At 48.8% G+C, this 138,301-nt stretch overlaps 8 protein-coding genes and 1 long non-coding RNA gene across 18 annotated transcripts in view; 5 read left to right on the forward strand and 4 right to left on the reverse strand.

The window, feature by feature from the left end:
* The first annotated feature begins 1,866 nt into the window (after positions 1-1,866).
* C1ql1 (complement C1q like 1) lies at positions 1,867-9,199 on the forward strand. The gene is made up of 2 exons (XM_028882641.2): positions 1,867-2,820; positions 8,525-9,199. Exons 1-2 carry the CDS (start codon positions 2,224-2,226, stop codon positions 8,702-8,704), a joined length of 777 nt encoding a protein of 258 aa, XP_028738474.1. The 5' UTR covers positions 1,867-2,223; the 3' UTR covers positions 8,705-9,199.
* A 9,587-nt stretch (positions 9,200-18,786) lies between these two features.
* Positions 18,787-40,156, forward strand: Kif18b (kinesin family member 18B). Of its 2 annotated transcripts, none has more exons than XM_037200851.1 (16): positions 18,787-18,924; positions 26,594-26,920; positions 27,751-27,908; positions 28,189-28,293; positions 28,618-28,728; positions 28,806-29,003; positions 29,112-29,288; positions 29,864-29,938; positions 30,208-30,305; positions 30,714-30,882; positions 31,275-31,390; positions 35,486-35,688; positions 35,949-36,474; positions 37,471-37,554; positions 38,004-38,089; positions 40,043-40,156. In XM_037200851.1, the coding sequence occupies exons 2-16, from the start codon at positions 26,602-26,604 to the stop codon at positions 40,048-40,050; spliced, it is 2,433 nt and encodes an 810-aa protein (XP_037056746.1). In that variant the 5' UTR covers positions 18,787-18,924; positions 26,594-26,601; the 3' UTR covers positions 40,051-40,156. The 2 variants fall into 2 exon arrangements, with proteins under 2 accessions (XP_037056746.1, XP_028738469.1); XM_028882636.2 differs by lacking the exon at positions 40,043-40,156 and adding an exon at positions 38,297-38,643.
* Positions 40,157-40,280: 124 nt separating this feature from the next.
* On the reverse strand, positions 40,281-45,702 carry LOC114702251. Its single transcript, XR_003735946.2, has 5 exons — positions 44,991-45,702; positions 43,239-43,497; positions 42,871-43,121; positions 41,364-41,607; positions 40,281-40,890 (listed from the first exon to the last, which is right to left on the reverse strand). It is a non-coding gene; the product is annotated as an uncharacterized LOC114702251 (long non-coding RNA).
* Positions 45,703-46,642: 940 nt separating this feature from the next.
* LOC114702248 (glial fibrillary acidic protein) lies at positions 46,643-55,728 on the forward strand. 3 transcript variants are annotated; one of them, XM_028882639.2, is made up of 10 exons: positions 46,656-47,174; positions 48,203-48,263; positions 48,447-48,542; positions 49,548-49,709; positions 50,509-50,634; positions 50,852-51,072; positions 52,030-52,073; positions 52,412-52,525; positions 53,595-53,686; positions 54,251-55,728. In XM_028882639.2, the coding sequence occupies exons 1-10, from the start codon at positions 46,720-46,722 to the stop codon at positions 54,290-54,292; spliced, it is 1,413 nt and encodes a 470-aa protein (XP_028738472.1). In that variant the 5' UTR covers positions 46,656-46,719; the 3' UTR covers positions 54,293-55,728. The 3 variants fall into 3 exon arrangements, with proteins under 3 accessions (XP_028738470.1, XP_028738472.1, XP_028738471.1); XM_028882637.2 differs by lacking the exon at positions 52,412-52,525 and having other exon boundaries at positions 46,643-47,174; positions 53,601-53,686; XM_028882638.2 differs by lacking the exons at positions 53,595-53,686; positions 54,251-55,728 and having other exon boundaries at positions 46,657-47,174; positions 52,412-53,592.
* Positions 54,596-58,304, reverse strand: Fam187a (family with sequence similarity 187 member A). Its single transcript, XM_028882640.2, has one exon. The coding sequence runs from the start codon at positions 57,676-57,678 to the stop codon at positions 56,416-56,418; it is 1,263 nt and encodes a 420-aa protein (XP_028738473.1). The 5' UTR covers positions 57,679-58,304; the 3' UTR covers positions 54,596-56,415.
* Positions 58,305-58,510: 206 nt separating this feature from the next.
* Positions 58,511-62,298, reverse strand: Ccdc103 (coiled-coil domain containing 103). Of its 2 annotated transcripts, XM_037201530.1 has the most exons (5): positions 62,030-62,298; positions 60,600-60,751; positions 60,119-60,251; positions 59,918-60,016; positions 58,511-59,488 (listed from the first exon to the last, which is right to left on the reverse strand). In XM_037201530.1, exons 2-5 carry the CDS (start codon positions 60,740-60,742, stop codon positions 59,048-59,050), a joined length of 816 nt encoding a protein of 271 aa, XP_037057425.1. In that variant the 5' UTR covers positions 60,743-60,751; positions 62,030-62,298; the 3' UTR covers positions 58,511-59,047. The 2 variants fall into 2 exon arrangements, with proteins under 2 accessions (XP_037057425.1, XP_028738466.1); XM_028882633.2 differs by lacking the exon at positions 59,918-60,016.
* Positions 62,299-62,368: 70 nt separating this feature from the next.
* On the forward strand, positions 62,369-107,542 carry Eftud2 (elongation factor Tu GTP binding domain containing 2). Of its 3 annotated transcripts, none has more exons than XM_028882629.1 (28): positions 62,369-62,471; positions 67,037-67,145; positions 74,373-74,538; positions 75,628-75,706; positions 77,018-77,093; positions 77,578-77,643; positions 78,403-78,438; positions 79,592-79,682; positions 80,551-80,633; positions 82,794-82,960; positions 85,495-85,619; positions 92,852-92,915; positions 93,287-93,377; positions 94,611-94,746; positions 96,925-97,052; positions 97,412-97,605; positions 99,129-99,240; positions 99,584-99,724; positions 101,991-102,092; positions 102,833-102,915; positions 104,470-104,556; positions 104,730-104,856; positions 104,931-105,018; positions 105,508-105,626; positions 105,779-105,873; positions 106,353-106,506; positions 106,680-106,787; positions 107,081-107,542. In XM_028882629.1, exons 2-28 carry the CDS (start codon positions 67,041-67,043, stop codon positions 107,174-107,176), a joined length of 2,919 nt encoding a protein of 972 aa, XP_028738462.1. In that variant the 5' UTR covers positions 62,369-62,471; positions 67,037-67,040; the 3' UTR covers positions 107,177-107,542. The 3 variants fall into 3 exon arrangements, with proteins under 3 accessions (XP_028738462.1, XP_028738463.1, XP_028738464.1); XM_028882630.2 differs by having other exon boundaries at positions 62,381-62,471; positions 74,376-74,538; XM_028882631.2 differs by having other exon boundaries at positions 62,381-62,471; positions 74,382-74,538.
* Positions 107,543-107,986: 444 nt separating this feature from the next.
* On the reverse strand, positions 107,987-110,431 carry Higd1b (HIG1 hypoxia inducible domain family member 1B). 2 transcript variants are annotated; one of them, XM_037201531.1, is made up of 4 exons: positions 110,333-110,431; positions 109,469-109,618; positions 108,609-108,743; positions 107,987-108,124 (listed from the first exon to the last, which is right to left on the reverse strand). In XM_037201531.1, the coding sequence occupies exons 2-4, from the start codon at positions 109,566-109,568 to the stop codon at positions 108,063-108,065; spliced, it is 297 nt and encodes a 98-aa protein (XP_037057426.1). In that variant the 5' UTR covers positions 109,569-109,618; positions 110,333-110,431; the 3' UTR covers positions 107,987-108,062. The 2 variants fall into 2 exon arrangements, with proteins under 2 accessions (XP_037057426.1, XP_028738468.1); XM_028882635.2 differs by lacking the exon at positions 110,333-110,431 and adding an exon at positions 109,697-110,296.
* Positions 110,432-127,321: 16,890 nt separating this feature from the next.
* Gjc1 (gap junction protein gamma 1) overlaps positions 127,322-138,301 on the forward strand; it is a 22,323-nt gene continuing 11,343 nt past the window's right edge. Inside the window, exon 1 of one of the 3 annotated variants that reach the window (XM_028882628.2) lies at positions 127,322-127,499. The gene's annotated coding sequence lies outside the window, so the exon portion shown is untranslated. Of the gene's footprint in view, positions 127,500-127,881; positions 128,063-133,498; positions 134,116-138,301 lie in introns of those variants that run through there. The other 2 variants (XM_028882625.2, XM_028882623.2) reach the window with 2 other exon arrangements.

Here is a 138,301-nt window from a genome sequence, read left to right on the forward strand (position 1 = left end):
CCTTCACCCCCTCCTTAGCGGCTACAGGCTGTTGGGTTGGCTCCCCCGCCTGCCAAGCTACTAATGAACGCCGGAAGCCTAAGGGACGAGGGGCTCGGGTGTGTGTCTTGAAAGCTGGGAGTCTGGACAAATCATACTCCCATGGCCACGCACGTGCCACTCAGGTCACCAGACAGGTCGCTCTAAAGGGAATTGCACTTAAGAAACTGCCCCGAGGGACCAGGAGGCCACCTACAGCTGAGAGCTGAGGGCTACTCGGCCTGGGGAAGCGTAGGGACACCAAGGCATGCTCGCATCACCTTGCACTTTGGACAATAGCCAGTCCCTAGAGACCCCTGTCGCGTTGAGGTTGGAACAGCTGGGAGCGAGGCTTACAGGCTAGAATTCTACCTCTGCCATATCTTTCTTTGGTGACTTGGGGCACATCTCTTAACTTCGCAGAGCCTCTGTTCTCCAACTGTAAAATGAGAATAATGGTGGGCTTTATATCTAGGCTGGTGTGAAGATCAAGTGTGTTCATACACACAAAGCATCCAACAGTGTGTGTGTGTTTCAGCTCCCTCCTCCTTGGTGATGCATGTCATTCTGACCCGGGTTCCTACTCGGAAGGTCCTCTCCGGCAGCGTCCCGCCCACCCCTACTCCTTCCATTGGTTATTCCTGTGTTCCGTAGTCTCAGTCTTAGGGAGGAATAGTCACAGAATCAAGTGGACGGTGGGAGGCCGGCGGTGGGCGTGTGAGCTTGGGAGAAGTCTTGCAGCCAAAGAGAATGAGCTGGAGTGTCATTGTTTATCGTGGCCAGAGGCCTCGGAAAGACACAGTCCTCCTCGGGAAAAGGGAGGTAAAGGAGGAACACTAAGTGAGGCAGCTTGAGCTGGGTTTCAAATAATATGACAAATATTTTGATGGAAGCAGACACATTTCAGTTTATGCAACCCAAACACTTTACTGCACTCAGGAAGAGGAGAGCCTCACACAACCTGATGGGGACAGGAGTTAGGGAGTCCCCTAAGGGGCTAGGGGAGATCAACCCTTCCTCTTTTGGCAGCTGGAAAATAGCACTACCCAGGACTGGTTAGCATTAGGAGATAACATGGGGGTCCCGCACCTTCTCAGGGTCCTTGTTTCTCCCTTGTCTAGCTAGTAGCTGGGATCAGAGGAAGTCCCGAAGAAGAGGCTGCAGGCAGGGGCAGCCTAGCAGATGGCCCCGGGGCAGTAGAAAAGGAGGCTTCCGCTGCCACCCTGGGTGAAGGTGTCCCCCTAACAGTTAGAATTTAAAAAAAAAAAAAAAAAAAAAAAGGAAAGGAAAGACGAGGTGGCTGCTATTAGAATTTAGAGGTCCTCTGGGCACCCTAAAAAAGCAAAGGATCCAGATGGGTTATCTGGATGCGAGGCCCGGGTGCCCACACAATGGCCCCTCCCTAGTCTTCTTTCGTGGCTTTGGCCTTCACTCTGTCCTTCTTTCTTGGTCTGTCCTGCTCCTCACTTGGCACACACACACACACCCTTCAACATCTCCCTGCAGATAGGGGCCGTGTTTCATCCTTCAGCCTCCTGCAGGTGGTGGTCCTTTGCCCCTGTCGCGGTTTTCCTCGGGACGGACCCCTGGGACATCTATCTCAAGGCCACTCTGGGCTCGCTGCCTCTCCCTTCCGTTGGCTCTTTGGTCTTACTCGCCCCTTCCCTCTGGGATCCTCATTGTTTACCTGACTCTAGTCCCCTTCCCATTTCCGAGCCTCAGTCTCCCGCTACCTCTGTGGCGCCCACCCTAAACCCCGCCCCTCTCTGCCTCTCCCGCCTCACGGCTGCCGCGGCCCAATTAGGCGCCTGTCCCGCCCGCAGCCCCACCCCTCGCCCTCTCCGAGACCGGCGGAGCGGGTGGGCGGGGCCCAGCGGAGGGGGCGGTGGCCCCAGCCGGAGAAGGCGGGAGGAGCTAGGCGCAAGGCGGGAGGCGGCGGCCGCGGCGTTCAGTTGGGCAGCGCAGCGGGAGGGAAGCACGAGGCCGAAGCCGGTTGCTGGGCTCCGCAGCGCAAGCAGCGCAGCGCGGCGCCCGGGCCCCGGCCCCATGCCCGCAGCCCCGCCGGACCGCCCTTGAGCGCGGGCATCGCGCCCGCGCCCCCTACCCGCCGGCACCATTGCCCCGACGGCGCGGCCGGGTGGCCCGGCTCTCCCCAGGCTCCGCGCCGGCCGGAAAACGCTGCTGGCAGCTGCCGCGGGCGTGGTGATGCTGCTCGTGCTGGTGGTGCTCATCCCGGTGCTGGTGAGCTCGGGCGGCCCGGACGGCCACTATGAGATGCTGGGCACCTGCCGCATGGTGTGCGACCCCTACCCCGCGCGGGGCCCCGGCGCCGGCGCGCGGTCCGACGGCGGCGACGCTCTGAGCGAGCAGAGCGGTGCGCCCCCGCCCTCCACGCTGGTGCAGGGCCCCCAGGGGAAGCCGGGCCGCACCGGCAAGCCGGGCCCCCCCGGGCCTCCAGGGGACCGGGGTCCTCCGGGTCCTGTGGGACCGCCCGGAGAGAAGGGTGAGCCAGGCAAGCCTGGCCCTCCTGGCCTGCCGGGTTCAGGAGGCAGCGGCGCCATCAGCACGGCCACCTATACCACGGTGCCACGCGTGGCCTTCTACGCCGGCCTCAAGAACCCTCATGAGGGTTACGAGGTGCTCAAGTTTGACGACGTGGTCACCAACCTAGGCAACAACTACGATGCGGCCAGCGGCAAGTTTACATGCAACATTCCTGGCACCTACTTTTTCACCTACCACGTCCTCATGCGCGGCGGCGACGGCACCAGTATGTGGGCGGACCTCTGCAAGAACGGCCAGGTGGGCCATGAGGGGGCATGGGGCTGACCTGGGGGCAGGGCACCCAGGGAGCCCCAAGGAGAATGCGTATTGGATCAGAGTCGGCAGGGACATCAGGCAGGCGTAGGTGGAGACCCTAAAGCGGCCCCCTTAACTATCACGTGAAGAATGGTTGCAATTAACGGGCACCCCTGACTCTTCAGCCCTTGGGCTTGAGCTCTAAGGCAAATGCTACAGGGCGCCCGCGGAGTGGAAATGCGTAAAGATAAATCCAACTAGTCAGATCATAAGGCTCTAGGGCGCACGGACTGGTCCTTGGGGGTTTGGCCCTTGGGAGGCTGATTCAGGCTGATTTCACTTGAGAGCTAAAATTCAAGCTGACGCCGACTGGCTTTAAGGGAACAGCAAGGATGTGCTCTAGGGCACCGATAAGGAGAAGCAGTCTCGGCTCTGGAGGACGCTAAGCCCAGTGGCTGTGCGCACAGGAGGAGAAGGGCTGCAGGAAATGTTTGGGGCACAAAGGCAGAGGGAGTCCGGCGCCCAGTAGCCTTAGCTGCAGTACATCTCTGCCTCTAGAGAAGGAACCACCGAGCTGGTCTGATACCCTTTGCAAACCCCCAGGAATGCGCAACCTTTTCCAGAGTATCAGAGCTATCCAGCGCCTCCGGGGAAAAGTTTCCTCCAGGGGCGGGGCGGAGTGATAGAAACTCCCCTCCTTAAGGTCTCCAGGTCCAACTCCTCCACTACCCTAGAAGATAGGGAGCTGGAAGGGTCCTCTCTGTCCCCCGGAGTGCGTGTGTTAGAGACAGGGACCGCGGGCGCACAGCGTTTTCCTTGGAACCACCACCCTGGGTTCCCAGTTGCCAGCGTTCTCACCTCGGGGTTACATGAGCCCCACCCCGGGGGCGTGGTCAGGCTGAACCTTCTCTTCTCAGAGGCCAGGGTCAGAACTGAGGTAGGCAAGTGAAAGTTAGAAGGAATCCCCTGTGGTTGAGACTCCAGATCTTCTCGGAAGTCCTCCCACTGCAGCAGTACCCTGCTTTGGGATCTGCAAAGTTTGGGGACAGGAGAGTGGGCAGAAAGCCGGTCTGCATGGAAGTCTGTCCTCTTTTCTTTCTTCTGCCTGCTCCCCCAACTCCGCTCTATGGTTTCTGCCTCCTTCTCTGCCTCTTGACCATTTCTTTCCCGGAACCTGCCATTCATCTCTGTCTCTCTTCTCCGGGTCCAACCCCCACCCCACCCCCACCCCACTTTCCCTGTTGCTGCGTCTCTCTCCCGTGTGTGTCTGTCAGGCTTCTGGTGTCTCTCCTCTTTGTCCTTGGTTCCTGACCAAATGGAAAGGCCCCGGAATCCAGCACAAGCTCATTCTGCAGACGGCCCCACAAGTCCCCTTATTAATCACCAATAAGGCACGCAGCAATGTCACCTTCATTGATGGCATTCCTTCCTTCCTCAAAGAAAGTTTGAGCTGGCCCAGAGACAAGGTTTAGGGGGCCGGGGGCTTGCTGGGATTGGAGAGTGGTTCCTAGGCCCTTGGACTCTGCCCCATCACAGGGGTCCCAGCAGGGCCCCAGCAACTGGGCCTGAGGAGGCTCCTAAGATGGCCGGTACTTGTAGTGCAGTCACTTGCTTTAGTCTCTGGGAACTGAAACCATTCCCCAAACGTCTTCCCTCCCTCAGAGCCTGGGTGTTAGCCCAGCCTGAAGAAGAAGAGTTCCCAAGGAGAGAGGACCCCAGGCTGCCGGAGGCTCACTGAGGGCCATTCTAGGGCCCTTTCAAAGCCTCCACACACTGACAGTTACTCAAGACGTCGCCCCAAACAAAACACGAAAAAATGACTAAGAGCAACAATGGACGCTGCAGCCTCCTCCCCCATATCCTCTCGTGACTTCTTCCAGATTGTCCAAGAGGCTCGCTGAATCTCGTTAATCATTCCACAAATTTGTCGTGACCCCCCCCCCATACACACACACAGGCAACAAGGAGTGAGGCTTGTTTGGCACCAAGGGTTCATGTAGTAGGGACAGCAGATGCGGTCACACAATCACACTCCACTCAGCACTACATTAAAGATGTGCTGTCTGAGAGAGGGAGGGGTTCAGTGGGGCGGCCCTACCCTGGCTCAGAACCACTTGGCCGGAAGAAAAGCATGTTGAACCCGGCTTCACCAGGTTAGGAGATACCACTAAAGAGGAAGGGAAAGGTCAAATGCAGAGGAAGGCTGGCCCAGAGGTAGGTGAGAACATTGAACTAAGCCGAGAAAACTATGACCGGGCTGTGCAATGGGTGGAAATGGAGGAGAGGAGCTTCTGCCTTCCATGCCTTCAGGATCAGAGGCCACCATGGGCGTTGAGTGCTTCCCCCCCTCCCCCTTACAAAGAGGTTTCCAGTCCTTTGGGAAGGCAGGCCAATTCTGGCCTTTGGTCCTTCCCTGGGCAGGATGAGTAGAGAAAGGGGTTTGCCATCTGCATGCCTGGTGCCTAAGGACCCTTGTCTAAGGTCCACTGCCCTCCCTCCGCAGGGATAGCCTTGCGTCAACACCCCCAATCTGATGGCGCCTGGCACTGGTGATTAGGCTGGGGAGCCAGAGGAAAGGGTTCTAGGGGCGGCTGAGCTGTTCAGACAGGTCAGGGTGGACACAAAATTGATAAACATGGCTACAGGCAGAGGCTGTGTGAGGACATGCCCGTGGTCAGAGTGCTGTTTGTCCAGGGGAGGGGACATGGGGAGATGTGTACTATATGTGGGTGAAAGCTGGGAGGACAAGAGCTGACAGAGGTATATAAATTGAGGACTGTGCCATAACAAAACTCCTGGGGATCAGCCTCTCACCTGGAGTGAGAAAGAGACCCAACTGTCCTCTCGAACTTCCGGTCCTATTCACAGCACAGAGCCTAGTATAGAAGAGACCCAGCAAATCGGTGAGCCGACAGTCCTCTATGAACCAGGCTGGCAAGTTCGGGGACCACACCTACATACCCAAGACCCCAGCATGGACTGGGGACGGGAGCGCTTTCCCCGACTAGCCTGGCGTCTCAGTTCCCCTGGTCCAACCACTGCCTCAGTTTCTTTTCTTGGCAGTCTCTTCTGACAAGGAACAGGCTGCCTTCTGGCTTCCATGGCAACCTCAATTCGCCCATCTTTCCTAGGGCCTCTAAGAGGAGCTGGATGCCTCAAAAGCTTCCGGTCTTGAGTAGAGAATCGGGACCCCTGGGTTCCATTTCAGGATCCCCCACTGGCTAAGGATGGAAGGGCATAAATTCTTGCTGCTTCCATGGATAATTAGGATAATTACAGCAACAATCATGGTGATGAATAAATAATAAACATAACAGTTCTGATGCCTGTCACATCACCAGGAGATTCCTGTTGACGGATGACTGTGTTCTAATGGATTTGGCTATTAAAGAGCACACTCTTTTAATGAGTTAAGGCTAAATTAATCTGGGTAATAAAAATAATTGTTATTAGTAGTAATTTATTAGCAAAGATAATGAAGTGCACGTGTAATAATAAATACTGCCAGGATTAGGGCCCAGGGAACAATACAGAGGTTGGCTGCTTGCTCCCAGCTCCTCTTTGCTAGTTTAGAGCCCCAGCTAGACTTAATTTTTTTCCTTTATCATCTACAGGCTTTTGTAAAGGTGGCAGCAGTCAGATAGGGACTTCTCATCCAGTTTTCTAGACAGAGAAACCCAGGCCCTGAATAAACAGCCTCTCCCTTATTTCCTCCCATCTTAATTTTTTTTTTTTTTTTTTTTTTTTTGAGACAGGGTTTCTCTGTGTAGCCCTGGCTGGCCTGGACTTGAACTCATGGAAATCCACCTGCCTCTGCCTCCTGAGTGCTGGGCTGATTGGCATGGGCCACTACTTCCAGGCCCACCTTTAAAATTTCATTACATATATTTATTGAGGTGAGGACACAGCACTCCTTGGCGTGGAGATCAGAGGACAGTTTGCAGGAGTCAGTTCTGTCCTACCGTGTGGGTTCCCGGGGACTGAACTCGGGTCATCAGGCTTGGCAGTAAGCACCTTCACCTGCTGAGGTAGCTCACCAGCCCCTTCTCCCACTTTTTTTTAGGAGATGTTTCCCCAGTTATAATTCACATAGTTCCAGACTGGGGAAGAGGTTAAGGAGAGGTAAGGGGCTGGAAGGACGTTGACTTTTGGGAGAGTTGCATTGAAGTGTGTTGGGTCCTCTTGGTTATGGCATTGCTGCTGAGTCAGCTGCTTAGCAAGGACGGCCCGAAGTTACAGTTCCCTCAGCTCCCCCATCGTCCCATCTCCCTCCACTGCCAACTACGATGTGGCTTCAGCCTAGACATTAGTCTTGGGTTAGGAGGCTGCAGGAGCTGCCTTCAGAGAAGGAGAGAGAACTGTGGAAAAGCCTGCCTGAGGACCCTGTTCAACACAGCCTTCCCCACCGCAAGCCACAATCCAGGGCACAGCTTTTCTACTCTTTTTAATTTTTAAAATTTACTTTATGTGTCTGGGTGTTTTGCCTGCATGTATGTCTGTGCATCACATGTGCCCTGATGACTTTAGAGGCCAGAAGAGGGCATAGGACCCCCTAGAGCTGGTGTTACGGGCAGTTGTGATGTAGGTGCTGGGAATCGAACCTGGGCCCTCTGGAAGAAGAGCCAGTGGTCTTAATCCACTGAGCTGACTCTCCATGCCCTCTTCTGTTCCTTACCCTTTATTTTAGGGAGACCCTAGGTCCTAAAGCTTAGTTCTCTTGTTGCCTCAGAAATGTTCACAGATAATTCAACTACCACCACCCTCCCCAATGTCTTAAAACTAGTCAGAGCCTCCAGAAGTCACAGCAGCCTTCAAACTCAAATGCTAGTGCTTCCCTTGAGCTGTCTCCTCCTGTCCTCATCTTCCTTCAAGACAAGGGCCACAGAGAATGTAAGGCCCCAATTCCTTTCCTCCCATCCTGTTCCTCTCTACCACCCTAGGATGAAACACCAAGAGTTAGAAGTCCTCTGGCCAGAGCAATAGTCACAGGGTTAGAGCTCCAACTCCCAGAGGCCTTGGGCAGTGAAGTCAATTAAAGGCCAGAAGGGGAAGGAATTACCAGGCCTGGAGTCTCAGTGCCAAGGTGAGAGACTCTAGAGTAAGCTTTGGACAGGACCAAAGGCCCAGCCTTGCTTCTGGGAAGCGCCTTCCTAGCTGTCTGGTATTACCCAAGCTGCCTCTCTCTGTGGCCAAGCTGTATCCTTTGTCCATCCATTGACATGAGAGCAGGTGGGTGGGAGAGAAATGAAAACATCGTCGACATTGAAGCAGAGAGGAAGGAATGCTAAGGACAGAGGGAGGGGAGATCTTTCATCTCAGGAAGTACAAGGCAGCCCTCTGTACAAGGAAGGACTTCCCAGCTGGGCCACCCTGGAGGCACTGAGGTGGGCAGTAGGCAGATGGAAAGACCTGCAGGAGTTACAGAGGATGACTCCATCTGGACTTCAGATTCGGGCCCAGATGTGCCCTGCCCTAGAATCCAGGGCTCCTCTATGTCTGCTCCCAAAAATGTTCTGCATGATTAAAAGGGAATAGGGTGGGATGATGGAAAGAAGGCCAAGGTCCTGAATGGCTGGAAAGCTGGGCTTTAGAGCTTCCAGATCCTCACCATGTGGCTGCCTCACCTCCTTCCCCTCTCACGCTGTCCCATTTCCCATCCCTAACCCCACCTCCGCCCTGCCCCCGCCCCGCCCCCCACCTCCCTTAGGTACGGGCCAGCGCCATTGCCCAGGATGCAGACCAGAACTACGACTACGCCAGCAACAGCGTGATCCTGCACCTGGACGCAGGCGATGAGGTCTTCATCAAGCTGGATGGAGGCAAAGCGCACGGGGGCAACAGCAACAAATACAGCACTTTCTCTGGCTTCATCATCTATTCAGACTGAGCCCCTGCACCCCTTTCCATCCGTGGCTCTTCATCCCTGGGGCTCCCCTCTAGGGAGAGGCAAACAAGAACCCATTCCCTACTCATTTCCAAATTGCCTAGCCCAGGCTGCCGACTCTCCCAGGCTGAATCGCCCCTAGCCCGCCTCCACCACCTAGTCCAGGCCTTTACTTCTTGGAGCGCAAAGCTCCCCGTCGTCCCCCACCCCCACCCCTCCCCACCCGCACGCAGTTCCGGCCGAGGTGGCAGGTTGCCTTCCTGGTCCCAGCCTGCACTGTATATGTGTACAATAGGACTGTTTACTGCCCACCCCCTCCTGCCAGCCAGCCCCAGTCTGGGGGCGGGGGCGGGGAGTTGGCGCGGTTGCTTCCTGAGGGGTGACCCCCCCACCTGGGGGAGGAGCGGGTTAGGGGCTGGATAACATCCCAGCACCCACAAAACCCTGGAACAGCTGCAACTGGTCTGACCAAAGCTATAATAAAAAACATTTCCACCCCGTGGGGCTTTCAGTCTGTGCCCTGGGGAAGTCTGTAGAAGGTGCCCCGGACCCTGCCCTCTAGACTGGGAAGGAGTATGGTAAAAATTTCTGGGGACAACCAGATGCTGGAGTCATAGCTGCTCTAGGAAAGGGCCAAAAGGCCTGATGTTCACCACAGCCCACGCAGGCAGCTGGAGTGGGAAGCAATTCAGTTACATCTCATGTGGTGGCAAAGTGCCATTTTTGCATTGGAAACAAGGTACAGACAACCTTGTAAGTGGAGAGCCTAGGTTCCTGTGACGTCACAGGTGGTATAAGTCACTCTCCAACTGGTGAAAGCCACAGAAAGGACCAAGCTTTGCACTAAAGGCTGGTTAACCTTCCAATCACTACATCTGGGCCTCTGTTTTTCTTCATCAGTAAAATGTGAGAAAGGAGACCCACTTCCCTTGATTGAACATGCTCACAATACCCAGCTCTTCCTGTTTCTACATCATTTTAAAGTCTGCAAAATGCTTTCAGGTACTCCTTCACCCAAGATGGAGTTAGGTGAATGGGTAGGTTTTCTTCCATGGAGATTAAAATGACAGAACTGTTAAGGTCTGTGGATGAACGTGGGTTACAGAGTCTCTTTGACCTGCCAATGCCTCTTTCTTTTCTTTTCTTTTTTTTTTTTTTTTTTTTTTTGGTTTTTCAAGACAGGGTTTCTCTGTGTAGTTTTGGTGTCTGTCCTGAACTTGCTCTGTAGACCAGGCTGGCCTCGAACTCACAGAGATCCGCCTGGCTCTGCCTCCTGAGTGCTGGGATTAAAGGCGTGCGCCACACCGCCTGGTGCCAGTGCCTCTTTTAAGTTCTTGTAATTGGCAAGCTGTAACACACAAATACGACACTTCTAAATAATTATAGTTAATATTTTAAAAAAATAACACCCAGTGTATGTCAGACACTGTAGGCATTTCATAAATATTTCCTCACAGATGTGTGAGGTGCAAAATGGGTTCCTGGAAAGCTCCCATGTCCATAGATGCTTTTGTCTATTTTTTTGTTTGTTTGTTTTTCAAGACAGGGTTTCACTGTGTAATGGCCCTGGCTGTCTTGGAACTCACACTGTAGACCAGGCTGGCTTTGAACTCACAGAGATCTGCCTGCCTCTGCCTCCGGAATGCTGGGATTAGAGGTGTGCGCCACCACTGCCCGGCCTGTTTTGTCCATTTTAATGATATATTTACTTTGAGATGGAGTCTCGCTCGCCATCTTACCCAGGATTGCCAGTGCTCCTGAGCTCAAGTGACCCTTCTGTTTCAGCTTCTCAGTGGGACTACAGAGGCACCGTGTTACCCTGGCTATTTTGTCTACTTTTAGATTAAGACACTGAACCTCAGAGAGGTTACGTAACTTGCCAAACCACAGGGCTTATGAACAGGCAAATGCCAATATTTGAGCCGAGGACAGTGCTCTTACCCAGTGCTCCATATTCATAAGGAACTGGCATTCTCAAAGCAGAGCTGAGGCTCGAGTTGGGGTAGCCCCGCCCCATCCTTCTTCTTCCACCCCAGCCCTACAGAGGCCTGCCTGATGCATTCATAAGCATCTGCCATGGGCCGCAACCGTGGGCTGGGGCTTTTGGAGAATGCCAAGGCTCTACATTGAGGAAAGGTCCCATCTGGCTCGCTGGCCTGGCTCAGCTGGAGAGACAGGAAGGAGGGGTAGCCACCCTCCTGGCCAGGCCCCATGTATGGACCCTTGTCGTGGCTGGCAGATTTGAATGGCTTTCTTTATCTTCCCTTCTCGCCCCTATTTCCCCCCGCTGCCAGCTGTGGCCATTTAATAAAATTAGTTTAATGCTTGTTCCTTCCCTGTGGGATCTGGAGATTGAAATCTGCAGGTCCCCACAAACCCAATAAAACCCCTGGCAGCTCTGGATGGAACTAGAGTCTCCGTGGAAAGTGTGATTAGATTAGAAGGCACCCCTCCTGTCCCCCAGTGATGCCCACAGCTGCCTCTGACTCTTTAATAGCCACACTGACTCAGAATTACCCGGTGACCATACTTGCCATGGGGGTGGGGGTGGGGGTAGGGGTGAGGTAGAAGGGCCATCCCGCCCTAACCTGGAGGCCATAAGGACTATCCCAGGACTTCTGTTAACAACCAAAAGCATGCTGATTGTGTCTACAGTCAGTGCTTGGCTAGCTGGCTGCTTTGCATTTCTTTCTGGTGACTTGATAATCCTCATGTCATTTTGAGAGATGGGACTGAAATCCCACTCCTTGCAGATGAGGACTCACAGACTCATGACTTGCCTACGGCCAGGCAGGATGTTTGCGGCACACCTAGGACTGGACTGAAGCCAAAGAGTTTGTCTACCTTTGCAAAGCTCCAGGAATGTCCTATGATGCCAGCTGCTTGCATTTAGGCAACATCCCAGCTACAAGGGAATCTACTAGAAGGTGTCTTCCCCATCGAAGAGTGGCTCCCTAAGGACAAAAATCTGTTTTCTCCTTCAGATGGGAGACAGCTAGCTGATGAGGGCAAGAACTATGTCTCCACTATTCAGACTGGGAAGTTTTCTGAAGGCAAGGCTGTGTCTCCTGCATCAGACTAACGGGACCTCAAAGTCTGTATTTTCCTTTCATACTGCACCTAGCTCCTTGACAGAGAGCGCTGTATCTGCTTCCAACAGTAATTTGATCCCTCCATGTAGTGGTGATGCTCCCACTAGTTCTGTGGGGAAGCACAAGTTTACTTTCCTGTTCGTCTAGGCCTTTCTGAGATGAGGGGACTGTTTCTACCTGGGAGGTGGGGTATCCTTGAAGACAAGACTGCCTCCTTTGAAGTTCGGAGTTCTCTGAGAGCAGATGGTGCGTCTCCCCCTCAGCCCTCAGTAAGAGGCTTTTAGATACAGTGATATTCCAGGGGCAGAGCTGGGTGGGAGGTAGAAGAAGTCTGGACAGACAGGATGTGAGTCCACTCTGGAGAATGGAAGCAAGGACTCCCTCCAGGTTACCCCCTTTAGAAAGATGTGTGATTAATTGAGGAAGAATATCCCAGTCAGGAGGAGAGTGAGGATGGAGGTATCCCCGGAGTTTACTCACACAGGAAAGGCGGGCCATTCTATAACCAGGCAGCTGCCAGCCGTAGGTGCTGGTGTCACCCTGGTTTCTGGGGTTATTGGGTCCAGAGGGGGCAGCAGGGCCCACTGCTGGGGGCTGCCCTAATTGGATGACTTTGCAGGAAGGCCAGGCAGGTGCACTTGCCTCTCCACTTCAGCTTCCTACAAACACATCTGCCGTGTCGAGGTCTAGGGGTTAATTGGCTCCTGCCTCACTCCTGGTAACCAATATTTCATTTACTGCTCAGAGGGGGAGCTGCCCAGACAATCAATCCTGGACAAGTGTCCAGGAGGTTGGGGAGCTGGCCAGGCACAGGAGCTGTTCGGGAGGAGTTTGGGGGTGCAAGGAAGAGGCAGGAACTATAGACCCAGAGAAGGTGGCCGACTCCTCAAAGCAGCTCTAACCCTGGTTGGAGTTCTGCTGACCACGACAGCCCCGGGACCCTCAAAGGCCAAGAGCAAATTTCAGGAGTCCAGAGGCTCCCCCACTGTGGCCAGCCATGCTGTTCCCCCTGCCCTGGTACTGTCTGCGTTTCTTGATCTAGATGCCCCCCAGACAAGCTGTGACAGGTTAGATGCTGTTAATAAGGCTTTTTTTTTTTCACACGTGATGAAGGTATATATGAAAAACAGAATTGGAGGTGTGAGTTCCTAGCTCCCAGGTAACAAACCTTAAAATTCTACAAATGAGGTGATAATAAAGTGGAAGTGAAAAGTCTACACGTGTTTGGAACAGGAAGGGACTGGAAGGGTTACTGAGAAATAGCAGCTAGTGGCTGAAAGAGAAAAGGGACCAGAGGACGCTCCCACCCCAGGCACCCTCCACATGCCATCCAATTGTCTGATGTGCCAAAACTGAGAATCAAAGCCACAGAATGGGGGGCTTCCATTCCACAGCTGGAGAAACAGAGGCCCAGAAAAGGCTGCCCAGGGCAGCGTGAGAGCCAGAGATCACAGGACCTAGAGGATAAACAGGAATGGAGGGAGACAAAAGACCCGGTTCAAGTCCCGACCAGGTTAGATGGTCTAGGAAAACACATTTCATTTCTCTGAGCCTTTGTTTCCTCACCGACAAAGCAGGGCTGGATAACAAAATCTTCTTGAAAGGCTGTGGTGAGGAAGTGAACGAGACCCTGTTTTGTAAGTTATAAAGAAAAATGTCTTTTGCTAGCACTCGGGAGGCAGAGCCAGGCGGATCTCTGTGAGTTTGAGGCCAGCCTGGGCTACCAAGTGAGTTCCAGGAAAGGCGCAAAGCTACACAGAGAAACCCTGTCTCGAAAAAAAAAAAAAAAGAAAAGAAAAGAAAGAAAAATGTATATGTGTTGTTATTGCTGTAATCCAAGTCCCCTGAGCCCCATGATTTACTGTTCTTTGTACGTCAGTGCCTGGGATTAATATGATGCTTCCTAAAAGGAGATACCTGGGTCATTTTCTAGCCTGGTAACAACCAAGTGAGTATGGGACTAAGGGGAGGATCTGGTATGGGGGATGCAGGAGGTAGAGCTAAGTATTCAGAATGTATTCTTCAGTCTCCATTCTGGACCCTTCTGTTCTGTGGTTTCCAAATTGGGGTGAGTACAAGGCTACCCCGAGGCCTCCATATGTTCCTGTCTGGATTTCCTCTGTTCACTTCAGCAAATAGTGCTGAAGACCTACCTATAGACAAGCCCTTTGCTCAGAGCTGGACAAGAGTTTCTAGAGCAGTGGTTCCCAACCTGTGGGTCACAGCCCCTTTGAGGGGGTCAACAATCTTTACACAGGGGTCGCCCAAGACCATTGGAAAACAGATATTTACATTATGGTTCATAAAAGTAGCAAAATTACAGTTATGAAGTAGCAACGAACATAATTTTATGACTGGGGCTCACCACAACACAAAGAACTGTATTAAAGGGTGGCAGCATCAGAAGGTTGAGAACCAGAGCACTAGAGAATGAAGATTCCTGTGGGGACAGGTACACAGACACCCACAACATGGTGGCCTGTGAGGGCAAGGGAAGCAGCCCCTCCAACTGTGAGCAGGAGTTGCTCTGAGGCAGCTGCACTGTGCAGGGCTTGCTGTGTTCTTATTTATTTATTTATTTATTTATTTATTTATTTATTTATTTAGACAGGGTTTCTCTGTGTAGTTTTGGTGCCTGTCCTGGATCTCGCTTTGTAGCCCAGGCTGGCCTCGAAGTCACAGAGATGGCTCTGCCTCCCGAGTGCTGGGGTTAAAGGCGTGCGCCGCCGCCACCCTGCTGCTTTGTTCTTATTCTTGTTTTACAAGGATGCTGGTCTCTGAAATCCGAGCCCCTGGGCCCGGAATTGTTGCTGTAGCTGTACTTGGGGTGGCAGTGTTTCTTCTTCCACTCCAGGCTGAGCAGCTCTCCCTCCCCTTAGTCACCCAGCATGCCTTCTGTGATGTCTTCCTTCTTCCAGCTGGTGAAGGGTAAGTCTGAAGGCCTCTCCCCAGGTCCCCAAGGTAAAAGTCCCTTAGGTCCCTCAGCAAGAAGCTCCAGCCTGGACAGGAACACTACCAGGGGCATGAGAGCTGTGGAGAGGGATCTGTGAGGACCCTTAGCTCCTGCTGCTGCCTGCAGAATACCTGTTCACTATTCAAAGCCCAGCTCCATTGCCTGCTCCTCCATGAAGCCTTCCAGTAGTCACCTGTCTCCAGAGCCAGACTCGGGCTTTTCCATAGAGGACAATGTTTCCTTTAGTACATGACACTGTGCCAGCCACATAAGAACCATTCTGCCATAACGCTAGCCATCTCAAACATCTCTTGCCCGCCTTAAACTCCCGCCTTTTCCTCCGTGATGGTCGGATGAGGCACCACCCAGGTGTCCTTCAGGGTGGAAGGATCTGTCCCCCGACTGCTGGAGGTGCTGCCAGCAGATCATGTTCCGGTGCCTGAAAAATCCCTCTCCTGGGGGATTTACCTCTGCCAATGTGACGGCCCTGCTCGCTTGTCTTACCCTCGTCTCTTCATAACTCGTTCCACATCTGATTTTGCCACGGGCATTGAGGCCTTGGCTCCCTGCTCAGTCCTCTTGCCCCTACAGAGGACCATTCTGAAGTATCTTCCTATCCTCATCTTCAGAGAGCTCAGCACAATTTCTCTCTTTGCTCCATCCTGCACCATTCTCTTCCACAGGCATTAACTACCAAAGCAATATCTCTGAAATAAATAGATAGATAGACAGACAGACAGATAGATATCCTGGCTGGCTCCGAACTCTCTATGTAGACCAAGCTGGCAGAGAACAGAGATCCATCTGGCCCTGCTGGGATTAAAGGTGTTCACTACTACACCTGGCCCCTACTGACCTGCTTGCTCACCCGAGGCTGGGAATTTCTCATTACGCTAGGATAACTGACCAGTGAGCTTCCGGGGTCCACCTGTCCCCACTTCTCCAGCACCGGGATTACAAGTGCATACCCTGCTTTTTACGCAGGTGCTGGGAATGAAAGTCAGGGACCCATGCTTGCATGGCAAATGCCTTACTGACCGAGTCATCTCCCCAGATAATCTCGTTTCTGTATTAATCTTCAACGGCTCATACTTCATTAGCGCCTTTCCATCGTATTTTAAGCCTTTCCTTCGACCCCATCCCTCTCCCCTCACTACTTCATAGCTCTCTGTTCCCTTGAGAATTAAATGTCCTCAGAGCGGTTGCTACTTTCCTTTGTCCCATCCTGATCTAGAAGCTGCTGTTCCTTTGAAACTGTCCAAGTCAAGGCCACTTAAGGACTCCTCCATGATAAAGCAAATCTCAAATCATGAGGACTCTTTAGCCCTCATGATGCTTGGCCTCTGGACTAGGTTAGACTGGGTCTGAGATGGTAAGAATGATGTCTTAAAGCTGGGCCTGATGGTACAGGCCTGTAAGCCCAGCCACTCATCAGGCTGAGGAGGAGATTTTGAGTTCAAGGTCAATCATGAGGATAGTGAGTTTTAAGGGCAGCTTGAGCAACTCAGTGAGACCCTGTCTCAAAATAAAAATTAAAACTGAGGGCTAGGGCTATAGCTCAATGGGAGACCACTTGCCCTAGTATTCGTGAGACTTGGGCTTCATTCCCAGTATTACTAATAAATAGATGAATGAATAACAGAATGATTCAAGACCTTTTCAAATTAGTCTATTTCTTTTTAAAAAATTATATTTATTTATTTATTTATTTATTTATTTTATTTATTTAGTGTTATGGGTGTTTTGTTTGCATGGATGTCTGTGTACCATGTGCATGGCTGATGTCTGTGGAGGCCAGAAGAGGGTGTCAGAGTCCTTGGGATTGGAGTTACAGACCATGGTGAGTGGCCATATGGGTGCTGGGAATTGGATTTGGGTCTTCTGGAAGATCACCCAGTATCTCTCCAGCCCCCCAGATTAGTTTATTTCTGAAGCATCTAATGCCAGAGCTTGGTGCGAAGAATATATAAACTAAACAGACAAGGGATGTGTCCTGGTTATACAGTGTCTGCCTGGCATGGCCAGGTCCCGGTTTTGAGCCCTGGAATTAAAAAAAAAAAGGAGTGTCCAGATGTGCTTCTCTACTGCATCCCCTAACCACCTAGGGCTGGCTGTTTCAGCAGTCACAAGGAGTAAGACATATTTCCACCCCACAAGATGTAGACCACACCAGCTAAGAAGCACTTCTTGTCTGCACAGTAGACAGAGGCTAAAACTGCACACAGCCTTCAGATTTAGGGTCTATTTATTTATTATTTATTCACTCATTTATTCACTATGTATTATCCCCACATTTATTTATGCACACCACAAAAGGCATATGGAAGGCATAGACAACATGAGGAATTTTGGGGATTAAACTCCAATCATCAACTTAGCAGCTTTTACCACTGAACCACCATGCCAGGCCTGCCTTGAGTTTGTGGGTATGCACATATATAGTTTACAGTGTTGGAGATCAGACACATGGCCCCCTGATTGCCAAGCAAGCACTCTACCATTCAGCTACATGTTCAACCCTAAGCCTTAAAATCCTTGTGTTGTGTTTTGTTTCTTGAGACAGGGTATATGTTATCCTGGCTATCTTGAAGCTCAATATGGAGACCAGTTCGGGCCTCAAACTCATAGTGATCCTCCTGCCTCCTGAGTGCTAGGATTAAAAACATGTACCACCATGCCCGGTTAAAATTCTTTTTTTGGGTGGGGTGTGGTTTGAGAGAGGGTTTCTCTGTGTAGTCCTGACTGTTCTGGAACTAGCTCTGTAGACTAGGCTGCCTTCAAACTCACAGAGATCCTCCTGCCTCTCTGCCTTCCTGAGTGCTGGGATTAAAGGTGTGCCCCACCATGCCCAGCTGAAATGTAGATGCTTGCAGAGACCAGAAGAGGGTGTCAGAGTCCCTAGAGCTGGAGTTAGAGGCAGTGGTGAGCCCTGCAAAACCAGTGCTGAGAACCCAACTCAGGTCCTCTAGAGGAGCAGTAAATGCTCTTAACCACTGAACCGTCTCTTCAGCCCCTAGGCCTTGAAATTCTTATTGGGCTAATTGTAGGTCAATTGACCTTCTTACCAAAAAAATTCTCTTATCTTGGCTTCTGAGATCCAAGAAACAGACACTTTGCCAGACTATCCCCTCACCTGTCTTTATACCTCAGCTAACAGAGCCACCATTGCCCAGTATGGTTTTTTGTTTGTTTGTTTGGTTGGTTTTTCGAGACAGGGTTTCTCTGTGTAGCCTTGGCTGTCCTCCTGTAGATCTCGCTCTGTAGCCCAGGCTGGCCTCAAACTCACAGAGATCACGCCTGGCTCTGCCTCCCCAGTGCTGGGATTAATGCCGTGCGCCACCCACCACGCGGGCTACAACCGATTATTTAGTGTTTGTGTTGCTTTGTAGTAACTGCACCTTCACTTGATTTTCTTGTTTTGTCCTCACTGAATTAAGTGCTGTTCTATCGTTTTGGGTCCAGTTAGGTGAAAAAAGAGTTTGAGTCACGTCAACCAGGTATTAAATACTGAGTCTACTAACCTGTGGACAGCTGTGGTGGAGGAAACTTTACCTTCCTTATATGTCCCAGACCTACACACAATGCCACAGGGAGGACAGATCAAGTTTACTGAAAATAGAGAGCAAGTAGAAGTCTCATTTTTCTAGCCCTGGCTGGCCTGGAACTTGCTATGTAGACCAGGCTGGCTTCGAACTCCCAGAGATCCTCCTACCTTTGTCCACAAGTGACGAGATTAAAGGAACCGCCACTACAGACAGATAGGAGGATGCCCATTTAGGCCACAGAAGCAGATTTAAAATCCTGTCGAATTCGCTGTAACCGATGCTGAGCTCGGCACACAGATGACAGAGACAGGGTCCCTCGTATTACTGCTAGGGACCGGTTTCTGGCGGCAACTCTGCTCAGTCCAGTCTGCCAAACAACCTCCAGCAAGCAAGAGAACAAGTGCGCAGGCGCACCTCGGGCTGTCTTTGTTTCTTAGGAAACAGCCAATCAGCGAGCTCGGCGGTGACCAATGGGGAGCGCGGGTGAGCGGACCGCCTAATTTGAACGCGCCGCGCCGGAAGAAGGTTGGTTCGGTGGAAGAGGGTGCGGGGAAGCTCAATCCGGGGTCCGAGGGCTCCGGTCTAAGGCGGAGGGGGCGCATGAGCGACACCAGCGGCGGGAACCGACGAAAGGTAAGCTTTGACCCGCGGTGGGGACGGCCCCTGGGCTCGGCGCGGAGGTCTCGGACGCGCGGGCCGGGCTGCGGCCGGCTGAACCGGCGCTGGTTTGAAGGACAGGGATAAGTAGGAGGGCCCTTCCTGCACATCAGATGTGCTGGGCCTGCTCATGTGCACGGGTCCTTTGAAAGATGCACCCGGCTCTGTAGCGGCTACCCCTCCTCGAGCGTGAGGTGGGATTGGGTTTTCTGCTAGAACTGGGGAGCTCGGACGCCCCGCGGAAGAGAATGGGGTAGCCACGCTCCTCTCCACTCGTCTTGTCAGAGTGAATTACACTGCCCTGTGTGCCGGGGGGGTGGGGGGGTGGGGTTGGGGGGGTGGAGAGCGTGGAGCGGGGGTGGGGGGTTGCTGCACTTGGTTACGAGGCACCCAGTAAATACTATTGTGAACCAGACAGGAAAGGAATGAAGAAAACCAGGTCTATGTTATACCAGGAAGATCGATTTTTTTTTTTTTAAGCGTTAAACTACTGGCGTGACATTTAAAAGGTAGAGCCTGGTCTGTGCCAGAGAACTTAAAATAATTTATTGAACTTATTGGTTTTGTGCGTCACGGGGAGATGCTGTATCATATAATTTTACTAGCAATGCCTAATATTTGTTGGGCACTTAAATGAACTCAGTTTCAGGTTGACACGAACTCATTCAAGCCTAACGATAACCTGGTGAGACAGATAATATTATTTAACAGTTTGCATATTGAGAAACCGAGGCATAGAGTAGTTAAGCCCGACTCGGAGAAGATCTATCATTTTTCTGAATGAGCTTTTCGGTGTTAACACCACTTCCTTCGATCAGTCTCCCCATGCCATTTCTTCTCTGCCTATTTCATTATTGAACTCGACACCTCCCCCCCTTCACCCCAGACAGGTTTTTAAAAGTGTCTCATTCTCAATTAGTTGGTTATTTATATTATCTAATTTATCCATTTGTACTTTTTCTTTTCACGATCTAGGGATCAAACCCAAGACCATGAGCACTCTACCAAGGAGCTACATTCCCAGCCCTAGTATAAATAAAGTATAGCATATTGTTAGAGACATTTGTAAAGCTTTTCTCGATCTGGTGGCACAACAACTGTGGATAATTATCATAATATTGTATAAACTACATTCTCTCTCCACAATCGGTGAAATTATAAATACAAGCGGCAAATGCTTGCCTAGTGTGTCCTAAGGCCTGAGTTTAGTTCTCAGCACCCCCACCCCATTGCTCCCCAAATAGAAGTTGTAAAACTTCTTAATTGATCTAAGGACAATGAGGAGATTGTATTAGTTTAAAATTTACCTTTACGCAAATGAAAACCCCCACTGAATTCCCAGATATTTACAGTCAGAAAAGCAAACATTTTCATTCTGTCTTAAGATTCTGGACTTTATGTTGAACATGATTAAAATTACCAGTACATAAAAATAAGTATAGTTGTTAAAACTTCAGATAAAACATCAGGAACCAGAAACCAGCATATTCAAGGTCCTAAGTTCAGTCCTCAGCACCACCTACATCCAGTGTCTGTGTGTATATGTGGAGGTAAATTGGAAATGGAGACAAATGCCTTTAAACCAACAAAGTATGAAATAATAAGAGCATTCCTTGTAAAATGAGGAGGGATGGAGAATGCTCACTATTGCTGCTTCCGTTGAATATTGTAATAGAATTCCTAGCCAGAACTGTAAGACAAGAAGACTAAATCACGATTTGTAGGACAGGAAAGAACAAGCAAAGAGGCATGGTGGCATGTGCTTATAGTCCCAGCGCTTGGGAGGCGGAGGCAGGAGGATCTTAAATTCCAGGCCAAACTGAGCTCTCTAGCCAGACCACAGAAAATGACAAGCTAAAGGAAGAGATGGAACTATTCAACAGCTCAGCGCTAGGATGCTTGCCTGGCATGTGCAGCACCCAGCCCTGGATAGAAAAAATATAGTCTATGATTTTCTATTTAAAAGTCAAGCCGTACATAGGAGGAGTCCATTATTGTAGCACACTCTTCTATGGATACCAAGGTGAGGACATACAAAGCCCAGAAGTGGGACAGAAAAACGTACTAAACAGATAGAAGGGCAGAAGTAGTGTGTAAGGATGGAGTAGTGCCTCCGAGTACGCTTAGACTCTGGCCTTGCTTACCATCTGTTTAATGGGTTGTTTTCCTTCCATGTCACATGGAACAATCCTATTCACAGAATGAGATTGTTGAGAAAGCTAAAAGAAGCCATTTGTAAAGCATTTAGCCTAGAGTGCTTAGCACACAGACACACTCAGCGAAGCACTCCGTAAATGTAGCTACGATACTTATTTTTAGGCTCTTTGGGTTCAGACTGGGTTCTCTGGCCCTTATTCATTCATAGGACGAGTATTATTCAGCATCTGCTGCATGCTGGGACAGGTCCCTGAATACCTGGGGTGCGTGGGTGAGTTAACATAAGTGTGTGAGGAATGATAAAAATCAGTGAAGGGACGCCTCTGAACAGTCGTGTCTGAGGGATGTACCCCTTCATTCCCCTCCTTCTCAGCTCCCATTGTCTGCAGGGGGATCCCCTCAAGTCCTCAGAAATTCTCCTTCAGGGCCTTCAGAAGTTGATCTCATCTCTACAAGGGTGTGCAAAAGAAGCCACCCCTAAAAACATCTGAATCCTGGTTTCCCAGCCCCAGATCAGCAACACACTCGCCTCTGGGTTTTAATGAGCTGCCTAGGGTTAGAAATAGGACTTGAGTGTGCCTGCCTGAGAACCCTGAAGATCTTATTAAAGAATCATCTCCCTTGTACTTTGGGCTGAAATGCTCTTTCCAAGTGAGGATCAAAGCAAGCTTGACAAACGGTCTCTCATTAATCTCCCCATCTCCCTGGGGTGGGGGCAGATCGGTAGCTGTTCTCACTGGCTCTCACAGCGGGCAGCTGATGTGACATTGACGGGTGGTGTGGCTCTTGGAAAGACCACCCCACCAGTCAGATGCAGAGCACAGACCAGGACCCAGGTGTCCTTGGGGCACCCATGCCAAGTGTTACCCTACATTCTGCACCTGGTGCCCCCGGCACTGTGTGGGAAGAAAGAAAACATCTCATTAGGCAAACAGACTGGCCCCTCTGGCCCGCGGGAGGCGAGAGGAGAGAGCTGTAAAGGTTATGCGCACTCTCTGCCAGTGCCCTTTTTAATTTCCTGCTTAGAATGTTAGGCTGCTCTGCGCCTCCTCCTCCTCAGCCAGAACCCTCCCCATGGGCCTCTGAAACTGCCAGGGAGGCAGCCAGTGTAGACCTAGGCATGCTCTGCCTTTACTTCTCCCCCAGAGAAGCAGGTCTCCTGAGGGTGTGAATGTAAAAACAAGAAAAAGGCACTCTAGTGTTGAAAATTAGGTGTAGTCCATACATCTGCAAGTGCTTTCAGAACACATAATCTAGTCCCAGAAAAGGGATTATAATTATTATACAAACATAAGGGACTATTAAAACCCTCTGATCATCAGAGCATAATATATAATATCATTATCAGACAGGCTAGCAGGCTCTGCGGTCAGGCTGCCTGGGTTGGAGCTAAGGGCTCCATCACTCACTCGTACTGGAACCTTGGGCAAGTTGCTTAACCCTCTCTGTCTCAATTCCTCACTGAAAAATGAGTGTAATAATACTATCCATCTTGTGGGATTGCAGTGGAGATAAAAGGAGATGATGTGTGCAGTGCTTTGAACAGACCTTGATAGAGTGTGCACTTTGCTAATATGTTTATTATGACAATCCGATCGCCGGGACGAAAACTGGATTATACACACATAAAAGGATTATTGTTGGTTGATATCTTTCCCTTGTTTGGTGCTGGGAAGAAGTTAAGTTTAGGGGTGAAGGAACAGGACTTTCAGATCAGCTCACTTCTGCCTCATTCCCCAAGAAAACCCCGCACTGTTGGCCAGAATACTCAGCAGAAGCCCCGCTTTGCTGAATGGCCTTCATTATGACTGATCAGCAGATATAACCTTTATTGGGGAAACATTCATCTGTTCATATCCCTCAGGAACAGCCCTGTTACTTCCCCATGTTATTACATCCCGGGAGCTGGGCTAAACTGACTGACTCCTGCCTGCATCCTCAAAACTCAAAGGCGAAATGAAGAGGCAGGCACAGAGGTGAGAAGGAACACCAAATGACTACAGTCTGGAAACCTCGGGAATTATTACCAGATCAACACTGGGAAATCTGTTGTATTACCATCCGCATCAACAGATTCAGAGAGAGACACCATGAAATCATCTCACCAGTTACCCATTCCTACATCCCTACTGGGCAGTGGAGGGCAGGCAACCCAATAAAGACAGCTGAAAATAGAAAGCAACTGTCTTTATTTGCAAACTATATTATCATTTAATTGAAAGGCCTAAGAGAATCAATGGCAGTCTATTAGAACTAATAAGAACATTTGGCATTCTAGGCAGCTGCATGGTATGCATCCAGATATTCAAAGCTTTCCTATATTCTGGCAAAATATGGTTTTGAAATTGCAATTTTAAAAGGCATCTATTCACTATATAACAAAGACTATGTAATAACTAGTAATAAACCGAATCAAGAATGTACGATACTCACGAGAGGAAAATGATGAAATTTTACTGAAGATTATAAAGTTGTGAATGCATGGAAAGAGACAGCAATTCTAGGTGGGAAGATTCCGTATCATCAAGACACCAAGTCTTCTCATATTAACCTATAAATTAAAAATAACCCAAATTAAAATCTTAGCAGGATTTTCTTCATGGAGCTTCACAAGATAATTCTAAAATCATATGCAAGGCAAGACGTCCAAGAATAACCAAGAAAAAGTGCAAGAGGTAGCCCATTACAGGGGACTCCAACAGCGGTGTGCCAGGATGAAGAGTGAAACTCACAACTAAGTGCATGTCTCTATATAAAAACTTAGTTGTGTGCCGGGGTGATGGTGGCGCACGCCTTTAATCCCAGAACTCAGGAGGCAAAGGCAGGCGGATCTCTATGAGTTCGAGGCCAGCCTGGTCTACAAAGCGAGTTCCAGGAAAGGTGCAAAGCTACACAAAGAAACCCTGTCTTGAAAAAACCAAAAAAGAAAAAAAAAATTAGTTGTGTTAAATTTTACGTTTGAAATAGGTGGGAAAGAAATCTTCAATAAATGATCTTCAGATAATTGCTTGCCAGCTGGAAAAGAAGAATAAGAAAGGGTATTGGACAGGAGTGAAAAAAAAAACAAAACAAAACATTTGTTGCTTTGGAGAAGAAATGTCTTTTTTTGTTATTGTTGTTGTTTTTTGTTTTTCATTTTGATTTTTTGAGACAGGGTCTCACGATGTAGCCCTGGCTGCCCTGGAACTCACTGTGTAGGCCAAGCTGGCCTCCAACACACAGAGATTGACTCTCCTGCCTCTGCCTCCCCAGCCCAGCAAGAAAATGTCTTCTTAAACATGACATAGAAGTCATTTAAAAAAAAAAAAGCCTGGGCATGGTGGTCTGCACCTGCAATTCCAGCATTTGGGAAGCAGAGACAGGAGGATCAGAGTTTGGGATCATCCTGAACAAATTGAGTTCAGGGTCAGCATGGGTGACGTGAGACATTCCCTCCTCCCCTCAAAAAAAAAAAAAAGCTATAAAAGGAAAGAGTAGACATATTTGACCATTCATTTAAATGTTGAAACTCTATCTCAAAAAAATAAAGTAAGCCAGGAGTGGTGGCACATCCCTGTAATCAATCCCTGCACTTGAGAAGTAGAGGCAGAAAGATCAAGAGTTCAAGGCTAGCCTCAGCTACATAGTTAAAAAAAAAAACCCCCCAAAAAAAACAGCATGGGCTACATGGGATCCTACTCAAAAAAATATAATAAGTAAAAATCATTGCATAAATGAAAAAAAAGCCACCTGAAAATTGCTGACTACAATTGTCTGCCCTTATGCGTATAGGGGCACACAACTGTAATCATAGCACTTGGGAGATACCTAGCAAGTTCAAAGTTAGCCTGAACTACATGGGACCCTGTCTCAACACAAACAAAAACGTTGCAAGCTTACTACATTTAAGGCAGGTTTTCCCCTAAGAATATGTAATTGCTTTGATATCAGTAATAGCCAGTGATGTACCCGAGGGAGAGAAGACACATAAATATTATCAGAATGTGCTGAAGTTCTATATCTTTCTAATAGCAACTCTTTAAAATAATAGAATGGGCTGGAGAAATGGCTTAGTCAGTAAAGGTACTTGCTGTACGAGTGGAGGCAAGGTGTTCTCTGACCTCTACGCACATGCTTGTACTCACATACGTGAACACACACACACACACACACACACTCACACACGTGAAAATAAAATATTTTTAAAGTCTAATTACATAATACCTGGAGTTTTTAAAATAGAGAACATCTTGAGGGACATAGAAAGTGTTTGAATAATTAATAGCCACACTTTTGCCTAAAATGTTTTGTTGATTTTGGTTTTTTCGAGACTAAGTCTAGCTAGCTTTGACTGTCCTAGAACTCAGAGAAATCCTTCTACCCCTGCCTCCCAGGGTTAGGATTAAAGCATTCGCCACCACACCCAGCCTAAAATGTTCAATAAGTATGTAACTTCAGCTGTAATCACATCAGGGTTATTTTTGAGAGGAAAAGGGTGTTGTGGGTTGGGGTTAAATTAATACGATTTTGTTTTCTTATGTATTTAGATACGTGTGTATATATGTATTTAGTGGTGCTGGGGAGCAAACCCAGGCCTTTACCTATGCTAGCATAAGCGTTCCACTACACTACAGGATGGAAGCCAGAGCTTCACGGACACTTGACTCCACCCTTCTCATTTACTTAGTATCTGAGACAGGACCTCGCTCTGCACCCAGGCAGGCCCCAGACGCGGGGTCTCTCACCTCCTCCTTTCCTGTAGCTAGGATTATAGTCGTGCATAACCAGGGTTGGTGCCAATAAAACTTCTTAGAAAGTCACAAATAGCATAACAAATGCCTAGGGATAACTGTGATGTTACGGAAAGTCCAGTGAGGGAGTCTTGCTACTAGATTTAAAGTGTGTTCTAACAGTAGGAAAAGTATGGGGGTGGTATGAGTATAGACAAATTGTTTATTACACTTTATTTATCGAAAGGGTCCATGCTACAAAGCATGTGTTGGAGTCCTGGGGATTGAACTTACGTCGTTAGGCTTAGCGGCAAGCACCTTTACCTGCTGAGCCATCTCACTGGCTCTGAAGCCAAAAGGCTTAGTGGAAAATATAGTAAGTCCAGTAAAAGACCTTTGGAAGCATAGCCATTTGAATATGACAAGTGTGGTATTTCAAGTGAGAAAAATGTGTATTAATAATTGATACTGTTGACAGGTAGTGGTGGTGCACACCTTTAATCCCAGCACTTTGGAGGCAAAGGCAGGTGGATCTCTGTGAGTTCGAGGCCAGCCTGGTCTACAGAGAGAGTTCCAGGACAGCCAAGGCTACACAGAGAAAACCTATCTTAAAAATAATAATAATAATAATAATAATAATGATACTATTACTGAGTCTTGCTCCCTTGGGGACAAAGTAAGTGGAGGTCAGCCACTTGGAAGGTGGGGGGAAAGCCCTTCAATACTGAAGCATACTCTTGAGTTGGCTTGGTCCTCATCTCAGTCATGTCTCTGCACAGGTGTTGCCATGGTGATGGCTGTGGAAGACAGCGTGGTTCGGGTGGTCGTACGGGTGAGGCCTCCCACCCCGAGGGAGCTAGAGAGTCAGCGGCGGCCTGTGATTCAGGTGGTAGATGAACGGGTGCTGGTGTTTGACCCTGAGGAGTATGATGGGGGATTTCCTGGCCTAAAATGGAGTGGCTCCCACAATGGCCCCAAGAAGAAGGGCAAAGACCTGACATTTGTCTTTGACCGAGTCTTTGGTGAGGCGGCCACTCAACAGGATGTGTTCCAGCACACGACACACAGCATCCTTGACAGCTTCCTCCAGGGCTACAACTGCTCAGGTGAGAACTGCCTGCTGGGTAGTGTGGGCTTACCTATCTGTTTCTGTCTGAGAGAAGAGTTCCATGGATCTTCGGATCTCTCTGCTTGGGGTTCCATTCATTCACTTGACCATGCAATGCTTTTCTCTGGGTCCTAGTCTACTGTAGGAGCCAGTTAGTTAGACATGGTTTTGAACTCTTGATGTGTACAACACTCTAGAGGGAAGGTGTGTATGTGTGTGTGTGTGTGTGTGTGTGTGTGTGTGTGTGTGTGTGTGTACGCACTATAAACCAAGAAGTGTGATGGCAAGAAAAAAAAAAAAAACCATGGACCTCCATCAGAAAGCATCCCTAGCTTGGAGAGGAAGGGATAATCCTCAACTCTAGTGCAGGCCAAGATCCTATTGCTGCTGGGCGGTGGTGGCACATGCCTTTAATCCCAGCACTCGGGAGGCAGAGGCAGGTGGATCTCGGTGAGTTCGAGGCCAGCCTGAGCTACAGAGTGAGTTCAGTAAAGGCGCAAAGCTACACAGAGAAACCCTGTCTCGAAAAAACCCAAAAAAAAAAAAAAAAAAAAAAGAAAAGAAAAAAAAGAAAGAAAGAAAAGAAAAGAGAAAGATCCTATTGCTCTGGACTCCACAGACTATAGGGAGCCAGGATAGGTCCAGAGAAAACACTGGCTGGACTTGAGCACTGAGGGAATACCCGTGGTGGAAGCCTTGGTACTGTGGTCATAGACAGCAGAGGAAAGGGACTTGAGACGGTTGAGCCTGGTGGCAACATGCTGGGGCAGCCCTAGGAGAGGTAGATTTGGCCCAGCTGCCACCTCTTCCCCATCTTGTCCTTTATAGTGTTTGCCTATGGAGCTACTGGGGCCGGGAAGACACACACCATGCTGGGGAGGGAGGGAGACCCTGGCATCATGTACCTCACCACCATGGAGCTATACAGGCGTCTTGAAGCCCGTCAGGAAGAAAAACAATTCGAGGTCCTCATCAGTTACCTGGAGGTAGGGCTGCCACCTCTCTGGCCCACGTCATACTTCATTCTCAGAACGCTTGAAGCGGGGTGGAGTGGTACCTGGGAAGAGGGCCCAGGGCACACAGACAGAGCCCAGTGGGAGAGCATGTGAGGGGACCTGTCTCCCCGCCCTTGTCATAACCTGCAAAGTGCTGCTCGGGGCCACTGTCTCAGCACCTGCTCTACTGAGTCTGTCCCCGCCGAGGCCCCCAGTCTGTGCTCTGTTGCTGTCCCGGAGGGGTGCTCCTCCTCTTCTTCTTTTTCCTAAGGTATATAATGAGCAGATCCATGACCTCCTGGAGCCCAAAGGACCCCTCACCATCCGTGAGGACCCTGATAAAGGCGTGGTGGTACCGGGGCTTTCTTTCCACCAGGTACGCACTGGGCCTCAGGTGTGGCCAGTCACTCCACTGGTGCTCTGGGGTTCCCTCAAATGGCAGTTTGGGAGTCTCCTGGATGCTGTGGTGGTGGTGGTGGTGGTGGCAGGCTCTGAAGAACAGTCTTTCCTGCCAGGAGAAAAGCCCTGGTAGTAAGACCACAGCCCCTCCCTGGGTGTCTCCCCTGTCACCTGCCTCAGCTGCACAGCACTAGAGATGCTGACCACAGCCCCTCCCTGGGTATCTCCCCTGTAGCCAGCCTCAGCTGCACAGCTACTAGAGATGCTGACCACAGCCCCTCCCTGGGTATCTCCCCTGTAGCCAGCCTCAGCTGCACAGCTACTAGAGATGCTGACCAGGGGCAACTGCAGCCGCACACAGCACCCCACGGACGCCAACGCCACGTCTTCCCGCTCTCATGCCATCTTCCAGGTGAGCAGCATCATGTGCTCAGCCTAAGACTGGGGGTCCTGATGTCTACATCCCTCACTTCTACCCTCTGCCCCCAGATCTTTGTGAAGCAGCGGGACCGGGTTCCAGGACTGACCCAGGCCCTTCAAGTAGCCAAGATGAGCCTGATTGACCTGGCTGGCTCAGAGCGGGCATCTAGCACCCATGCCAAAGGAGAGCGGCTACGGGAGGGTGCCAACATCAACCGCTCTCTGCTAGCCCTCATCAATGTCCTCAATGCCCTGGCCGATGCAAAGGTAATACACAGCAGGCCCAGCACCTCCAGAACAGAAAATGAGCCCCCAACCAGTGGTCCCTTTCCCGGCACAGGGCAGGCTAACCCAGCTATCCACTTACTTCCCCAGGGCCGCAAGTCTCACGTGCCCTACCGAGACAGCAAGCTGACCCGCCTGCTCAAGGACTCCATTGGGGGCAACTGCCGCACCGTGATGATTGCTGCCGTCAGCCCTTCCAGCCTGACCTACGAGGATACTTACAACACTCTCAAATATGCTGACCGTGCCAAGGAGATCAGACTCACGGTACATGCCAGCAGGGATGTCCTGCATGTGGAGGGAGCCCCGACCTGAGAGGAGGTGGGGACAAGCCCTAGACAGCCCTTAGATTCCTATTTGTTGTTCCTGGGCACAGGAAAGTTCCCTGGACTCATGAATGGTCTTTGTGATAGAAGCAGTAATACTCTGTCCTACAGAAGACCTCAGCTATACTGAGGCAGGATATCCAGACTTGCTACAGGCAACAGAACCCTATTTCCAATAAAGTAGTATTAATACCCATATACACTGACTCAGACAAAAGCAGAGGAATTCTGGTCTCCCCTGCCTGTCTCTGCAGTGAGCCATGCTTATGTGGAGCTGCTACAGAGCAGGCCACTGCCTGGCTAGTGTTCAGGTCAGAGTCAGGGTTCAGGCCCCACACAGTCCTCTGCCCTTTGCTGTGGTCCCAGGCGGTACATTACAGTAGACCTCTGGTCCGTTACCTGACTTGGGAGAGTTAGTCATGGTACCATGAGTGAGGCTTCCCACACAGCCTGTGGTCGTGATCACTGTCATTTGTTTAAATAAACAAACAACTCTCTTCTGTGCGCCCCCCCCAGCTGAAGAGCAACGTGATCAGCCTGGACCATCACATCAGCCAGTATGCCACCATCTGCCAGCAGCTCCAGGCCGAGGTGAGGAGCAGTTCAGGAGGCGGACTTGGGGAGGGAGCAAGACACAGAAGCTTGGGACCCTGCTGGCCTCTGTGCCCACCCCTGGCCTCTGTGCCCACCCCTGGCCTCTGTGCCCACCCCCCCGCCTCTGTGCCCACCCCTGGCCTCTGTGCCCCCCCCCCCCGCCTCTGTGCCCACCCCTGGCCTCTGTGCCCACCCCTGGCCTCTGTGCCCACCCCTGGCACTTGTGGTCACCCAGGGCTCTGAGGACTGGGATGCTCTTGTTTCAGGTGGCTGCCCTGAGGGAGAAGCTCCAGGTGTATGAGGCAGGAGCCCAGGCCCAGCAACAGCACCCCCCACAGTCCCCCAAGTTGAGCGTACCACAACAGTGAGTGTGGCTGCCCTTTCCTGCCTCACCCTTCAAAGCAGCTGCAGAGAGAATGAGCCCCATTCTTTTCTTGCCACTTGGTGGCTACGACTCTTTGCCTGTGTTCTAGCACCTAAAACGAGGGGTTCCTAGCCGGGGCCAGCAACTAGCAACTAATAGTTACCCAGATGAAGCACTAACACCCAGCCATATAAGCAAACAGTGTCTCCTCATCAGGAGAAGGTCAACAGGGATTGGGTGCCATTGTCTCTTAAACCAGAAAAATCTCTGACACCTCCCACTCCCACTAATGGCTACCCATTTGTCGCTCAAGAGTTGCAGATGGACTCTGCCACCAGATACCAAAACATTCCGCCTCCCCCTGCTTGTTCTCCCTCTTAAACCCCTCAAAATTCACTTCCTCCTTAGCCTTCCGAGCTCCCCATTACAGCCTGGGCACTGCAGCCAGTCCTACACCCCAGTACTCCACGCACAGTGTGGAACCCTTCAAGAGGAGAACCTGGAGACAGAGGCCCAGGAACAGAGGGCTGTGGACGACAATGCTTCAGAGCAGGAGCAGTCCCTACAGGACGAGCAGGTGGGACATGTGGATGTGAAGCCTGGGCCATGGGAAGACTCGGGCTGGTGGAATATCATCAAGGCAACTCCCCTTTCTCACCCGCATGTCTCGAATCTCCCAGGTGCTTTGTGTTTGAAGTGGCTGCGGGAAGGGACAGAGGATTCTATTTCTTTATTTGTGAACATTTATTTATTTTTTATGTGTGTGAATCCATGCCACAGTGCATATGTATAAGTCAGAGGACAATTTGCAACAGTTTATTTTCTCCTTCTATCATGTGGGTCCCAGGGATTGAACCTGGGTTTTCAGGCTTAGTGGTAGGCCCCCTTGTCTGCTGAGCCATGTCAGCAGCCCAGGGGAAGGATTTTAGGAGATCATCCTGGCTACACTACTAATGCCTCCTTCTCTAGTTTCCAACCCAGATGCCAGAGCCGGACCTGCCAGGGTCGCCTAGTGTGACTTTGCAGCCGAAGCCAGTCATGAGCCAACACTCGCCACAGAAACTGGACGGGGACCATTTTAAGCAGTAGGTGTCTTGTCGCCAATTGAGTCCATGGTGGGGGGTGACAGGTTAGCCTCCTCGGATAGGAGCTGATGTTCAGAATGTCATGCCAGTCGGTTCTGAGCTGACAGTTAAATCCTGTTTTCTTTCTAGTTTTGGTTTTTTGAAACACAGTTTCTCTGTGTATCCTTGGCTGTCCTGAAACTCACTCTGTAGACCAGGCTGGCCTTGAACTCGGAGATCGACCTGCCTCTGCCTACCCAGTTCTGAGATTAAAGGCCTAAGGCACCATGCCCAGCTTCAAGTCCCTGTTCATCACCCTCACCCCATGGCTGTTTTCCAGCCCTTGCTGTGATCCTGGACTCTGTCTTCTTACTGTCATCACTCTTTATTCTGCCACTGTTGGCAGCCTAACAGGCAAGGAGAACAAAACAGCCACACGTGCACACGTGCACACGCATACACACACATGCACACGCACACGCCCTGACACACAGCAAGAACTGAGCTAGGTAGGGCAGGCTGCTGGGGTGCTGGCAGGCGGCTTTCCAGTCTCTGCAGAGCGGCTATCCCTGCACAGCCAGGAGGAGCCAGGCCCCAGGCGGAAGCAGGATAACCATGAGTCAGGTTTCCCAGTGCATTCTCAACAACAGATTGTGGCTATTTCTTTTCCAGAAGTAAATAAGATCCTCCACCCTCAAGCCAAAGAGGAAAAGATGTGGACCATTTCTTCTGGGCCACACAGAGAGGCTTTTCTCCTGTTTTCCCATGGGCCCCCGTGCACCAATCCCCTGCCACTTAGCGTTGCTGCTGTCGGCCCCACTCTCCCCTCCCCTGCACGGTTCACACTAGGCAGTGTATTTAAAGCTTCCGGACAGAAGGGCCTGCTTAATTTTATTTCTTGTCGGGGAGTGTCTGTTCCCGACTCAGCAAAAATGCTGCGGCCTGAATAATCAAAGGCTCATTATCTGTCTCCTGCTGCCAACTCCCTGGACCCTGACTGAGGAGGCAGGGATATGTGGGTGGGGTGTCCCATTGGCCTCCTAACTACTGGCTCCTGTGAATGACGCAGTGTCTTTCTGTTTGGTGTCCCCCGTTATAAAGAGAGGCCACTTGGTCATCACTTTTGCTCTGCCTGTGGTTTTGTGGCCTCTGACAAGTTACTTTATTTTGTGATTTGAAAATCACAATTCTTTTTTTGTTTTTTCTAGACAGGGTTTCTCTGTGTAGCTTTTGTCCCTGTCCTGGATCTTGTAGACCAGGCTAGCCTTGAACTCACAGAGATCTGCCTGGCTCTGCCTCCCGAGTGCTGGGATCAAAGGTGTGCACCACCACTGCCCAGCTGAAAATCACAATTCTTATGCTAAGTTCTTGAGATGAAATACTAATAAAATGACAAAGGATCCCAAGTCTCAGTTGCTGCAGAGCATCGTGCATTTGGAAAAGCTCTGACAACCAGATAATAGTGATTTCCCTTGAACTTCATTAGAACTCAGAGTCTTGAGCCACTAGGACATGGAGCAGATTGGAGAGTTTTTTCCAGTTCAGTTTTTCAAGACTTTTTTTTTTACCCCTGTGGTAAAATCTTTCTTTTTTATTTTTATTTATTTGTTTATTGGTTGGTTGGTTGGTGTTTTGAGGTTGGGTTTCTCTCATAACCCTGGTTGTACTGGAACTCACTATGTAGACTAGACTGATTTCAACTCCGAGATCACCTGCTTCTTCTTCCCAGGCTGGGATTAAAGGCAGGCGCCACCCCCAGGTGTAAAAGCCTTTCTTCACGTGAGGTCCGATGCCGAGGTCCTACACACAGGACAGACAAAACAGTTGTTCTGTCTTATACATGCTGGAAACCTCATTTGAAAGCCCAGCTGTCCATGTGTCCACTGGGGAGCTGTAGTCTTTGTCCAGGGCACAGAGCAAGGACAAGCCCAACCCGAGTCATTTGACGTCCAGGCCCATGTGTTTCTCCAATGCCCACTCTTTTTAAGAGTTCACATCGGGCTGGAGAGATGGCTCAGAGGTTAAGAGCACTAACTGTTCTTCCAGAGGTCCTGAGTTTAATTCCCAGCAACCACATGGCAGCTTACAACCATCTGTAATGAGATCTGGTGCCCTCTTCTGGCACGCAGGCATATGTGCAGACAGAATACTGTATATATAATAAATAAACATCTTAAAAAGAAATAAAAAAGAGTTCAGATCTTAGCCAGGCATGGTGGCACATGCCTTTAATCCCAGCACTTGGGAGACAGAGGCAGGTGGATCTCTGAGTTTGAGGCTAGCCTGGTCCACAGAGCAAGTTGCAGGACAGCCAGAGCTACACGGAGAAATCCTGTCTTGAAAAACAAAACAAAATTCAGATCTTCCTCATAATAGAGGCTCAGAAAGATCCCGAGTTTCCGCTGTGTCCTTGTTAATTAGTGTCCTGCCTGCTTTCACAAAGAAAGACCTTGAGGCTGCTTTGCCAAATGAGTTTGTGTTTCCTGAGCACACACTGACTGTGGCCAGTGAAGAGGTTCAGAGTCCAGACAGGTGGTTACCTGGGGATAAATCATTTGCCATGAATAATCCTTACAAAGGGAATTGTGTTTATTTCTTTTATAACAGGCGTGCCTTAGAGGAAAAAAATTTTGCTTTATGAGAATCTAAATTTACAATATCAATAATCACATTACCCTCAGAATTTCCTCTAAATAGTCCCCTGGTGCATGTGAAATGTGTGTTGATTTTCACACACTTTTTCAGGATCCCAACCATTAGCTAGAAAACACATCTCCAAATGCATTTCCAGGGTCTTCTCAAAGCCACAATCAACATAGCCTCTTATTTAGTCTCCCCTTATTCCAACAAGGTAGATACCATTTCACAGAAGTAATAGTTTACCGTGTGCCAGACATCCTTTAAATATTCTGCATGTAAAATAAGTCACTTAGGCCAGGTATGGTGGCTCACATCTTTAGTCCTAGAACTAGGGAGGCTAGACAGGTGGATCTCTGAGTTGCAGGCCAACCAGAGTTATATGTGGTGAGATCCTGTCTCAAACCATAGTAACAAAGGTGGTGGCGCACGCCTTTAATCCCAGCACTCGGGAGGCAGAGGCAGGCGGATCTCTGTGAGTTCGAGGCCAGCCTGGGCTACCAAGTGAGTTCCAGGAAAGGAGCAAAGCTACACAGAGAAACCCTGTCTCAAAAAAAAAAAAAAAAAAAAAAAAAGCCAGGTGTGGTGGTGTACCCCTTTAATTCCCATCCGTTTGGAAGCAGGCGTAGGTGAATCTTTGATTTCTAGGCCAGCCTGGTCCTAACAGGGCAAGTTCCAGGAAGCCAGGACTACACAGAGAAACCCTGCCTTGAAGAACCAGTAAATAAATCCGTAAATCAGTACCTCGGTTAACGTGGCCGGCAGCCCTGTGATGCAGTGGTACTTGTTAGCATCCCATCTTGAAGCTGTTGAGACTGAAGTTAACAGGTGCAGAAGTTAACAGGTGCAGTGAAGACCCTGCAGACGGGACGTGTTGAGCTGGGATTTGAACAGGACTCACCCTGAGGGGAGACATGTCATTCTAAGCTAGGAGTGGTGGCACACATCTGTAATCCTAGCACACATCTGTAATCCTAGCACACATCTGTAATCCTAGCACACATCTGTAATCCTAGCACACATCTGTAATCCTAGCACTTGGGAGGTGGGGACTGGAGGGAAGATCAGGAGTTCAAGGACATCCTCAGCTATGTAGTGTGTTCAAGGCCACTCTGGGCTACATGAGATCAAAAAGACCACAGCACTATTAAGCTGCAGAGCTGAGGAGGAACTCCGCTCCCAAGTTCAAGGCCACTTGGCACCTTTTCTCTGTTTCCCAGATCACTGTCTTTGTCATAGGGCATGTATAATAGGTGACACCTCCCACCCTTACCTGTGAAGATGTTGGCCTTTGGTAGGGGTATGCCAAAACAGGGTCCATGGCCAGGAGGAGGGTGAAGCAGGTAAACTGGGCTGGGACAAGGCAGGAGGGAGCTGGCAGACTAGCCAAGTATAGAGTGATGGACAGTGTATAACACGGAGACCTGCTCAGCCTGGGTCTCAATAAGTTACATACAGATTCTCTACCCTCCGTTCCAGGTTGGCCCTCCGAGTTCTGTGCCTGGCCCAGCAACAATACTCCCTTCTGCAGGCAGCCAACCTCCTGACTCCTGACATGATCTCAGAATTTGAGACCCTGCAGCAGTTGGTGCATGAGGAGAACACTGAACTTGGGGCTCAGAGCCCCAGGGCTCCTGGTCGGGCAAGGGGGCACCCCCTAGCTCAGGAGTGTTCAGAGTCCAGTGAGTGTCCTTTTGCCCTGTCTCGCCTGCTGTTGAATCTCGAAGGCTCACCTCTAGCCACAGGGTGGGCTGGGGCCTCAGCTGCTGGGGTGTGCTGCGTGGGGGACTGGAACCTCAGACTGGCTTTCTCTGCACAAACAGGCCAAAGAGAACTGAAGAGTTAAGGACTCTTCTCTGCTTCTGGGGTCTGCTCCCATGTCCTATACACTCCTCTCTGGCCAGCCCCAGGTCCCTTCTCAGCACGTTCCTTCCCTGTCCAGAATCTTCAGGGTACTGTGGTCCTGTCACCCGGACCATGGCAAAGCAACTGAATGGCCTCACGCACACTCTGGGAGTCCCACTTGGACCTGACTGCACCTCAGACAAGATGTCCCAAAAGCCCGCCGAGGAGAGGAAGAAGAAGAGGAAACTGAGCCCCACAGAGCCGGGCAGTCCTCCAGCCCCGACTCAGGAGACGAAGCGCCAGCGCCAGTCCTTCCTCCCCTGCCTGAGGAGGGGCTCTCTACCTAAGGCCCAGCCTGCCTCTGAGCCCAGAACCCCCAGAGGAGAAAGGGCCTCCTCCCCCTCCTCCCGGGTCTGCCCAGCTACAGTCATCAAAAGCCGGGTGCCCCTGGGCCCTTCTGCCCTACAGAACTGCTCCACTCCTCTCGCCCTACCCACTCGTGACCTCAACACCACCTTCACCGTCTCCGAGGAGTCCCCCTTCAAACCCAGCTTCCGTGACCCTGTTGGCTGGGAGCAAGTCCCCCAGGAGCTGAACTGCACAGACCAGCCCTTCATTCCCAGGTGAGTCCCAGAAGGTGGGAGGCAGCTGGCTCTGGGAGCAGAGACATTTGCCACCTGCCTCCCCTTGGTCACTCGTCAGCCTTGTGCCCAGGAAAGTAAAGCCTGCAGTTGTGTGGCACCATGGCTGATTGTAGAGTCCCGGTGCCCGTGCCTCATCCCGCCAACTCTGTGCTGGTTCATGGCATGCTGGTTCATGGGACGCCAACTTAGGAAGGGTCATCAGGGAACCAGGAATTAACAAGCCCAGCTCCGTCTGTTCCTAGGCTTTGTTTTGGTTCCGTGACCCACAGACAGATACCTATTTCATCTACTTGTATTCCAGATGTTTCTCTCTTATCCCAGCATCTGGAATAGGGAAGGAATGCTGAGTGTGGTATTGCACACCTTTAGTCCTAGCACTCAGGAGGCAGAAGCAGGCGGATCTCTGTGAGTTTGAGGCCAACCTAGTCTACGTAGTGAGTTCCAGGATAGTCAGGGCTCTGTAGAGAGAGAGAGACCCTGTCTCAAAAGACCAAAAGGAGATGTGGTACACTAGGAAAGGAAGACTTTCCTTCAGTATTTTCTAGTGCAAAGGTGAAGCCGTTCCCTTTGCCCTTGAACTGCATGATAGGGAAGGGAATGGTAACAGCTCAGGACTGAGCGAGCGGCAGGGCTGAGGCCGAGGCCGGCAGACTGCCCACCCACAGCCCCACACCTCCCATGCCCTCTGAGCCAGCTCGGTAACAAGCTCAGAGCTGGGCAGGTGGAAGGGTGAGATTGCTTGAACTCCAGCTCCCAGGACACACCAGAAACTGACATCTGGATGTTCTCCCAGAACGGGGCTGTCACTCAGCTGTCAGCCCAGGCTAAGAGAGGCAGGGAGAGAGGCTACTTCTGAGCAGGAAGAAGCCTCAGGTCATTTGGTCCAACCTCCCTCCCTGCAAGCTCGGGGCTGGAGAGGAGACTGGTCAGTAGCATTTCTGGCTCCCTCCTGATCTGCTTCTCCCACCCCCACAGTGCACCTGTGCTCATGTTCACCATGAAGGGCCCCAAATCTTCTCTACCTACAACCACTGCCGGCAAGAAGAGGCGTACTGTGAGGTGAGGCTGGAGGTGGGAGAGAAAAGCCCTAACCAGATCAGTGGGCACCAACTAAGCCCAGACCCCCACCTGGTTTTCTCTAGACTCCTTGGAGAAAGCAGCCGAGGTCCTGTAAGCAGGGCCGGCATTTGGTTCTCTGGCTGGAATCATCTCTGGTTTTCCCGGAGAGGATATGGGCCTTAGACCCCTAGCCATGAGGGAGATAGGCATCATTCATTGGCTGATGCACTGGTTAGACTGTTTCTCTCAACAAAGCTTCCTTGCATGCCCCTCATTCCACAAGCCTCTCCTCATTGCGTCTCCCATTCTCGCATGTGGTTTTGAAAACTGCTGTTCAGCTCCTGCCCCTGAGGTTTAGCGTCCAGCTGTCTCCCTTCCGTATACACCCACAGTCCAGATCATGCCTGTAACCTTCCCACCTTCCTGCCTCCCTGCCTTCCCTTCTTCAGGTCTTCAGTTTCCCGAGGCCGAAGCTGCATTGCCCGCCTCCCCAGTAGCACTTTGAAGAAGCCAGACGGACCCTTCACAGTCCCAGGTAACTGGAGCTAGAGACAAGTAGAGCTGAGCAGTGGTGGTAGACGAGAATGGAATGTAGAGACCCAGGTGGAAGAAGGACCTGAGATACTTCCAAGCATTTCAGGGACCCTGATGAGGGAGGAGGAGGATGGGATGAGAGGCAGGGGGGCTGGGACAGAGCCTCACTTTGTCCTTCTGTACCTCTCTGTGTCTCACTGGCCTGCAGAACCACCCTTGAGTCCCCACTGCCTTGGTGACCAGAGGACTCATAAGGGACTGATTGGTGTGACAGAGTGCTGTTAACTAGGTATCCTGACCATGAGGCCTCCAAGCTCATCCTGATCCGCCAACACCTCTAGGCTGACAGCCTTCTCTGGTCTGGAGCTGCCATGCCATGAGCCCCTGATCTGCCCTCTTGACCTTGGAACAATTAACACCAACATGCCTTGCCTGTATTAACACCCCTCCCCAACCATCCATCTGCTCTTTGCCTTCTTTATTAATCTGTTACACTCAGCTTCTTGATATATATATATATTCGTTTGTGAGTATTAAACACATGGCTATATTAAAGGATCCTGTCATGCTTTCTCATTCCCAAAGCCTTCCATGCAAGCAAGGAACTCTTGTGCTCTGTTCTCTACCCCCAAACCTCATGTCTGACAACAGATTCCACAGTGAGGCCTCTAACAGTGAAGGTGGGTGAGGACAAGTCCTGCTCAACTCTTCTGGTGTTTGAGATGGGCATCTTCAGCCCTGTGCCCACAGCCTGGGGTGGGAACGTCTCACCCCTTGATGATGTAGCTTTGGTTTATATTATTTTCACTCACTAAACACGGGCCATACACCCAGTGTATAAGAAGAGAGAGGAATGTAGCCTTAATGTTACCACTTAGATATAAATGCTAGCTAGTTACATTGGTATTTAAGTGTCCTTGACTTTTCCATATATGTGTATTTATATGTAAATATTTATATGTGTATACACACAGGTGTATGCCTATAGATCTATAGATTTTTCTACTGTAATGATTATTAAATCATCTGCACCTCTGGAGTGTGTTCTTCCTTCACCCTCAGAGGTTAGTGCCACCTCTCCTTTCTTACCTTTAAGATCTAAAGCTGAGTGTGGTGACACACGCCTTCAGCACTTGGGAAGCTGAAGCAGGAGGATTGTGAGTTAGAGGGCAACTGTTCCTACATAGTGTGAAAAAAAATCAACAGGAAACTTCTAGGGCTGTGGCTCAGAGTGGTAGGGCGCTTGCTTGCCTGGAATGCTTGCAGTCCTGGGTTCAAGGAACTTAGGAGTCCAGGAAACAATACCTTCCTGGCCACCTGCAGCCTTCTGTTCTGGGGCCTGAACCTGGCTCCTCAGTACAGTGCGGATCCTCTCTGTGTACCTGTCTCAGCAGGTAAAAGCACTTGTTTGCAGGCCTGCACGACAGCCTCAGTCCAATCCCAGAACCCACTCCATAGCTGTCCTCTGACATGCATGTTACCCGCACTCATACATGCACACACATGATATTTTCTTCCTTGCAGGATCCTTGCTCCCAGTGGGTTTCAAAGGAATCTCACTTGGATGTCTATTACACCTTAGGGTGGGTCACTCTGCTGTCAGGAAGGCCTTTTTGGTTGGACCCAGGTCTGAGCTGAGGCTCCAACTGAGTCCCAGCTAGAGTCCATTGCGGCCTGCTCCTCTCTCCCCTTCCCTCCACCAGCTCTTGGGGGCCTCCCTTTCTACTCGCTGGATTGTATAGCAGCTCAGCATGGTTATCTCTGTTCTCCCCATGAAGACATGGTTGGCTGAGTGAATTAATAGTGTAAACAAAATTACAGGAGCTTGTGTTGAACTTGCTCCTGAAAACAAACATTTTTAAGGGTATTTAGCACATTGTGATTAGTGTGTAAATAATGCTGCCAGGTTCAAAGAATGCCTGGACCCCTCCTGCTCATTTCTGTCCCTTATCAGGAGAATGAGGAAAAGCAGGTGGATGAGCTTCCCTGTGCTGCCAGGCTGTGTCTCAGCTTACGCTGGCCCTATGAGACGGATGAGAGAAACAGAATCAAACACCTCCACCCAACTTGCCCACAGTTGGACAGCAAGTATTTGGGACCCAGCCTACATCCTGGTTTCTACATAACACAGGACTGCTTCCTTTTTCAAGTGAACAGACATCATTTTTCTTCCCAGGCATGGGGTTCCCGCCTCTCCAATTAGTCTTAATGAGTTTGTTCCCCTGTGTTCCGTGGCTCCCTCGACGTCGTCACAGATTCACATCTGTATCCCCTGGCAGTTGGCACGGCACTTTCACTTGAGGCCTCGCTGAGTGATGGCTGGATTCCGATGGAATAACGTCTCCATTTCCCGGGGTCTTCACATATATTACCTCTTCTGATCATCACTATCGCCCTCCAAGGGCAGAGGCAGTCGGCACGGGGCAAGGCGGCCAGTAACGAGGGCCAGGAGGGCATGCAATGCACAGCGGGGTCCTTGCATGAGGCAGACTTTGCCAGGCGTGGGGCAGCCGGACAGTGGAAGAGGTCACTCTTGACAAGGATGTTCAGCAGCCAGCCATTCACTGCGCAAACATTTGCGGCTCCGTGGTACAAAGTGTGCTCTCGGGTGACCCGTAAAATGTACAGAGACTCTGGGCTGATGGAGCAAGGCACGTGCGGCTCCTGCCCTCAATCACAGGAGGTCGGCCCGAGAGCTTGCTGTGTGGTGTCCTGCATGCCATAGGCAGTCGGGCTGGCGGGGGCTGCGGGGGGCCAGCCAGCTGAGATGCAGCTTCCATCTGACTTGCATGGACGATGAGACTGAAATTGGATTGTTCTCTCATAGAGTTATCCACGAGACATGGTAATCAATGCCTCTCCATCCGCCACAGACCCAGCCTGGCCTAATACCCCCTCTTCCTGCATCATCCCAGCCCTGCTTCTGTGAATTTAGACATCCTGTCACCCCACACCCCTCATAGGCACCCCCTTTGCTCACACTGAAGCTTAGATCTGAACCTGATGTTGGGGTACCCAGTTTGCAAAACCAGGCTTGTGGCAAAGAGCTGAAAACCTTTGTGACGGGAGAAGGGGTGGTATCCACCTAGCCCTGTAACTGAATAAACAGCAAAATCTACCCTCAGTGCTGAAACTGTCAAGGGAAGGGGCTAGTCTTTCTGTGTTCCCCTATATGTAGCCTTCAGCTTAACCCCTCCGGGGAGGGGGGCATCATCCCAACCTGGGGAATCTCCTTGGCAGCTAATTCATGAGATCTATCCGAGAGCCCCACTCACCTGTCTCCAGATTCTCCCTGGAGAATGATCCTGGTTCCAGGTAGCATGTAAGTCATGGCTGTCTTCTCTTCCATAGTTCTTTTGTGTTTATTTGTTTGTTTGAGACAGGGTCTCTCTATGTAGTGTTGTCTGTCCTGGAACTCGCTACGTAGACCAGGCTACCCTGGAACTCACAGAGTGCCACCATGCCTGGCTTTCCATAGTTCTGTGAAGAGGTGACCAGAACAGTTGGGGATGAATGTTGCTGGAGGAGGAAGGGAACAGATTCACACCTAGAAGACTGGGAACTATGTTTCAACTAAGCCTCATGGCTCTGCTCTCCTCTCCTCAACACAGCCCCATCCATTGGCCCATCCTATCCACTTGGAGAGCTCCTAGGCTGGAAATAGTGGGTGATTGTCAGCCCTCTTCTCCCACCAGGGCCACATCTGGTCCTGCCTCACACCCCTGAGGGGTCTAATCATGCAGGAGGGGGAGGGGGAGTGCAGGGAGAAGGCGCAAAGCAGGCTGGGAAAGCAATTAAAAAGCAGATCTCAGGGTTGGAGACTGGGAGGTAAAGGACAAGCTGAAGTGGGTCTGGCTGGGGCCAGGAGAGACGAGGGAGAAAGGCCTGAGCTTATTAACCCTGCCACAGCAGCCTGGCCCCAGGACCTGAGAATGAGAATGAGCTGCTGACTCCAACAACAAGAAGAGGCGGGGCCCAAGGAGGAGGAAGAAGGGACTCTGGGGTCCAGTCTGGGGTCATCCTGCAGCCACAGGGGCTGACTTCTGCAGCCAGCAGAACCTGGCTGGGCATAGGCTAAAGGTGGGAGAATGAATGGCCCCTGGTCTAGGGCAGGTCCTCTCCAACTGAAGCCCTCACCTGCAGACCCTTCCTAGCCCTGTCCTGTGGCGCCTTAATCAGGGAGGTGTAGACCCTGGTCTGAGGGGGAAGACAGATTCTAGCATTGGGAAATCACTGCCTGCAGGGGAAGACATGGCTCATCTCCCTAGGAGGACTCAGGCAGAGGTGCACAGGAGATCCAGGCACGAAAGGTCAACACAGCCAAAGTTTCTGGAATCTGTCAAGTCTAGGGATGGAAGAAGGCAAGTGAGAACAGAGCCCGCGAAGGGGGTAAGGGAGGCAAGAATGTGGGTTAGAGGGTAACATTACTTCAGTTGCCACAGAGTTTCAAAAAAGTTACATGTTGGGAGTAAAGTGCTTGCCTAACATGTGCAGGCGATGCCCTGGGTTTGAACATCAAATAAACCAGGCCGGTTGGTGCACACATATAATCCCAGCACTCAGGAGGTGGAGGCAGGAGAATCAAGTTCAAGGTCATCCTTAGCTACATACATAGCAAGTTTGAGGCCAACCTGAGATATAATGAAACTGTTATCACAAAACAGTAAAAACAAAAAAACAAGAAAAAACAGAAACCTAATTATGTCCCCTTGTAGGACCTGAAGCCACCAGCAGCTAGAGGTCTAGGAGAAAATGACATTGACTCCCACCCTCTTTACTCACTGCGGTTCCTTGGTCCTAGCCACACTGCCGCGTGACCTCCCTTAGAAGGTTCTCACATACTCCCAGGCATTATGAGATGACAACAGTGCCTGATGTGGCTGTCTCTCACTGATAATGTTCTTGGAAGGTAAGTCCTCATTTCACAGATCTGGATTCGGTGACGGTTCCTGGGTCATCCAAGACTTCACAGCCACAGAGGAGCCAAAGTATTGCTTTCTTCTCAAGAGGGCACCGTCACAGCAGAGGTGAGTCTAGAAGAAAAAAACAAACAAAACAGAATGGCCAGCTGATGGATACAAAGGTGGACTGCAGAAAAACCACCAATCTCTAGGAAACCCTATTTCCCTCCACTGGTTTGGTGGCCAGACCTGCCTGGGCAGCTGAGCACTGCCATCTAGTGGTCCTGGGGTTCACTTCCCTTCCACTGGGCAGCACCATGGGATGGGGTCAGCCAGCCAGTCTTGATCTCTGCTGGGCAGGGGCAGGTGTGCAAGCAAAGCCTGCAGGTGACACTGGAATTGCATGGCCACTGGAATTAGAGTCTGGCATCGGTAGGAAACAGCAGGCACTGTGTATATGAGTTGAGACCAGAAGTGGGATTGTCCCGGGAGGCATTGAGGTTTTGCCCTGTAAGCAAAAGTTCATCTGTCAGATTTTAATACAGGGAGAGGGACACAAGGAAGCTATCGTATCCCCACTTTGGCTTGAAGCAGGGCTCAGTTTGGCTGTGGACTCTGTGGTGAGGTATCCAAGCATCTGTCTCCATGGTTGGCAGCACCCTGCGGTGGAGTCTGAAAGTCGGCTGGAGTTCGGCCTGAGGCTTTTGTTGTTGGAGACTTCTGCTTAGGAAAGTTGAAAAGGAGTAACCCACAGGATGAGGCATGCACCAGGCTAGGAGGATGGGAATCCCTGTAGCAACTGGGAGGGCAGGGGGCTGCCTATTTTCCTACCAAGTGCTTGTCTGGGGCAGATATGCATGAATTTGGTGGGAAGTGGACTGAGAACTTGGCTAGTTAAATGAATGCACAAAGTGGAAAACGATGCAGCTGTTAAAATGATGATGTAGGTAAATGTTTATTGATTCAGAAAGATGTTCACAGCATATTGTTGAAGGAAAAGCAAATTACAAAATAATTGGTGCAGTCTGGGCCTGTTTTGAAAAAAAAAATGTATTCATATGTGAGGAAAAATCTGGCAGTGTTTATCTGCATGTGGCAAAATTATGGCTAATTAAATATTTACATTGCTTATGTGTCTTTTCTGATTTCTCTACAGTGAATGTATAATAAAAACACTAATAATGAAAGTTTATACATCAAGTGCAACCAAAAATGTCTTTCTTTTGTCTCCACAAATACCCCTTGAGAGAGAGTAGCAAGGATCCAAAAGCCCCGTGGGGTTGAAATGGAACTTGGGCCTTCATTAGGGGCCCAGGGAGGGGCCTGAGGGGCAGAAGCTGGGGGACTCCTTGCTTGGCATGGAAGCAAACTCACATGGACAGGAGGAATTCTCCAGTTTTGCTGATGAACCCCTTGTCAAATCTTTTCCCTCCGGAACCACTTTGTTTATACTAAGAAGGTAGACCACTCCTACCCCGTGAGCTGTGTCCCGAGTTCAAGGCTGGTCCCTAGTAAGGCTCTTCTGTTTTTTAGCTTCCCAACTTATGAGCATCAAAAGTCACCAGGGCAGGAAGTAGTCCCGCAAGCCTTTAATCCCATAGGGACAATGGGACCGCTGTGAGTTCCAGACCAGTCTGATCTATATAGTGAGTTCCAGGAGACATGATGAGATCCTGACTAAAGTCACTGTGAACTTCTCTCAAGATCTACCTTACTATGCCATTGTCCAGGATGGGGGAAGGTATGGCTAGATTCTAAGGGTCTCCTCCCCCCCGCCATGCTGATTCTCGCTAGGGGAATCTTAGCAAGCAGCCCATCACATGCTCAATACCATGTCCCTGGTGTGGAGTAAGGGATGTTGCTATGACAGGCGCTCAGGGGTCTGAACTGGCTTCAGCAGTGGGCAGGGGCAAGCAGCCAGGCGTTGTCTGTAAGCTGGAGACCTGGCAGTGCTGAGCTGGCCACCCCCCAGGACCTCCGTGTGCCCACTGAATGACTCACCTTGGCATAGACACAATGATCAGGGGTGGGCACACAGCCTGCTTCCCGCTGTACTCCAGGCCCCCTTCGATGCTTTCCGAGAAGTCCATTGAGCTGGGAGCTTGTACAGCACCCGGGGCTGACATCCTGGCATCTTGGGATAAAAGCAGCCCAGTCCCCTTGGGGCTGCCCTTGCCGTATGGCTCCCTCACTGGCGGCAGAGAACAAGGCTCTATTCAGCAAGTGCCCTGGAGTAGAGATCAGAAGCTCAAGCATGGACAGAGGAAGGCAAGGGTGGAGGGAGCTGAGCTGTCTGTTTTCCAGAAGCCCAAGGGCACAGATGGCTAAGGCGCCTGGGAGGGACTGGAGTGGAGGGGATGGATAGGCCTGAAGTCTCATGGCAACAGCCTCCTCCCCACCATTGATGATGGTGAATTCTGGTTTCCCAGACCTACATATCCCCCAGAGGCCTGATGTGTGGGAACTTGAAGAAGATAAATCTCCTGGGAGAATGTGGGGTGGCCAGGGAGACAGGGTGTTACAGAAATAAAGATTCCGGCATGTACCGCCAACTCATTCATTACTACTCTGTGGAGCCTTCAGGGGCGAGGCTCTGGGAGGAGCAAAGGGAAGCTGGACCAGGAAGAAACGACCCAGCAGACCAGACAAGATGCCAAAGAGGGGCTCAGGAAGGAGGCCTGATGTCTTACCCTATTAGGATCCTCATCGTTCCTGCTGTCATGTCCCCCCACACACACACAGCTAGAGGCCCAAGTCAGAGTCACAGTGGGGGTCCCAACCCCTGCCCTTCACTCCTGAACTCCAGGAATGAGAAGACAGAGATGATGGGTTCCGGGGAAAGGACTCTGGACATCTGTTGGGAATGGGAGTCATCAGGAAACTAGTATAGGCTGATCCTGGAGGCAGGGCGCAGAGTCTTCAAGTTCCTAGCATTTCCTAGGCCCATGGAGAAGTGAAGGCATGCAGAGTGAGGCCAGCTCTGGCTTATAGCTCTAGGAGCTGGAGGCAGCTCGCTCACCCAACCCAGCTCTTGTGCTCTCTCTCTCTCTCTCTCTCTCTCTCTCTCTCTCTCTCTCTCTCTCTCTCTCTCTCTCTCTCTGTGTGTGTGTGTGTGTGTGTGTGTGTGTGTGTGTGTGTGTGTGCATGTGCACCCACACACAAGTGTTCGTTCACTGCATAGATGTTCATGTGTGTGCACATATGTGCTGAGGCTAGATGTCAACCTCAGGTATTGTTCCTCAGGCACTGTTGCCTTGGGTTTTTGAGACAGCGTTTCTCCCTGGGACCTGGAACTCACTAATTAGTCAGTGAGACCCAAGGATCCTCCTGATTTTTCGTTCCCCAGCACTGGAGTTACAAGTATGCATTGTCAAACCTGGCCTTTTATATTCATTCTGTGGCTAGAACTTGGATCTTCATGCTTGACAGGCAAGCAATTTATGGACTAAGCTGTTTTCTCAGCCACTCGAGCCCTCTCTTGACCCATCTTACCAGAAAGGAGGTTTTCTTGATCACTGGTGAAGTCAAGCTGGTGTACCCAGGGAAGCCTTGACTCTGATACAAAGACCTCAGTGGGGTGAGAGGCGCTCTCCCCATAGCTGGGCTAGGGCCCAGCTCCACCCCCTCAGGCTATTCAAGGGGTTGCTGCCAGGAAGTCAGGGTAGAGCCAGTCCAGCCCATTACTCCATAAAGCCCTTGACATCCCAGGAGCCAGCAGAGGCTGGGCAGGATGGAGCGAAGACGTATCACCTCTGCTCGGCGCTCCTACGCCACCTCCGAGACGGTGGTCAGGGGCCTGGGCTCCAGCCGCCACCTGAGTACCATCCCGCGCTTCTCTCTGCCTCGAATGTCTCCTCCACTCCCTGCCAGGGTGGACTTCTCCCTGGCTGGGGCTCTCAACGCTGGCTTCAAGGAGACTCGGGCCAGTGAGCGCGCCGAGATGATGGAGCTCAATGACCGCTTTGCTAGCTACATCGAGAAGGTCCGCTTCCTGGAACAGCAAAACAAAGCGCTGGCAGCTGAGCTGAACCAGCTTCGTGCCAAGGAGCCCACCAAACTGGCTGACGTCTACCAGGCAGAGCTGCGGGAGCTGCGGCTGCGGCTGGACCAGCTTACGGCCAACAGTGCCCGGTTGGAGGTGGAGAGAGACAATCTGGCACAGGACCTTGGCACCCTGAGGCAGAAGTGAGGAGGAGGACAGGGAAAATGGCTAATGAGCAGTGAGACTGAACCCAGAGGGGTGCCTATTAGGAAGGGTACTGACTGAGGGCGCGGCCTCTCAGCTGCTGCGTTTTCCCATGCCTGGGAAAGGGGGGGCTATATCTTTGCTCCCTCATATGATGGGAGAGACCAAAACTTCAGGGATCTGATTCCCAAAGGTCAGCTGCCAGGGAGTTGGTCACCCTGGGCACCTCCACACTGGGGAAGGCTGTGAGGTAGCGAGGGCACCAGCCAGTATGCTCTGCTTTTCCATTCATTTGGCACTGTGAAGGGTCAGAGAGGAGGTTTGTGTCCACAAGGAAGCTCTGATCTCTGAAGCATAGGAAATGCAAGAAAGAGCAGGCAGGGCCTGGGTGCAGAACCCAGATGGCTGTCTGCCACCCGCTTTTTTGTTTGTTTTTTGTTTTTTTGAGACAGGGTTTCTCCGTGTAGCTTTGGAGCCTATCCTGGATCTCGCTCTGTAGCCCAGGCTGGCCTCGAACTCACAGAGATCTGCCTGGCTCTGCCTCCTGAGTGCTGGGATTAAAGGCGTGTGCCACCACCGCCCGGCTTGCCACCAGCTTTTTGACTGTACTCAAGTCCGTTTGATTGTCATAGCTATGAAGTAGCAGCTTTGATACAATCTGTCCTAAAAGATAGTGACCAGGGGTCAAACTCTGGGGCATGGTGCTTTGCTGAGAGGCAGACATTCGTGTGTCCTCGGGTGCAGGAGGTGCACTGGTGTCTGTTCAGTGAGCGCATGGCGGTGGATGCGCCTCTGCGAGCATTAGCAGGTGCACCAACCCCGATAAGGCACCTCAGTAATGAGTCAAAGCAGAAGCCTTTATCTGCTGCTTATTCTCTCAGCCAGGGCCTCTGTCTAGGAATCCTCTGCCGCTCTCTTCTCTTGCCACTCTGTGGGTGTTTTATGACAGTCACCTCCAGAGAGGTTGGGACAGGGATCCAAGAGTCCTCAGGAAAGCCTAAAGTCCATACTGTGTCCCCTATCCCAGGCTCCAAGACGAAACCAACCTGAGGCTGGAGGCCGAGAACAACCTGGCTGCCTACAGACAGGTCAGCGAGACGGGAGGGATGGGGGGCAGGGAGCTTGATGGCAGTCCACCCAGACACAGCCCCTGGACTTAGCCTTCCACAGCAATTGCCTGCTTCCCAGAGCCCCACAAGGAGGGGGAAGACAGAACTGGAGACGTTGTGGGGAGGGACTCTGGGGTCCAAAAGGTCTGCTCCCTACTCCAGGAGGCAGATGAAGCTACCATGGCCCGTCTGGACCTGGAGAGGAAGATTGAATCACTGGAGGAAGAGATCCAGTTCTTGAGGAAGATCCATGAGGAGGTGAGGCCGGGCAGAAGGAGGGAGGCTCAGGAAACTGCAAGTGAGAGAGAAAGACAGACAGACAGAGAGACAGAGAGATACTCAGAGAGGGAAACAGAGAACCCAACTGTCAGGATGAAGGGAAATGGAAGAAAGAAGACAGACAAGGGAGGTGTTTTCCAGTATCTACTCCCCCTGGAAAGTGAACACAGATCCTCCCCTCCACCATGTCTGAGAAGCACAAGGCGGGTCTTTGATTTCTCCTCCACGTCAGCTTTGTGAGTCTCCCTCACAGTCTCCTTTCACAACGGGGAGGACATCGAAACCCGGAGAAGTTTAAACACACACACAAAGTCACACAGCCTCTCTGGTTTCACCCTCTCCCCCACCTGTCCCCAGTAAGATGTAAAACAGTCACGAAAACCCCTCGGAAGCCATGCCACGGTGGTCTACTCTCAGCACTTGGGAGGCAGAGATAGGAGACTCAATGTGTTTAAGACCAATTTCAACTAGACAGAAAGTTTGAGAGTAGCCTGATCTACATGAGACTCTGTCTCAAACACACACACACACACACACACACACAAACACACACACACACACACCTCTGTTCTCTGAACTCAGAGCCTGGATGTAAGACATATTCATGCCTGGTTCCTGACTATGCAGCCCTGGGACGAAGATGCTCTCAGACTCTCTCATTCTATACCCTTTAGGGTTTTTACTTTTTGACAGGGTCTCACTGTGTAGACTTGGCTGGCCTGGAACATACTATGTAGACTAGTCTGGCCTCAAAATCATAGAGACCTGCCTGCTTCAGCCTCCCACATCCTGGGGTTAAAGGTGTGTGCCAGCGAGCCTGGCACATGCCATTAGCTTAGGCCATGCACTTCTTCCAGTAAAGGCTGCCCCATTTCCCTGAGCCAATGCCACATCTGGGCAGGCAGAAGTGTGATGCTGGGAGAGCCCCAGCTGTAGCCTGGGCCTGGGATTTGAGCCTCAACACCCCTTCTTTTACCCTATCAGGAAGTTCGAGAACTCCGGGAGCAGCTGGCCCAGCAGCAGGTCCATGTGGAGATGGATGTGGCCAAGCCAGACCTCACAGCAGCCCTCAGAGAGATTCGAACTCAATACGAGGCAGTGGCCACCAGTAACATGCAAGAGGCAGAGGAGTGGTATCGGTCCAAGGTATCTGTGGGACAGCCTGCCTCTTCCAGGCAGCCCTTCCTGATCCATACTGGAGAATAAGGGAAGGAAGCTTGGAAAATAACCTATCGAGGTGACCAGCCTTGCTCAGAGAACTGAGATGACTTGCTCAGGACCACACAGGCACTACTACGTCCCAAACTACTCATTGTTATTGCTACTACTACTTTTAACTAGCAAAGTTAAAAGGTTAACTAGCTCGCCCAATGTCACATAGCTCCTAAGTGACAGAGGGGTAAAGCTTCCAATCCTATCCCATCTCATTTGAGAGCCTGCCTTTTTGATGCCTCTGACAGTCTGTGCCCCGTGTTCCTGAACATCTACTGTGTGCCCGGCACTCCCGAGACACAGAGAAACGTTTGGTCAAGGTGATGCCAGAGTTTATATAGACTGTGAGAACCGGGGAGATGATAGGGTGGGGCTTGTGCTAGACAGGCAGCCTAGAGACTCAAAAGAAGAGGGAAGGGCATCTCAGGTAGAGAACAGGCGTCGTGAGGAGACCCGAGACAGAAAAAAGCACAAACTGGAGATGCTGTTGGTCCAGGGCACCAAGTCCAGGGTGAGTTGCCGAAGCCAGTGACAGCCTGAGCAGGATGAAGACACGATAAATCCTTCGGTTACAGTTGCGGCTCCTGGGGGGAGACCTGAGGTCGACTCCACTTTCCTGATTTTCCAGAGACCGTGTCTATCTCCCGTCCCAGGCAGCAGCTCCCTGGCCTGTGCACTGTGCCATAGGGAGACTCCACTCCGCCCTTCAACTTCAGGTTCTCTCTCGGTTTAGTTTGCGGACCTCACGGACGCTGCTTCCCGCAACGCAGAGCTGCTCCGCCAGGCTAAGCACGAGGCTAATGACTATCGCCGCCAACTGCAGGCCTTGACCTGCGACCTGGAGTCCTTGCGCGGCACGGTGAGCGTGAGCAGGGACCACTGGTCCGATCGGGCAGCCGCCACCCAAGATGCTGCTGGAAGGGGACGGGGTGGGTGGGGTGGGGTGGGGTGGGGGTGGGGATGAGGGATGGACGAAGAGAGGAAGGGTTCTGAAAAGTTGGAGGCGGGGTAGGGGGCCGGGGGCGGGCCCTCGAAGCCTCTTGGGATCGAGTAGATCAGTCGGCTCCATTCGGCAGAACGAGTCCCTGGAGAGGCAAATGCGTGAACAAGATGAGCGCCACGCGCGGGAGTCGGCGAGTTACCAGGAGGCGCTCGCCCGGCTGGAGGAGGAGGGCCAAAGCCTCAAGGAGGAGATGGCCCGCCACCTGCAGGAGTACCAGGATCTACTCAACGTCAAGCTAGCCCTGGACATCGAGATTGCCACCTATAGGAAACTGCTGGAGGGCGAGGAAAACCGGTGAGCTCCCCTCAGCGCTGGGGAACTGCTGTCTCCCCTCTGTAACTCCTGTTCTCTTCAGTACTCCCGCTACCCTTGTATCCGCTTCCACCCCCAGAGTCCAGCCTAACGCACAGTAGACATTCAAGACATCTATTCTGAAGAACAGATAGATGGATCCAGCCAGTATTAAGTCCCAGGGCTGAGCACTTGAGTTATTCCCCAAAGTGGCTGACCCGCAAGGCTGGCCAACAAAGATGGGACTTCCCATGGCCTCATTGATTTGTTCTGCTTCCTTGGACTCATTGTGACCATATTTTTTTTTTATTCCTCTCATCTCCCAGGCCTCCATTCTCCTTTCTGGAGGGATTCTGGGGGGGGGGGCAGATAACATACAAGCTCCCTGCAGACTCTTCCAGCTCCGGGAGAGTATTGGCTTCTGGGTTGACAGTTTAGGGGTGAAGGCTGGGGAGGTTGCTCTGTAGTTAGGGGTTAGGTTCCCAGTAGCCATAGGATGGCTTGCAATGTCCTGAAGTAACACTCCAGTTCCGGGGGGTCCAACACCCACTTCTGCCCTCATATACACAGGCATAACAGCTCAAGGCTTTAATCCCGGCGCCTGAGGGGAAGAGGCAGGCAGATCTCTGAGGTTGAGGCCAGCCTGGTCTACATATTGAATTCTAGGCCAGCCAAGGCTGTATAGAGAGACCTTGTCTGAAAGAGCAGGGAGGAGAGAAGGAAAGAGAAGAGGGAGGGGGGAGAGGGAGGGCAGGGAAGAAGAGAGAGAGAGAGGAGAGGAGGAGGGAGAGGGAGAGAGAGAGGAGAGAGAGGGGCAGGGAGTTAGGGCATTAGGGGATGTTGGCAACGCAGTCAGGCTGGCCTGGCAAAGGACCCTGAGATTTTCATGCTGTCCCTGGACCAGGACCTGGGGGTGTCCTAGGGTGGCCTCATCATCCCTACCCCTCCTCTGTCTTTCAGCATCACCATCCCTGTACAAACTTTCTCCAACCTGCAGATCCGAGGTCAGTATAGTGGGGTCTTGTGGGAAGGGGTAGTGAGTTCCCACCCCTCCCTCCAGGCCTGTGGCCTGCTCTTGGGGACTGGGGACGAAGGGACCCAAGCTCTCGTTTGGGAGCCTTTATGACCCTCTGCTGAGATCCTAGACAGAGCACAGCATCCCGGGGCCTGTAGCTGTCCCTGTCTCACTCTGCCCTGTACCCTAGCTGCACCCCCACCCACCCACCCTCCCCGCCCAGCACTGGTGAGGTCGCCGCTGATGCCAGGTCTGCTAGCCACGATCAAGTTCTGCCCTTCTGAATGTTTTACCTTTTGTTTTGTTTTGAACTGCTTGTCACTACAGGGGGCAAAGGCACCAAAGAAGGGGAAGGCCGCAAAGTCACCAGACATCTCAAAAGGCTCACAATACAAGTTATACCCATACAGGCTCACCAGACTGTAAACGGAGCCCCGCCAGCGCTCGATTAGATAGATCTCTGCGTTTCAGTTATGCGTTCTCCCCAGCTTGACAGGCAGCGGGTCCCACCAAGCCTGTGTCTCCGTCCTCTCCGCCTCCCTCCTCCCAGTCCCCAGAAGCTTCTGTCCCCAGCCCAGGTCCTAGCGCGATGTAATTAGGGTATACCGACAGAGCGAGCCTATGTTAAAGGGAGCTTGTCCCTGGGAGCTGAATGAGAAGTTCTGACGCCTCTGAGCAAATGTCAGCCTCTGCCTCGCCTCTTTCCTGTCACTAGGCGGCCCCCTTGGGTCTCACAGCGCTCTCTGGGCAGGCTCTGTTTGATTCATGAGTCCCTAAGGCTTCTCTCAGTGCTGATTCAGCCCAGAGGATTAGTTCCCTCTGGACTGCTGCTCTTGTAGTGAATAAAGTTTTATGTTCCCTGCTCTTCATTTTAAATATTAGTGAGTGTGACATGCTATATTTTTCTCTCTAAGGGGGGTGGACCAAATTACTTTTTACTGGCATGTGGTCCTGAAATGATCCTTAGATACAGGGGAAAATTCCATTTAGGAATAGTGGCCATACATATTTCAGAATGTAATTCAGCCTTAGAAAGTTAATTATGCTGACCAGGTAGAGGTAATAGTGCCAAATGCCAGACAGTCGAGGGTCACTAGAGTCCAGATAAGTGACGGAAAAAGGCAGGGATGGGGAAGGCCCACATGTATTAATCACTAATGTGTGCCACATGTTAACATATATTAGTTACTTGCCCCTCACTATCTCCTGGGGAAGTAGGTACTGTGAGCACTTTTTATAAAAGGGGAAACTGAGGCTCCTTTCTCGGTGCAGCCCTTGGTTGCCAGGAAGCCAGGTGCCAGATCAGAAGGTCAAGCGGGCTACGGGACAGCGGCAGGATGTGCCCCACTGGGGCCAGGTGGGAGTCCCTAGCCACTGTGGACAAGCTGAGGTTCTCCCTGCCTACTTAGATAGCCCTGTATTCGTGACCCTGGGTGCATGATGGGGAAGCCGGGTATAGGACAGGATGTTTAGTACCCCAAGAGCCCACGGAGGCCTCCTCTCCTCACACCTGCAGAAACCAGCTTGGACACCAAGTCCGTATCAGAAGGACACCTCAAGAGGAACATCGTGGTAAAGACAGTGGAGATGCGTGATGGCGAGGTGAGGACAGGGTCTGGCTGCCCTCAGGGGTTCTTGAAGCTAGACTGGAGAAAGCCTGGGACTAGGTCGTGGAAGGTCCTTAGTAATAACTCCCAGGGGTTCCCAATGGAGCTCTGGAAGAAGGGACTGACCTTGAATGTGATTCTCCTTCCCCAGCCCTTCCACAGGTGGTGTGTTCAGGGCAACCTGTGTACCAAGGCCACCTGATGGTCCAGCTCTGACTGGGACAGTTAGGGAAAGAAAGGGCCTTCAAATTTTACTCAGAGGAGCTTTCTGGAGAAGAATGGGAATAGGAGATAAATACATCACGGCCTTCTCTACATGAGGTGGTGGCAGCAGCAATGGCTACTCTTACGCCGTAGTGACAGGCATGCTGTTGAATGCTTTACTGGTGGCATTTCACCCTCCAGTTTGAGCTCAGCGTGATGTAATTCAACGACAGTCAAGGGAAGACAGATCCAGGAAAGCTGGGGACTTGCCTCAGGATGCACGGCCTAGCGTGGTGGGTCCGGGAGTTGAGTCGGTCCCTAACCGTGCACTGTACACCTTCCCTGTCCCCTGCAGGTCATTAAGGAGTCCAAGCAGGAACACAAGGATGTGATGTGAGGTGTGTCCACCTGGTGGCCCCTGCCACACAGTGTCAAGGGCCCAAAGCTCCTCCTCAGATAGCCCTGTTCCCATCCACACCAGCACTCCCCTTCCTTCGGTTTTAATGCCTGCCTGCTGCCCGAGGCTCAGTCCTTACCGAGCCTGACAGATGGCACACACTCTGCGCCTCCAACTAACAGGATACTCACCCCAAAGGGGCAGTCAGGAGGGGAGGGGCCAGCAGCTGGGGTAGAATTGGAAGGAAAGAGGAAAGGTGGGCAGAACAGGGAGCCTTAACAGATTGTTTCCTTCATCCTTGTTGGTATGGAAACTGTTGCCAGAGCTGAGGTCTCTGGGAACTGGACTTTGAGTTTCCACAGGCTGCTGGAGGAAGACAGAAAGTCAGAGAGAAAGGTGAGGTCCCACGGCAAAGTAGCTCTCGCCAGAGACTTATGCTTCCAGAATAGCCCTGACTGATCTAGGAGTGGCTAGGGCAGACTTGCTACCTGGAATGCCACTAAGGCAGTCCTAAGGGCCCTCCAGATGACTCGTGTCTCAGCCCCTCTGAGTTGCCACAAGGCTTAGCAGCCTGTGAGCGTGTGGAGACTTGGTTCTCAGCACTTGGGGGGAATCTATAGCATAAGTGGAGAGGGAAGTAGTACTGGGAGGGAGTAGAGGTGGGGTACCTGGCCCCTAAGTGTGGATGCTGAGAGGTCAAGTCCAGGAAGGCTCCCCTACTCAGGCTTGGGAGCACCAGTGGTGGCAGCACCAGTGGAGATGATTTAGACATTGAAGTTGGAAGTTGTAGGCAACCAGTTACACTTGGCTCTGAATCCTGGGAATCAAGGAAATGCCCCATTCTCCTGAAGACCATGAAACAGGAGAGAGGGACTTCTGTCCGTTGTCTCGGTTGTGAAGGTCTATTCCTGGCCACATAGTCCCCATCCACTCAGCTCTCTGCACCCTGTGACTGACTGCTGCTTCTTGACCCTGATGAAACCACAACCATCCTTTCGAGGCTCTCCATTCTGTAATTACTAGCTCTTCTTCTCCAAGCCGAGGGCCCAACTCCTTTCTTATGCATATACATAATAATATCTACATTTTCGGCATCATCCTGTTTGACAATTTGCGAAACTGAGGCATGGGCCTAGTAGACTGGTTTGTGTTCAAGCCGCCTGGAGGCAACATGAGACTGCCCTTCCACACCAGAGCACCCTCTCTCGGGCTGGTTGGTGGGCAGGTGATGGGGAACTGCGCCCAGAAATGGGGCTGAAAGTGTCCACTCTATTGTCCTTTCCTCCCCTCTAAGATCAAAAAAGGAAAGTGGGGCCCCTCCCTCTTCCCAGGACATTGTGCCCTCACCCTCTCCCCCACTCCTTATCACCTCTGCTAACCTTCAGAACAGTGCTGCTGCCTTTACTAAGAAGAAATAAAGATGTGCCATAGCCTTCCACAGAGTGGGTCTGATTTGTTCAGGAGGTGGGGTCAAGACCGAGACAGGACTCAACTTGTTCAGGACCACAGATAGTCTTGAGATCCTGACCCTCCACTGCGGCAGCTGCCTGTCGAATCCCACCTCCTACAGAGCCCTGGTGCCATGGCCTTTGCTCCAGACCCGCTTCTCATCCCCAGGACCTAGCCTGGGTGCCACCATTCAAGAAAGTCCTGTGTTGGATGTCACTTTCTTCACCCATTCCTGTCCCCGTCTTTACCTTCCTCTTCACACCTGCTGCTCTGCTGTTCCCAGAACAATCGGAGGCTGAGGAAGATACAGCAGCTCCCTCTCCTTTTCTTTCTTCTCCATCCCACCCAATCCAGTTCAACCAGGGCCCGGCAACAGACTTCAAGGGCAAAGCACCTCCAGGTCAACAACACTGATAGGTGACCTGATGGGTATCTGTTCACTTCCTCCAGCAATCTGAGTGTGAAGTGTCCTCGTACCCTCCTGACCAGTCTCTGACCTCTGACCTCCCTCGGGCTTCTCCACTTTCCCGATTAGACCCAGGCCCCTCCCGTGGAACTGGGGAGCGTGTTGTAAACAACAGGCTTGGACATCACGGTGTCAGGTGCCCCAGCCCAAGGTGCCCATCAGAAGCATCGGGTATCACTCAACAAACATATTAGACCACAGCTGGCTTTCACAGCTGGAGAAGGGTATGGGTGGAGAAGTTGGGACAATAGCGAAATGCGTAGCAACAGCAACGACAGAGGTGAATGGTGACAAAGACCGCCGTGATGAGCAGGTAGCTTAGCAGGGTGAGTTCCACAGCGGTGCGAGTCTCAGGGTCTGAGAGCGAGGCTGGGTAGCGTCCTCGAGATGTTACTCCCAACCGGAAGCCGGCGATTCTCAGCCCTTGCCGCCAGCAGTAATAGATGCCTCGGTCACTCAGCCGGGTGAAGCGGATGTGGAGATGGTTGCCATGGTCGATGAACACTCTCATGGATCTGTTGACGCCTTTTAGGTACTGTGTGCGGTAGAGGGGCTGACGGTCTTTGTCCCAGGCCACAGCATGCTCTGGCCGGGCCCCGGGACAGGAGATGATGAGGCCGTGACCTAGTCTTTGCTGATGGAATTGAATGGGTACCTGAGGCAGCCAGGGGCGGCTGCCCACTTTGGACACATAGTTGTAGATTGTCAGCATACCCTTCCGGATCTGATGCCTCTTCTCACAGGACACTAGGCAGCTCTGAATCAGTAGCTCAGGTGTGTGGTCCCTGGTCTTGATGTGCAGTTTCCTGGGCACAGCCCGAGAGCCACAGGACACTACATCAGGCATTGTCTTAAGGTACCGAGGGGAGAGGTCAGGGTTCTGCAGGTAGCAGAGTCCAAGGCGCCACTGTTCCCCACGCACCCCACAGCGGTCACAGGGGGTCCACTCCCAGAAGGTAGTAAAGACATGGAGGCTCCCATAGTATTCATCCGGCAACGGCTCCTGGCCCCTGTCCTTGAAGGTGGCTACCATTCCCTCATTGCTTTGGATGTCCACATCATAGGCATAAAAATAGTCCCCCTTACGGGTGCCACAAAAATATAGGCCTGAGTCCTCTGGCTGGGCCCGGAAAACCAACAGGCTGAACATGCGGATGCTGAAGCGGACCAGCATGCTGCTGCCTACTCGAACATGAGCCGCCTCTGTGAGCAGGCGCCCATCGAAGTCTGTCAGCACTGTGGTGTGGCTGCTTCCCAGCTGCTTTTGGTAATACCAGACCACAGCCGAAACGTCCTCAGGTTTGCAGTGGCAGGGAAGCTCGAAGCTCATGTCAGCCAGATAGGCCGCGTTATCAAACATCAGGAAAGCCGGGCAGGGCGTCCTCTGAAAGATGTTCTCCTTCTCCACGATCTCAAAGGCCTGGAGACCACCCCAGGCCCACAAGAGCGTGGTAATGTGGGCCAGCCTCATGCTTGTAGGAAGGAGGATCTTGAGGGGGCAGGGCAAAACCCAAGGCACCAAAGACCTGTGGCTTTTTAGAAACGACTGCCAAGAGGAGGCCGCTATATAAAGAAAGGTTCAAACAACCAGTGAACGAAGCCTGGAACTGCAGAGGAGAGAGCCGTTGCAAGGCAATTTATTCCCAGCTGATGTACAAGATGCTGTTCTAATGCACCAGGGCCGAACTCGAGGGAAAATCATTCTAGAACCTGGCACTCTCTCACCTTTCTAGAACACTGGCACTCACCCAAGAATGGGTCAAGGGAAACCAGAGTGAGCTGTAAGTGCCCTCCGCCCTGCCTGCCCAGGAGAGCATCCTTTCCTCAACCTGAGAGATAACAGATATCTTCTCTTGCAAAGCGGATCATCTGGGATGCTGGCCAGACCTGAGCCAATAGATTGGGGATTTTCCAGGCTCAACCTGTGAAAAGAACGAGGTCTCTGGGGGAAAATTCTGCATCTCAAATGAAGGAGCCTTTGCTTATTATTGATTGGCTGTTCATTCACTGGCTTTAGGTTATAAATATTCTGGTTAAGAGTTATGATCAGTGCTTATCTTTCATTAGAGGCCAGTGAGTTTCCTTTTTTTTTTTTTTTTTTTTTTTTTTTTGGTTTTTCTAGACAGGGTTTCTCTGTGTAGCTTTGCGCCTTTCCTGGAACTCACTCTGTAGACCAGGCTGGCCTCAAACTCACAGAGATCTGCCTGGCTCTGCCTCCCGAATGCTGGGATTAAAGGTGTGTGCGCCCCCGGCCGACACCGCCGCCACCGCTGCCCCGGCCACCACCACCTGGCTGAGTTTACTTTTTTTTTTCCCCTCTAGGAGGAAGCTCTGTGTGGCCAGAATTTAGATGAAAACACACTCACCTCTCAAGGCTAGGGACATGGCAAACTCAAAAGGTAGGTAGCACTCTCAATCAATTGGGCCCTTGGTATCCTGGGGATCCACATAGATAAAATTATGACTTGGAGAAGTGGGCAAGCCCACTACCTGAAAAGGGAAGTAAGTGGGTGTGGGTTTCTCCCAACACTTCTTTCAATACTTCTGTGAAACTCCAAGATAACCACCACAAAAGGTGTCCCTAGGGGGCTGGTGAGATGGCTCAGTGGTTAAGAGCTTTCTCTTCCAGAGGACTGGGGTTGGTTTGATTCCGGCACTCATATGGCAGCTCACAACCATCTGTAACTACGCCCTCTCTGGCCTCCTCAGGCACTGGGCACGCACATGGTGGACAGACATACAGGTAGGCAAAACACACAGACACATACAAGAAAACAAGTCTTTTTTAAAAAAAAATGCTTTCCGAGACCACTGGGGAATGCTGAGGGCAGCCGGTCCCATCAGTGGACCCCATACAGCCCTAACAGCTCCCGTAGGAGCTCCTCCTCTCCCTGAAGCCCGGCAGCTGGCTCCTCCTCCATGCCGAGCCCCTCCTGCATGGGCCTGGTGGTGCCCATGGCCTGCAACTTCTCAAACAAGCGCTGGCAGCCCTCTCGCTCTGCAGGGCTCAGCAGGCTCAGGTTCAAGGTGAATCGGCCAGTGTTAGCCAAGCTGTGCAGAATCCCCAGCACTGCCGCCCGGTCACTTAGCTTCACGTGCTCAGCCAGTGCCACCAGCAGCTCCCCGAGAAGTCCAAAGCCCACATCCATCTGGAAGAGGTGGCCCAGCTCGGCACCCCCAAGCTGAAGCAAGGCTTGGTAGCGCTCTGGCCCACTTCTTAAGTGTCGCCGCCAGTCACGGTAAAACTCTGCAGAGGTTGCAGGCTGGAAGGACGATTTCTCCTGCATTGCAAAGGGAAACAGGTCCAGAGCTCATCTTGCCGCTCTGCAGCTGTGATGGGAGTGGGGGGGTTATGGGTTTTCATCTCAGTGCTGCAACTGTTCTCTGAGCTCTGGGAAGGCTGGCCTCGGCGGCCTCATTTCAGATGAGGGAGCTGGGGATGAAAGGAGGGAGGGCGGGCCCAGGGAGGGCGGGCCCAAGGAATCCAGGCTATGATCTGGAGGTCTCATTTGTACTTGGATTTTCCTCCTGAGAAAGGAAACATAGCTCTTGGCCTTTTACAGTAAGTCAGAGATTGCTCTGAGAAAATTGGGGAGTTTACTGTAAATCTCTGGCAGAGAAAAAGGAACTCAAAGTAAGAGTCAAGGGTCTGGCAGGCTGGGTCCCTCTCTAACACTGCCACAGGGGTCATTATACTATTTACCACTGACCTGAGACCCAATGTTAAAGGACTGCTGAGCCCAGTTCAACTCAGTCCCACCGTCTGATTGCTGTTCTGGGATTAGAGGGGAAAAGTCTGTTTCTGTTGGCTTCCATGAGACGTAAGGAAGTGATATGGGTTGTAAGCAGACAAGGTCAAAGCTTTAGCACAGAGAAATCCTGCTGGGCTAGAGAGGCTGGCCCACACCTACCTGGGGTATTTCAGTGGCCACATCCTGAAAAGTCCTTTCCCTAGTACTGTGACAGTTCCAGGGCACAGTTCTTTTTCCTCTCACCTTGTCCTTCTGTTCCAGAGGTTTCAGGTGTGATGCAAGGACAATACCTCTGGGCCAAAGATAGAGATTGAAACTTAATGTTTCTCTGAGTGTGGGGAAGCGACGCGGCCAGGCTTGTTGACAGGAAATAGGGCGGCGACTACAACAACAACAACAGTAGCCTAGATATTGTGCTCAGAGTCTTACACGCAATCACTCAAACAGTTATAACAGCCATGTCTCTCTTTTACAGACAGAACTGGGTCTCAGCTAGGTTAAGGAGCTTGGGTGAGATCACCGAGTAGTAGAGGGTGGGGGCAGGAGAGAAGCCCAGAATGATCTGAATCTAGACTGCTTGCTCTTAACTTCTGTAGCCCACCGTGACAGAAGGGCCTGCTGAAAGCAGCTGCAAGCCAACCTGAACTCTTCGTAGGAAGGCACTCTTTGTTCAACGGCCCGCAGCTTGGCAGCGTTCTCTCTTTTATACTTCTCGTCAGCAGCAAGTGCAGCCCGCAGCTCTTTCTCCAAAGCCTTGAAGTTGATGGCATCGTTCTTTTCCATGGCTAAGGCCTGGGAAGGCAAGAAGAATGCGCATCAGCAGAGGTTCAGTATCAGGGTAAACGCGATGCCTTGGGATTCTTTGCCAGAAATGTGAAACAACTCAAAGCAATCCGATACGTATCCTGGAGTGCTGCAAAAGTCTAGTTTCCTCCTTTACAGATCAAATGGGATTGCATGATGAAGACGTATTCAAGGCTTCCCACGGAAGACAGAACAGAAAGCTTCCAGTCTGAAGTCTTCATTTTGTTCTCTCCTTCTAACAGTATTTTAGACGCTAAGGGCTTAGCACAGCGGTAGAAGTTTGCCTAGTGAATGCAAGACTTTGGGTTTGATGTCCAGCACCACCACAAAGCAATTAATTGGGGGGGGGGGTGTCTCAGCTGAGAAAGCATTTAGATCTCAGAATTCTGAGCCTTCGTTCTTTCATATAGGATTTCTCTATGGCAGGTTGTTGCCACAAAGGAAACCCCCCCACACACACAGAGACAGAGACAAAGAGAGACACACAGAGAGAGACAGACTCTTAGTAGTTACCCTTGAGCTCAAGGGCAAAATTTCACACTTCACTAAGTATTTTTAATGGCGGAAAAAAATATTTTTACCTAAACCAAAATCAATGATTAAGCAGGGGGTCGAGGAAAAGCGGCAGAAGAGAAAAAGCTCAGTAGCTTCCATCCTCAGGGAAAAAAGGTCAATGCTCTACATCCCCAAATCCCTGACCAATGGAGGGCTGCAGGCACTGGCTGTGTGGTGTGTGGGCATTATCTCCAGCCCCACCACTGAAGTCCTGTAGCCTCCCGGTATGAGTCTGACCGGCTATTTTCAAGGGAATCTATGTGTTCCAGTCCGGGCTCTGACATTTACTTATGAGACTCCTCTCCACCTCAGAAGCCTGGTGAGCCCGAACTAGACATGGTAGTTCTCTCATGATCAGCCCTCAGGCAGGAAACGCAAGCAACTCCACAACCACCCCCGCCGACCCCAACGATGGGAAACGGAGTGCCGAGTGGACTCTTAGCAGCCCAGCAACTGGACTCAAGTGTCTCAGATCCTAGCCAATCATTTTTTTTTTTTTTTTTTTTTTTTTTTGGAGGGTGGTGGTGGTGTCTAGCTATGTAGTCCAGGCTGTTCTCTCTAAAACATCTGAGCTCATGATCTTTCCTCCAGGCTCAGCTTCGGGAGCAGCTGGGACTCGCACCACCCGTCCACCTCCCTGACGAGTTCTAAGCCTTCTCCAATCATAGAATGACTAGAATAACCCCCTTTACACTGTCCCTAGACCCTCACCCAGCAGCCCCAGTCTTGGAGCCCTTGTTTTCTTTGGGAGGAAAATCCCCGATCTGTTGGAACGTCTGTGTATCGCCCTCCCAACAGCGGTTGTCGCCTAGCAACAGCTCCACTAGCCTGCCCACGTGGCCCGCCCGAAGGCCCTTCTCTTTCAGGCTGTCCCAAGGCGCCTGGTCAGAATCGTGAATCCTCCGGCCTTGCTTTTCTTTGGAGCAATTCACGCTTTGTTTTGAGGAGCAACAAGTCGGTCTGTCCCGTTTCTCTCTCCGAAGCCAGCATTTCTCGGAGCTGTTTTTCAGGCAGAGGGCTGTCCTCCGAGGAGCAGCGGGCCGGCGACGCGCTCGGGGTCCTTCCTGGCGCCCGGCGCCGGCGTTGTCGCGGCGTGCAGCGGAAGCGCGGGCTCAGGCGGCGGACTCGGAGCGCTCGGCTGAGCAGGCGGCGGGTGAGCTGGCCCGGGAAGGGTGCTCTGGGAGGTTGGGAGAACATGAGCTTGGGAAGAGGCGATTTATATAGTATTTATCCCTTTCGCTTCACACAGGGGTAAATTGGAGCCTGGAGTGGGAAAGGGAGTGAAAGACACATCCCCCCCCTCCCGCTCCAACTCACGCACTCATTGATGATTCCGGGGTTTCCTCGTTACCCTGCACGGTTTAAATCCTGTCCCTGGGTAGAGGTGGCGCTCTAACGACCCAGACCCCTGCCACTCCCCCTTCCATCGGTGTCTCCTCCACCGCCAAGTTTTCCCTTCAAAATAATCGGCATCCGAGCTGACTGTGATGGCTAACGCCTGTTTCTCCTGCTCTGGAGATCGAGGCAGTAAGATTGTTGCAGGTTCAAGGCCAGCCTAGGCTAAGCAGTGAGTCTGGTTCAAAAAACCCAAACAGAAAAGATTCAGTATTCCTTTAAGAATCTGCGCTGTAGCGGGAAAAATGCAGGTTTAGTATTTAGAGACTAGCTTTGCTTAACTAACCATGTCATTAATTCCCATTAACCCCCTCCCCCCAAAAAAAAAAAACAGCAAATCTTATTGAGGGCCCATTAGGGGTCTATTTTGTGCTTTGCACTGTTTTTGGTTTTTCGCTCGTTTTTTTTTTTTTTTTTTTTTTGTTTTTTTGTTTTTTGTTTTTGGTTTTTTTCTTCGAGACAGGGTTTCTCTGTGTAGCTTTGCGCTTTGCTCCGTTTTTATTATTAACGTTTATCAGTAGCACATATACACACCTGTTCCCCCAAGTACTATTCAAGCAAAGGCTTTATTTGCTTAGGTTGGGGATATAACTACGTGGTGGAATGTTTAGTAGAGTGTGAGGCCCAGGATTTGATCCTAAGCACCCTAACACACACACACACACACACACACACACACACACACACACACACATACATTAGTGTAAGGGGGGCTTGGCAAGTGTATATGGGGGAATTTTTAGAGTGACAAGCAGGTGATATTAAAGGAGAAATGAGTTAAGGTATAAATAGCCAGAGGATGATGGGAATGACAGGTACAGTGGTTCTGAGGCAGAAATGAGCCTGGCTTGTTCAATAAACAACTTTCTGTAAAAGTGTGTGCCATCGCTTGATGGGAGCTTTGGGAGATTGAAATGAACATAAATATGGTAGCGTCTTAGAAATAAAAACAATACATTTGGCCGGGTGGTGGTGGTGGTGGTGGTGGTGGTGCACCACGCTTTTAATCCCAGCACTCGGGAGGCAGAGACAGGCTGATCTTTGTGAGTTTGAGGCCAGCCTGGGCTACCAAGTGAGTTCCAGGAAAGGGGCAAAGCTACACAGAGAAACCCTGTTCCGAAAAACAAAAAACAACAACAACAAAAAAAAAAAGTAGAAAAAAAAATACATATATCAGAGTTTCTATTAGTGATTTACATTTAATTACCAGAGATTAGCACTCTAAATTTGTATTTTATTTAGTCAGTACTCAGCAGATCTCCTTAAGGTATTCATTCTACTACAAGAAATATCAGAATTTTAAACATTCCATTCAATTGACATTATTAAATCACTGTTTGCGCAAGGTGCTGTCTGGGGTGTTGGCAGGTGAGCACAAAAAAAGCACAGGAATTCTCATACTCAGGAATAGTCACATTGTATGCTGACCAACATTTTGTTTGTTGGGTTTTGTTTTGTTTGGTTTGGTTTGGCTTTTGGAGACAGGGTTTCTCTATGTAGCCATGGTCATCCTGGAACTTGCTCTGTAGACCAGATTGGCCTTGAACTCAGAATTTAGAGATCCGTCTGCCTCTGCCTCAACCTGCCTCTGCTTCCCAAGTGCTGAGATTAAAGTCCTGCACCACCACTGCCTGCCTGCCTGTTGTGTTTTGAGACAGGGTCTCTCATATATCTCAGGGTGGCCTTTAGCTCACTATGTAGGATTACAGGTGTAAGGCTCCATGCCCAGCTAATCATACTTTGTGTGTGTGTGTGTGTGTGTGTGTGTGTGTGTGCGCTGTGTGTGTGCGCTCGCATATTTTTGTGTAGTGTAAGGGTACAAGTGTGCTATAGTATACAGGTGGAGGTCAGAGGCCAGCCGTTGGGATTTGGTTGGTGCTCATCTTTTGACCTATTTTGAGATAGGGTCTCCTTATCACTGCCGGTACCAGGCTAGCTGGCTCTTGAGCTTCAGAAGAATCTCTGCTTCCCATTTCCTGTAAGCCTTCTATAATTACAGATACTTGTGCAATTGCATCTGGCTTTATGAGCTTTTACCCACTGAGCCATCTCCTTGGCACCTTTAAAAGTTTTTATGCCTTGACTATTCACTCCATTTTTCTACTTGAAGAAATATAGAAAGAGGTAAAGTGACTGCTCTGAGCTACGTCATTGTTAGAGATGAGGTTAAGATGTGATGAGTCAGTCTTTAACCCCCAGGCCCAAAGCTTTCCCCATGCTTTAGCTTTGTTACTTGCAAACTGTAGAGTTGTTGGTGAGAATAAGAAATAGTTAACGGGGTTGGGGATTTAGCTCAGTGGTAGAGCACTTGCCCAGCAAGCGCAAGGCCCTGGGTTCGGTCCTCAGCTCCGGAAAAAGAAAAAAGGAAAGGAAAGAAACAGTTAACTAGCATTTGGGATAGGGACACTGATGAAAGTGTAAAAGGTTAGAGCACCACAGAGAATTGAGGCACTGGAGGTCTGGGAGAACCTGAAGGAGGTGAGGTTTAAACGGTTCCTTTGAACAGAATTTCAGTAATTGAAGTGAGAAAAAAACCCACAATTATTCATTACAAAGGAACATGAGTAATTTTGTAATGAAAAGCCTGTCAGCTGCCACCTTAATTGAGGGATCAAAGTTAGCATCAATAAGGACAAGTTGGAATTGTATACCGAAAAGAGCACAGCATCCCTCTGTGATATCCCAGCCCCAGATGCATAACCTGGGTGTAATATAGGCAGGCAAATGCACATGAAGGAATATTCTTTTCTTTTTTTTTTTTAAGACAGGGTTTCTCTGTAGCTTTGGAGTCTGTCTTGGACTAGCTCTGTAGACCAGGCTGGCCTCGAGCTCACAGAGATCTGCCTGCCTCTGCCTCCCGAGTGCTGGGATTAAAGGTGTGCACCACCACCACCACCACCACCACCACCACCACCACCACCGCCCGGCTATGAAGGGATATTCTACAAAATCATTGCTTTGTAATCTCCAAAAGTGGCATAAAAATCATGACTAAAAAATTGTTGTAGATTAAAAAAATATAGCTACCTCAGTGCAAGCATATGATCCTGGTTTGCATCTTTGGCTGTGCAGTTCATTTTTTTTTTTTTTTTTTGATTTATTTATTTATTATGTATACAGTATTCTGCCTGCATGTATGTCTGCACACCAGAAGAGGGCACCAGATCTCATTACAGATGGTTGTGAGCCACCATGTGGTTGCTGGGAACTGAACTCAGGACCTTTGGAAGAACAAGCAGTGCTCTTAAGCAGGGCTCTCCAGCCCTGTGCAGTTCATTTTTGAAACAGTTTGTCAGACTTGGTAGGGCCTGTGTATTAGGTAGAATAGTCTGCCAGTATTAATTTTCTGATTTTGATTATTGTATTGTGATATTTTGAGAATGTTCGTATTAAAAAAAGAAGTGGGAGGCTAGAGAAATGGCTCAGCAGTGAAGAGCACTCGCTAGGCAGGCATGAAGACTGGCGGTCAGATCCTAGTACCCATGTGACAGTCCTTGTGTTCCCCAGAGGATCCAATGCTGTCTTTGATACAAGTGCATACAGTCACACATAGACACACACAGACATACACACACATACAAATAAATTTAATTGAGTAAATACATTTAGACATGGGGAGGGTGGACTGTGCATGAGTTACCTGTTATGTTGTTATGTCAGCTTGGGGGGCAGAGGGAGAAGATCTAGAGTTTAAGGCCAGTTTGGGTAGCAGTGAGACCCTGTCTTTAAAGTTAAAAATAAAGCCAAGTGGGAATGGGGAGAGGACTCAGTGGTTAAGAATACTAGCTGCTCTTTCAAAGGACCCAGGTTCGATTCTCACTATCCACATGTTAGCTTACACCCGGTCTAGAATTTCAGTTTCAGGGCATCTGACTTCCTCTTCTGGTTTTGTGGGCATCATGTCTAGGAACATGGTACACAGACATATATGCAGGCAAAACACCTATACACAGAAAATAAAAATAAATAAAAAATTGTAAATAAATAAAGCCAGGCATGAGACATATGTTTGTTATCCCAGCACTTAAAGAGACTAAGGCAGGAGGATCAGGAGTTCAAGACCAGTGTGGGCCTCATAGAGTTTGAGACCAGCTTGGGCAACAAGAAGCCCTGTCCCTAAATAAAGTCAAGAGGGTGAGTGGGGGTGTAAATGGGTAAAATTAGAGGACAGAGAAGTGGAGAAAGTCCTGGGCTCTGGGGAGAGTCTTCGGTAGATTGTCAGTCACAAGTTAACTCCTGAGGGAAAGGTGTATAAAGGAGACAGGGTGTGATGCACGCTTTCAGGACTTGCCAGATCCTGACTCTTCTCTTCTTGACTTGTAGCATCATGGATACTGACTTGTATGATGAATTTGGGAATTACATTGGACCAGAGCTTGATTCTGATGAAGATGATGATGAACTGGGAAGAGAGACAAAAGATCTTGATGAGGTAAAACAAACATTGTTTTTTTCTTTTGGGGGGTTGGGTTTTTGTTTTCTTTTGTTTTTTTCCAGGCAAAGTTTCTCAGTGTAACAGTTCTGGCTATCCTGGAACTCGCTTTGTAGACCAGGCTGGCCTCAAACTCAGAGAGAACTGCCTTCCTCTGCCTCCCGAGTACTGGAATTAAAGGTATGAGCCACCACTGCCCAGCTAAACATTGTTTTCTTTATCCCCCTCCCTTTTTAAACAATACTCCTGTAATAACCTACATGTATTTCTAATGTTGCCTTTTTTATAATATGACTTTTTTGGGATTTATATTGGCCCCTAAAGGTTCAGAAGGGAATATAAGAGCTTCGTTCCTGAGGTAGTTTTAGAATCGAGCTCTAGTAATAGTTCTGGAATAACTCTTCCAGCTCCCTGCAGTACCTTTTCACAATCCGGAGTAATTCCAATTCAGGAACCGCAGTCATCTGTGTCAGCGCATCTGCACATGGAACTCCCTTGTAAACCCAGATTTTAAAAGAGACATAGAAAGCCGGGTGGTGTGGTGACACAGATGTAATCCCAGCACTCGGGAGGCAGAGGCAGGAGGATCTCTGTGAGTTTGAGGCCAGCCTGGTCTATAGAGTGAGTTCCAGGACATCCAGGGCTACACAGAAACGCTATCTGGGGGGGGGGCGCGGGGGCGCCGGGAAGAGGCATACAAAAGGAGGGTGCAGATTTCTATTACTACAGTTTAGGAATGGGAGACAAAGTTCAAAATAGTTTGAGGCTTGCAAAAGGCACTTTATTATAAAGCCAGGAATGTTATGTAGTCCCAGCACTTGGAAATGGAGGCAGGAAATAAGGAGTTCAAAGTTAGCCTCAGTTTCATAATGAGTTTGAGGTAAGCCTGGACTATGATCCTGTCTCCAAAACATAGCTCTAAAGAATTAGTAAAAACTAGAGTTACAGGCAGTTGTGAGCTGCCCTGTGGGTGCTGGGGACCACACCCAGGTTCTCTGCAAGGGCAGCAAATGCTCAACATTGGGCCATTTCTCCTTTATGAACCTTTTTAATTATTTTATATGCATGTGTAGAGTGTTCATGTGTGTGCAGGTGCACCTATGTGCTTGTGTGGAGGCCTGGGGACAACCTCGGGTGTCATTTTTCAGGAATGTTGTCCACCCTCCTTTGAGACAAAGATTTCTCATTGGAGCTCATCACTTCGTCTAGACTGGCTGTCCAGTTAGCCCCGGAGAGGCTCCTGTTGCCACACAAAGACATCTCTGCTTTGTTCTGTCCTTTCTAGCCTTTCTGTCAATGACTTGCACACAGGTAGAGATTGGAGCTGTTAAACTTGGACAGCACATTAAAGCTAACATATTAGATAACAGAATCAAAATTCAAAATGATCCCAGCAAATCTGGAATCTAGACTAAGTAAAGCCAGTATTTCATTTGGTCAGTGTCCATAGAGCGTTTTACTCTGCAAAGATTCCTGATGCCAAGAGAGCAGGGTACAGCTTTGCCTTCCTGGAGGAGATGAAGTCCAAAAATATTTACAGTAGGAGACAAGTGCCAGTAGGTGATACAGTTCACTACCATAATGAAAGTCTGCGAGGAGGCGTTCCTGACCTGCGTGACCAAGAGCCGCATCTAAGGAAGCGGCCTTCGATGTGGACCCAGAGAACGGGTGGGCAGCTGTAGAGACACAGCAGCAGACCAGAGGGTGCCCAGGTTGGAAGGCGAGAACTCTGGACAGAGTTCCTTTCCCGGGATAAAAGTGTCCAAAGTTGATTGTGGTGATGATTGTGTAGTTGTGCAGGTGGACTAAAAACACTTGACTGCGTTTAAGGTGGTGAGTTACAGCCCTTTAAATCTGCTGACACACACAAAGGAGAATGAATGGGGAGGGGCGTATGAGTGCTGCTCACACCTGAGCTGCTCAGGGTCTACTGTCTACGTCTCTGTTCTTGTTTAATTAATTTATTAATTAGTCTTATTCCCATGCTGCCACCGTAGTAGTCATTCTAATGACGTGTGTATGTGTTGTTGGTGTGAGTTGCTAACTATGTAGAGTCTAGACTTGGTGCATAAATCCTAAACTTCAGTACATGGTGGTATGTTATCGTACCATTCTCTGCATGCTGTCTCCCTCTGCTTTGTGGGGCGGTTGGGATTCCTCCCTGCCACTGATCAGCGTTGGACGGCTGCTGCTGCTGCTCACGTCTCCCTGGTGTGCAGCCCTTTGTGTGTGTGTGTGTGTGTGTGTGTGTGTGTGTGTGTGTGTGTGTGTGTGTGCGCGTGCTGGGATTTCAACCCAAGGCCTTGCATTTGGTATGCAAGTGCTCTTCTACTGAGGTTTACATCAGCTATTTTAAAATACTTTTTAAAAATACTTTACTTTAAAAAAAAAAAAAAAGGCAGAGACTAGCTATATAGGCAAGAGTGCCCTGGAATTCACTATGTAGCCAAGCTGGCCTTGAACTAATGATGCCTCTGCCTCAGTCTCCCAGGTGCTGAGATTATAGGAGTATATACCGTGCCTGGACAAGGCTTTTGTGATTTTTTTTTTTTTTTTTTTTTTTTTTTTTTTTTTTAAGTTAGAAACAGGGTCTCTCATTGTCATCCAAATTGGCTTAGAAGTCATTAAGTAGCCGGGGATGGCAGTGAACTCATGATTTTTGTGCCTTGGGATTACAGGATGACTCTTTAAATTCTTTATTGAAGTGTCTAGCAGTAAAGAGATGCATGTGATTTTGCTAATTGGGATGCGCATAGGATTTGGGAGCTTGTTGCCCATGGTAGTACATGCCTGTAATCCTAGCAGTTGAAAAGTAGAAGCAGGAAGACCACAAGTTCAAGGTCAGCTTGAACTGCAGAGTAAAACCCTGTCTTAAAAAAACAAAAAGAAGCTGGGTGCACACCTTTAATTCCAGCACTCAGAGGCAGAGACAGGCAGATCTTTGAGTTCAAGGGCAGCCTGGTCTACAGAGCGGTTCCAGGACAGCCAAGGCTACACAGAGAAATCCTGTCTCAGAAAACCAGAAACCAAACCCAAACAAGCTCTTTGGAGCTCGAATGCATGAAAGTTTGCAAGAAGGGTGCTCATCTGAGGGAGGGAGTACTACAGCGGGAAGGGTCCACAGCTAGCCGAGACAGTAAACCATTCTTCTGCAGATCGCCAGCGTCTAGTCCTTAGAGGACTGCTGTGGGTGTGAAGCACAGGAGGTGGCTAGAGAGTTGAAAGCCTTGCATGGAAAACTGCAAAGAGCCAGATGAGGTGGTGCACACTTTTAACTCTAGCAGAGGCCAAGGCTGGCAGATTTCTATGGGTTCATAGCCAGTCTGGTCCGTATGGCGAGTTCCAAGACAGCCAGGGCTACACAGTGAGACCCTGTTTCAGAAGTAAAAGAAGACTGAGAGCAAGGGATGACACAGTCAAAGCAAAATGCTGGAGTCCTTCCTTCAGTGAGCGGAGGGCTGGAGGCCTGACAACCAGCCAGGGGTTCATCCCAGAGCTACCAGCATTCATGTGAAGATGAGGGAAGCGAGGTACCTAGAGGAGTGAGTGATTCTTGTCAGCAGATGGGAGGGAGCGATGAAAGGCTGCTTGTCCACTTTCTGTGAGGCTTGTTTGAGCTACTGCATGGTGCTCAGGTGGAGACATGATTGAGAGTCGAAGTCATTACAGAAAAGCCCACGGTTCCATTCCTAATGCATTCAGCGTGTGGGGCAGAGGACTGACTGGCTTGGTGGCTGTTTTGGAGCCACCATCGGTAGGCTATGTTTGGCAGCCGAAAGAGCTGATGTAATCTCAGGCCGCATTATTAGAAGTAGAACATACAGATGGCAGGAGGTAGCCAGGCAGCCCACCACTGGAGGGATTTGCATTCTTAAAAAAAAAAAAAAAACTGGTTGACATTTTGGAGTTTGTGTGAAGGAAAGCAAACGCCCACCACTGTATCTACCCACCTCTCTGCGCACGATGCCTTCCGCTCTGTTCTGGTGGATGAATTGTTTGTTTTCAGTCAGCTAACCCCCACCCCCGTCCTTCCTCACCACTTAAGCACTTCTCTCCTCCCTCTCCTGCACCATCAGTTTTCCCTCACTAGTGGGGAGACTTGGTACTCCACCTTAAAACCTCCTCAGTGCACACCTTTAATCCCAGCACTCAGGAGGCAGAGGCACAGGCCAGAGCTACGTAATAGAATCTGTACTGGTCATCTTATCCAATCTCAGGTGACTTCTGTGTCCAGAGACTCTGGGGTTTCTGTCTTCAAAAACCTTTCTCTTGAGCCTCAGCTTTATGTGTTGTGTGCCTGACTTGGCTTCTCTCCTCGATGCCTGATGGAGAGGCGCAGATGTAGGCGCATATTTGCCAAATTCCGAGTCCCTCCCCATACTGCTCTTAAAGTCTTCCCCACCCCTGTAGACCGGTGCCCTGCTCCAGTTGCTCATGTCAGAGGCCTCCTCTCCTCCTTAAACGTACTTTCATTCATTAGAAAACACTTGATTCTACAAAGTGTTTCTAGGCTTCAGCCTCTTCTCATCACCTTCACAGCTACCATGGTGCAAGCCACTGTCTCTACTAAATTCCTGCAGTAGGTTCCTGACCAACCTTCCTTTCAGGATGTTCTCAGGCTGGGAAACACAATGGGTCACCCCCATCCTCCCCCAACACACAGTGCTGAGCTTTGAGCCCAAGGCACTGAGCTATAACTGCTCCTGTGGATTACCCTAGTTGAAACTATTATTCTAGAAAACAGTGAAGGCAGGACCGAAGATACTGGCTCAGTTGCTGTACAGCATAAGGGCCTAAGTTTGGTCCCTAGAACCCATAAAGATACCAGGTGTGGTAGTGTTAGTGTGCTCTCGAAGACCCACTGCTGGGGGGAAGACATGGGGGGGGGGGACATGACACGGGACACACCAGTTTCAGCTAATCCACAAGCCCCAGGTCACAGTGAGAGACTGTCTTGAAAGACAGCACCTTGCCAGCATAAATACACACACACACAAAACCATTGGGGGCGGGAGGGGGTGGGAGGGTCAGATTACTTAAATGATCTGGTAGGTCCTCTGTGGTTCCTCCTCTGTGACTTCAGTGTACTCTTCATTGTTCCCTCTACTCCTAAACATGTTAGCTTCCTGGCTAACCCTCATGGTGTCCACGTTTGCTTGGCTGGAGTCTTTTCATTTGCTGTTTCAGCTAAATAGAATGTTCTCTCCAACCCCACCCCAAGACTCTTAGCTGATGAGGAATAGTTTTGCTCAGTGTTGCTCATAACCAGGAGTTGATATGTAAGGTCTTAACATTTGGGGCCAATTAATTGTTAGGCACTTAATCTAGTTGTTTTTAGGATATTCACAAAGTCATAGTACCATCACCACTATCAGCTTTAGAACATTTTCATCATCCCAGGAAGACTCTGTACCTGCTAACCTTAGCCTTCCCTCCGCCCTGTTTTCTTTCCCTTTGTGCTTGCATGTAAATGAGGTGATACACCACGGAGCCTTTATGTCTGGTTACCTCCACTGTGCATCATGTTTTAGAGTTGCACCTACGTGTGTCTGTGTTGTAGCAGTATGCACACAGATATGTGCATTTCATTTCCTTTTATTGCCAAATATTGTTTTGTATGAAAGCAGTATATTTATGACTACCCAGTCATAAGTTGGTCTATTTTTGGGTTTCTAGTTTTGTTTTTGCTATTATGAATAATATTACCAAGAATAATTATTTAGGACAGGCTGTGATGATGCACATCTTTAATCCCAGCACTCAGGAGGCAGAGGCAAGCAGATCTCGGTGAGTTTAAGGCCAGCCTGCTCTACAGAGTGAGTTCCAGGACAGACTCAGAAGCTACACAGAGAAACCCTGTCTCAAAAAAGCCAAATAATAATAATAATAATTATTATTATTATTATTATTATTAATGTCTTTGTGATTCGTAATTTTGTGTATTTGAGGTTTATACTTGTACCAGCTAGTTTTTTTTTTTTTTTTTTTTTTTTGTCAACTTGACACAAGCTAGAGTCCTCATAAAAGAGAAAACCTCCTGTGAGTTCGAGATCAACCTGGGCTACAGAGTGAGGCGTTCCAGGAAAGGCGCAAAGCTATACAGAGAAACCCTGTCTTAAAACACACACACACACACACACACACACACAGAGAGAGAGAGAGAGAGAGAGAGAGAGAGAGAGAGAGAGAGAGAGAGAGAGAACCTCAATTGAGAAAAATGCCCCCCACCAGGCTTGCCTATGAGTAAGCCTGTGGTGCATTTTTTTGATTGATTGAGGAGGAAGGCCCAGCTCACTGTGGAGAGTGCCACCCTGGGCTGGTGGTCATAGGTGCTATAAGAAAGCAGGCTGAGCAAGCCACGAGGAGCCAGCCAGTGAAAAGCTTTCCATTCCTCCATGGGATCTTTTCAGCTCCTGCCTCCAGGTTCCTGCCCTGACTTCCCTCAGTAATGGACTATGATGTAGAAGTGTAAGCAGAAATAAACCCTTTCCTCCCCAAGGTAGTCTTGGTGTTTTATCACAGCAATAGGAACCCTACGGTCAGTGTTGATGAGCACCTTTATTTCCAGCTCTCAGGAGGCAGAGGCAGGCGGATCTCTGAGTTCAAGGACAGCCAGGGCAACACAGAGAAACCCTGTCTCAAAAAAAGAAAAAAAAGGAAACCCTAACTAGGACACCATTTAGGGCTAAAATTGTTGATTGTGTGTAATGTTCTGTTGAACATTTTGAAGAGCTTTCCATGGCAGCACCACTGGTTCCACACTCACAGCATGTGAGGGCCTCAGCTTTTCATTCTTGACAACATCTGTTACCTGTAACAAAGACAGTTTTCCAAAACCAATTTGTCAGTGTAAGAGAAAAATGGAAAGATACGGGTCTGTTCCTAATTTCTGCCTCTGGCCCTTGAATTTTGCTCTTAGAGAAAGTGGGTTTTTTGTTTTTGTTTTTCCTAATTGGCTGTGTTGTAATGAGCTGTTTGTTTTCTTTCATCTCAGTCCCCTGTGGCCAGTGATCCCATTAAGAGAGGGGCAAGTTGGTGCAACAGAGCTGCCATAGCCAAAGCCCCCAGTGTCCCTTGAGTGGAGGGTCTTCCAAGGAGTGGGGACCCTCCTCCCCAGCCCAGAACTTAAAGGAAGATGCAGAAAGTCAGTTCTTTCATAGAATGTGTAGTCAGTAGTCAAGCAGGAAGAGGAACCCCTTCTGTCCTCCCTCTCCCTCTTGCCTTTAGATGGATGAGGATGAGGATGAGGATGACGTGGGAGAGCACGATGATGACCACCCTGGCATGGAGGTGGTGCTGCACGAAGACAAGAAGTACTACCCCACAGCTGAGGAGGTGTACGGCCCTGAGGTGGAGACCATAGTTCAGGAGGAAGACACTCAGCCTCTCACAGGTATGGCTGGAGGAGACCTTGCCTAGCTGTCTACGAATCTTCAAAGTTCAGTCAGTGAATTGGGTGATTCTTTTTTCCTTTAATTTCCAGTATTATTAATGGATTAACATTCAGTTAACTTTGTTTTTTAATATTCAGCAAAACTCTCAGCTTGTTAGTAAACGAAGAGTTAGTACTTTTGACCTGTATCAATGGCTCAGCAGTTAAGAGACTGGCTGCTCTTGCAGAGGACCTGGGATCAATTCCCAGCACCCACATGACAGCTCACACAGCTCACAACCATCTGTAACTCAGCCATCTGTCACAAAAGAAGATCCAGTGCCCTCTTCTGACTCCCGAGAAGGTCGGGCATACACATGGTATACAAACATACACACAGGCAAAACACCCATACCCATGAAGTAAAATAATTATATACACATGTTTTAAAAGGAGATAGTGCTTTATCTACGTCTCGGTGCTTATAAACTGCTAAGTTCTCTCTTTGGTTTGATATTTTTCATGCAAATTCCAGCCTTTCTCAGCAGTTCTCATGCTGTTTATTGTCCAACTCTTTTTTTTTTTATCTTTTTTTTTTTTTTTTTTTTTTTTTAAGATTTATTTATTTATTATGTATACAATGTTCTTTCTGCATGTGTGCCTGCACGCCAGAAGAGGGCACCAGATCTCATTATAGATGGTTGTGAGCCACCATGTGGTTGCTGGGAATTGAACTCAGAACCTTTGGAAGAGCAGCCTGTGCTCTTAACCTCTGAGCCATCTCTCCAGCTCCCTATTGTCCAACTCTTAATAGTGGTTCTGGAAAGCGATTCCATTTTAAAATGTAAAGAGCCTTGGGGATTTTTGTATTCATTATTTCACCATATCACACCAAATAAGCTTCACACTCTTCAGTGTGCAGTTCAAGTCTCTTTACTGTCTCATGCTGAAATAGCATTCCCCCACTGTCAACCTGACTGACAGATCCTTGAGAATAAAACAAATTGATATTTTATATCATGTGCTCTAAAGCCCAATCCAGTGGAATCGAGTTCTGTATTTTTGGTTTATACTTAACTACATGTCACTACTTTTCTTTTTCCCCCCTAGAGCCCATTATAAAGCCAGTGAAAACCAAGAAATTCACTCTGATGGAGCAGACATTACCTGTCACGGTGTATGAGATGGAGTAAGTTATAAGGTCTCACTCAGTTCTTTGAAGAAATAGTGCAGCCATCTTTTCTTAAGGCAGGAAAATGTGGTTTATGATTGAAGGAGCCAAAGAATTATGACAGTGGCTTTTTATGATCCACCAGAACTATGGCTGCTGGAATATTTAAGTTCAGTCTTTTCTCCCAGCTTTCATCCAGATGTCAGCTGTTTCTTCTTCCTCTGTCCCAGCACTGCCTCTAACCCAGGGTAGTCCTGGGAGCCAGCCTTTGAGATGAATGGGGTGTTAACAGTTATCAGCATTGAGATCACCACAGCTGTGATTAGCAGCTGGAAAATGGCTCCAGGAAGCCCCTGCTGATAACCTTTTATTGTTGACTATCTGTCTGTCTCTGTCTCTCTCTCTATATATTTTGATGGTGGTGGGGTTTTTTGTTCTTGTTTTTGTGCAGGGGGTGGGTGGGTGGGTGGGGTTGTTGTTTTGGTTTTTTGAGACAAGGTTTCTTGGAGTATCCCTGGCTACCTTGGAACCCAATCTGTAGATCATGCTGGCCTCGAATTCAGAGATCCATCTGCTTCTGCCTCCTGAGTCTGGGATTAAAGGGGTGTGCCACCACAGCCCAGCCTGATTTTTGTTCCTTTTTTTTTGAAGACAAAAATTCCCAAGGATGAAATTAAATTCCTGCCCGCCCCCGCCCCCCTCACCTCCTAAGTATTGAGATTATAAACCTGTACCACTGTGCCCAGCTGTTCTGTGTATCCATCTTGTCTCTCCGCTGTCCAGGGTCTCGTGCATCCCTGGCTGGTCTTGATTCCGCAGCTGCACACTTCACCACCTAGGCCCTGAGATTACAGGCGTGATCCACCATGCCTGCCTTTTCTTCAGTCAGCCTTTCTTTTTCAATCATTTTACTGTTGAAATCCCTGTGAGGGTGAGCGTGGTGGTCCAGTGGGGTAGACAAGTCTACCAGCCTAAGTTTATTCCTGAGACTCACATGGCAAGAGAGAAACAGTTCCCAAAAGCTGTCCTCCAGCCTCCCCACGCATTCTGTGACCTACGCACGCACGCACGCACGCACGCACGCACGCACGCACGCACGCACGCACGCACCCACCCTTTCATCTGAAGGGCACTGGTCTGTTTTTGGGTTGTGTTGTCTCATGGCACCCCCAGCCAGGGCCATGTAGATCCAGATACTCTTCTCTGGGTATTCTGCAGTTGGACTAAAAGTTGTCCTGGCTGAAAATAGCTAAAACACCTTTGTGCCACCCTGTTGGGGTGGGGCGGCTTCTGTTATAGTTCCTTTTCTCTTTGCCTTTCTTCTTCCAGTTTCTTAGCAGATCTGATGGACAACTCAGAGCTCATCCGAAACGTGACCCTTTGTGGCCATCTCCACCACGGCAAGGTGAGACTGTTCTGCTTTTTGGAACAGGATTTCTCTTTGTACCTGCTCATCCTCTGAGCCCTTAGAGTCACAGTGATGAAAGTTTGAAGTCCTAAGGCAGAGTGGGTGGTTTGGGGACAAGAAGACAAGACTCCCTGCATGCTCTTTTGGAACTGTTGTGAAATTCCAGCATTTCTGGAGCCTGTTCCTAAGCCACTTACATGCCTGAGCAGTGTGTTTACATCTGGACAGAAAGTGAAAATTGAGCCTTACTTTGATTTTTATAGCTTTTTATTTCCTGAGGGAGGTATTTCCAAGAAAGCTTTCATCTTTCATTGAAAAATAATCTTATGGCTTCTGTGTTAATCCTTTGCTGTCCCATAATCCTCCTTGTTTTCCTCTTCCTCCCTTCATGCCTGAATTACATGGTGGATTGGGAGCTTGGGGAAAGGGGCACAGATTTTCCTCTGTGATTGGCAAGTCTTACCCATCTCTTCCCTTTCAGACGTGTTTTGTAGATTGCTTAATAGAGCAGACACATCCGGAAATCAGAAAACGCTATGACCAAGATGTGAGTAGAACTTGGGCCGAGCTGTTAGGAATGGAGAGGGATGCCTCGATCCTTCCCTTCCTTCTCCCTGCACTCATAATCAGTGGTGTCTACAGACTGCTGCTGTGTGATTGTACTTTATTAATAGGTGTAAGCAAAGAATTTCAGCTTTCTCAGGAGCGTGGAGAATATTAACCTGTAGTAATTTTAGATGATCTGTTCTGCATTTTGGGATCCCTCCTCAGTGATGTATCCTGACTTTTATAGTCTCCTCTTTCCTGTCATTTTATTAATAGCCTGTTCTATAAATATCATACAATTGGACCTTGTTGTTTTCACGGTAAATTTAAATGCCTGAACAAGGCCAACAGTGGCAGCTAGTCTCAGTGCAATAAATGTTCAGACTCTGCCAGATTGACTGTTGTGACATGTGAGACTTAAAGGCTGGCTCGTGGCTCCCTCTGCCATTCTATAAGATCCAGTGCTGTGTATACAGCTTAGCTCTCCAGTCACGGTATGGTCTTTAATGACTGCTCACCCCCCAACCACCCTGCACACTCAGCCTTTTCCACGCATGAAGGAACATTCTCCATGGGGGGTGGGGGTGGGCGGGAATGGTCTCATTGTCTGGAACTGCTGTGGGAACAGCCTGCTGTCTTCGGTGTAGTTTCCTCCTGGGGGAAGCCCTTGAGATGGGAGGAGGTGAGGGAAGGTGATTGATGGTGTGCATACGGGAGAGAAGTCTGAATTCAGGTGGTAATGTCACTGAATTTTTTCCAGCTGTGCTATACCGACATCCTCTTCACAGAGCAAGAGGTAAGTGTGTCTTGGGAAGTTAGAATTTGCTCTCACAGGCCCACCAGCCATAGTTTTGTAGAGAACATGGGGAGAGTGAGGGGGAGGCCTTTGCCATAGCACTCCCATTCAGCCTTGCCCTACGTCTGCTCTCTCAGCCATCCCATAATGAGAGCTGGGAAGGCAAGCCGGAGCACGGTGTGGAGCCTTCCAGTCCTTGAGTAGATTTAATGCTACCTCATAAGACAGATACTGAGAGGTGATGTTCAAATTTGTAAAACTCTAGGTCTTTACAAGATCCTGACAATCCCTAAGATGCCTACTGTGTGCATCTCCTTCCAGGAGGGGCTTCTCTGTGGACGGCTTCATTATGATTCTTTTATCGTTCCAACTAGATCTTTCTTCCTCCCCTGTCACCTCTTCTCTTCGCTACTTTATATCTGTCCCCTTTTCTCTCAAGAACTACATGGAAAGCTCACATCCATACACAGGGTTAACTAAAAGAATTTAGGGCAATGCTCACAGGATAAGCCGTCATAGCAACATTGTTACTATGCTGAGGCATGCCCATCAGAAAGAAGTTCAAAGCCAGCTGAGTATAGTGGCGCAATTTTAATCCCAGCACTTGGGAGGCAGAGGCAGGTAGATGGATCTCTGAGTTGGAGGCCAGCCTGAGAGTAACTTAGTGAGACCCTGTCTCAACCAAAAAAGAAGTTCAGAGCCTACTGAGGTGACAGAGTGAGGATGAGGCCAGCCTGAATAACTTAGTGAGATTCTGTCTCAAAATAAAACTTGGATCTGAGCATATTGCTCAGACAGCATGTAAGAGACCTTTGTGTTTGATTTCTAATACTTTCTCAAAAAAGGAAATTGTCTTTGGAGCTGGAGATGTAATTCTCTGGTAGAATTCTTGCTTAGCATGTATAAGGCTCTGAGTTTATCCCCAGCACTGTTGAAAACAAAAAAAAGTGTGTGTTTGTGTGTGTGTGTGTGTGTGTGTGTGTGTGTTTGTGTTTCATCTACAAGATCATGCCACACAGAGGCCTAGGTAAAAAGAATTACATCTACTACAAGGAGAGACATCAGTGTAATTAGCCAGCAACTGACAAACCCCAAGAGCTGGGTGAATTCCCCGACACGGGAAGAAGTCTTGATCATTGTGTCTGAATTTCAGAGAGGTGTTGGCATCAAGAGCACTCCGGTGACAGTGGTGCTGCCGGACACCAAAGGGAAGTCTTACCTCTTCAACATCATGGACACACCAGGTGGGACAGCCCTGACCCTGCACTGGCACAGCCTTGTCCCTTCTCCGTTGGTGTCCATTTCCCAAAGCAGTACCAAGCGGTGCATCCTGGAGTTTGTTCTCCCTTCACCATGGTTGGATTTTCTTTTCCAAGATCTCCCTTTTCCTTGACAAACTACCCGACACGGGCTCCTGGCCTTTGATTTCACTTCTGTTCTTACTTTCTTATGGAATTTTAAATTTGGGGGACCCTCTGTGTTTACTGATTTCAGTTGATGTCCGGCCACGTGCGTAGGCACTGCTGAAATCACAGTGAGTCGGACACGCCCCCAGGCCTCCGGACACGCCCCCAGGCCTCCGGCATGCTCTGTCTTCTCCAGAAGTGGACAGGGGTGCAGTGAGCCTTGCTGCCGGCTCACTCTTTTATGGAAAGGGCTGAATTAACACGGAATTGTTTGTGTTTAATGTCTGGGCAATTTGGGGTTTGGAAATTTGCCTTCAGTGCACCATCAAGTCCCAGGGCCTGACTCCCAAGCCCATCCCATCCCCCAGCAGCGCCTTGTCTGTGACTTGTTTTCTTTTGTGCTCTGGGCCATCTTTGTCTTTTCCCTGTCTCCAGATAGTCATGGCTCTTGCAGAACTCTGTTGATTGCCAATCAAACTAAGCTGCAATGTCAGCTGCTTTACCTTCTCTGTGTGGAGACCTTCTGTGTGAAACCTTCATCCCAGGGTGGGACTCTAGTGGGAGGAATTTATACACTGCCGGGTGCTGTGGGAAGGAAGAGGAATATTTGGGGTTCGAAGACTTTGCCATGCTCCTCAGGTCATCCTGCAAGGTAACTGCCTCATGCCACCAAGGGATGACTGATGACTGGGTATTTACTTTTCAGGACATGTGAATTTTTCTGATGAGGTCACAGCTGGCTTGCGCATCTCGGATGGAGTGGTCCTTTTCATTGATGCTGCTGAGGGGGTAAGTTAGTCTGGTCTCTTAGAAGCTAGTCCCCTGTTACTGTGCCCCTACACATTACTCAAAGTGCCGTGTGAGCTAGGAGCCAGAGAACATCAAAGTCTGTGTGATTAAGGCTTAGGGTTGATCTAAATTTAGGGAAGCTAGTGATGTTCAAAGTTAGAGACTGAAGCTGAAATTCTTTTATATTTCTAAACTGAAAAATTGGGTAATGCCACTAACTTTATTCATGTGATCACTAGTGTAATACCAGCAGGGGGAGCCAGAGGTGTCTTATTTAAAAGTCCAAACTCTGTCAAGCATTGTATAAGGAGCTTACTCTCATCCCTTTATGATTTCTCTGTGCCCAGAGACACACTCTCTCATGTGTCCTCTCCCACGAGTTACATAAAACTATTTACAAATCATTGTCTTTCTTTGTCTTGTGTAATGAGATGAGTATTGTATTTTAAAAATGGCAGGAAGGAGTCACACCATACAACAGGGCCCACATAGGAGGTTTATTGGGGAAGGGGAGAGAGAAGAGGCAGAGAAGTGGGCAGGGACCGGTCCCTGGGGATGAGGAAGGGAAAGAGGAGGGAGGGAGGAAGGGAGGGGCACCGACGGGAGGTGTACAGGGCCTGCCTTTTATACCAAATGTAGCGAATGTGCCCAGGAGGTGCTCTTAGTGGCCTGCAGCTGAGGTACGTCTTGTCAGGACCCTAAGGGCAGGCCAGTACAGATACCTAATGCTAACAGTGAGATCTTACTCAGGCAGGCTCAGTTTGTTAAGGCATTTGCTGCCAAGCCTGGTGACTTGAGGTCAGTCTTGAACCTACACATGGTAGAAACTGAGAACCGGCTCCTGAAAGTTGTCCTCTGATCTCCATACCATGCCATTACATGAAAACATCCCCATACATAAAAATAAATAACTGTAATTTTAAAAGTTAAAAAGAGCCAGGCAGGGGTGGCGGGCGCATGCCTCTAATCTCAGCAGAGGCAGGCGATTCTCTGAGTTCAAAGCCAGCCTGGTCTACAGAGTGAGTTCCAGTACAGTAGAAAGTACACACAGAAACCCTGTCTCAAGAAGAAAAAAAGAAAAAGAAATCTCACTTCATAACCCAAGTTGGTCTGGAGCTCACTCTGGCCAGGCTGGCCATGAATTCACAGAGATCTGCCTGCTTCTGCCTCCCAAATACTGTGGTTAAAGGTGTACATCACCACACCCAGTATATCCTCATACATCTTGATGGTCTCGTTGACTCATCTTTGACTAGCCAGAGCTCCTTGTAACGGGCTCTTTCATCCTTTTGACCTACCTCATCATGTTCTGAGCACTTGCTTGTTTTCTTACACTGTCCCTGCCCCAGTCCTAAAACCAGCCATTGCTCCAACGGGCTCTGGCTGCCTGTGTAGTGGAGACCACTCTTTAGAAACAAAGATCTGGGGTGCTCATTGCTTCTATGAGCACAGCTAAGAAATACCCACCCACACATCTGTCACTCAACTGCACACAGGTGTTGAAAATGTCACCTCTTCGACCTGAGTGTAGCTTTGTGTGTCTGTGATCACAGCACATGGGAAATAAGAGGGTTGCTACAAGTTTGAGGCAGGCTGGGGCTACAGAGTAAGACGTTGTCTCAAAGAAATAAATAATAGTAACAGCAAACAAGAAAGTGGCTTGTTCAGCCAGGCACAGTGGCACATACCTGTCATCCTAACTACTCTGGAGGCCCAGATAGGAAGACAGCACATTTGAGACTAGCTTGAGGGGTTTAGTGACACCCTGTCTCAGAATAGACTAAAACAGAGTTGGGGATGTAGCTCGGAGGCAACATTTCTCAAATATACCAGACTCTGGGCTTAATCCTGAGGATCACTGAAAGAGATGGAGCCAGGGTCAGAAAGGATATCATTCATCCTAGTACTTCTGTATCCATTAAGTTCTTCGTAGCATTCTAAGTGCTGAGAAGCCTGGGTCTCAGCATTGTCATTGTGTTTCCTTACTTCTTAGTCGTGCTGGGTAGGTACCCTTTACATTCCCATACCTGCCTTGAGGATGATGCCTCCAGCTGACACCCCCCCCCCAGGCGATTTCCCCCTTGTACTAAATGCTTTGAGAGTGTCCTCTTTAGCTTGACTGTAGATGTAGTTCCGCCTTCAGAGTCCTGTGTTTCTCAGGTGATGCTGAACACAGAACGACTGATCAAGCATGCAGTGCAGGAAAGGTTAGCAGTCACCGTGTGCATCAACAAAATCGACCGGCTGATCTTGGAGCTGAAGCTGCCTCCAACAGATGCTTATTACAAACTTCGACACATTGTGGATGAGGTCAATGGATTAATAAGGTATAAGACACCTGGGAGTGGATTTCCTGTCCTTAGGAGAGTCTGGCTTATATAAATCTTAATTTTACCTTGAAGACTTGTGGCATGTGTTGGTGAGCCTGTCACATCTAACAGCACCTGTCAGGTCTCTACAGGACTGCCCCCAAGCCTAACCTCATCAGCTTAGTGTCTTAACCAGCCGTGCAGTTTAACACAGCTCTGGTTTTGTGATCAATAGACTCTAAGCAGTCTCACCTTTACCAAACACCAACCATGTAAAGTTGGGCAGGTTATGAAAGCTCATTATTTATTTGTTTATTTAGGTATCTAGGTGTTTTGCCTGATGCCTACAGAGGTTACAAAAAAAGCGTTAGATTCCTTAAGCTAGAGTTACGGAGAGTTGTGAGTCTCCATTTGAGTGCAGGGAGCAACCTCGGTCCTGTGCAAGAGCAATATGCTATTCTACCTGCTGAGCCATCTCTTCAGCCCCCAAAAGCTCATTTTTGCTTCTATTAAAAAAAAGAAGAAACTAGATGCAGTGTGGTGGTGTATGGCGATGGTCCCAGCACTTGAGAGGCCAAAGGCAGGAGGATTAGGAGTTGAAGCTAGCTTAGAGTACACAGCAAGTTCTGTGTCGGTCTGAGTAACATGGAGGGAGGAACCCTATCTCAGAAACTCAAATTAGGGCTGGAGAGACAGCTCAGTGAGTAAAGTGCGTGCTTCATGAAGACCTGAGTCCAGATCCTTAACATCTGTGGAACGAGCTAGAATGGTACCTCACACCTGTGACTTAGCATGGTGAGGTGGAGATCAGGAAACCCCGTGGCTAGCCAGTCTGGCCAGTTGATGAGCTCCAGGTTCAGTGAGAGATTCTGACTTCAAAAATCAAAATGGAGAATAATAGAGAATGACACTCAATGTCAACCTCTGGTCTCTGGGTGTGCACATCCATATACACAAAATAAATAAATTAAATTTAATTTAAAAAAATAGGGTTGGGGATTTAGCTCAGTGGTAGAGCACTTGCCTAGCAAGCACAAGGCCCTAGGTTTGACCCTCAGCTCAAAAAAAAAAAAAAAATAAGAGAGGCATAATGGTCCCCACCTATAATCCTGGCACTTGGGAAGCTGAGGCAGGGGAATTGCTATGATTTTGAGGTCAACCTGAGCTACAGAATGAGACACTATCTCAAAAAACAAAAAGAAGGCCGACAAGATGGCTGAGCAGATAAAGGACTTGCGCAAGCCTAACTACCTATATTCAATCCCCAGAACCCACGTAAAGATGGACGGAGGAACAGACACCACAAAAATGTTCTCTGACCTCTACACACATGCCATACACCCACACAGTGAAATTAAATGAGTCGGTAAATTTATAACTAAGTAAATGAAGAGTCGCTTATGGGGATGTTAAAAGAAATTAAGTAGCTAGTTGGTGTAGCACCCTTGCCATATGGCACCTGCTGCTGAGTGGTGTGGCCTGCACTGTCTTACTGTTAACACGGCCCGTGTAAATGAAGAAATTGCTGTGCGTTCTGCATGTGTTAGCTTCTTAAGAAGTGGAAGGTTTAGGCTCACATAGATAAATATGGGAGATGGCATAGAATTACACATCTAAGTTGCTTGGAAGCCCACATTAGCACAGTCTGGCTGCAGGATATGGTACTAGGTACATCAGGAGAACACAGCCCATCTTACTCCTTGAGCCCCTGAGCCTCTTGCCCCAGCCTCCCAAATGCTGGGATTACAGGCCTGCATCTCCACTCCTGGCTTCCTGAATGGTCTCAAGTTGTTTGGAAAGTTTAGGGCTGGAGTTTAGCTCCATCCTAGAACACTTGCCTACTGTGTGCGGTGCCGGGTTCTGCATTCTACAAAACAGTGAGATGAAAGTTTCAGCATGAATTTGGGAAACGAGGCAGAATAAGGAGACTGACAGTGGAGAGGAGCAACACTGCTATGTCTCTTTCTTCCCAGTGGTGCGTGTCTGTCCTGTCCCTGCCTGGAACTTCCTATAGAGCCAAGGATGACCTTGAGCTTCTGACCCCCCCCCCCACACACACACACCCTGAGTGCTGGGATAAAAGGCTAAGCTGTCACAACTAGTTTAATGGGTGCTGGGGCTCAAACCCAGGGCCTTGAGAGTGCTAGGCTTGCATGACCCATTCCTTTATGTGACCATTTGTGTTGGAATTGAGATGTCTCCTAAATGTATCCCTCTGTGATCACATTAGCTTCATTCGTTCAGAGGTTTTTATCTATCCTGCAGGTTTTCCCTAGTCTGTCCTGTGTCGTTAGCTTTTTCAAGACTACAGGACTCCCCAGCTCTGGGACATCAGCTTATTAGGAATAAGGGAACAGCTTCATCACGTCATGTTCTTGACCAGGCTTTTGGCAGTTTTAAGAATCTTACGCAGCACCTCCTGAGACTGGAGAATGAAGACTGTGATGGGGAGTTACCACCCTTCCTTTTGGCAGCATGTTAGTGATGCAGCAGAATCTGGCATCGGGGCTACCTCGAAGCCTGGCCCTGGCTCACAGCAGTCTCTGTTTCAGCATGTATTCCACCGATGAGAACCTGATCCTTTCCCCGCTCCTGGGCAACGTCTGCTTCTCCAGCTCCCAGTACAGCATCTGCTTCACACTGGGCTCCTTTGCCAAGATCTATGCTGACACCTTTGGTAAGCTCTGCCTGCTGCCGTCGCCAGCTCCCCACTCATGTGTCCCCTGTCCTGCAGAACGGCTCAGAAATTAGCTTCCTGTCATATCCTGTGCTGGGGTTGGGGGGAATACTTCATCACTTGTTGCTGTCACATTTGGGGCTCCTTTTGGCCTCAAATCCTTTCTTCAGGCTAAGTTGTTTCTAGACAATATTTTTTTAAGATAAAAAAAAAATATTTTTGGTGTGTGTGTGTGTGTGTGTGTGTGTGTGTGTGTGTGTGTGTGTGTGTACAAGTGCCCACAGAGGCCAAAAGAGAGTGTTGGGATCCCGTGTGGAACTGGAGTTACAGATGGTTGTGAACTGCCATGTGAGCTTGGATCCTCTGGAAGATCAAGTATTTTCAACTTCTGGACCGTCTTTCCAGCCTCCTTTTAAGATGAGAGAGAGAATGTTAAGGTTAGAAGCTATAACAGGACGTGGGATCCCTTGCAACCAGAAGACGGGTGGGTGTGAGCCGTCTTATGTGGGTGCTGGTAACTCAACCCTGGTCTTCTACAAGACCAGTGATCTCTGTGCAACTGAGCCATCTTTCTACCCTCTCTATATAACAACAATTTTTGAATAATTAGGAAGAAAACAGGTGTGATGGTGCCAGCCTTTAATCCCAGCACTCAGAAGGAGAGACAGACAGATCTGAGTTTATGGCCAGCCAGGGCTACACAGGGATACCCTGTCTGAAAAAGAGCTCATTTTAGAAATAAACATCCCTCCTTGAGTGAGACCTCCTAGAGATTTGTAGAGGGGAATTCCCGATGCCCACAAAGCACTGTCAGTTCTTCTCCAGGGTGGACAGACTTTCACTGCTGGTGCTTCTTGCTAGCTTTCCAGCCATCTCTAGGCACATGGAAATGTGATAGGCCTCATTGAGAATGCATATTGGATTTGCAGTTAGCCTTTACAAGCCTCCCTGGCAGGCACTAGTAAATGAATTTATGGATTCCTAGAGCCTCAACACCATATCCCTGGGACCAGTTTCCCTACCCAGTGGACTCTCTGGCTTCCATCTCTGCCTCGCTGATTAACTCTCATTCTCATAGGAGCTGTGAGAGTCCTGTGTGCCAATGTGAGATTTCTATAGAGGGTTGTTGTTACCCTGATGTTGGAGCTGGGGAGACGAGCCATGTCAGAGGTCTCAAAACTGATAGATGGGTCTGGAGAGATGACTCAGTGGTTAAGAGCACTGGCCACTCTTTCAGAGGTCATGAGTTCAATTCCCAGCAACCACATGGTGCCTCACAACCATCTATAATGAGATCTGGTGCCATCTTCTGGCATAAAGGCATACATGCAGATAGAGCACTCATACATAAAGTAAATAAATACTTTTTAAAATTTTAAAGAAAAAAACCACAAAAACAAAATTTTAAAAAAAAAAGAAAAAGTAAAAAAAAAAACCCTGGTGGATAGTAGTCCACCACAGCTCTTCTCTCCTGCCTGTTTCGGGGTGCTGCTTTTGTTCTTGGTGCTTTTTTTATCTTGTACTGTTTAGGGTTTTTTGTTTTGTTTTGTTTTTGCAGTGCCTAGAATTGAATTCAAAAGCTAGGCAAACATTCTACTATATCCTGAGGATAGATTAGATAGACTAGATAGATTATAGATTAGATAGACAGATTTGCCTGTGGGTTTTTTTTTTTTTTTTTTTTTTTTTTTTTTTTTTTTGGTTTTTTCAAGACAGAGTTTCTCTGTAAAACAGTACTGGCTGTCCTGGAACTCATTCTGTAGTCCAGGCTGGCCTTGAACTCACCAAGATCCACCTGCTTCTGCCTCCCAAGTGCTGGGATTAAAGGTGTGCACCACCACTACCTGGCTTTGCCTATGATATTTTTGCCATAACCATTGTTACAGTTTTGTTATGGTCCCTGCTTTGCTGTTTTATTATTCATGAAGGAGATACTGGCTTGGTCCTGGGTCCAATTCATAGCACCCACTTGACAACTGTCTGTAACTCCAGTTACAGGGAATATGATGCCCTCTTTTGGCCTCCATGGACATTGCATTTATATGGTGCACATATATGCTTGCAGACAAACACTCATACACATACAATAAAAATAAATCTGTTTTTAAAACAGTATTACATACAGACATCTGCTTTTCAACTCATCATTGGAACCGTGAGCACTTTAATGCTGTTAGACAGTGCTGTTGATTATTTTCAGTTGTAAACAAACCATGGGTGGATGGAACTAAGTGTGGAGCCTGAGGTAGCATGTACTAAGTGTGCAAGAGGCTCTGGGCTTTATTTATCCTTAGCACCTAAATAAATAAATGGATGGATGGCTGAATGGGTAGAGGGACAATGGATAAAACTGAAGTGATAAGAATTCCAAAAGAAGTTTGTGTGTTTCAATGTCCTTTGTATCAACATGAAAAGCAAAATCAAAGGTTTCTTGAATCATAAGGTAGCTATGCTTCAGTTTCTTTATGTTTTTGTGGGTTTTTTTTTCTTTAGTTTCACTTTGTATTCTAGGTTGACCTGGAACTCAGCATGTCTCCCAGCCTGGCCTCAAACTTGTACCTCATCATAGCTGGCTGAGATGGCATAATTTCTTATTTGCAGAAGGCCCTGAGCCTTGTGAGAAATGGTTACTTGTGTGATGTGATGTCTTAATCACATTCTAACAAAGTTTGCTTTGAGTCAGAGGGCAGAGCTAGCCACTAGATGACCAAAATTAGCCACAGAGGTATTTAAGGACTGAGGACAGATAGGAGACAGGACGTAGTAAGACGAGGCTGAGAGAGGATCTTGGCCCCTTTGGATTGAGGAATGGAAGAGAAAGGAGGTCACTGATAGCTTCTCTGCTTTCCTGATCATTCAGGTTCTTACCCTGATATCTGACTCCCAACTTTTTATTGATAAATAATAGTTAGATAAATGCTTCACCTGGCACCCAACTTGGAACTTGAACCCACGACCCTGAGATGAAGGGTCTCATACTCTACTGACAGGATCCCTGAATCTAATCTTTGTTCAGCTTTTTTTCTGACCATTACCAATAACAACTTGTAACCAAGCCCCCCTTAAATGGTAACAAATATCCATAAACAATATTTTGGGAATGTGGGCGTTGTTCTCTAGACTACTTTCTGTTGTCTGGGGGTGCTGGTATCTTTGGGGGAACCTTGAGAAAATTAGAATAAAAATGAAGTCCCAGCTGGAGTAGTCTGGGAGGTTGGACCATCTCAGCCAGCTGCCTTGAAGCTGTTTTGGATATAGAATTTTGAGAAGACTGTAACAGGCATTTTGAAACATTGGATCACCTGGGCCATCTGTTTTTATTGGTGTTTGGTCCCCTTGTTCTGAAAATACATAAACTTTTAAAGGTAATGTCTGTAGCCAGGATTTCAGGGGGTCTTTTCTGATCAAACCTGATTTTTTTTTTTTTTTAAACTTGGGATGAATCCATGGCTTTTCATTTCCTGTGGGGAAAAAAGCGTAACCTCTCTCCCAAAGTGATGCACCTTTTGACTTCAATTTTGAAGTCAAGATATTTTTAAAATATATAGGTTGATTTAATCTTGCAGCTTTTATAATCCAATGTCTCTTAGTAGTCAAAAAAATTAAATACAATACAGTAGCATATAGGATCTAGACTCTATTTCCCATATTTATGTAGTTTTTTTATATTATTTTACTCTCCGTTTAAGGACTTTATTATTTGAAAACTTTATCTTTTTCTTCTATGACTGTATATACTCTCATTCTTCTCCCACTCCTGTGTATATTTTTAAACACACTATAACCTGTTTAGAGGCTTTTTTTCTGTCTGGATCTGTTTTTACCAAGCATCTATATTGTTTTTTGATCATATGAGACAAATCTTAAATCTGGTATGTCAGCCGAATCTTAAACTGGTATGTCAGCTGCTGCCAGGTGTGGCTTAGCTGGTAGTGTATGGCAGCTGGATCTTCCTGCAGGCAGCTTCCAGGAGATGCCTCTGTACTACGGCCTGTGTGAGAGACTGGGAACCCACCAAGGGGCTTAGCTCATGGTGTGTTGTCAGGGCTCAGGCTGGCGGCTCAAGTCCCAAGGCAGCAGCTGGGAGAAGCCTCTCTGCCTTGAGGCTGGAATGAGAGACATGAATGAGACTAGGAAGCTGTGCCTGGCTCCATTTCTGTGTCTAGAACTGTTTCCTAAGCTCTCTCAGGTTTTATGTGGATGTAGGTGCCCCACGTTGGGTGCCATTTGTAGGCAGACTTTTTCGTCAGGACAGCCGATCAGCTCTCTCCTGCCAGCCGCTCTCAAATCAGAGCCTTATTATTATTTATAAATATTCAGCTGATAGTTTAGGCTTGTTACTAATTATTTCTTACAACTTAAATTAACCCATATTTCTTATATAATTTCTACCGTATGACTCAACTCATAGATACCTCATTTCATACAAATCCTACTTTCCTCTGTGTCTGGCTGGCAACCCCCAAGACTCGGCCCTTCTTTTTCCCAGCATCCTCCTAGTCTGGCTCTCCTACCCAATCTCTTGCTGCCCAACTATAGGCCAGTCAGCTCTTTATTGACGAATGAGAGTAATACATGTTCACAGTGTACAAAGACCGTTCCACAACAGTTGCTCATCCTCTGGCCCCACCATCAGTGGATGGAGCACTGGCCCTGGGCTCTTGTGTAATCCCACAGTGTTAGGAAAGCCACATAGGCACATGTGGAAAGGCTGCACTGAAGGGAATGTTCAAGATCATGGGCTCCTGGGCCTCACTTTTCATATGTGATGTGTAATTATTTTACATAATTACTTACGTGTATCACAGAACTTGCTGCTGGAGTTGGGACCCTGGAATCTGTTGGCGGTATATTGTCAGTGGAGCGCCACAAGGCATGGTGGGTGAGAAGATATGGTGAATAAGCTCCGACTTCTAGGAACTTCCTCCAGTGAGGAGTCAGAATCCCACCATGGTGAACAACACCATAAGGTTGTAGTGGAAGCTGGAGCTGAGTAGCTGTTATTGTCAGGTATAGCTGAAGGAAGGAGGGGAGCCGTGCTTGTGACCTTCCAGCAGGACAGGCTAAAGAAAAAGATAGGGCTTGACAGGTAGACAGTAGAGAGCCAAGCACGTCAGGCTTGCAAGATTGGAAGAGGGCCAGTGGAGGCAGGTGTCATTGTTCTTGGCCTGTGCAGACAACGGTGCACTGTGCCACCAAGGGGAAAAGGTCTATTGGCAACTACTAGAAGACCATTTTCAGGCATGGTGCTCTACACCTGCCATCCCAGCAATCAAGGAAGGCAAGAGGATTGTGAGTTCAAGGTCAGTCTGAGCGACATGAGACGCTTTCTCAAAAAAACACAAAAGTTGAGTGTATATGTAATTGGCAGGGTGCTTATATAGCAAAACCAGACAGATAGTGTTGGGGCCTGATGGAGGAGGGCTTGAGATTCCAGGTACTTGCTTCTGTTGGCACTTAGGAGCTGCTATTAAAGATTGTGGTGGTGGTTGCAGAGCTGATGAAGGACAGGGCCTTCAGGGAACAATGCCTGTTTGGTATTTTGTCAGTATTCAGAAGCAGGATTATGAATATGGATTATTGTTCTCTGAGATTGGAAAGGAGAGGAATAGGAAGGGTATCTGCTCACTCTTTGATTAAGCACGTATTAAACCTTGAAATGGTAGGCCCTTTATTACAGGTGTTGAGAATTTGTCCCATTTGGGAGATAGGGTCTCACTAGGTTTCCTGCCCTGACCTTGAACTTGGAATCCTCCTGCCTCAGTCTGCTGAAGATTACAAGCCTGCATCACAATGCATAGTCGTCTTACAACTATTTAAGAAGCCGTTGAAGCTGAGAGGATAGTTTAGTGGTGGACCACTTGCCTGGCAAGCGTGAGGCCCTGGATTTAGTCTCCTGCACTCCAAGTTCGGTCCAGTGGTGATTGTACCACACTGTAAGAGCAGCTCTAAAGGGCATAGCCAGGTGGGACAGTTCACGGGGGAAGGGAAGTTTGGGTATTGGTAAAGCAGGAAAGAAGGAGCAGGGGTGGGACTCAGTTGGCAGAGTATGCAGCATGCAGGAGGCCTGGGTTTGATCCTCAGTAAAACCAGACATGGTAGTACACACATAGTCTCAGCACTTGCGGGGAGAGGCAGGAGGATCCAAAGTTCAAGGTCATCCTTGGCTACCTAGTGAGTTCAAGCCAGCCTGGGCTCCATGAGACTCTTTTTAAAAAGTGAAAATGAAAAATACAGTGTCTGAAGAGTTGGAAGGAGAACATTATAGCTGGCAGAAGGGGAGGAGTGGGTTTGGCCCTAGTTTGAAATGCAGCAGTAGCTGCAATGAGAAAGAAAAGTCTGGAGGGAATGTGGCCTTTGGGAAAGGAGAGTGTGTTTCCTTTGCTGTCCAAGGTAAGGGGACAGCCTGACATCAGAACAGAACTATCTAGGGGTTGGTGTTCTCAGTTCTCTAACTGAATGCTTCAGGAGCTCTGTGCTCAAAGGATTTTTTTGTTTTGTAAAACTAGAGATGAACCCTAATTAGGGGCTCATACATGCTGGGCAGGCGCTCTGTCACTACGTTATATTCCCCGCCCCAGACTCAGAAGTGCATGAATTTTAAAAGCCACGGCTGCTTGCTTCAGTCTGATCGAATTTCACATTGCAGTTAAACTGAAAATACTAATTGGTAAAAGATGAGGCAGGTAGTTGTGTTGCATGCCAGTAGGGTATGCTGAAGAGGTAAGGGAAGGCAGGTCTCTGAGTTTGGGGACAGCCTGGTCTACGTGTGAGTTCCAGGCCAGACAGGGTTACACAGTGAGACTTTTCCTTAAAAAAAAAAAAATAGTAATAATTTTTTTAAAAGAGTGTCTCTAGTGTTTCTTCTCCAGGACTGGAGACTCCTGGGGATTAGGGCTCCATTCAGTGGCACCTCATGATGATTGCAGCTAGATGGCACATGGATTGCAAAAAGGATGGGTGTCACTGCAGCCAGGGCTGGAGATGTCCCTCAGGAGGACACAGGCCATACTCCTAGGCCCAGGACCCTTGCACTTGGGAAGATGCCTCTGCTGCAGCCTTGTCCTCTGTGGACCAGTCCTGTCTCACTCTGTGCCTCAGCGTCTGGCTGCCTGATTAGAAGGAGTGTCTGGACCTTGGGAGGAGGGAGCTTTAACAACATGCAGCACCTAAAACAGAATTTTGCACTACACTGTTCCAGGAAAATTGTAATTGTGTGCCTTTTTCTATAGGTGACATTAATTACCAGGAATTTGCTAAAAGACTCTGGGGTGACATCTACTTCAATCCTAAGACGTAAGTGTCATGTGGGGCGTTACTCTTGTGGACTGGTGATTTGTTTTCCTGGTAACGACATGAGTTTCTGAGGCTAAAACCTACTTTTATCTTATGCATGAACCGCCATCTCTCTGCAACTCTGAATGCTTGGCATCGTGAGCTGTAGTGGAGGAAGACACCCCCCCACTCCAGCCCCCTAGGTCTTCAAAGCCAGGTTAGACCTTCAGGACAGCCATAGTCATGAGTCCTCAGGAATCCGTTTGGAAACTGTGATCACACAGAGTCCTCCGTCTGCTTGGCTTCTACTCAGATGCAGAATTTAGGCAATGTACCCTTGGGATAAGTCACATTCTCCCTCCTTGGTCACTCACACTTCTTTTTCTCTTTAGGAGAAAGTTCACAAAAAAGGCTCCAACCAGCAGCTCCCAGAGGAGCTTTGTGGAGTTTATCTTGGAGCCTCTTTATAAAATCCTTGCTCAGGTGAGTGTTGGGCCACCTGCTTCAGGTGTGCTTTAAATCTGCTAGGTCATCACTTGTTTGTTTTTAGTTTGTGTTGATGGGTCCCAGGGGTCTCTGTGTGGGGTGCATGTTCATGGGCAGCTGCTGATGCTTGTGCATGCATGTGTTTAGGCCAAAGGTTGGTGTCCGGTGTCTTCCTCTTTAGCAGCTGACCTAGTTTTTTTGAGGCAGGGTCATTCACTAAATCTGGAGCTCACCAGTTGATGAACTGCTTGGCCAGTGAGCCTCTACAATCCCTGTCTCCCCCTCTCAATGCTGGGATTAGACTTGTATGCAGGCTTGCCCAGCTTTTTATGTGGGTGTTGATCCCAGCTGAGGTCCTCGTGCCTGTACAGCTTGCATGTTACCCATTTCCCAGCCCCATCATCAACTGTTTATTAAAAATCTGTAGCCATGCAGTGATGGCACACACCTTTAATTCCAGCACTCAGGAAGCAGAGGCAGGTGGATCTCTGTGAGTTCAAAACCAGCCTGGTCTAGAAAGTGAGTTCCAGGATAGCCAGAACTATTACACAGCGAAACTCTATCTCAAAAACAAACAAACAAACAAAAGCTGTCTTCCAAGACAGTAATAAAATATGGAGGTGTTTAATCAGTGCTGTATCCAGTGGACACACATACGTATGATAACATGCACACAATGTGTGTGGCCGTTTCCACCCACAAAAGAGAAAAACAGCAATAGAATAAAATAATGACTAAAATTTATCAGTGCTAAAAAAAAAACACTTAGTATCTCGTGTCAGGCTGGAATGGATTAATAAAAGAAATTTACAGAATCTGCCTCCGTAGAGAGACCTTGAGTCTGCAGAGGATGATTTAGTTTGGCCCTGTCCTGACAGGTGGCCTTTTTTGGTTCCTTCCAGTATGAGCCTCTAAATCTGGGCAGTCTTTAAGTAGGAGGAGTAAAAGATTCTTGAGTGGGCTCCATGCTGTTTGTCAGACACCAGGGGGCAGCACTAGTGGTAATCCAGTTGAATGCTTAGTTTGTGGGGGATGTGGAGACTTAACCAGGTCAGCTTCAGTCCTGAAGGCTAGGTAGCATAGACTCACTCCTCCCAACCAAACTGTTCTTGCCAGGCGCCCTCCCTGTAGAAGACTGCTCGTAAGGTTTCTCTTTGGCTTTCCCTCTGTGTGTAATGCCTCACTAGGGCTGTCATTACAGAGCTTGACCCAGTGCCTTCTATCTCACAGGTGGTGGGTGATGTGGACACTAGCCTGCCAAGGACCCTGGACGAACTTGGCATCCACCTTACCAAGGAGGAGCTAAAGCTGAACATCCGCCCTCTGCTCAGGCTGGTCTGCAAAAAGTTCTTTGGCGAGTTCACAGGTAATAAATAGCTCAAGGCCCTTAACATTACTCTCCTCATCTGGCAGTCATGGTTCACACCTGCAGTCCTACAACTTGGCAGTTAGATCAGGAGTTCACAGGACACTCTGTGCCACATGATGCCTCAGAAAACATACAACAACAACAGCAGCCTCTTGTGTTCTCCCACGGCTTACCTTGGAAGCTCCCCTGCAGACAGCAGAGTTGGGAGGGCGTGTGAACTAGCTACAGCAGCCTTTCCCAGCTGTTTTCTGTAGTTGTTTCTGATGTTGGAAAAAGGAATTAGACTTCCCCTATCAAGAGGGTCCTGCAGGTGAAGAAGATGGGTGCAGGCCATGGGCTCTGGTGGGTTTACTGGAGTCAAAGCCGGGAAGTGGATGCCCAGGGATGTGGAGTAGCAGGGAAGGCACAGGTGAGGCCTCATGAGATGTTTGCTTTTCTCCATCACAGTGACAGACACCTGACAGGAACAGCTGGTTTGGGCTTGTGCTTTAATAGGGTGCAGTATCATGGAGGGGAAGGCATGGAGGGGTTCGCGTGGTGAGAGTGGGAGCCAGACCTCCTTACATCTTCACAGACCAGGAACTGGAGCCAGGCTGTAACTCAAAACCTGTTTCCCAGTTACCTACTTCTTCTAGCTAGGCCCACCTCCTCAAGATTCTGCAGCCTCCCCAAACAGAACCCCTGTCTGGAGACCAAGAGTTCAAATGGGAGCCTGTGGGGGGCATTTCATAATGTCCTAACAGGGGCTTGGATTCAACCCCTTCCGTCTGCTGAGCTGTTTTCCTCTGTTCTGTGGAAGCTGATACCAGCGCAGCAGGAGCACTGAGCTAGCTGAGGAGAGACCTGAGCTTATTTCTGTGTGTTTGAAGCTGGGCCCTCGATATCCAGGCCTGGCTGTCCTGGAACTCTGTAGACCAGGCTGGCCTCAAACCCACAGGTCCGCCTGCCTCTGCCTCCTAAGTACTGGAATCAAAGACGTGCACCACCACACATGTGAAGACCTGAGTTTTGATTCTGACCTACAGCTTTCAGGGGGACCAGGGGAGACTTCCTATTTCTTCTGTGACTGATTTTTGTCTATAAATAAGAACAAGTGTCCAGAAATGGTGGCTCAGCACTTGGTAGACTAATGCAAGATTGTCATGGGTTTGAGACCAGCATGGGCTACATAGCACTTTCCAGGCAGCCTGAGTTACAAAGCAAGGTGATGTCTTAAAAAATAGCTATGAGCCGGGTGGTGGTGGCGCACGCCTTTAATCCCAGCACTCGGGAGGCAGAGCCAGGTGGATCTCTTTGAGTTCGAGGCCAGCCTGGGCTACCAAGTGAGTTCCAGGAGAGGCACAAAGCTACACAGAGAAACCCTGTCTCGAAAAACCAAAAAAAAAAAAAAAAAATAGCTATGAAACAGGGCATGATGGTGCATGTCTAAGCCCAGTACTCGGGAGGCAGAGGCAGACAGATCTCGGCCAAGTCTGCACAGGGACTTCCAGTCCAACGAGTTACATAGAGTGAGAACTGATCTCAAAGTGTGAGTAGTAGAGGGCAAGGCAGAGGTCCTCAGCAACCATTGATTCTAAGTCTGCTGGAGTTAGGTGTCTGAATCTTTAAAGGTGACAATAGCTCTGGACTGGGCATCGGTCCGAAGACACTGGACACCCGTCAAAGCTAGGTAGGATACACTTGAAGCTAGGACTGTGGCTCATTGGTAGACATCTGGGTTTGATCTTCAGACTGAAGAAGAAAAAAGATTTTACCAATCCCAGTGTCCGAATGAGCAGTCTGTTTCTTGGCTTATTAATCTGTTAGGGAAACGGTACCTTACTGAGTAGAAACATGCAGTGTTTCTCAAAGGGCGGGCTAATCAACTGAGGCCTGTCCTAAGTAAACATAGGCTCAGTGTCAGCACTCAGTAAAGACTTGGGTTCAGTAAAAGCATGGATCTCTGTGGCCATGGAGTGTTTGAGTCTTTAAACTTTTGTCAGCTGGATTTTAAGGAATTATGTCCCTCTGAAATCTTAAAATTCTCTGACATCAGTGTGACTCCAGAAGTGTGTGGTTTCTTCTCAGAGGAAACTGACTTCCCTAGAAGTGTTAGCTTCCATGTTGAGTTCATACTTCCCGTCCACTTCCCCTATAAGAATGTGGCAGTAATGGCTTCCTCTTTTCCCTCCATAGGCTTTGTGGACATGTGTGTACAGCACATTCCATCTCCAAAAGTGGGCGCCAAACCCAAGATTGAGCATACCTACACTGGCGGTGTGGACTCCGACCTTGGCGAGGCCATGAGTGACTGTGACCCAGATGTAAGGGAACATTTTTTTTTTCTTTTTCCTCCGCCACCTGGCCGGGAGCATGTTTTATGGCATAGGTTTTCACTCTCCCTCAGGCTGGCATTACACTCTTGGGAGCCCTCATGCCTCAGCCTCCCTCCTGCTGGGATTGCCAGCCTGGACCACCTATCTGGCTTGGTTGTCTCATTTGTATCTTTGTTGTGTCCGAATCTCCTGTAGGCCCTTCACAGAGGGAGGGGTAACACACAGTTTGGAGTTTCTCCAGCAGTCCATATCCTCCTTCGTCCGGCTTCTCTCCTCACAGCTACTGTCGGGAGGTGCACTACCTTCAGGCTGTGTGTGTTTAGAGCTGTCCTCTGTCCCTCTGCCAGGGTCCCCTGATGTGCCACACTACTAAGATGTACAGCACAGACGATGGAGTTCAGTTCCATGCCTTTGGCCGGGTGCTGAGCGGCACCATCCATGCTGGGCAGCCTGTGAAGGTGCTGGGGGAGAACTACACTCTGGAAGATGAGGAAGACTCCCAGATATGTACTGTGGGCCGCCTTTGGATCTCCGTCGCCAGGTACTGCACTCTTGACCAGAGCTTAGAAGGACATATGTAGGCTTCTTTCCTGGTACTGTGGCAAGGTGTTAAAAGGAATCCTAGGAAACTCAGCTCCCTGGTTGGTAAAGTGCAGAGTAAGATGTCCCTCCTTGCAATCCTGAGACTGCTCTTCCTCTCCCAGCATTCTCTTAGTCTTAGTCTGGTTCTCCCGCCTAACCTTATCCTGCCTAACCATAGGACAGTCAGCTGCTTTTTTTTTTTTTTTTTTTTTTTTGGTTTTTCAAGACAGGCTTTGTCTGTGTAGTTTTGCGCCTTTCCTGGAACTCACTTTGTAGACCAGGCTGGCCTCGAACTCACAGAGATCCACCTGCCTCTGTCTCCCGAGTGCTGGGATTAAAGGCGTGCACCACCACTGCCTGGCTAATCAGCTTCTTTATTAAACCAGTCACAATGACATATATTCACACAGTGTAAAGGAATATTCCACAACCTCCCCCCCTTCCTGGCGGATCTGTGGACATCTAGTTCTTAAGGTTGCCAGGGCTGAAGGGTGACTCCTGTTGGAATGTTAGAATCTCTCCTTTTGAGTTTTGGGTGTCTGGAGTGAAGCCTTTTTGAGTAAGATTTCTATTTTTACTCTTTCTTTCCTTTTTAATGTGTATGAGTGTTTTGCCTGCATATATGTCTGTGCACCACCTACATGCTTGGTGCCCAAGGAGGCCATAAGAGGTTTTTGGATCCCCTGGAACAGGAGTTATAGATAGTTGTGAGCCTCCATGTAGGTGCTGGGAATCAAACTAAGGTCCTGTGGAAGAGCAGCCAATGTTCTCAGCTGCTGGGTCATCTCTCTTCTTACCCACTTTTCATCTCTTCTCTGTCCTTTAACTTACTCTTCAGCTTTCTTCCCAAAAGCAGTTGTTCCTGTACATCCACTGTCTCTGGCTGAGTCCCTGGAGCATCCCTGTCTGTTGAATCAGACTTAGCTTGGGCCTCTGGGCGGTTTGTCCTCTCAGGTAACAAGCAGAACCAGAGCAATCCTGCTGGTAATGTGGCTGCTGTGCCTCAGCGATGACCCCTTTCCCTTCTCCAAATCCACCCTTCTCTCTAGAAGGCAGAAGAAAATTGAAGATCTCACAAATGAAAGGATCTATGTTTTGGCAGTCCCTTACATTGGATAAATCTTAGGTGATAGCTATTTTTATTATTTTTTATTTTTTGTTTTGTGATACAGGGTCTCACTAAATTAGCCCTGGCTTTCCTGGAACTCGCTATGTAGACCAGGCTAGCCTCTAATGCACAGAGGTCCACCAGGCAGTGGCATTTTGCCAGGAGTCTCCACTGGGAATTAAGCTTTCCCATTCCATCCTCATACACGACACGCTGCACAGCACTTGTCCTGTGAGCTTATGTGATTGTTCATCACATCTCTCCCCGCTAGAGTGGATCTGTGATTCACCTCTGCTCCTGCAGATGCTTGGTACGTTTTTATGGAGTGAATGCTCTGATTAAGTTCTATGCCCGTTTATTGGATGTTCCTCCAGGTACCACATTGAGGTGAATCGTGTTCCTGCTGGCAACTGGGTTCTGATTGAAGGTGTTGATCAGCCGATCGTGAAGACAGCGACTATAACTGAACCCCGAGGCAATGAGGAGGTAGTGTTCCTGAAAGGGAGCACACTGAGCTAGAAGGGCACAGGGAACCGTAGCCACATGAGCCAACAAGCTTTGAAACTCAAAAGGTCCTAATCCATAGTCACTGCTACTTCTTGGCTCGTCCCTAGCATGCATCCTCACCCTGCCACATTCTAGGAATTAGGAGACATGCTTCTTGTTCTTCCCAGTGCTGTGCCAAAATGCCTGGAGCAAATGGTCCTTTAAATTGAGCCCCAGATGTACCATGGTACTTGGTTGAGGAATCAAGACTTCAGCTTCTCCCTTAGGCCTGGGCCTTCTTGTCTACCCCTGAGGCCTCACTCTTCTGTGTTTTGGATCTCAGGCTCAGATTTTCCGGCCTTTGAAATTCAATACCACATCTGTTATCAAGATTGCTGTGGAGCCGGTCAACCCCTCAGAGCTACCCAAGATGCTTGACGGCCTGCGCAAGGTCAACAAGAGCTACCCATCGCTCACCACCAAGGTATGTGCGAGGCCTGGAGTAGCTGCCAAGCCATGCCCACCCCAGCTAACTGCTGTGTGGCACTGTGTGGCACTCAGGAGGTGTTCCTGATCTGTTGCTTCCCACAGCCTGGTTCATGGACAGTGCCCACCCGTTACCATTTAAGGGCTAGACAAAACTGGAGTGTGCGTGTTTCCTCAGGTGACTTTAGATAGACTATTCCTTAAGAGGCACCCAGTTTGAATTGGTTTTCTAGAAAAATGAGAACCAGGTGTGGTGGTGGACCCCTGCAATCCCCGCATGTGCAAGGTGGAGTTAGGAGGGTGCAGAAAGCTCAGGGTCAACCTCAGCTACACAGGGAGTCGGATGCCACTATGGGCTATAGCCAGGGCTGGAGAGATGGCTCAGCAGCTGAGAGCACTGGCTGCTTATCACCATCTGTAACTCGAGTTCCAAGGGATCTGAAGCTCTTTCTGGCCCCACAGGTGCCAGGCATGCATGTGGTGCACACATGCAAATGCAGACAAAACACCCACATGCTTCATAACAAAAAATTAAAACAGGGCTGGAGAGATGGCTCAGATGTTAGGAGCACCGACTACTCTTCCAGAGGTCCTGAGTTCAATTCCCAGCAACCACATGGTGGCTCACAACCATCTGTAATGAGATCTAGCGCCCTCTTCTGTATACATAATAAATAAATTTAAAAAAATTAAAAAACAAAAGTGGCTGATCCTTGTACACTCTTGAACCTGCCACCAAACTGTTTCTGAGAGGCAGGAAGGGAGAGTTAAAGGGCTAGCTTATGTTTTTGGATATAAGGTTGGGGTTTAACCTGGATGGCCAAGGTAGAAATCAAGTCCGTGACAACATACTCAGCAGCACTGGGCTAAATGGTCCCGGGGTCTTGGGGACGCTATTGCCCTCTGCATTCTTATTTTGGGGACAGACTTTTAGTTGTTTGTCTTGTTTTTTGTGCCTTTCCTGGAACTCGCTTTGTAGACCAAGCTGGCCTCGAACTCACAGAGATCCGCCTGGCTCTGCCTCCCGAGTGCTGGGATTAAAGGTGTGCGCCACCACCACCTGGCGGGGACAGACTCTTACTATGCAATATAGGTTGACCTAGAACTAGCTATACAAATCAAATTGATTTCAAGGTCAGGGTGAATCTCCTGCCTCTGCCACCTGAATACTGGGGTTACAGGCAAACCACCACACCCAGCGTTTTTTCTTCCCTTTTTTGGGGGGTATGTGGGGTGGGATGTAGATGGTGCAAAGGATTGAATCTAAGGTCTCAGTCATGCAGAAAAAATGCTTGACCACTGAACTAGCCCTAGCTCTCCACGATTTTTTGTTGTTTTGAGACAGGGTTTCTTTGTGTAGCTTTTTTTTTTTTTTAAGATTTATTTATTTATTATGTATACAGCATGTATGACCAGAGAGGGCACCAGACCTTATTACAGGTGGTTGTGAGCCACATGTGGTTGCTGGGAACTGAACTAGGACTTGGAGAGCAGTCAGTACTCTTAACTCTAAGCCATTTCTCCAGCCCAGCTTTTTTTTTTTTTTTTTAAGTATTTATTTAAATTTATTTCATGTGCATTGTGTGAAGGTGTCAGGTCCCTGGAACTGGAGTTACAGACTGTCATGTGCTGTGGTGTGGGTGCTGAGAATTGAACCCCAGTCCTTTGGAACAGCAGTCAGTGCTCTTAACCACTGAGCCATCTCTCCAGCCCCTTCTTTGTGTAGCTTTTGGTGCCTATCCTGGAGCTCACTCTGTAGACCAGGCTGGCCTCCAACTCACAGAGATCCACGTGCTTCTGCTTCCCAAGTGCTATGGTTAAAGGTTTGCACCACCACTGCCCAGCTCCACTGAACTTGTTAAGGAGCTGAAACAGGCTGGGCAGTGGTGGTGGTGCAAACCTTTAATCCCAGCACTTGTGAAGCAGAAGCACGTGGATTTCTGTGAGTCGGAGGCCAGCCTGGTCTACAGAGCAAGTTCCAGGACAGCCAGGGCAACACAGAGAAACCTTGTCTTGCATTTGAGAGGCAGAGGCAGGTGAATCTCTGTGAGTTCAAGGACAGGCTCCAAAATGAGTTCCAGGACAGACTCCAAAAGCTACACAGAGAAACCCTGTCTCGGGTTAAAAAAAAAAATCTGAAACGGTCACTGCTTCTGGTAACGAGTTGTGGTATCTTCATCTCTAGTGCCTCGATTCTTGTTTACATCTGCTATGTCCAAGACAAGAGAGTGAGGGCCATGACTGCTGGGGCTACTGTGTTTCAGGTAGAAGAGTCTGGTGAGCATGTGATCCTGGGCACTGGGGAGCTCTACCTGGACTGTGTGATGCACGATCTGCGGAAGATGTACTCAGAGATCGACATCAAGGTGCCCCTTCCCTTAGCCTGGCTTCTAGTTCCAGAGGAATGGCTAAGTAACCAGACCCTCAGCCCCTGGATGCCCACTGGACCCTTTTGTAGAAATCACTTCCTGCTGCTCTTTGTCAGGAAGATTCTAGAGAATGGGCTTACCCTGTTTACTAAGTCATTTTCAGTGTCATGCATTTAAAGGCAAGGCTCCTAAGACAGTCCCTTCATTAGGAAAAGAACTACCCAATGAGTGGGTAGTGTCATGGAATGGGGGAGCTGATTCTCAGGGCTTATCACCAAGTCTTGACCTAGCATCTTGAACCACACATGGCATGGCACTGTCTCCCGGTCAAGTCATATTCTCTCCAAGGTCCTGTGTTACTGGGCAGGTGCCCTCTTAGTTACCTCTACTCCTGGGGCTGGGGCTCGAGGATGGAGCAGCTACTCACCGGTCTCTAGCACTGTTTCTGTCATACTACCAGGGGTTATTCAGTGACTAGCAGGTATCACAAACTTCCATGGACCATAATTAAAGCCCTAGTTTTAGAGCCTGGTTTGAGCCCCCATTTACTCCTGATTCAGAAGTAGTTTCTCTGCTCCCTAGCTCTTTGGTAGTAGTGTGGTAGTTTAGCCTACTATTTGCAGAGCCACTTAGGGGTATTATGCAAAGGAAGAGCAAGGGTGCTTCAGAATTCCCTAGGTAGAACTCTGTCCTTACAACAAAACTCAATTTACCTTGATTTTTTTCTCATTGCCTAGGTGGCTGACCCAGTTGTGACATTCTGTGAGACAGTGGTAGAAACATCCTCCCTCAAATGCTTTGCTGAAACACCCAATAAGAAGTAAGTAGGAGGTGGAGGCAGAGCGAGCACTAGAAACAGACATGAACAAATACAACGATGTGTGTATGGGAAAAGGCCACGAAAAATCCCCTTACTCTGTGCACTTGTCTTGTCTTTTTAAGACAGAGTCTCACACTGCAGCCCAGGCTGACCTGGAACTCATTGTGTTTATCTCAAAAAAAAGGTGGGAGTATGTGGAAAGGAAGACACCCAACATCAGCCTGCACACACGTACATGTAAACACACACACACATACTCAAAGGAAGAAGCTAGGTGTGGTGGCAAATGCCTGCACACCCATCACTTGGGAGGGAGCAGTAGGAGGATCAGGAGTTCTAGGCCAGCCCCAACCATATAACAAATTTGAGGGCCATGTGAGATTCTTTATATAAAGGGGGGGGGGGGTGTATACACAGCTTTAAACAGATGTGGTAAGATCTCTACATACAGAGCTCCAGGGTCAGAGCTACATAGTGAGGCCCTGTCTCAAAACAAACAACAACAACAAAAAACGGGCATGGTGGTTTAAATCTAGGAGAATTGCTGCAAGTTCAAAGCCAGCTCCATCTATATAGTAAGTTCGAAGCCATCTGGGGCTAAATGTATGACCTTGTCTTGGGGAGAAGAAAAAAAGAAAAAATGATGGGAGTTGGGAGCGCTGTACTTGGTACCTGGAACTAACCATCTCATCCTCTCCCACACTCACTTCACCCTACTCCAACCACAGCTTTTGTAGCAGTAGAGACTTCTGAGATGGGTTGGGGCTGCTTAGATACACGACGTTACTCAAGACTGCATCCCTTTCTGCTCTGACAGTCTTCCTGAAAATTTCCTAGGTTCCACGTCAGCTTTGGGAAATCTGCCCTACGTATTAACTATTTTTGCTTGTTTGTTTGTATTTTGGGTGTTTGTTTTGTTTTGTCGAGACAGGGTTTCTCTGTGTAGTTTTGGTGCCTGCCCTGGATCTCATTCTGTAGCCCAGGCTGACCTCGAACTCACAGACATCTGCCTGCCTCTGCCTCCCAAGTGCTGGGATTAAAGGTGTGCACCACCGCCACCGCCGCCGCAGCTGCCGCCGCCGCCGCCGCCACCTGGCTGCTTTTTCTTTTCTAGTGGGTGCTGGAAGTGGAGCCTAGCTCCTCATACATGCTAAAAACATGCTGTCCTGCCAGGCTACACTCTCCATCCCCAGCCTTACTTTCAAGAAAGAGCAGACAGAGGGACTCGTGACACGACTCACTGGTTAAGTACTTGTTGCTCTTGCAGAGGGACCAAAGTTTTCTTTCCAGCACACACATGGTGGCTCACAGTCCCAGGCCAGGGCATCTAACACCCTGTCTGGCTCCTTTGAACACTGTACACATGTGGTGCCTGTGCATAAATGCAGGCAAAACTCCTCATACACATTTAAACACAAAACAAATGAAAGAAGACAGGGTACCCTTTGCTGCCCCCTGCCTCTAAGTCTTCCATTTCTGGAACTCTCAGAGGGCTGTGTTGTTGCCCTGCTCATCCTGTGACCCCTTCTCACTGCTCCTGTCCTTTCTGACCAGGAACAAGATCACCATGATTGCTGAGCCTCTTGAGAAGGGCCTGGCCGAGGACATAGAGAATGAAGTGGTCCAGATCACCTGGAACAGGTTAGGCAGGGCGCCGGTTCCAGGGCTCACACTACGGCTTCCTTGCCTGGTCCCTTGACGCCATCCATCCTTCTTTGCTGTTGTCCTGGATATGATGTGGGCAGAGTGGGTTACTGTCTTCCAGAAAGGAAGGATCTATGGCCTCAGGAGCCACTTTCTCCTCTTTCTTCCAGGAAAAAGCTGGGAGAGTTCTTCCAAACAAAGTATGACTGGGATCTGCTGGCTGCCCGTTCCATCTGGGCCTTTGGTCCTGATGCTACAGGACCAAACATCCTAGTGGACGACACATTGCCCTCAGAGGTAGAGTAAACTGGTGGAAGGCTGGGAGGCTTCTTTTTTTCTTTCTGCTAAGGAGGCCTGATATTTCTCTGCAGGTGGACAAGGCACTTCTGGGCTCAGTGAAAGACAGCATTGTTCAAGGTTTCCAGTGGGGAACTAGGGAGGGGCCGCTCTGCGATGAACGTAAGTCCACCAGTGACCTCCTGACTCCATTCCCAGGACAGTTGCCCTAGCCGAATGAGGTGATGAGCGAGGGATGGGCCTCCCATCTTTGGGACCCAGTAGGAAAAGCAATTTTGCTCTTTAATTCCTGAGTAGACCCTGTCTTTGGTGTGTTGAGAAGAGATACACGAAGGTAATCAGGTTGGAGTGGTTTGTGATGCTAGACTGCGTGGGACCAAATATAATTTCTAGAACATGGTCTGTGTCCAGGAAACAACTGTTCAGAGCCAGCACATAATCTTGTAAGGAAGCTCCATTGTCATAGGGCGGCCTGAGTCAAAGGCTAAGTCTGTGTTCAACTGCTGACCTGTTTGCTGCTGGCCTTGCCAATGTCATGTGATATTTGTATCATATCTTTGGGCGGCTGCACTGTGGCCTCAGTGTAGCAAGTGACCCTGCTGTTCTGCCATGCCCCTGTGACTAGCCCCAGCTCTCCCATCTCCTTTTCAGTGATTCGGAATGTCAAGTTTAAGATCCTGGATGCAGTGGTTGCCCAGGAACCCCTCCATCGGGGTGGAGGCCAGATCATCCCTACAGCCAGGCGGGTAGTCTACTCTGCCTTCCTCATGGTGAGTGGAACTGTAGGGAACTGTCTGCTTCCCTGGACAGAAAATTAAGTAGAGGACCAGGCAGAGGCCACAGAAGGATCCAGAAGGTCCGGAGACCCTTTAGGTCCTCACTCTGTCTTCCTCAAACTGAACCCTGTCTTGCTCTGTTGCAGGCCACTCCTCGTCTGATGGAGCCTTACTACTTTGTAGAGGTCCAGGCCCCTGCAGACTGTGTGTCTGCTGTTTACACAGTCCTGGCCAGGCGCAGGTGAGCAGCCTGTTGTTAAGGGAGGGTACTTGAGAGCAAGAAGTCCCTTGGCTGCTGAGGGAAGGAGGAGGTGCCCAGCCATTGCTCTCCTTATCTTTCCACTCCAGAAGCCCACGAGCTTGTTTTCCACAAGGAAGTGGGAGAGAACTGAGGCAGGCCCTAGCTTTATCATAGGCAATGGCTGGGATTTCTTCTTCTTCCCCCTCCCCCACTCCTGGAAGAGTTCTAAAATGAAGAAGTGATGGGCTTGTCCATAAGATCCCATCTATTCAGTATCTTTGCCTTTTCCTTCTCTCCAGAGGTAGCTGCTCCTGTGGCTTCTGCTAAGAGCCCCAAGCCAGTTCCCTCTGCAGAGCATGTTTTATCCGTCTTCTTTGATGGTGCTGGGCTAAGATACACAGAGGGGCCAGAAGACCCATTGCCCCTTGCCTTGGGGGCTGTGTACAACTAAGGCCTTGGCTTTTGTCTTTCTCTCTCAGAGGGCATGTGACTCAGGACGCACCCATCCCAGGCTCCCCTCTCTACACAATCAAAGCTTTCATCCCAGCCATCGACTCTTTCGGCTTCGAGACTGATCTCCGCACTCATACCCAGGGGCAGGCCTTTTCCCTGTCTGTCTTCCACCATTGGCAGGTGAGGAAACCTGGCCAACTTGGCCTCCCAGGTCAACAGACTGCCCTCCTTGCCAGTTGCCCTTCTGTCCAGGATGTTCTCTAGGATCTTCCACAGCCCTGAGAAGGTTCCTGCTTGTGGGTCTGAATCCTCTGGGCAGCTGCCTTGACTACCTGAATCTCTTTGCATTCTAGATTGTGCCTGGTGATCCTCTGGACAAGAGCATTGTCATCCGCCCCTTGGAGCCCCAGCCAGCTCCTCACCTGGCCCGGGAGTTCATGATCAAAACCCGTCGTAGGAAGGTATGTGTTCTTTAGACCATTGCCATCCCTCAACCCCCAGGGTCTCCATGGGAGTTATGTGTGGTCTTTCTTCCTCTTGGAGGGTAGTGTACTGCTGTTTGGAAAGGTCAGTCCCTCGGGTAAGCAGACCTAGGACCCAAAGGAAACAGAGGAGCTGTCACAGTACCTTAAAGGCACAAGTTCTCAGACAGTCTTGACCAGCCTTCCTCCCCATCAAGCACAGGCCTGGATGCCCCTGTGCTCTGTTACCCCTCCTGAGGAGCTCACCCTAGTGTCTGATCCCTTCTCCACAGGGCCTGAGTGAAGATGTGAGCATCAGCAAGTTCTTCGATGATCCTATGTTGCTAGAACTCGCCAAACAGGACGTTGTACTCAATTACCCCATGTGAGTGCCGGGGCTGGCAGCTCCTGCTCCCTGCAATGCCTACGGCTCTGGACTCAAGCTGAGACCCATGTAATTGGGCCTTTATGCTGTGAGCATCTGGGAACTGCTATGGGCCCCTCTGAACAACCCAGAAACCTCCATGCCAGTGTCCCAGTGAGGAAGGGGCATCTGACCTCCTGGATCCTTCTATGGCCTCTGCCTGGCTCCATTCCCAAGGAACAGAGGAGCTTGGGCCCCGGGAAGAAGAACGAGAACAGGATGAAAGTGTTTAACCCCGGGGGCCTGTCTTCAGGATTTACATGGAATTTTTATTTCTTACAAGTCCAACCTTAGCCATGGTTTGTAAATGAACAGAACATTCTGACCTCTGCCTTGGTTGCTGCTTTCGTTCACCCTTACCCCAGCCTCTGCCTGTCTAATCTGAGCACTTATATTCTGGGTATGTGATTTCCCATGGGCGTTACTGCCTCTGCTCCCAGCTGCAGCTGCCTTCCTGACTGGGTCCCTAGGGAAGCAGCCCATGGTGGAAGGAATGCCTGTGTCTGATTCAGTGTTCCCATGAGCCTCAGGGCCCCCTTCCCAGCCCCCACTTTCCCATTCCCGTTCCAGCCTGCTTCTGGCTGCACATGAGGTGGTACCGGGATGCCTGGTCCCTGGGAACTGAGGTCTGTCCTCCTAGGAGACTGCTGCACCTTGAGTCTCTCCCCCTTGAGTTGGGGCCAGAGCCCTTTGGTCCCCACCCATTGTGCTGGCCATCCTCCAGCCTCCACGGTTCTTGCTCTGCTCTGCTCTACTCACAAGTAAGACACTTCACTTTCTTCAACATGGCTTTATTAGGCACATATAGAGACCGCTGGGAAATTGGGCCATCCTGCCACCTCAGGAGTCCTCTACTTGTCAGGATCCTCTGACACCCTCTTCATATAATCTCTGTACATTGTGTACATGGCACCTGCATGAAGAAGGAAGAGAAGTACACTAAATCCTCCCCACCCTTCCAGCTCAGTGGTTCTACCTTAGCTTTGTCCTTGAGACCCAGCTTCCCTGCTCATCTGTGTGCCACAGGCCCCAACAGCTGCCAGACGGATAGGCACTTTGATGTCTGTTCTGCACAAAGCAGCCTGCTGAGTAGACTAGCCAGAGGTGGTTCTTATGCATGGGGAAACTGAGGCTCAGTGAAAGGGAGTAGCCCATAGTCATAGTTCACAAGTAGCTGCTGCTTCTTCCTGGTTCTCACCTCTGGAAAATTCATGAAGCAGGCTGTCTTCGTACTGTCCCATTGCCCAGCAACAGTGACCAGTGGGGAAGCCTGAAAAGGCCTCAGAGGAGGGATTCATCAAGGATTTTAGTGTGGGCAGCAGGGACTTGAACTTTGAACCGGTTAACCGAGGACACTCTGTCCCTCCTCTCCCTCTGACGCCCACCACGCTGCTTACCTAGCATGATGGCACCCACGGCACATGCCTGTGCTGCCACTCGGGTGTGAATCAGATGTATGGACAGCTTGGTGGAACCCCGAGCCTTCAGCCGGTAAATCCTGTACGCCGCTACCACCAGGCAGCCTCCTAGGCCTGTGGGCAGACAGTGGAATCACTGAGCCTGCTGTGTCCAAGTCCAGGGTCCCTTAGCCCCTTCTGGGCTTGCAGGTTGGGAGCTAAGCAGACTTTTTTTTTTTTTTTTTTTCATTTCTTTTTTTTTTTTTTTTTTGGTTTAAGTTTTTCACGACAGGGTTTCTCTTTGTAGCCCTGGCTGTCCTGAAACTTGCTCTGTAGACCAGGCTGACCTCAAACTCACAGAGATTTTCCTGCCTCTGCCTTCCAAGTGCTAGGATCAAAGGTGTGTGCCACCACCACCCAGCAGCAGATTATTTCATGCATCTGAGTTTGGAATATTGAGTTTCCTCTATGGCATTTTTTTAAGTGCCTGTGACCCTCATGATGCCCCTCCTCCATGTGCAGGCAGTTTGTTGTCATGACTACCCCCCCCAGCTGCTCCACCCACTCCTGGGTCGCACCTCTTTGTACAGGTTTCATATTCTAGAGCCTGGAAGGGAAACCTTGGGACAGTCCCAGATCCCAGTACGGACCCCATCGAGCTGTTAGCACCCTTGTACTTTGCATTCAGTCAGCTGCCACCTCCACCCGTCAGGCACCTTCATTGTATTGTAAGAGTTTGTTCCTTGTGCAGGGGTGGGCCGCTTGACTTTCTGACCAGTGCCTCATTCTTTAAGAGGACAGAAAGACTTGAAGTCCCACAGAGGAGGCATCCACCCCAGCCCTGTTCTTCCCCAACTCACCTATAGGCACCAGTGGAGACTCCCTGGTCTTCCTTAGGAACTTCTCAGACAGGTTGTCCTCACCCTCAGGTGGCACCCACCAGCCCTTGTTGGCAGACATGTTCCCAGGTCCAGATGTTAGCGCCTGTGTGCCTAGGCTTCAGCCCAGCCCTAGAAGAATGTAGTCCACAATAAGGATTCTGATTGTTAGTCTCCAGGGGAACGGAGGATTACCTGCTAGGACCTTACCATGCCCAGCACAGCCTGCACTTGAAAAGATGCCTCTCCGGGTGTTCTCTCTCCAGTGTTTGGGCCGCTGATGCTTACTTTCATGTCCTCCGTAACATCTGATCTGCCTCCTCTCTAGTTCATCTGACTTCACTGTCCTGCTTCCTGCTCCCTGCTCCCTATCTGCATCCCGATGGGTGTGATCATCTGGCCAAGAAAAACAGCTGGAAACCCCAGAGTAGACTGGAGCAGTCTTTGAATCTTGGGGCCCCTTTAGTCTTGGATCTGTTGACAGTTGCTCCTAAGGGAGCTACAGAGCAAGAGCTGACTCTAGGGAGCCCGAGCTCTTCCCAACAGATGCAACACTGGTTAACTAAGCCACTGGACCAGATGTCAAGGATGGGACGTTGATGTACTTTACACCTCAAAACTAAAGGAACAAATTCTGGTCCTCAAACTGTTCACCAACCTATTACTACCTTATCCTGATCTCCTTGTAAACCCCTAAAAAATGTCTGCTCTGATCATAGCTGAAGTCCCGGTCCTCAGGGGAGGGATTCAACCAGTAGGCTGCCCTCTGAATCCAACCACAAGACAGAGACTGCCTGAGCTAGCTCTTCCTGGTAGCCCCTGAGTCTCCAGCATGCCCGTGCTTACCCTAAGAGATAGGTGGCTAGAACACGGAGAACAAACAGCCAGACCAGCGCTCAGTATCTGCTGCTTTGAATCAGCCCAAAGCCGATGCCAGAGTTGTCACTATGGGGTCAGGGAAGCAGTGTCTTTGAAGTCATGAAATCGGGGAGGAGAGAACAGGGCATCAGTCTTTCACACACACACACACACACACACCATCTGCTGAGCTCCAGATGCAGCAAAGTGAGGTTAGACCTGATGTGAACCCGTTTGCACACATGTGAACACTGCTGTGGAGAACTGGAGGAACAACAGTGGATGAGGCCCCGGGTCCTGCCCCAGGGTGGACTGCTTCAAATACTCATACGAGCAATGTGAAGTAAGTAAGAGACTTCAGTTGTAGGATTTTTCTAGTCTTAGCCTTGGTCTCCTTCTGAACCAAGCCTGTAACCTCAGCTAGTTAGGAGACTGAGGAAAGGATTGCACACTCAAAGCCAGCCTGGGCTACAGAGTTGAGTTCATGACTAGCCTGGACAACTTAGTGAGACTTTGTCTCAAGACAAGAAATAGGTGTGTTGGTGCACACCTTAATACCAGCTCTCAGGAGGCAGAAGCAAGTGAACTGCTGTGAGTTCCATGCCAGCCAGGGCAACATAGACCCTGTATCAAAAACAGAAAACAGTAAAACAGAAGGGCAGTGGTAGCTAGCACACATCTTTAATCCCAGCACTCAGGAGGCAGAGGCAAGCTGATCTCTGTGAGTTCCAGGCCAGCCTGGTCTACAGAGCGAAATCCAGGACAGGCACCAAAACTACACAGAGAAATCCTATCTCGGAAAAAAAAAATGAGTAGAACTTAGAATATAGCTCAGCAGTGAACACTTGTTACCAAGTGGGAAGCCCTAGGTTCAGCTCCAGTTGTGAGGGGCTGGGGGATCAAGGAGTCTTTTTGTTGTTGTCCAAGACAGGGTCTCACTATATAGCCTTGGCTGGTGTGGGACTCATAATGTATACCGGGGTGGTCTCCAACTCAGATTCACCTGCCTCTGCCTCCCAAGTGCTAGGATCAAAGACAAGTACCACCACACCCAGCCAGAGTCAGGGACTTTTCTCAGGAGTGTGGAACAGCAGGAGGGATGCTCACTCTGGTCTCATGGCAGTCACCTGACTTGACATGAGTATGACTCTGTCTGTACAAGGTGTTTGTGTTTCAGACCTGTCACAGAGGAAGGAACTAAGCTTCCGAGACATCAAATTCCTTGTCCAAAGATACACAGCTAATAAATAGTGGTATCGTGGTCTGTTGTCCCATGGCTGCCTGCCTCCAGGGAGCTGGCTAGTCTGAAACCCTTTCTGGATGGTCCATCCTGGCATTCCTGACTACGAAGGAGCAGCTGTTTTTAAGCCCAGTGGGCACAGGTCAGGACACACTGTGGAGGGTCCCCCTCCCTCCCAGGCCTTTCTTCCTTCCGTACATCACTCGGCCTCTGTGCATGCAAGCTTTTGTGTGTTCCCCAGAGGAGTCTTTTCAGCACTGGAAATGTGTCCAGCAGCTGATGTCCCTCTTTTCTCTCCCTGACACTCACTGCTCTATGAACAGGCTCAAGGTCACAGCAAATCCCCAGGGCCTTCCCATATCCCCCGTGTCCATGAGAACGCTCCTCTCAGTCATTCACACACTTCTGTGCTGCCTCTCCATGTCCCCATGCTGGCCTGAGCTCTCAAGAGACTCGTGGTATACTCTTCCCCTCAAGTAGGAAATGCCTGGATAAGACAAGACAGGGATCGTCATCAAATTCTAATCTTTTTAAAAATGGGGACAAAGGGCTAGAGACATGGCTCATTGGTTAAGATAACTTGCTTTTGCAGAAAACCCACATGGCGGTTCACAACTGCCTGTAACTCCAGTTCCGGGGCCCCTGTACCTCCTAACCTCCGCAGACACAAGGCTTATATGTGGTACACAGACATACACGTAGCCCCTCACATACACATATACCTAAAAATAAATTACTTTGCTGGAGAGTGGTCAAGATTTTGAGTTTGGATCTCGGCAACCATGTCTGGTAGCTGAAGACTGCCTGAAACTCCAACTCCGGGAGATGCAATGTCACTGGCATACACTCATTTATATACATGTGTGCACACACACACAACTAAAAAGATTTTTAAGTAGTCTTACTATGGCACCCTAGCTGGCCTTGAACTCAGAGTGCTCCAACTGCCTCTGCTGAATTAAAGTGCTAGAATTAAAGGCATGTACCAGCACACTGCTGAAACCTTAAAAATTATTACTGTTTTGTGAGTATGTGATGCATGTGTGCAGGCATGTACATGCCATGGCACATATGTGGTGGTCAGAGAGTCAATTCTTTCCCTCCAGCTTTTGCATAGGTTCTGGGGATCAAACTCTGTCAGGCTTGGTGGCAAGTACGTTTACTCACTGAGTCTTATCTTAAAAGAAGTTTGGGTTTTGTTTTGTTTTCATTTTTTGGAGACAGGGTTTCTCTGTAGCTTTGCGCCTTTCCTGGAACTCACTCTGTAGACCAGGCTGGCCTCAAACTCACAGAGATCCACCTACCTCTGCCTCCCCGGTGCTGGAATTAAAGGCATGCGCCACCACCCGCCTGGCTTGAGTTTTGGGGTTTTGAGACAGGATGTCACTATGTAGCCCAGGCTGGCCTGGAATTTGTCATGTAGATTAGGTTGGCCTTGAACTCAGAGATCTCTCTCTGTCCTCTTGAGTGCTGGGATTAAAATGTGAACTACAAAGCCAGCTAATGAAAGGAGATATTTAGTTCAAAGTTCAGCTCCACCAATACCTGGGATACCTGACATCAACTTCTGGCCTCTACATACACCTGTGCACAGTGGCTAGTGTGCACCCACACATTCTAACACACACACATGCACACAGTGGCAAGTGTGCACCCACACACACTCTAACACACACATGCACACAGTGGCAAGTGTGCACCCACACACACTCTAACACACACACATGCACACAGTGGCAAGTGTGCACTCACACACATTCTAACACACAAACATGCACACAGTCATGTACACACATCAAACACATGCACACAGTGCAAGTGTGCACCTACACACATTCCACACACACACACACAGTGGGTGCTGCACTCTACACACACATTCTAACACACACATGCACACAGTGGCTAGTGTGCACCCACACACACTCTAACACACACACATGCACACAGTGGCTAGTGTGCACCGCACACACTCTAACACAACACACACATGCACACGTGGCAAGTGTGCACTCACACACACTAACACACATACACCACACACACACACACATGCACACAGTGGCTAGTGTGCACCCACACACACTCTAACACACACACATGCACACAGTGGCTAGTGTGCACCCACACACTCTAACACACACACATGCACACAGTGGCAAGTGTGCACCCACACACACTCTAACACACACACATGCACACACTAACACATGCACACGTGTGCACCCCACCCACCCCACACCATGCTGCACCCACACACTAACACACATGCACACAGTGGCAAGTGTGCACCCACACACATTCTAACACACACACATGCACACAGTGGCAAGTGTGCACCCACACACACTCTAACACACACACATGCACACAGTGGCAAGTGTGCACCCACACACTCTAACACACATGCACACAGTGGCAAGTGTGCACCACACACACTCTAACACACACACATGCACACAGTGGCTAGTGTGCACCCACACACTCTAACACACACATGCACACAGTGGCTAGTGTGCACCCACACACTCTAACACACACATGCACACAGTGGCTAGTGTGCACCCACACACTCTAACACACACACATGCACACAGTGGCAAGTGTGCACCCACACACACTCTAACACACACATGCACACAGTGGCTAGTGTGCACCCACACACTCTAACACACACACATGCACACAGTGGCTAGTGTGCACCCACACACTCTAACACACACATGCACACAGTGGCTAGTGTGCACCCACACACTCTAACACACACATGCACACAGTGGCTAGTGTGCACCCACACACTCTAACACACACACATGCACACAGTGGCAAGTGTGCACCCACACACACTCTAACACACACATGCACACAGTGGCAAGTGTGCACTCACACACATTCTAACACACACACATGCACACAGTGGCTAGTGTGCACCCACACACTCTAACACACACATGCACACAGTGGCTAGTGTGCACCCACACACTCTAACACACACATGCACACAGTGGCTAGTGTGCACCCACACACTCTAACACACACATGCACACAGTGGCAAGTGCGCACACACACACACTCTAACACACACATACACACAGCGGCAAGTGTGCACACACACACACTCTAACACACACACATGCACACAGTGGCTAGTGTGCACCCACACACACTCTAACACACACATGCACAAGCAGAAGGGATGCTCCCTTTGCTATTGAGCTGTTGAAACAATGGACTCCAAAGAATTAAGATTTCTCAGGAGTCCCATGGAAGGGAAAGTCTAAAGACCTGGTTGGGATACAGGAGGAACTTACCTGCGGAAGAGATGTTATCCAGTCTGACAACATGTCTTGCAGGATAGACATGAGCTAAACAAGGAGGATGAATGACATGCTGAACCACCACACCTTCACCAGGACCGATGCAGTCTTCTTCCCCTCCATCCAAACTGGGGGTTCATTTCAGTGCACAAAGATGGCTGTAGGGGTCACTGGACCTCTTTATAGTCCCTTTTCTCAGCATGACCATGTGGAGTAAATTTCCTTTCTCGTATTTTCTCTATTCCTCTCTCTCTCTCTCTCTCTCTCTCTCTCTCTCTCTCTCTCTCTCTCTCTCTCTCTCTCTCTCTCTAAGATGTCTCACTGGCCTGGAACTTGCTGTTAGATCAGGCTGGCCTCAGATCCACAGACCTGCCTGCCTCTGCCTCTCCAGTGCTGGTATTAAAGGCATGTGCCACCATGCCTAGCCATTATTCATCTCTTTAATAGGCATAGCAGAGAAAGTGGCTGAAGCTAGCTTGTTGGGGCTTCAGGAGCCCAGGCTGTTAGCCAAAAAACTCTGAGACAGAGACTATTACTATTCCCATTTCACAGATTAAAAACTGAGGGTCTGAGCCAGGCATGGTTGTACAAACCTTTAATCCAAGCATTTGGGAGGCAAAGGCAGGCAGATCGTTGAGATCAAGGCCAGCTGGTCTACAGAATGAGTTCCAGGACAGCCGGGGCTACACAGAGAAACCTTGTCTCGAAAAAACAAAATGAGAAAAGAAAAACTAAGGCTCCATTGGATGACTTATGCAAAGTCACAGTATGTAATAGAGAAAACCAAACTTGTAACCATCCCTCAAATCAAAATTCACTGCCCAGAACTAACTTTAATATACTGCAGGGGAAGTCTTGAGATAGAAGAAATAAAGTTGCCTTTTTATTTAAAAAATTTAGAACAACTTTTGAACAGCACTTGTCTAGCATCCAAGGCCCTGGGTTTGGTCCCCCACACTAAAGGGTTAGGGGACCTGAGGACATACAGTAAAACTTCAACTAACAAGTTTCTGTAGTGTCCTGTTTTAGTAAACAGATAAGATAAAATTATGACAGCATCATTTTTGTTAATATGCCAAGTGTTTAATAATTGTTTCCATGTAAGCATTTCCATGTTAGTAATTTGCTTACTGAACCTTCTTTTTCTTCCAAATCAGGTCATATTAATAAAATCTGCCTTAGAGGGCCTAAATTAAATATACAGGCAGATAGACTAAGTATACAGGTCAGTGTCTATAGGCTGCGTCGGATGCAGAATCAACCTGCCCACACACTACTTGGATCACTCTGAGTATTTTGTTAGCCCCTTGATCTGAGACTCCACCCTCCTCTGTGGAAACAGCCTCCATCCAGAGGTTAGCACTCCGGGGCACTGCCTGTTCCTCTTCCTCCAGGATGAGCAAGTGGCAGGAAATGGGTCACAGACTGAAAAGTTCCTGACAACAGATAGGAAGGTTGTCACAGGCTGTGTGAACCCCCTCCCGTCCCAGTCACACTGTTGGGCTACCTCTTCCTAACTGGAAGCTTCATGGGTGTTGTCCCTGTTATGCTGAAGTGGAGCTGGTTGCCGGGAGGGGGTGATGTCTTGAAACTCTGCACATAATCTAAGGCACAGCTGGGCTATATATAGCCCAAGAGAGTTGAGTGGCCGCACAGGGCTAGGGAGCGACATGTAGCTTCTGCCTTGAGCTAATGAGAGCTGTGAGTGAGGGTAAGATGAGAATGGACCCGACAAGGAATGGGATGGAACGGGAAAGAACAGAATAGAAGAGCCGAGGAGGCATCTTAGGAGAAAAAAAAAAAAAAAAAAAAAAAAAACCCAAACGTCTAGGTCATAGAGAAGTACCTGGGATTTGAGAAGCAAAAGGCAGAGATAAGGACTGGGGGTGGTGATGCACCCCTTAATCCCAGCACTAGGGAGGCAGAGGCAGGTGGATCTCTGTGAGTCGGAGGCCAGCCTGGTCTATATGATGAGACCCTGTCTCTAACGAAACAAAACAAAAAACAAACCAAGTTCTAGGTCAGCTCAAGGCAACAGAGTGAGACCTGCCTTAAAATGAAAAGGAAAAAGGGAAGGAAGGAAGGAAGGGAGGAGAGATAAAAGTAACAGAACCAGGTGGTGGTGGTGGTGGTGGTGGTGGTGGCGGCGGTAGCGGCCAGCCTGGGCTACAGAACAAGTTCCAGGATAGGCTCCAAAGCTAGGCCATTGGAGTCTCCAGATGAAGCCTGCAGGTGCAGGTGGTCCTTGGAAAGTGGCTGGGCCTGGGAGGCTGTGATACCCCATCCCCTTTTAGAAACTGGAACAAGGTTCTAAGGACCTTGCAGAATCTGTCCAAGGACATCCCCAAGAGCCACAGGCGTGGAGCCAGGAAAGTGCCTTTGACATGTTCCAGAGGAGACTGTTCACATTTGAAACAGATTGTACGGCGACATGGGCAGAGCTGGACACGGTGGTATGACCTGTAGTCCTAACTCAGGAACTGAGACAGGATCATTTGAGGCAACACAGTGAGATGCAGGGTGTGGATAATGGTGACTGGGGGACGGATCTGGCTGGAGTAACGCTACTGTTACAGAATCCTGTTTGTGAAGGAACAGTTCTGGCCTGTAGAACATCCTGGCCGAGACTCTTGACTCAGACAGGAAATGGGTGCACCAGAAGCCGAAATCTTTTGCTAAGGTCCTTGTGTTGGGTGTTTTTGGAATTCCCATATCTATCACCCAGCTTCCTCTAAAATACTCTGTAGGCGGGATGATACCCAAGATCTTCAAAAGCCTAAAAACATTGGGCACCTTACATATTACATTTAATCCTTCATACTGGTCTAGCAGGTATGAGTCACACTGTTTAAAAAAAAAAACAAGAAACAGGCTGGAGAGATGGCTTAGTGACTAAGAGCACTGGCTGCTCTTCTAGAGGTCCTGGGTTGGATTTCTAGCAGCCACTTGATGGCTCACAAATGTTGCAACTCCAGTTCCAGGGGATCTGATGCCCTCTTCTGGCCTCCTCGGGTGATACATGCATGTGGCTTACAAAGATACATGCAGGCAAAACACTTATACACAGAAAATACAAATAAATGTTTTGTTTTTTTAAGTTTTAAAAAACACCAAGCAGTGGTGACACAGGCCTTTAATCCCAGCACTCAGGAGGCAGATGCAGGTGGATCTCTTTGAGTTCGAGGCCAGTCTGGTCTACAAAGTGAGTTCCAGGACAGCCAGGGCTACAAAGAGAAACCCTGTCTCAATGTCTCAAAAAAAACTAAGAAGGAGGGGGAGGAGGAGGAAATGGCTCAGCAGCAAAAGTCCTTGCTATGCAAGTCTGATGAACTGAGCCTGGATCCCTAGAATCTCACGGCACAAGTCTGCAATTCCAACACTCCTGTGGAGCCATGAGACAGGCTAACCCTGGAAACTCCAGAGCCAGGTAGCCTGGAGTTCACAGCACAGCAGCAGACAAGAGAGACCCTGCCTCAAACAAGACAGAAAGTGAGGGCAGACACCTGGTATTCATTCTCTCTCTCTCTCTCTCTCTCTCTCTCTCTCTCTCTCTCTCTCTCTCTCTCTCTTTCTCTCTCAGTCTCCCTTCTCACTCTCTCTCTCTCTCCTCTCTCCCTCTCTCTCATGCACAATCGGCTTGGGGTGTAGCTCATGGATGGAGGGTGCTCAACACCTAACACGCACAGATTCCTTGGTTCTTCAATCCCCAGCAGCAGGAGGAAGAGAGAGGCTTCTGGGATGCCACTTACCTCTAACCCTAGATTTTAGGAGGTGGGCGTAGGACAATCAGAAATTCAAGGTCTTCATTGGCTACCAGGTGAGCTCAGGGCCAGAGTGGGCTCCATGGGAACTTCTTTTCTCTTTTCTTTTCTTTTTTTTTAAATTTTATGTGTATGAGTGAGTGATTGCATGCATTTGTAACACATGCATGCCTGGTGCCCTTGGAGGCCAGAAGAAGACATTGTATCTCTAATAATGAGCTGCCATGTGGGTGTTGGGAACCAAGCTGGGGTCTCTGCAAGAATAGCAAGTGCTTTCAACTGATGAGCCATCTTCCCAGGCCCTGAGAACTTTTTGGAGCCTGTCCTGGAACTTGCTCTGTAGCCCAGGCTGGCCTCACACTCACGGAGATGGACCTGCTTCTGCCCCCCAGGTGCTGGGATTAAAGGCGTGCACTACCAATGCCTGGCTGAGAACTTATTGGTTTTTTTTTTTTTTTATGAAAAATACTTTTCAATTATTGTTAGGTGGTGGTGAAATGGCTTGGCTGTTACGAGCAATTTTTAAAATTATTTTATTGTATGTATGGGTGTTTTGCTTGTATTATGTCTGGGCACTGAGTACCTGCCTGATGTCATGGAGGCCAGACAGAGCATTCGGTCCCCTGGGACCAGAGTTAGAGGATTGTGAAGCAGCAGGTGGGCGCTGGAAATCAGTCTGGAGTAACTGGAAGAGCAGCCCGTGCTCTCAAGTGCAGAGCTATCTCTCCATCCCTGAGAATCTATCTTTAAAAAGCCAAAGGTTGGGGGCTGGAAACAAGAGCACACACAGCTAACAGGGTAGCCTATTAGACCCAGGTCTTCCAGGCATTCAGGGACTTTACCCAAGGTTGGGGCAGGCCTGGGTCAGAGCCCTGTGTTCCGGGTCTGTCCAGAGTCTGTCTGGGCTGTGACACCAGGACAGGCGTCTTTAGGTCCTGCCCAGCTAAGCATCTGACTATATTGCATCTAGCCCTTACTCTCCCAAGGAAACTGATCTTTCATTTAAAATCCAACATCAATACACAAGAATCTACAAACAGGGCCCTGGGACCCAGCTGGTGGGAATCGGCTTACCCTTCCTGACTTGTGTTACCTACTCAAAAAGTTTCCCACAACCACGCCCGGACTCAGCTAACATCCTTGTAGGCAAAGGCAGGAAGAAACCGTTCAGTATATCCTGCAGATGAACTGAAACCGCCCGGATTAGCAGGGAGGGCGGGAGGTTTGTGCCACTAATACCCATCTCCCAGGGAACTGAGGACTCCTGAGCAGTCCACCTTCCCACCTTGGCTGGGCCAGGCAGGACTCAGCCACTCACTGCCAACGCTGAGTACTCTTTCCACGCCACCCCTCCAGGCCCCTGTGCCACCCTGCAAGACAGAGGAATCTGCGCTGAGTTTGCCAGCCAAGTGGGGACCCTGCAAAGTATGTAATGGAAAGAGTGACACAATGAAGCCTTCAAGCTGACCTTACTGTTCCCAAACCACAGAGCCCCAGGGTGACTCTCAAGTTCTCAAACTGAGTTTTGATCTTTTCCTGCCTGAGCCCCATGTGAATAAAATGCAACGTGGTTCTCACAGCACAGGCCCCCAGCCGCTCCCTGCCGGAGCCTGGAAACCAGACCTGCTTCCCTGCTTGAAACGTGGTATTTTGCTGCTGCTGCTGCTGCTGCTGCTGCTGCTGTTGCTTTGTTTTGCTTCCTTTTTTTCCCCCCTCCTCAGTAGGCTGTCCCTTTGAGTCTAAGGACGGTAAGCGTTTATTCACGTATTCAGTGCGTTTCCCAAGCACCTGCTATGTACTGACCTGGGATCCACAAGCTGGGACTCAGTGTTCCTGTCTCCTCGGCCTTGGCTCTCATTCATTCATTCATTCATTCATTCTTCTCAGCGATAGGTCTCTTTGTGTAGCACTGGCTGTCCTGGAACTCACTATGTAAACCAGGCCAGTCTCCAACTGAGAGATCCACCTGCCTCTGCCTTTCAAGTTCTGACATTAAAGATGTACACAATGTCTGGCTGCCTCTCTTTTCTTTTCTTTCTTTCTTTTTCTTTTCTTTCTTTTTCTTTTTGTTGTTGTTTGTTTTTTGAGACAGGGTTTCTCTGTGTGTAGCCCTGGCTGTCCTGGAGCTCACTCTGTAGACCAGGCTGGCCTTGAACTCACAGAGATCTGCCTGCATCTGCCTCCTGATTTTGGTTGTAAGCCTAGCTTTCAACAGCTGAGCCATCTCTCCAGCCCTTGAGTGCTGGGATCAAAAGTGTGCGCCACCATGCCCAGCCTAGATTAATATTTTTTTAAAGATTTATTTATTATATATGCAGTGTTCTGCCTGCATGCCAGAAGAGGGTGCCAGATCTTCATTACAGATGGTTGGGAGCCACCATGTGGTTGCTGGGAATTGAACTCAGGACCTCTGGAAGAACAGCCAGTGCTCTTAACCGCTGAGCTATCTCTCCAGCCCCCAGTTTAATGTTTTTAAAGCCACTGAGTTTCCAGGGTTTATTTTTAAATTTTGTTCATGTGTATAAGTATTTTGCCTGCCTGTATGTTTGTGTACCTCCTTGTGTGCCTGATGCAAAGGAGGCCAGAAGAGGGAGTTGGCTCCTCTAGCACTAGAGTTACAGACAGATGTGGGTGCTGGGAACCGAGCCCAGATCTTCTGCAAAAGCACTAAGTATTTTTAGCTCCTGAGCCATCTCTTCAGACTTCGGGGAATGCCTACGCACAAGAGCTTCCAGACTAGCTTCCCATCTGTGATGAAGTTAAAGATGTTATAGCCATCAAGATGATTGAGAAGTGGACAAAGAGTCCCGATTACAAGACAGGAACCTTATTTTAGGTCATAGATCTGGTTTATAAAACTATCTACCATAAAACAAGCTACCTTACTTGAGTCTCATTTTTACTGTCTTTACAAGGTTGCTCTGAGCTGGGCATGGTATTCCTGAAATTCCTGTACTTTGGAGGCTGAGTATTATAACTTCAATGCTAGCCCTTTCTCAAAAACTAAGGGCTGGGCTGGGGATGTAGACGAGTTAGTAGAATGTGTGCACAAGCCTTGGTTTAATGCCCAGCCATAAACCTGAGTTATTGGCAGGAGGATCAGAATTCAAGGCTATCCTTGGCTACATACTGAGCTCAAGGCTAATCTTGGATACATGAAACACTGTGCTGTGGGATGTCTTTCTGTATGCTGTGAATATGTGTGGCTCCCGGTGGATAATAAATAAAGCTGCATTGGCCTATGGCAGGGCAGGATAAGGTTAGGCGACGGAGAAGGGTGGAATTGGGAGAGACGCCAGCCCACTGCCCAAGGAGCGACAAGATGCCAGCAGACCAGTAACACCATGGCCATGTGGCAACATATAGATGAATAGGAATGGGTTAATTTAAGATGAAAGAGCTAGGGGCTGGAGAGATGGCTCAGAGGTTAAGAGCACCGACTGCTCTTCCAGAGGTCCTGAGTTCAATTCCCAGCACCCACATGGTGGCTCACAACCATCTGCAGTGAGATCTGGCACCCTCTTCTGTGTACATAATAAATACATAAATCTTTTTTTAAAAAAAAGATGAAAGAGCTAGCTAGCAAGAAGCTAAAGCCATAGGCCAAACAGTTTGTAATTAATATAAGCCTTTGAGTGATTATTTTATAAGCGGCTGCAGGACTAAGAGGCCGGGCGGGACGGAGAAACTTCAGCTACAACCCTGTTTAAACAAAACCAAACATACCAGGGGCCCAGTAAGATGGTTCAGCTGGCAAAGGTCCTGGCTGGGGGTCCTGGTGGCCTGAGTGTGATCCCTGGAAACCTCCTGGTAGGAGGAGAGAACCAGCTCCCCAAAGTTGTCCTCTGACTTTCACATTCATTGTGAAACATTGTATACAAACACAGGCATGGATGGGGCTGGGGAGATGGCTCAGCAGTTAAGAGCACTAACTGCTCATCCAGAGGACCCGGGTTCAATTCCCAGCACCTACATGGCAGCTCAAGACTCTAACTCCAGTTCCAGGAGATTCAACACCCTCACACAGACATACATGCAGGCAAAACACCAATGCACATAAAAAAAATACATAAATAGATGAAAAAAGGAAAATGACAGATACAAGGATACACAACAACGTGTTTCTATTTAAATAGATAATAAATGTAATGATGAAAAGAGCCTAAAGAACAACATTAACACCAAGTGCTATAGACCTGGGGATGCTGCTTGCCTACCTGTGCAGGGTTCCAGGTTCAGTCCTTAGCACTGCTGGGACGTGTGCGCATCGAACTGAATCCTCTGCCAGAGCAGCCAGTGCTCCTAACCTCTGACCCAGCTCTCCAGTGCCTCCGCTGTGGTTTTTTTTTTTGTTTTGTTTTGTTTCTTGTTTTTTCCGTTTGTTTGTTTGTTTGTTTTTTTGTTTTTGGAGACTGTGTTTCTCTGTGTAGTTTTGGTGACTGTCCTGGATCTTGCTCTGTAGCCCAGGCTGGCCTCGAACTCACAGAGAACTGCCTGACTCTGCCTCCCGAGTGCTGGGATTAAAGGCGAGCACCACTGCCGCCCGGCTTCTTCTATGATTTTTGTCTTTGTTTTGTTTTTTTGGTTTTAATTTATTTTATGTTCATTGGTGTGAAAGGAGTCAAATCCCCTAGAACTGGAGTTACAGACAGGTGTGAGCTGCCATGTGGTTGCTGGGAATTGAACTCAAGGACCACTGGAAGAGCAGCCAGTTAAGATGGCTCTTAACCTCTGAGCCATCTCTCCAGCCCTCCTCTGTGATTTTTGATTCAAACTCCTGCATTGAGTTTCTGCCCTGACTTTCCTTTATTATGGATTGTCAGCTGTAAGATAAAGTGAACCCTTTTCTCACAGCAACAGAAAGCAAACAAGACACTGTGTGTGTGAGTGTGTGTGTGAGTGTGTGTGTAAGTGTGTGTGTGTGAGTGTGTGTGTGTGTGTGTGTGTGTGTGTGTGTGAGTGTGGACTAAAAAGAAACTCATCACCACACATCTAAAGAGAGATAATGACTGATAACAAGATAACTGTTTAGAAGATAACTGTTCCCAGTCTCCATAGGAAATGGACCAAGATAAAGGATGGCTTCCCTGGCAGGCTTATTCATCAATTTATAGGAGGATGATCCTAGGGAGTATTTGATTCTACTTGTGTATCTTTAATTATGTAAAATGTATAATTCTATGCAATCAACCTTTTGGAATAGCATGTAAGATTTATTAGTTATAATGATGGGGTAGCACAGTGGAAGCCCTGTGCAGTGTAGTACCCACTACTTGGCCAAGGGACCGTAATTGGGAATATATTTGACACCACATCCATCCAGGATGAACAGCTTATCAGCTACCATGCCTTTACAATCACCTGCTGCTGTGTGGTGTGCACACCTTTAATCCCAGTACTCAGGAGGCAGAGGGAAGCATATCTCTCTGAGTTTTGAGTCTAGCTTGGTCTATATATTGAGTTACAGGACAACTAGAGTTATATAGAGAGACCTTGTCTCAATAAACAAACAAGTAAATAAATAAAGCATTAAACCCGATGAAGTCAGGCTGTGGGAGATGGCTTATGTCTAGAATCCTGGCACTCAGGAAAGCAGAGGAAGGAGGATCATGACAAGTTCAAAGCTAGCCTGGGATACAGTGTAAATCTGTCCCCAAACAACAAAAACCTTAGTAAAAACCCACTTCTATTTTTCTTTCCTTCTGCACCTACGTGCACGACATCCAGGACATGTGGAGGCCGGAGCACAACGTGAACGAGTCAGTCCTCTCTGTCTATCCTGTGGCTCAAACTCAGATCATCAGGCGTGGTAGCAAAGCACCTTTAACTCACTTTGTCACGAGCAACTCAAACCCAGGCCCTCGAATATTAAGCAAATTCCTAGACCTCAAGGTTTTATTGATGTGTTTTTCTCAATTTTATTTTATTTCACGTGCTTCTATGAACACTCTGCTACAAGCATTTTTTTCTGAACATCTGTAGGCATTTCTGTAGAATTCTCATGGGACTTCTAAAGTGTATGTGTGGTTTGCCCACACATATGTCTGTGTACCACATGCATGCCTGGTGTCAGTGGAGACCGGAAGAGGGCTTCAGACCTTAGGGCACTGGAGTTACAGATGACCGTGAACTGCTACGTGGGCACTGAGAATCGAACCTCAGTCCTCTGGAACAGCATCCAGTGCTCTGAACCACTGAGCCATCTCTCCAGTCCACAGTAAAGTAGCACACTCTTAAAATTATACAGGGCTGAGAAGAGGATGGTCAGTAAAGTGCTTGTCAGGAAACAAGAGAACCCCAGTTTGGATCTCCAGCACCTACATAAAAAGTGGGATGTAACTCTGTGTGTGTGTGTGTGTGTGTGTTTTCAGACAGGGGCTCTCCATGGAGTCCTCAATACCCTGAAGGTCACTATGTAAACCAGACTGTCCTCAAACTCACAGAGACCCACCAGGAGGCAGAGAGAAGATCCCTGGAGATTCTGGTGGCTGGCCAGTCTAGCTGAAACAATGAGCTCCAGGTTAAGTGAGAAATTCTGTCTCAAAAAATAAAGTGGAGAGCAGTTAAGACATTTGACATTAGTCGGGCGGTGGTGGCACAGGCATGCACAATACACAGTTTCGAGTCTGGGGTATAGTTCAGTGGTAGAGAGTTGCCTAGCCTGCAGGAGCCCCTGAGTTTGATTCTTACCACCAAGAAAGAAAGAAAAAGAAAACCTGTCTACAGCTCAATGTACCAACTAAACACACCTGTGTATTCAGCATCCAGATCAAGCACAGAACTAGCCGCCCAAAGTCCCATCATGCTCTTTTCCAGGCGCTGTCCTGTCTCCCTTAGCAGCACCAATTCCTTTTGCCTGTTTTCAAACTATAAGTACATGGAAACTTTTAACGAGATGATATAATTTGGTGTTGTCTGTTCTCATAGAGGCACGTTGTACCAATGGATGACTATAGTAGCATTTATCTATCCTTGACTATAGTAGCATTTACCTATCCTGTGGGTGGTGGGCATTGAGTGGTTCCTATTTTTTGTTTGTTGGCTGTTGGGAATAGTGCGTCTATGAACACTCTGTCACAGTGTTTTGGTGACCGTCTGTAGGCGTTTCTGTAGAAGTCCCATGGAGTTTCTAAAGTTCTAGTGTGTTCATAGTGTTCATATTTAGTGGATATGTGCTCACCAAAGTGATTTGTACCAATTTACATGTGTGTCCAGGCTGTGGCTTTAACATTCTAGTCCTCATGTTCTGAGGTCCTCTGTTTAGTATCCTTTTTCCCCTAGAAGAGGGGGCTGTGATTAAACCCAAGGCCATATGCGACCTAGGTATGAGCGCGACCTAGGTATGAGCTCTAGTGTTGAGCCTGCAACTCATCCTCAACATGTTTTTTTAAATTAACATTTACATGTATTTAAAAGCTCTTCACATTTACCACTTGACATATATCTCTAGAGAGGTAATGTGATGGCGAAGGCCACCTGGGGAGAACTTTTGTACTGAGGCCATGCCAGTCAAGGAACTAAAGACACCCAAGCAGGGGGACAGTGTTGGCTCTCAGGAAACCAAGTGTGGATCAGAAGTAGCCATCACGTAAGCTGGACAGGGTGGCCCTCACCTTTAATCTGGCAGAGGCTGGAGGATCTCTGTGATCTGAAGACCAGCCTGTTTCCACAGCAATCTCCAGAACAACTAAAACTACAGAGAGAGACCCTGTCTCAAAAACAAACAAAAATGGAGGTTCAAAGCACTGGTGTGGTGATGCCATGCCTCAAATCCCACCGCTCCAGAGATGGAAGCCGGCTGGCGTCAGGAGGTCAAGGCCGGTTCTCAGCCCTATACTGAGTTTGAGACGAGCCTGGGCTATATATGACCTTGTTTCAGAAACCAAATAACAACAAAAATGAAAATTGAGGCTCAAGTGAGCACATTGTTTGATTTTTAGAGAGAAGCCAGAAACCAGGATGTAAAATTTTAGGCAATTTACATTTTTGGAAAACATGGAGATCAAACAAAACCCCTGGGGAAGGAGGGCAGCCCTTTTAGTTCTTACACCTGTGAACTAGCCCGCAGGGCTTGGCTTCAGGTGAAATTTGATCCGCATGTCATCTCACTTGTTACAGCTTAATTTTTTTCCTGGCCAGGGGCAAAAACTAAGTAAGAGCTTGTTCATCTGGAATTCTAGAGTACAGGAATGGTCAGCACTTGACTGCACAGAGCTGTCTCCTCTCCCATGTCTTTGGTAAACTGTCTTTTGTCACCCAGTCTCACTCTATTTAAAGTAGAGGAATTTTCCGTTTCTTTTTTTTTCTTAGAGATTATTTTGAATTGTTTTGTCTCTGTGTCTGTATGCTGGTATGTGCACATCAGTATAGGAGCTCACAGAGGAGTCGGGTCCCAGGGTTGGAGTTACAGGTGGTTGTGAACCCGATGTGGGTGTTGGGGATCCTCTGCAACAGCAGTACAAACTCTTAACCGCGGAGCCATCTCTCCAGCCCCAGTTTTCCTTTTATTAACTGGCAGCTTCGATCAGGGGGAATTCCAGTTCATGCGCATTTTTAAAAAGTCTTGTCACTGGGGTCTTGCTGGGATGCAAGGAGTTAAGAGGAAATGGCCTATTAGGGTTTTGCTAATCCGAGAAACCCAGGACCTCAAAACTATGTAGCCCGCCTGTAAAAGCCACCAGGCGGGGATGGTTGGCCGAGAGGCCCCGGAGGTTCTGCCTGCAACTGCAGAGCAGAACCCAGAACGGCCATGAGCATCCCGAGATCCGCTGGACCAAGGCCCTGACCTAGCGCACGAGATAGCGGCGGAGCTCTCCGGCCTGACCCGGGGAACTCAGGTGAGGCGTGTCTCCATCACGCCGTTAGTGGCCGAGCGGCACCCCGGAGAACCCCGCCGGAGGGAATGAGCCCGCAGCGCGCCAAGTCAGCAGCAGCCCACCCGGGCTCCCGGCTCCACGCGCTGGGGTCCTCCCGCCACCGCCGCGCCCACCGCGCACGGGACCGTCCGCCCGGGAGCGCGCGCAGCCGGCCACGGAAAGTTGGCGCCGGCGCGGGGCCGCGCGCTCCGGGCGCCCCCCTCCCACCCGAGGCGCACGTGCCGCCGCGCCCCCCGCTCCCAGGCCCAGACGGGACGCCCCCACCCCCACCGCGGCACGCAGTGCGCAGGCGCCTCCCCGCGGGTCCCGGCGGCGGGAGGGAGCGGGAGCGGGAGCGAGAGAGGGAGGCGGCGGGCACGGCGGCAGCGGCTTCAGCCTCGGCTGAGGGCTGAGGCGAAGGAGGCGGCGGCGGCGGTGGCGGCGAGGCGGCGAAGGTGATGGCGACGCGGGGCCCATGAGGCGGCGGCCGGCGGGACGGGCCGAGGCCCGGCGGAGGAGGAGGCTTCGGGGACGCCCACCGCCGGGTGAGCGGCGGCTTTGAGGGGGACCCGGGCCGGGCGCGGCCGGGCGAACTCTGAGGCACCTCGAAAGCGGCGGCGGCGGCGGCGGCGGGCCGGGCTCCCGGGAGTGGCCGGGCGGGAAAGGTTGCCGCCGAAGGCTTCCCGCCGAGCCCCGAGGGGCGTCGCCACCCGCGTCCCGCCGCCGTCCCCGGCGCGCCCGCCCTCTTTGTCCCCAGGCGCGCGGTTCCCAAATTGGGAGGGAAACGGCTCGGGCGGGCCGGGGGCGGGCGGCGGGGCTCCCGCAACTCCTCAGGCGGTTGGGGGCCCGGCCCGGCCGGCGCTGGGCGGCTGGTCTTTGTCTGGCGACGGCGGCCGCTCCTCCGCGGCGTGCTGCGGGGTCCGGCGGGTCCCCCCGTCTCCCTCGGAGGTTTTGACCGGAGGTTTGGTGCGAGCGCTGCAGAGCGGGAGAGGGGCTGGTGGGAGGACCCGGCTCGTCGCCTCTTGCTGGACGCCTTTTCTTCACTTGAGATGACTTTATCCTCACTTCGTAAAACTTTGGAGCTCTGCTGGGTTTTTTTTTTCCCCCGTGTGCGTGTTTTAATTGTTCTTCGTGGAAGTCTCCAGATTGAAAGCAGAGCGGAGGCGCTAATGCTGTGATTGGGCTGGCTGCCGCGTTTGGAGTTTTTGAGTTGAAGAGATTTATGTGACTTGTGTTTAGAATTTGGGGTCTCCCCCCCCCCACCCCTTTGCGATTGTTTGGGATTGCTTTTCTTTTGCCAAGTTGAGTTCGGTTTTTCTCATTTGAAGACATTTTCGGTCCTCGAGAATTGGCCGTGCTACAGATTTTAGTGTGCTCAGGCTTTTATTTTGTCCTCGTCAACACTAAGTGAAATCGAGGAAATCAAGGTAGACCAAGTCTGGATAAGATATCTTATCTGTGTCTTAAGTCTAAAGGTGTCTGTTTTTTGTTGTGCACTCTTACAAGTGGAAATATGTGAAAGCGCTGTACAAAGCTATGCAAACGAAAGATTTTAATTCTCTGTTAAGCAGAAATCAGTCTGTTTGTAGTACATGAGTATCTATAAGAAGAGAATTAATATGGTAATTTTGGAATCAAATCCTTCGCCCTGTAAACAGTTTGTGGGTATTTTTCAGAGCAAGAATAAAAGCAAAGAGAAACAAACAAACAAAAAAGAAACCCCTACAAACTTAATTGTTTAGCTCCTAACTAAATTAATTGTGAATTTGTGTTAAATTTGCAGGTTTCTTTTGGTGTGAGCAGGGATTTCTTTGCAGTTACTTTGAGTTTCTGAAGGGCTGTGTAATGGCAGGATGCTAGGAACTAGAACAGACTCTTCTGGGTAAAGGGTGAAAGCTTTTTTAAACCAATCCGTTACACCAGATCTTCGGTGCAGAGTACTGTAGGCAAAGGGCATTTCGGAGAGAAAACAGGCAGTAGACGGTTTATAAATGTGTCTTGATTTGTCATAGTCTCAAACCGTTGGTTTCATTCTACCAATTCTGTTCCTTTGGAGAACCCTGACCATACAGCTGAAGGATAGAAGACAAGTACTCAGTGCTAGTTTACATGCAGCAGTAAATTCTTGTTTCACAAAGTCTGGAGTTGTCAGCACACCTTGGCAAAGGTTTTATCTTTCAGACCTGTGGAATGTGTTTACCCAAAAGGGTTTTCCTAGGTACAAGGATGAGATGATCTCATTAAAGATAACATTTTACTTTTTTATTTTATTCTTTGAAGCAGGGTATTAATTGTGTGATACGATTGGAACTGGTGATCTGGAACTTGGTATTCATCCCAGGCAGGCTTTGAACTCTAGTTCCTACTGCCTGACCCTCCAGAGTGATGGGGTTACAGGTGTGTACCACCACAGGTGGCTCATTCAACAAACTTTTTTGTGATGCTGGAGATTGTACCTGGGCTTGACATATGCTAAGCATGTGCTCTGTCACCAAGCCCTCAGCCCCAGCAGACTTTGTCCCCATTAAGTACTTGTGTGGCAAGAACTCGAAACTGAATAAACACAGACGAGTACCATCTGCTCAATGAGTTTTGTTGTTGTGTTTTGTTTTCCAAGACTAGGTTTCTCTGTGTAGTCTTGGCTGTCCTGGAACTTGCTCTGTAGACCAGGCTGCCCTTGAACTCACAGAGATCCGCCTGCCTCTGCTTTCCGAGTGCTGGGATTAAAGGTGTGCGCCACCACTGCCTGGCTCCTCTCAATGTTTTTAACGTACAAAAAAGTTTAGCAGTCTGGTAATTATCTAAAAATCCTTGAAAACATGTACAAACTTTTGGAATAAGTTTGTTTTTCCTCTATAAAAGTGGAATAAATTTCACATACTATTCTTAATCCTCTAACCTCTAAACAATGTTTAACTTCCATAGTTATATGGCTTGTTTTATCCACAGTTTTTGTGGGAGCTAACTGGTTTTGACTGAAATAATTGTAACCTCATGATGACTTGTAACATACTCCTTTTGAGGAGTTAAGTGGACTTAGACTCTATTTTTAGGGGATTCCTTTTGACTCATTCTTGGAGCTGGGATTCCTGATTGCCTATCCAGGGTAGGTTTTTATGTGGACTTAGATTCCACCCTGAAGTACTGCCTCCTCTAGGGGTCTGAATTTGCTCCAGTTCTTCCTCAGGTCCCTCTCTGATGGTGGCCGTGTCTTTACCTGATAATCTTGGTCTTAATCCTTATTCTTTCTCTCCTCTCACTCTGAACTTTACCCATTCTTGGTCTTCAGTTACTAGATATGTTTTGAATTTTGTTGTGTTTTTGAGACAGAGTCTCATTCTAGTCCGGGTTGACTATGAACTCATGGCAGTCCTGCCTCAGTCTCTCCATGTGCTTGTAGAATTGGAATTACTGGTGTGTGCCGCTGTGCTTCATTGGTGAATACAGGGCTGGAGAGTGAGCCTGCAACATCTTGGATGTCAGGGAAACACTCTGCCAACTAAACTACACCTCCAGCTTGCTTTTATAGCTCCCTTTTCTTTTCCTTCCTTTCTGTACTAGGGATTGAACTCACAGCATGGTAGACAAACCCTCTGCCGCTGAACTACATCCCTAGCCCTGCTTATATACTTTTTCTTATTCTGTGTATCCTTGTCATACTTACGTCTTTTTCCTATTTCTTGAAAGTTCAAAGCTCACCCAAAGAGTCTTTGCACACACTCCATCTATTTCCTTTACCCCAGAGGCAAGTCTTTATCCTTACTCCTGTCAAGAAACCTTTCAGGACTAGAGAGATGGCTCAGCAGTTAAGAACACTTGTTCTTACAGAGGACCTGGGTTCGATACCCAGCACTAACATGGCAGCCAACCATCTCTAACTCCAGTTCCAGGGTATCTTAACACTGTCTTCTGACCTTGCAAGCACCAAGCACACAAATGGTGCACAGATACACATATGAGCAAAATACTCATACACAAATAATTAAATTAGAAAGAAGCCTATCTTTCTAGTTTAGCCCAGGGACCTCTAAAATACAGTACTCTTCTAGGAATCTATGCCTATCTGGAAGCCTTGCTATTACATATTGTATATTCTTTTTCTTTGTGTGTGTAGGTTGTGTGTCGTCCCCCCCCCCGGTTGTTTGGAGATAAGAGTCTCCCCCTATATAGCCCAAGTTGACCTCAACTAGTCTTTGTGCCTTAACCTCAAGTACTAGGATTATAGGTGTGTACACCTGGTTTAAATATTGTGTTTGTGGTCTTATATATGGATATAGTTAGTGATGTTTTGTTGTGGTTGGTTTGTTTATTTAAAGATTTATTTTTAATTGGACATGTGGCCCATGCCTTTAATTCCAGCACCTAGAAGGCAGAGGAAAGTGGATCTGTCAGTTCAAGGACAGACGGGACTGTACGGTGAGACCCTGTCTCAAACAAAACAGAGCTAGAGAGATGACTCGGGTTAAGAACACCAGCTACTCTTCCAGAGGACCTTAATTTGATTCCTAGCACCCACATGGAGGCTCTTAACCTTCTTAACTCCAGCATCCAGCCCAGGGGATCCAGTGTTCTCATCTGGCCTCTACAGGCACATACATATATGCAGGCAAACACTCTTACACATGAGTTTAAACAAACAAAAATACTTATTTTTATTTTTTGTGTATATGTGTGTGCCTGATAACCAAGGAGACCAGAAGAAGGCATTAGATCTCTAGGTGCTTGTGAGCCACCCATGGTGGGTGCTGGGAATCGAACCCAGGTCCTCTGGAAGAGCAGCCAGTGCTCTTAACTGCTGGGCCATCTCTCTAGTTCCTGATATTTTGTTTTTAAAGCTGTTTTTCTAACTTGTCAAACTTCAGTGATGATGTCTCAGCCTTCTATGTGCTGATGTTGGTGTGTAGTGGTGGTGTATCTGAGTGCTAGAACACTCACTAATGATGATCAAGGGTCCAGGTTTGATTCCAGCATCAAAAACAAAACAAGCTGGGCGGTGGTGGCACACGTGTAATCCCAGCACTCGGGAGGCAGAGGCAGGTGGATCTCTGTAAGTTCAAGGCCAGCCTGGTCTACAGAGCTAGTCCAGGACAGGCTCCAAAGCTACAGAGAAACCCTGTATCGAAAACACCCCCCCCCCCCAAAAAAAAAATCAATCAAAAAATAAAATAAAATAAAAACAAAACAAAAAATACCATGTCCCACCCCTCCCCCAAACAACTAGTTCACATAAACAAAGGTACTATATTACCTGTAATATAATATGCATAACATTGAGGAATCATATTTTCAGCAGGATCTTAGCTAAACTTGAGCAGACTATCAGGTGAAATAAAGATTTTTTTTTTCCTTTTGACACATTGCATCTAGTTTTTAAATCTTGCCTTATTTTGTTGTATGTTTTTGAGACAGAATAACTTAAACTCTACAGTCCAGGCTGGCCTCATACTCATAATCCTGTTGCATCAGCTTCCCAAGTCAGGCTCATGCATTATTGATTTTATCCCATTTTCTGATGTATAATTAGTCACCCATACTAGCCTCAAACTTAGACTATTCTGTCTCAGACTCCTAGTACTGGGATTACAGGTGTGAATCACAAAGCCTGGCCTAGGACATCTTATTTTGAGTTTGGGAAAATAGGAATTGTGGTTTGAATAAGAGTGGCCCCCATAGACTCCTATATTTGAATGCTTACTCATTGGGGAATGGCACTACTTGAGAAGATTAGGAGGTATGGCCTTGTTGGAAGAAGTGTGTAACTGGGGGTGTGTTTTAAGGTTTCAAAAGCCCAAGCTAGGCCCAGTGTTTTTTTCTTCCTGCTGAAGAACCCTCAGCTATTCCAGCAAAATGTCTGTCTGTCTGCACACCACCATGCTTCCCACATAATGACAGTGGACTAAATCTCTGAAACTGTAAGCAAGCCCCATTAAATGTTTTCTCTTGTAAGAGTTGCTGTAGTCATGGTGTCTCTTTACAGCAATAGAACACTAAGATGGAAATGATAGCGATAAATTTAGAAAAAAATGAATTGTGATTCAGAAGCCATTGCATCCTATTGTACTTAAACTAGAATATAAAAGTGGAAAATATGTCTGATTTCAGATACCTAAGAAAAATTATGATTTATGGTTTGCATCTTAGGTGTTCCCCTAAAGCATGAGTTGAAGGCTTTGGTCTCTAGCTGATGATGCTGTTGGGAAGCTTTGGGAGCTTTAGGAGGTGACAGTGTGCCTTTGGAGGGTGTGTTTTGACCCTCTGTCTTTGTACTTCCTGGCTGCCATGTGAGCAGTCCTGTCCTTCCCTACACTCCTCCGATGATTCTGTACATCCAAAGTAATGGTGCCAAATGACCCTGGACTGAGACTGATACCACAAGCAAATCTGTCCTTCCTCCTTTTTTTGGTTTATCATTGTTATTCTTTGTCAGTGGAAGCTGATGGATGCTCAGTGGTTACAAAGCTTTTTCTCTCTTTTTGTTTTGGGTGTTTTGAAACAGGGTTTCATGTAGTCCCGACTGACTTCAAACTTACCATGTAGCTGAACATAGCCCTGAATTCTTGATCCTTCCGTCTCTATCTTCTAGGTGCTGGGATTCCAGGTATGTACCACATCCTGTTAGAATAAGTAACTTTATTATTTGGACCACACCAGAGCTCTCAACAGCTAGGAGCTTTGTTTCCAGCTGCTTTTTATATGTTTTTCACAGGGAAACTGTCCCTCACTCTGGAGGTTTGAAATTGCATATATATATGAGCATAATTTCTTAAGACAGGAAAAATAAAAAGGAGATCTGTGCTCAGAATAGTGTTCTTAAATTCTAATAGCTAATCTTAAAGCCTTAATGTAACATTTTGGTTTTTAAAAAGTGTGTCTAGGACTATATGTTAATACTACAAGATAGGTCCATTGAGCTTGTATTGAATCTCATGGCATGTTGTTATTCCAACAAAGGAACCTTTGATATGAGAGAAAGTGATTAGAAGATGAAAATTGTATAACATTCACATTGCAAATAAACATTTAATGGAACTTGTAATTGAAACTGATTTTTTTTTTCCTACTGTATATATGCAGGGGGATTAAGCCCTGAACCTCCTGTGTGCTAAGCAACTGCTCTACTCTCTTGATCAAAATCCTCAACCTCTGGTGGCTGTTTTAATCAGTCTTTCAAATAAAAGTAAATTCCTTCCAATACTCAGTAGTGGATGAAAATCAACAAAGAATAATGGCAGGGACTGTGGGTTTTCAGGGACTCTTGGGCTGAGCCTGGTAGCACAGACTGTGATATCAGCATGAGAGGCAAAGTCAAGGAGATGAGGAAGACTTCGGAGGAAGTTCGTGCCAGTCTGGACTACGTGAAACACTGTGCACAAAAACTAGTCATTTAAAAATAGGAAGCCGGGCCTTTAATCCTAGCACTCGGGAGGCAGAGGCAGGATCTCTGTGAGTTCGAGGCCACTGTGGTCTACAGAGTAAGTTCCAGAACAGGCAAATCTACACAGAGAAACCCTGTTTTGAAAAATCATTGAAAAAAGGGGTGGTGGTGTGTGGAATATTAGGTGTGATAATTCCCCCCCCCCTTTTTTTGGTTAAATTGTGTATTTGCGTGTATGTGTACAGGCAGGTCCATGCCATGAATCACAGATGAAGGTCAGAGGACAGTTTTTTGTTTTTGTTTTTTACTTTTTGGGACCAGAGAGTTATAAACAGTTGTGAGCTACCATGTGGGTGCTGGGAATTGAACCCAGGTCCTCTGGAAGAGCAGCCAGTGCTCTTAACTCCTGAGCCATCTGTACAGCCCCAATTTTTTTAAAAATAATTTTTTAAAGATTTATTTTATGTGTATGATGTTCTATCTGCATGTACACCTACGTGCCAGAAGAGGGCACCAAATCCCATTATAGATGGTTGTGAGCCACCATGTGGTTGCTGGGAATTGAACTCAGGACTTTGGAGGAGTTGCTAATGCTCTTACTTGCTGAGCCACCTCTCCAGCTCCCAGAGAACAACTTTGGGGAGTTGGTTCTTTCTTAGCCCTGTTGAGACAGGGTCTTCCTTGGTGTCTGCTATGCTACATATCCCAGGCTCACTGCCTTTGAACTCAGGGGCTCTTCTTTCCACTTCCCGTCTCCATGCAGGCATGCTGGGATTACAGATAGATGGTATCAGGAGTTCCCTAAGGATTGAGTGACGTTGTCATGCTTGTACTGCTCACTGAACCACCTTACTGGCTTCCTGGTAATGTTTTATGCTTCATCTTCATGTTGGTCACATGAGTGTTTAATCTGTGAAGATTCATGAAGGAGTGTGCTTGTGTTTGTGCTGGAGTTAAACATGGGGCCTTGTACTTGCTAGGCAAGTGCTCTACCGCTGAGCTAGCTGTACCTCAGCCCTATTTATTCATCTTACCATATTCTTCAGGAAGTTTACCAAAAAATAGGATTGTGTATAAAAATTCAGGTTGAAGAATTCTTTTGAAAATACACCAGCCTCTCAAAGCTGGAGCTAAGCTAGTCCTCTTTGGGGGTACCTGTGGTCTCCATTTGTTGTAGGCCTCTCCTCCTGTTTAGTTAGTTACTCGTATTACCTTATTGCTATCCAAAGAGTTAAAATGTTAAAAAGAGTTTTATTGAGAAATAATTGAAATCTTACATGTCACTCATTTTCTTTTAAGATTTATTTTTATCTTAAACCTGAATTTCCAGCTCACTTATTTAAAGCATCCAAAAGGGGCTGGAGAGAGAGCTCCACAGTTAAAAGCACTGGATGCTCTTCCAGAGGACCTGGGTTCAACCCCAGAAACCACACGGTGGCTTACAACTGTCTGTAACTTCAGTTTCACGGGATCTATTACCCCCTTTTTTTGGCCTCTGCAGGCACCAGGCACACATATGGTGCACCGACATACATGCAGGCAAACATTCATACACATTAAAGAGAAGAAAAGAAACGACCAAAGGAGGATAGACAGGCATCACCACAGTTAATTAAGAGTACTTGGTTCCTCTAAGAGGAACGGTTAATATCCTAAAGTGATATCGCCACCCCTCAGACTTAGACAACCACTAATCTACTTTCAGTCTAATTACAGGTGCTTGAATTTGTCTAGATAATTTTGCATTTTATCTAGATAATTATAGATATTTGAATTTTGTGTTCTGTGTTATAAAAAATTAGAAAACAGGCTTGGTAGCACATGCTTATAATCCCAGAACTTGGGCAGCTGGGGTAGAAGGATTGTAACGTTTAGGCTATGGCATATTTAGCAGGGCTCTGTCTCAATATTTCTTGGGTGGGTGCTATTTCATTTTATATTTCCACGTACCACTGAGAAAAGCCATGGCAAGAAGAAATCAGGGAAGGAACCTGGAGGCAGGAACTGAAGCAGAAGCCATGGAGGAAAGCTGTTTACTGGCTTACAAATATGTATTTTAAAAGATTTTTTTTCTATTTTATGTATGTATGCCTGAGTGTGTGCTTTGTGTACCACATATGTGCAGGAGTTGTCGAAGGTCAGAAGAGGGCATTGGATGCCTTGGAACTGGAGTTACAGGTGGTTGTGAACTGCCATGTGTGTGCTGGAAACTAAACCGATGTCCTCTGCAAGAGGAGCAAACACTTAACTGCTGAGCCATCTCTAACCCCTCAAAAAATAATTTAAAAAAATAATTGTATTGCTGGGCGGTGGTGGCGCACGCCTTTAATCCCAGCACTCGGGAGGCAGAGCCAGGCGGATCTCTGTGAGTTCGAGGCCAGCCTGGGCTACCAAGTGAGTCCCAGGAAAGGCGCAAAGCTACACAGAGAAACCCTGTCTCAAAAAACCAAAATAATAATAATAATAATAACAATAATAATAGTAGATAAGGGTTGATACACACCTGTAATCCTAGCATTTGGGAAGTAGAGGCAGAAGGATCAAGGCTAGCTAGGGCTACACAGTGACATAGTGAGACGCTTTCTTGATCTCCCCTCATCCCTACCCCCTCAAAGTCATTGTATATTATTTTATTACAGAGGCTTATAACATTATATAAAATAATATAAAATATTCTTTTTTGTTTGTTTTTGTTTTTTGTTTTTTCGAGACAGGGTTTCTCCGTGTAGTTTTGGTGCCTTCCCTGGAACTCGCTTTGTAGCCCAGGCTGGCCTCGAACTCACAGAGATCCACCTGTCTCTGCCTCCCGAGTGCTGGGATTAAAGGTGTGCGCCACCACCGCCCGGCTTTAATATAAAATATTCTTATAGCCAGTATTCTGTATTTATTTAAGAATAATTACGGGAGGGGAGCAAGAAGGGGAAGAACAAGGGAATTTGTGGCTGTTATGTAGAACTGAATAGTATTGTAAAATAAAATAAAAAAGAATAATTACAAATGTAGTATTACCGATCAAAAGACAGTATTTTAGAGTTTTTTCTTGGTGAAGAGTGGCATTTGAGAGAAGGTCTCTGTTAGACCAAGTGTCCTTGATTGAACTGTGGCTGTCTGCCTCTGCCTCAGATGTGCCACTGTGCACGGCAGTGTTTCAGTTCTTGATAAATATTGCTCAGATGTCTTCGAGAAGGATGCCAGATCACACTTACCATTGCTGTATGATATTAGAACGTCCACAAACCTAGTAATATTATTGGAAATACATTTATTTGACATGTTTACTTTCCAAGACTGAATAGTATTTAGAATTCTCAATTTGATCTAAGCTTAGGCTGTTTTAGACGTGGATACCAGTACTGTCCTTTTTGAATGAAGACAGCCCCACTTATGAGGCATTGTGGATGAATGTGGT

The sequence above is a fragment of the Peromyscus leucopus genome, chromosome 8b (assembly GCF_004664715.2).
Source record: "Peromyscus leucopus breed LL Stock chromosome 8b, UCI_PerLeu_2.1, whole genome shotgun sequence".
Classification (NCBI taxonomy): Eukaryota; Metazoa; Chordata; class Mammalia; order Rodentia; family Cricetidae; genus Peromyscus; species Peromyscus leucopus.

Excerpts from the sequence above, each read along its gene's own strand:
- C1ql1 (XM_028882641.2), top strand. The coding sequence starts at position 2,224 with ATGCTGCTCGTGCTGGTGGTGCTCATCCCGGTGCTGGTGAGCTCGGGC. Across the intron at positions 2,821-8,524 it reads ACCTCTGCAAGAACGGCCAG|GTACGGGCCAGCGCCATTGC; the intron begins GTGGGCCATGAG and ends CACCTCCCTTAG.
- Kif18b (XM_028882636.2), top strand. The coding sequence starts at position 26,602 with ATGGTGATGGCTGTGGAAGACAGCGTGGTTCGGGTGGTCGTACGGGTG. Across the intron at positions 29,004-29,111 it reads ATGCCCTGGCCGATGCAAAG|GGCCGCAAGTCTCACGTGCC; the intron begins GTAATACACAGC and ends TTACTTCCCCAG. Across the intron at positions 29,289-29,863 it reads CCAAGGAGATCAGACTCACG|CTGAAGAGCAACGTGATCAG; the intron begins GTACATGCCAGC and ends CGCCCCCCCCAG.
- LOC114702248 (XM_028882639.2), top strand. The coding sequence starts at position 46,720 with ATGGAGCGAAGACGTATCACCTCTGCTCGGCGCTCCTACGCCACCTCC. Across the intron at positions 50,635-50,851 it reads TGGAGTCCTTGCGCGGCACG|AACGAGTCCCTGGAGAGGCA; the intron begins GTGAGCGTGAGC and ends TCCATTCGGCAG. Across the intron at positions 52,526-53,594 it reads TGTAAACGGAGCCCCGCCAG|CTGCAGAAACCAGCTTGGAC; the intron begins CGCTCGATTAGA and ends CTCTCCTCACAC.
- Fam187a (XM_028882640.2), bottom strand. The coding sequence starts at position 57,678 with ATGAGGCTGGCCCACATTACCACGCTCTTGTGGGCCTGGGGTGGTCTC.
- Ccdc103 (XM_037201530.1), bottom strand. The coding sequence starts at position 60,742 with ATGGAAAAGAACGATGCCATCAACTTCAAGGCTTTGGAGAAAGAGCTG. Across the intron at positions 60,252-60,599 it reads CCTTCCTACGAAGAGTTCAG|AGGTATTGTCCTTGCATCAC; the intron begins GTTGGCTTGCAG and ends TCTTTGGCCCAG. Across the intron at positions 60,017-60,118 it reads TGGCCACTGAAATACCCCAG|CCAACAGAAACAGACTTTTC; the intron begins GTAGGTGTGGGC and ends GTCTCATGGAAG.
- Eftud2 (XM_028882629.1), top strand. The coding sequence starts at position 67,041 with ATGGATACTGACTTGTATGATGAATTTGGGAATTACATTGGACCAGAG. Across the intron at positions 82,961-85,494 it reads GAGGTCAATGGATTAATAAG|CATGTATTCCACCGATGAGA; the intron begins GTATAAGACACC and ends TCTCTGTTTCAG. Across the intron at positions 105,019-105,507 it reads GGGGCCGCTCTGCGATGAAC|TGATTCGGAATGTCAAGTTT; the intron begins GTAAGTCCACCA and ends TCTCCTTTTCAG.
- Higd1b (XM_037201531.1), bottom strand. The coding sequence starts at position 109,568 with ATGTCTGCCAACAAGGGCTGGTGGGTGCCACCTGAGGGTGAGGACAAC. Across the intron at positions 108,744-109,468 it reads GTCTCCACTGGTGCCTATAG|GCCTAGGAGGCTGCCTGGTG; the intron begins GTGAGTTGGGGA and ends GTCTGCCCACAG. Across the intron at positions 108,125-108,608 it reads CGTGGGTGCCATCATGCTAG|GTGCCATGTACACAATGTAC; the intron begins GTAAGCAGCGTG and ends TTCTTCATGCAG.